General features: G+C 47.4%; 1 protein-coding gene and 1 long non-coding RNA gene across 7 annotated transcripts; one reads left to right on the forward strand and one right to left on the reverse strand.

Moving 5' to 3' along the window:
- Positions 1-7,377: 7,377 nt before the first annotated feature.
- LRRC1 (leucine rich repeat containing 1) lies at positions 7,378-98,185 on the reverse strand. 4 transcript variants are annotated; one of them, XM_072944801.1, is made up of 15 exons: positions 98,027-98,163; positions 79,381-79,530; positions 59,740-59,857; positions 37,917-37,995; positions 36,589-36,678; positions 33,734-33,790; positions 33,384-33,447; positions 32,625-32,699; positions 31,094-31,238; positions 28,719-28,837; positions 26,867-26,950; positions 18,541-18,656; positions 11,605-11,777; positions 10,652-10,788; positions 7,378-8,838 (listed from the first exon to the last, which is right to left on the reverse strand). In XM_072944801.1, the coding sequence occupies exons 2-15, from the start codon at positions 79,510-79,512 to the stop codon at positions 8,680-8,682; spliced, it is 1,548 nt and encodes a 515-aa protein (XP_072800902.1). In that variant the 5' UTR covers positions 79,513-79,530; positions 98,027-98,163; the 3' UTR covers positions 7,378-8,679. The 4 variants fall into 4 exon arrangements, with proteins under 4 accessions (XP_072800902.1, XP_072800900.1, XP_072800901.1 ...); XM_072944799.1 differs by lacking the exons at positions 79,381-79,530; positions 98,027-98,163 and adding exons at positions 74,191-74,321; positions 74,666-74,717; XM_072944800.1 differs by lacking the exon at positions 79,381-79,530 and having other exon boundaries at positions 98,027-98,185.
- LOC140687671 (uncharacterized) lies at positions 96,721-100,401 on the forward strand. Of its 3 annotated transcripts, none has more exons than XR_012062097.1 (3): positions 96,721-97,215; positions 99,036-99,184; positions 99,511-100,401. It is a non-coding gene; the product is annotated as an uncharacterized lncRNA (long non-coding RNA). The 3 variants fall into 3 exon arrangements; XR_012062096.1 differs by lacking the exon at positions 96,721-97,215 and adding an exon at positions 97,691-97,874; XR_012062098.1 differs by lacking the exon at positions 96,721-97,215 and adding an exon at positions 97,691-97,868.
- Positions 100,402-144,179: the final 43,778 nt, after the last annotated feature.

The following is a 144,179-nucleotide window of genomic DNA, read 5'->3' on the forward strand; positions in this document are numbered from 1 at the left end:
CTGGGTTTAAACCTCGCTCTGCTTAACTCTAAACTTTCAACTCCTTACAATACACAGAGCAGCGGTTCTCTAAGTCTAGTCTCTGGGCCAGCAGCAGCTGCACCTGGGAACTTGTTAGAAATGCAGATTTTCAGGGGTGGGGGAGGGCAGAGCTCAGTGGTAGAGCCCGTGCTTAGCATGCATGAGGTCCTGGGTTCAGTCCCCAGTCCCTCCATTTAAAAAATGCAGATTATTGGGCCCCAGACCAGCCCCTCCGAATCAGACTCCTGGGGTGGGACCCAGGGATCTGCTTTAACACGGCCACCAAGGGGCTCTGGTCCCTGCCGCCCCCAGGAGGGAGAGAACACGGTAGTGGTCTCAGGTCCCAGGACGGTGAGCAGGAATGGGCTCAGCACCCTCAGAGCCACCCCACCCCACCTGCAGGCTCTGCGGGAGGAGACGTGCCGGAGTGACATCCTGCCTGCTGCACGGAGCTGCACACTAAGACTGGGGGGAAGAGGAGGTTGCGTGTCCCACTTAGGGTGGAGCCACCACAGGTGATCAGCTCTGGGTCGCCAAAGGTCTGCTTCTGGGCACACCACCTTCATCTGCTGGTGACATCAACACGGCAGGGGTTGGGGGAAGACAGGCAGTTCAGTGATGCGCAGGAATCAGCCCCATCCAGCGGGGACCTCACTCGACAGGTGACTTTCCAGGGGTCCAGGGGAGACCACCACCTGGATGACGGTTACCTCCCATCCATCAGGCCCCCAGAAGTGCCTCCCCAGCGGCATCTGCCCTCATGCGACACAGCGGCAGCCCCATGGTCTCCCCTATGGTTGATGCCCCTGACCCTCAGACATTCCAGCATGATGAAAACCAAGGGCAACCCCCACGGAGCCAACCCAGCCCCCAGCCCATTCCCGAAACTCCCCAAACCAACGCCGAAACTCGCCCCACCCGTGATGCCTCGGGGCCACTGGGCAGGACCAGACTTCAGGAAGAACATTCAATGCCCAGACAAGTGAGTGTGTTGTTTTGTTTTTCCAAGCAGTGCTCAGCGAAGTTTAAACAAACAAGCCCTCACACCTACAGCTGGGAGGTGGCAGCCAGGTGTGTGCGAAGGGGAACAGGGGACACTGGGCAAGGAGCAAACTGTCCCCCAGGGAGCTCGGTTCCCTCCGATGCTCAGTCGGTGCGGCCCCTGGCGGTCCTTGGGCACCTCTGTGAGCATCAAGCCCGCACGTGTGACTTAGCTTGAGAAACCCCCTTCTCCAGAGAAGCATCTGTCAACTCTGTGTAAATCGCGGTGTCCGGTGCGGGGTCGCTCCATCAGGCCCTGTGCTCCGGGGTACAGACAGCACCAGAGCTTTTGTTCCCCAGCCCCGCGTGGCAGAGCCGGTCCTGAGCAGAGTGAAACGCTGCTTAGTCACACGGGTTTTCTCTTCTGGCTTTCTGCGTCTCTGATTAAACGATAGTCCCTCAACAGGAGCAACCCTTATTTGTCCAATCTCTACCAACCACCCTTTCACAGGGAGGATCTTAAGTAATAAATCATGAGTCACCCTCCTCACTCCCCTACCCCCGCCTCACCTCCTGCAACACGGCCAAGTTGCAGCACCACTGATTTCCAAGCCTTCCTTATCTGTCCTTTCTCCGAGGGGAGGCCGTGAAAGGGAGGGTGAAGATCGGTGTTGACTAATGAGCTCAGCCCAGGGCTCCCTGCCAATTTTAGAAACACAGTGCAGCTCTCTCAAGAGCGGGTTATCCAACTGTCCCTTTAGTCAGTGTTTTTTTTAAAAAAAAAAAAAGTAATTTTTATCTGGTCACACCCACTAACCAAGTACTTTTTCTCCCAAGTCTCTTGAGGATTGCACGCAGTTTGAGATAATAGAACAAAGATCCCATGAACATTTTCTTACAGCGCTTCCTGTAGGATGTCATGTGGCTTGGGCACCCGAGATGGGGGTTGCACGGGGGTGGGGGCAGAGCATTTGCTACCACAATTGGGTCCCAGTCTGCCCAGACGGTGCTAAATTTCACTCAGTTCTATGTCAGTCTTTGTCCATAACCTAGACCTAAATAATCCCAATAAATTAAAACAGAACCATCACCTCTGCAATGAACAGAACTCCAAGTATAATGGCAGCTTCGCAGCATTTTGGCTGAAGGTGGTGGGGGCGGGGGGCAGGCAAAGGCAAATAAAGGAGTGATGGGGATCAGACTCTAGTCGACGAAGCTGTGACTCGAATTCCAAATTTGTCGCTTGCTCTTTGATCTTGGAACAAGTAAAGAAGACTGTCTGAATCTTAATTCGCTCCTTGGCAAAAGGGAAACGCCAATACTGACCTCATGGGTTGCTCTGGAAAACTGAGACTGTTCAGTTAGCTCAGGGCGGTGCACATAGTAAGCGCTCGGTAAACAGGAACCACCATAACTCCTATTTCACTAAGAGGCAGCCCATCATCTGCTCAGAAATTCAATGCTGGTGCCTCCCAAGGACCCTGGAGGATGGACCCAATCAGATTCTTGCCCAGTCTGAGCTCAAGAGCCTGGACCTGTCATGGTGACTGCCCTCTCCCACAGTTCAGAACTGCGGGAGGGACATAGCTCAGAGGGAGACCGTGTGCTTAGCGTGCACGAAGTCCTGGGTTCAAACCCCAGAACCTTTATTAAAACAAACAAAAAAATCTGCTGTCCTGGGCGCTCTGACAAGTGGCGTTAGGAAGGCTGGACAGCCACATGTAACGCAATGAAGTTAGAAGACTCCCTCACATCATACACAAAAATAAACTCTCAGTGGCTTAAAGATTTAAACATAAGACAGGAAAACATAAACCTCCAGAAGAGGACACAGGCACAGCGTTCTCTGATATAAATCTAAGGACATTCTCCTAGGGCAGTCCACCGAGGTGACAGAAATAAAAGCAAAAAAAAAAAAAAAAAGGGACCTAATCAAACTTAGAAGCTTTTGCACAGCAAAAGAAACCATAAACAAAATGAAAAGGCAGCCTACAGGCTGGGAGAAAATATTTGCAAAAGATGTGACTGACAAGGGCCTTTGTTTCCAGAATATTATAAACAGCTCATGTAACTCAATAACGACAGCAGCTAAAAAGCCAACCCGATCAAAAATGGGCAGAAGGCCTACAGACAGCTTTCCCCCAAGAAGACATCCAGATGGCCAACAGGCACATGAAAAGATGCTCAACATCATTAATTATCACAGAAATGCAAATCAAAACGACAGTGAGGTATCACCTCACACGGGTCAGAATGGCCATTGTTAAAAAGTCCACAAACAATAAATGCTGGAGAGGGTGTGGAGAAAAGGGAACCCTCCTACACTGTTGGTGGGAATGTAATTTAGTGCAGCCACTATAGAGAACAGTATGGAGGTTCCGTGAAAAAACAAAAATAGACTTACCGTATGATCCAGCAATTGCATTCCTGAGCATCTATCTGGAGGGAACTCTAATTTGAAAAGATACATGCACCCCAGTATTCATAGCAGCTCTATTTACAGTAGCCAAGACATGGAAGCAACCTAAATGTCCATCAGCAGATGACTGGATAAAGAAGATGTGGTATATTTACACAATGGAATACTATTCAGCCATAAAAAATAATAAAATGATGCCATTTGCAGCAACATGGATGGACCTAGAGATCATTATTCTAAGTGAAGTAAGCCAGAAAGAGAAAGAAAAATACCATATGATATCACTCATATATGGAATCCAAAAAAAAAAAGACACAAATGAACTTACTTACAAAATAGAAACAGACTCATAGACATAGAAAACAAACTTATGGTTACCAGGGGGGAAAGGGAGTGGGAAGGGATAAATTAGAAGTTTGGGATTTGCAGATACTAACTACTGTATATAAAATAGATAAACAACAGTGCAGCACAGGGAATTATATTCAATATCTTGTAATAACCTATAATGAAAAAGAATATTTATATATACACAACTGAAACACTATGCTATACACCAGAAATTAACACAACATTGTAACCTGGCTAGAGTTCAATTTAAAAAAAACAAAAAACTGAGACACAAAATCACATCTCTAGTCCTTCGCACAGCCTGCTGAACGAAGGTCGCCAGATCAGGTTCTTCTGGTTGGCCCCCCATCCCGCCAGCTGTCAGCTTTTTAAAAATAAAATCCTGCAGAGAGATGGGAGTGGACTGCACACTCACCAGCTCAGGCTGCACCCATTCCTTTGATCCAGTAGGCCTTTTCCCACCGGTGATCCAGGTCTTCAGTCTACCTGCCCCTCCTTCTAAGCCTCAGAGGTCTCCCTTTGAGAGAGAAGAGACAGAACACAGCAAGAGAGCTGGAAAAGGAAGGAGTTACGGAAATCAGAGGTGAAATAAAGTAGAGATAAGACAGGAAATAAGCCCAATAGACCAAAACCTGGACAACGGAGGGCTTGGCAGAGGGGGGACGTTGTGTGGAAACCCGGAGACTGTTTTCTCAATGAGGCAATTAATGGTTTCTTGGTAGAAAATAGCTTCCCCTTGAGGGCAGCCAGTGAGTCCAGTGATGGGACCAAGACCATCGCCAACCTGATTAAGTGAGCCGACAAATTAAAATTTCCCTCGCCCATTACATACCTCACGAGTCTCTAGATAGTAACGCAGGTGAGAGAATGTTCAGGTGACGTTTGCTCTGCTGGAGAACCTCATTCCTGGAGCACATGACCCTGGAGGTCACCCACTGCTGGCTCCGGGCTAGGAAGTGATGCTGAAAACATCACTGTAGCAACAGCAAGACCCGTAATAACAGCAACGACTCACTCCCTGAGAGTGGGAGTCTCCCGTATCCCACTGCGTCCCCACTCTCAGCCAGTCAGAGGCACATCACCGCCCCATTTTAGAGACGAAGGACCGGGAGGTTAAATAGTTTACCCAAAGCCACGTGGCAGGACTGGGATTCACACCTATGTCCACATGCTTCCAACGGCTGGGCTGTGCTGGCTCTCGGGATTTTAAACTCCAAAGAGCTACTTAAAGGAGATATTCACTCTGCTTTTCCAGAGTTTTCTAATTACTTCATTGTGCAGTCTTCTCCTTATGGATGTATTGTATTGTATTGTGTTGTATTTTTTTAATTGGGGGGAGGTAATTAGGTTTATTTGATTTTTTTTTAATGGAGATACTGGGGGTTGAACCCAGGACCTCATGTATGCTAAGCACATGCCCTATCGCTGAGCTCTACCCTCCCCCTGGATATATTTTAAAATACAACTTGGTTCCTTTAAAATGGCTGAGTGCTGATCTTATGTTACCAATTGTTGGTGCTGGGTGATGGGGATATGGGGAGCCACTACACAATTCTACTTTTGTGTGTGTATTGCATTTTTTAATGGAAGGATAGTCAGTTCACAATGTTGTGTCAGTTTCTGGCACACAGCAGCATGTTTCAATCATACGTATTACTTCTGTATGTTTTTGATGATCCGTATTTAAGTTTGGATTTTTTTTCTTGCATTGGTTCTTTGGAAAGTGGTGTGAAGTCAACACTAAACGCTGAAATGAGATTGCAACTCTCACGGAGCTGCCAGCCCTCCATTAATAAGCAGCCTCGGTGTCGTCCCTGGTCAGACGGTGTTTGGCCCGCGAGCCCGCGGCCGGGATGCCGGCCGCCTCGCCAGGTGAGAACCGGCTGCTCAGAGTAACTCTCTGAGCAGGAAGGGATTTTTCCCAGCCCCTACCCCGTCCACTAAGCCTTGGCGGGGGTGGTAGGTCTCACCAGAGATGGGGGACCGCAGGGGGAGGCTGGCGGGAACCACGTCCTCTGTGCTTCCTGACATGATGACATCTAACTGCAAAGTTTTTAGATAAAAGATGAGGTTGATTGGGACCATTCCTCCCAACTCTCCAGAAAAAGCAGAGCATCCAGGCAAACCGTTCTCGTTTCCTTACCTGTCCCTCATTCAATCATCAATGGCTTCAGTATTTCATCCCCTCTAAATTGTTCAGTACTATTTCATCCACTTAGGTGTCATTTCCTTGCTAAAAGGAAGAACTACGGGGGCTAGAAAGAAGTGAGTGAACCGGTCATACTAATCTTTCCTGCTTTTACCTGTCACTCCCCCAAGATAAACAGTCGAGCTGTACAGAGTCCTCCTCCCTTTCCTAAAGGAAGGGCCAGACATGGGGCGGGAGAAGCTGACACCGCTGTGGGACAGGATTCCCTAGGAAAAAGTTGGGAACTTTTGGCACTGGCCTCACAAGGGAAAGGCATCCTCTCCCGTCATTAAATTTTCCTGATGACGACAAGAAACCCTGCTCCTAAATCTATGGGTACCCATTTCCTTCCCTGCATCTGAAGATCCTGGCAGACTCTGTTTTGTTTGTGGAGGTGATGCCACTGACTTACAGGCTGACAGAGGACCAAATTGGTTTTCTCCAAGGAGAAACCTTGACCCTGAAGAACAGAGAGAACTTCTATAGTGGTTTCTGGTTGTTTGTTTTTATATAAAGCCCTCCCTCGTCTCCTCGGTTCATCATGGCTCTGGTGGAACAGAGGTAGACAGAACAGTGTGTGTTTCCATTTTTCTAGGCGATTCTATGTGCCTAATTATTTGTTTCCCTTTCCGTGGAAAAGGCCAGCAAGTTCTCCAGTTGGGTCTGATTGGTTGATGCTGTTTCCATCATGAAGTCTAAGTCTGTCCCAGCAACCTGAGCGGAAAAAGCATCGCAGTGTCACCCAGAATAAATGACTAAGAGGAAAGTGACTTTTCCCACTCGAGGAAGTGGCGGATCAACGAATCCCCAAACTGAAAACAGCAAAACAAAACCCAAAAAACTCAGGTGAATGTGAAACAGAGGTGAGAGGGCCTCTCACAAACACACAAAAGCCAAACCAGTCGACTTCTCTATCAGCCCACGAGCTGGTGGCACCACCTTTATACAGTGAAACAGAATATGCCGGAAACATAGAGATGGAGAAGAGAAAGTAGGTGCCCACGGAGGAGGCACCAGGGGAGAAAACGGACTCACCAAAACCACCGAGGCGTAGGGTGCCTTCACCTCAGTAAAAAGTCCTAGAAATACACACACACAGACCAACGGCCAAAACAGCAACGGGAACTCAGTAAGGAAACGCATGTTCATAAAAGAAGGTGCCGTATTCCGTTGGTTGAAAGTAGGTTTCTAAGGAGTCCAATTGGCCGGTCAACCCCAACCCAAGGTCACAAACCAGAGTGCAAGGTGATTCTGCCCCGTGTGGGAGGAGGAGGGCGGTCAAGTCCCACAGGATGTTAACACGAAGCTGACTGGTGGTTCAGATGTTTGAGGAAAGGGAGCGTGTTGTTCAAGGACTCGGTGGTCTGCCATCGTGTGAACGTACAAGGTGATAATTCACTTTAAAAAGCTGTATTGCTAATGTCCAGGGTGACTTTATTTCATGGAAAAAATTTTAAAAAGACATCAACGTGATTTTTCCTAAACACAGTGGGCATTTTTCATTCTTCTTTTATCACGTCATACACACACACACAAGAGAAAAAAATCAACAGAAATACACCAAAACATACCTCTAGACCCCTTAAATTAGCAGATTTACAATTAAAACTTGAAGCAATATTTTGTTATACTTTGACCCCAAACTCTATTTACAAATTAAATTGCACTTATAAAGACAGCAATGTTTCTAATAGGGTTATTCTGCTTTATTGTGGTTTTATATCGCGATATAAAACTTTTAAAGCTTTCTTCAATTAAAAAAAAATCATACTTTCTTTTGCAGTACATAATTTATTTACCCACTGCGTTTCTGAGCCAGCTTTCTCTTTTTGTGCTTTTCTGGTTATTTTATTTTACAAATGGCACACACTTTCTGAGTAATTACAGTCAGACACCACACTCATCATTAAGGGACTCATTCATGAAAAATCAGAGTGTAAGAAGTGAGATATTAGCAGTTAAATCCTTTGGTTCATCTATTTAAAAAAAAATCAACCAATATAATTTATAAATTGGTGGTAACTCTTCTTTTTGGTTAAAAATAAATCCACCTGGTCGATCACGGATTAAAAGCCAACACTGCTTTAACCGTACCACATTCCAAGCGTCACCTCACTGCTCAGAGAGGCTGCCGTGTGCAACGGTTTGACAGAACACAGGATACAGTAAGGCACAAGGGGGTGGTACAGATAAAAACAAACACTTTAGGATTGGTTTGGTTAATTATTTTTTTTCCTGCACAAATGCTTAAATGTGTACCGTTTTCCGGATAAAATAACAAAAAGAAATACATAAATTTTTTTGTTACGAAATACCTATACAAAAATTTTTAATTTACACCATCTGAGCTGCCAAAAAAGGTTTAAAAAAGTATCCATTCCCCGCCCCTCCCCAGACATAAAACTCTCTCTCTCGTCAGTAGGTCCAAGAGAACTTGGGTTTACAACGCCCCAGCACTTGATGGATGGGAGGGAGGAGGATAGAAATCCCGCTTCCTGCTCTCCCTTAGCCCAACATAAGACAAAAACAAGGGTCAGATGTTTTCAGTAGTGTATTCTACTCATTACAAACAACTGAAGTATAGGGGGAAAAAAAAGAGGCGGGAGCCCACGGGCGCGGGTTGGAGTAAGGCACTTGCCGGGGGAGCAGCACCCCGACCCGCGGCGGGCAGGTGCGCGCGGTCCGGGCGGACGGAGGAGCGCGGTGGGGCAGGCGCCGTCTACACGGACGTGGTCACCCGGTCCACGGCGTGGTTGACCTCGTTCTTGTTGGAATCCAGTCCTTTAGCAGCGTGCCTGTCATTTCGCAAGTTCTCCACTGTCTTTTTCAGGTTCTTCAGCTCGCCCGGGTGCGGCGTGGCCCGCCTCTGAAGCGTTCTCTGCAAACAGAGAGCGGAGCGGGCGGCTGGGTTTCAGGGCATCCCGGGGCTGGCCTTCCAGCACGGTCTCACCTCCCCGGGGCTCGGGGCTCAGGGCTCGGGGCTCAGGGCTCGGGGTGCGGCGGAAAGGCCGGCCTGGGGGGGCTACCTGCGTTTCAACCGCTCACCAGTGGTTAACCGAGGATGGAGGATCAAAGTGTTGCGTGTAACTTACCTGGTCCAGATGGAAGGGTTACTTTCGGAATAAAGGATCTTTTGTAAAATAGGAGATGAGTGTTGAGATGAAAACAAAGCTCCGTGAACGGTCAGAAGGAAAGAAAGGACTTAAGCGAGACAGAACTGGGGGGGCAGACAAAGATGAAGGGGTAAAAAAAACTCTAAAATTAAAATCGCTGGATGTTCTACTATTATCTGAAGTGGTTCTGGCTTCCTTCAACCCACGAGGCATGGGAGGCGAAGGAACAAGGGAAATGGGAAAGCACTTCTTTTCTGATTTTGCTGCTGTGTTTCATTTATGTGACCTACCAAAGAAAGTCTGAGTTCTTCTAAAAGACCTCAGTGCTGGACATGAAGTAACGGGCGTGGGCAACATTTTAAAGATTATGTTATTTAACACATGACTTGCTCTTTCGCTCCTGAAACAGTGTTTACATTTTTTAAATGGCCTCTCCGGGAGCTTCAGAAGGTTAAAAAAAGGAAGGGCATTGCCGAGGCCACGAGTAAGGGGTGAAACAACCCTGCTCTAAGTTGTGGGGTGAGCAGTAGAGGGTCACGAATGCGGACTTCATTCTGTCATGCCTGATTCCTGCCGTGCACTGTACTCCTGCAAATGGGTAAAGTCCCATCTGGGGACAGCTGGGATAACAAAGACTCCAGGCAGTAATTTAAAAATCCACTCTTCGGTTCGGGGGCTGGAAGCACTCCCTCTCTTCTAGGTTATGCTTATGAAAATCTCAATTAGTGCAAGGAGTTTTAAGACGCCAAAGTCAACTTGTAGGAAGGCTCCAAGAGTTGTCGCTGACCCCTGGAGACGCTGGGGGGCTGAGACACACTGTCAGGGACGGATGGAAGGAGGGCTGACTGGCCCTTTCCCACCTGCCCCCGATTTCTGAATGAAGACCTGTAGGGTCATCCTACTGAGGCCACAAGCTCTCTGCTTGAAGGTGAAGGGCCCCGGCTACACGAAGGAGGACAGAGGTCTAGGAGGACAGCAGGCAGGTTAAGTCACATCATGAAATGAGGATGAGTCCACATGGGACAGCTGTAAGCCGGGGGTGGAGGGTGGGAAAAGACTTCGTTCACCCGGAACAACACAAAAGAAAAAATTCCCAACTAATTTTGAGAAAACAGTGGGGGGAGGAGGGGACATTATCGCAAAGAAAAAAAACAGACGCACCCACAAACTATTCAAACAAAATAAATAGAAGTCCCATTTGCCCGACATACATTTGGTGAATCAGGATGGAAAAATACCTAGTTTTCTCTCTAAAAAAAATTTCTTTTAAGTTTTGTTTTGCTTTGAATTAGTTAATTAATTTTTACTGCGGGGGGAGGTAATTAGGTTTATTTATTTATTTATCTTAACAGAGGTACTGGGGATTAGAACCCGGGACCTCATGCATGCTAAGCATGCACTTTACCACTGAGCTATATACTCTCCCCTTAAAAAAAAAAATTCTTAAATGCTGAAGGCAAAACAGAGAAAAGACTGTTTGAAAATAAAAGTGATCTTTATCGGATGTGACTCTCCGTCCACCTCGGAAGGCTTTCACATTGGGAACTTCCGCGGGGGCAAGAGTCTCCGTTTCCATACCGTTTCGTTGTCATCCTCATCCTTCTCATCTTCCACGAATCGGATTGCGCTGACTCTGTTGACCGCACGCTCGTTCCAGGCCTCATCAGAGACGTCGTTCACCAAGCTCTCCAGGGCAGCACAGCGGGCCAGGTTCTCTGTCGGACAAAGAGCACGTCAGCAGGGAACCGGGGTCCTGTGACCAGCAAGGCTGCCCTTCCTTTTCAATGATGCATAATGCTATTTGAGATCGTAAAATAGCCACTGAATCAACGTTTACTATTTCACTGCAGGATGACATCATAATGGATGGAGTTCTTTTTCATGATTCTTTTTTACACACTCGCTTCAAAAACTCCCTCTTGACAGCTGTGTGGCCGCGCGTGTTGGATCTAGCACTGTCCTTAGTAACACAATCTGCCGCGTTGTTCCCTTGGGGTCTTAAACGCTCCTCTGACTGGGATCAGCAAGGTGGCTGTGTTCACCCAGAACCTTCTGGCTCCCCTCTATCAAAACCAGCTCTCAGCAAAGGGTTTACGACAGTAACATGACGTTGGAGTGAATGCTTTTTCAAACTACACTGATTTACAAAACACAGACACAGTCACTCCAAACAGCACCCTGGCTTTAAAACAGTTTGCTGGAGATGTTCAGTACTAACCCTCCAAACCATCAGTTTGGATTTTAAGTGACTCTAGCCTCTTTTAGGAGTATGTATTTTGTATTTTCAGCCTTCACTCTGAGTCAAAGCCAAAACACTAAAGAATTTCAGACGTTGGAAAGAGGTGTGAGCAGCCCATTTTCTGCACAGATGCAGGGAGACTTTCCCAGAAAAGACCCACCACGACCTCACAGCCGGGCTGGCTCTACGGGCAGACAGACAAAACACAGCCTCACACGGGTGTGAGAGGTCTTAGGGACAGGCATGAGGGCCGCCGGCCTCGCGGCCAAGTGAACACGGTCCTTAAACTCACCTTGGCAAGCAGGTTCGGAAGGCAGCTGAGGCAGTAAGACACAGGTGAGAATCTTCTCCCCCGTGGCGTGGTCCATGTCCGTCTGGAACGTGAGCAGGGGCTGGGACTGGTTGTCGGACAACCACAGAGCCTTCAGCTTCAGCGTGGTCAGGGACAGAGGCAGGTGCAACAACCTAATTTAAAACAAAAGGAGGCATCGGGATCTCAAAATTCGTAACTACCTCAATTCTTGTTCAAAACCAGAAAAAAAAATTAAAAAGAGCTTCCTGGGACTGGGTTCACTATGCATGAAGACGTCATGTCTAGAATAAGACACTTGATTGGCTTCACATAGAGACCCTTCAGTCGGGCACTGGGCCCCCCTTCTCTGCCATCAACCGTCCCATTAGCACCTCCAGGCCACAGGGCAAAAAAATGAGGAAATCACAAAACACACTATTTACTTTCATACTAGGATGTTTCGATTTAAAGAGTAGGAGAGGGCAAGACAGTGTAATTGTGGAAGGACCCAGAAGCCAGAGTTGTTACCACGACAGCCTCGCCAGCAGGGCTAGTGTGAAGCAAAGATGACTCTGAGGAGGATCTCAACAGGGGGCCCCCAGGGGACCCCTGGCAATGTCTGCAGACATTTTGGGGGATGCTGTTGCTATGGAGGGGGTCGAGGCCAGGCAGGATGCTAAACATCCTACAGTGAACGCTTAAGACGGCCTCACAGCAAGGGCTTATCCAACCCCAAATCTCACAGTGCCAAGGGCAAAACTGTAGTAAAAACCCGATGTTTTTATACAGGTCTACTCATTCACTCTGAAAACCACCCAACCTCTGCAGACACCAGGAATTTAAGGTTTAAAGAAACTAAGGTTTTCATTGATCAAGTATGTTCACTCTAAGGATGGCTCCGAGGATTAAGTCAGTCTTAGAAGTGACTCCATCAGTTAAAGAGCCATCCACTAATCACATTCTGTTAATGACAACAGGAGGCACACTTTCTTAAAAGAAATCTCTGGCTCCTTAATTCGATAAGAAGTTATATGACAGCGTGTATTCCTCGGGTTCCTTCTTCTATGATACGGTGCATCTGCCATGAGTTAACACACATGGGAGACCTCCCTGTACGCCTCGCCCACAGATTCGCACCGCCCTTTCAGACACATGCACCACTGTGAACAGACAGACGTAAGGAAAAATAAACTAGAACCCTACACAGAGCTATGAAGAGAAGCTAGACTCCGAGATTGTAAAACCAATCTAAGCAGAATGCAAGCACAAGCCAGCGAAGCCACTTGAACAAATGAAGTTCAAAACGATCAAAGAACGTGTAGGGAGCATTTACAACAAATGCACTAACAAATGTTTTGTAAGGATAATTAATAGGTTTTGCAAAAGACTTCCAACGCGCTAGTGATCGAGATGAAAACATTTTCTTTTCCTAACGCTTAGTCCAGTGAAGGCAGATCCACCCCACGCGCAGGCGCCGGGTGCAGTGCTGAGCACACACTGCGGTACCTCAGTTAGGTTCTCAAGTCAGTGTATCCACGAGAACTGCACTTGTTAAAGGACCCTGGAAGAGACTCCACGTCTTAGAAATACTACAGTATTTCACTGATGTGAGCCAAATGGAGGGACAAATAGGTCATTTCAAATCCCAGAATTAGGCCAGTGCACTGACTTGCTTCTACCATGAGGATGCCCGGGGGAGCCGAGGGAGCAGTGACTCACAGCCCCACCTCCCGCACTTGAGGTACTGGTTCTTTGCAGGGACAGAAAGACTAAGTCCGTAATGCTCGTACAAATCACTTCGCCCTCTGCCCAAAGGCTGCCACGCACATACTCGAAGGCAAGGAAGTTAAAGACACAAGACAAGTATCTGCCCGAGGCTGTGACAGGGAGTTTTTTTTAAGAACATACTAATACGTGGTGGACGCGTAAAGTACATCAAACCCTTTTATCATTTTACTGAACAAAAGGGCAATTTCTTTAGAAAGTTTGTTCCTGTTTTTTGTTTGCTTGTTTGTTTTGTTTTGTTTTTTTAAGGGAGTTAAGCTAACAATCCTCCAGAATGTTTCAAGTTTCAAAGTCTGGGGCAGGAAATCTGTTGTCAGCACGTCTACCCCCGGGAACATGAAGGAAAGATAAATCAGGGTCTGAAAGCTGGCACGACACACGGATACTAACACACCGTCGTCACACTCCTCAGACTATTAAACCGGCTTCCCACCTAAACGCCAAAGCAAAGGTATCACTAAAAGGCTAAACCGAGCATCAATAATAACGGCTTCTATGGATGACACATCATACAGTAAAAGCTGAAATAAATTACTAGACTCCACAGTGATACATCTTAAAATCACATTCAACCAAGCCATGTAAGCCTGACGTGCTGTCTCCAATACTGGTTTTCCTGCCAAGCACTGGTGTCCAGCCTGGGTACGGCTGTTACTGACCAAGCACACACCACACACGAGCTCGTTCACCAGTGTCTTGTGGACAGAGGTGTTCCCTGTGGTGTCCAAGAGGGAAACAGTGTGCAAACAGAGGCTCTGCGACAGGCTGGGCCGGCCCTCCCGCTGACTCACTGTGGCCTGGGGAGAAAAGACACAGACACACACTCCTCTGTTCCTCTGGGGTGAACCATCCCAGACACAAGCCAGCAAACAGATTACAAAATAAAATTTAAAACATACACACACACACACACACATTCTTGCCTTCCAGCGAGTTAATAATACATTTTTGGTTTTACCCTGGTACCTTCTGTGTTCTGCAGAACCAACCCAAGAAGCCACAGCCCCATCTGAAGACATCTCTGTGTTCCATTTGGAACCGCGTTCCCTCCAGAAATAAAACGCCTGTGGTTACTACTGACATCAACAGTACAAAGACTAAAGCAAATGAGCAGCCAAACCATGACCCTCTAGTTTCCAGTGCTGTCTGTGACCCACCCGGCCTGCAGTGGCCTTCCCCACCTCTGACTCTGAATGACAGCAACCGCTCTGTCCAATGTACTTAGCACTAAATGTGGCCTGCGGGTGAACGTAACACTAATTCGGCCATGGCTGGATGCGAATTACCGTTGAATGCTTCGTCTGTTCACTGCCTCCGACTAGAATTTTTAGTTTTAACCAAAGTTTTCAAAAATGTTTAAAGACGTGTTAAAAAAAAGATAAAAATAAAAATAAATACACTTGTTGAAAAAAAATGTTTAAAGATATACAGAGAAAGAGGACATAATAAGTGAAAATGTAAAAAAGTGTGAAACATTGGGAGTTTGGGATTAACAGATACACATGACTGTACATAAAATGCATAAACAACAAGGTCCTACTGTACAGCACAGGGAACTACATTCAATATCTTGTAATAGTCTATAAGGGAAAAGAATCTGAAAATAGATGTAAATTTATACGTATGTACATGTATAACTGAGTTGCTTTGCTGTACACCTGAAACCAACATCATAAATCAATGACATGTCAATAAAAAATAAGAATTAAAAGATATATATATAGTGAGAGAACATAATCAGTGAAAAAGTGTAAACAGTACCAAAATATCTAAAGGGAAAGCCCCCAGTAACCTCAAGTTTCTATTCCTTTTCTAGGGGAGCTACTTTAGTATTTCGGTGCTCTGTATAGGTAAGGCTTTCTAGAAACAAAAACTAGAGGTCCGTGGATAGCTCTACACTTGCTCCTTGTCCTGCGCATCACGGAGTGTCTTCCAGGTCCCTGTGCAGAGACATATCTCATTCCGTAGCTGCTTCGAATTCCACCGTCTACCATTGTGTTGCGTTTTGCCTTTTAATGTTTTTTCCCGCTGTACTGACATATAACTGACATATAACACCATGTAAGTTTAAGGTGGATAACGTGACGATTTGTTACACTTACGTATACAGTTGGCTCTCAGGTCCGAGGATGCAGGACCCGTGGATACAGAAGACCGACTGTACTACGGCATCTTATGTAAGGGATGGGGCGTCTGCCCACTTTGGTAACTTTGGGGGTCCTGGAACCAGTCCCCGTGGATACGGAGGGACCACTGCATTGTGACTCGAGGACGGCAGCGGGCTTAGCAGCACCTCTGTGACCTCACTTAATCACCATCGTGTGTGTGCGTGCGTGTGCGCGCGCCACCGTGTTGTACCGCAGATCCCCGGAGCTAATTCACCTTACAGCTGGAAGTTCGCACCCTTTGATCACCATCTTCTCATTTTCCCCACCCTCCGGCCCCTGCAGCCACCACTCTACTCCCTGTTTCTATGAGGTCGGCTTGTTTAGATTCCACATATCAGTGAGATCATAAAGTATTTGGCTTTCCCTGTCTAACTTATTTCACCGAGCAAAATGCCCCAAGGTCTATCCATGTTGTCGTAAAATGGCAGGATTTCCAACTTTCTCAGAGCTGAATAATAGTCCACTCCACACAGTCACACACACACCCTTTCTTTATCCATTCGTCTGCCCTCGGATGCTCATGCAGTTTCTATATCTTGGCTACTGTGAATGTCAACGTCGTGAACATGGGAGCGCAGACATCTCTTCACTCTCCCATTTTCTTTTCCTCTCGGTATATACCCGGAGTGGGACCGCTGGATCATATGGCAGTTCTATCCACCCTATCTTCCATGGTGGCAGCACCAATTTCCATTTCCCACCAACAGTGCACAAAGGTTCCCTTCTCCCCACATCCTGGCTGACACTTGTTAAATCTCCTGTCTTTCTGATAAAAAGCCATTCTAACAGGTCTGAGGCGATATCTGGTAATCTTTTTAATTTAACTTAATTCAACTTCTTGGTTTATAAAATTCCAAGGTGCAAACAATTTCCCTAACGACCACCACGGTTTGTAGTATTTGGTGTTGGTAATACTGCGAGAAGATGCTCTGATACCTGACTGGGTGCCCTTGGTGGGAGTTCACCTGGGGAAGCATCTGAGAGCGAAGGGCACTGCAGACTGGGCCCGTAGGTAGCTGCTGATACAAGACACCTTCTCTGTTGCTGTACCAGGAGGCGTGACGCTCAGTTTCCAAGTGGCATTTTAGAGTTATCCTTGCTAGAATCATTCCTATCAAACGTGTCAAGGAAAGTTCCCAGAAACCAAGGCACCGACTCCCTGCGCCACCTGCTATCTCTGTATGCTTGAGAGGAGGGGCAGAAACTCGTGCATTTGGTGTGATTTCCCACGGTGTGACATTTCTGTAAGCAAAGAAGCTGACATGGTAAGTCTTTTTTTTTTTTAATTAGTTTCTACACTGATACTTTCAATTAGCAGTCATTAAATATATTAATAAGCTTAAAATCTACACATACACGGACTAAATGACACACTTAACTGACTCGGACGACAGCACCCCAGCCCAAGTGCAGTAAAACCTGAACCTTGGCTGCCTCTGTGAGCGGGAGAACGGCGCATTCATTCAGGTAAAACAGCGTTGAGACATCAGAGCCACGTTTCGGCTCCGGAATGAGTGATGCAAAGCCACACTCCCCAGAGAGGCGAGAACCAGGACCGGTTTGGTGTCACTGAGTTTCTCCTGCTGGCGGGGAGAGCTCAGGGCAGAACTTGCCCTCCTCCAGCTGTATGTCTCCTGTCAGACTCGGTCCAACAAGAATTTCAGCGGCCAACACCCATCAATCCTCTGGTCAACCAAGATGTCCCACAAGCATTAACTTTAAAGAGGTGAGCGTTCCCTGAGGCCACGACTCAGCACCAGAGTCCAGCCCTGCTGTCCACAATCCACGAGCAGGACTGAACAATTGTGGTTCGTGCCGGACCTAAGTGAGCGGCCAACCAGACATCGGACACCATCCCCCAAACACCCTTCAGATCACCGGCATTTACCATTTAGAACCCCCGATTCTAGCACCTTACCCCCCTCCCCCCATCTAACTATATAATGCCTGCAAGCCTTTTTTAAATTCCTTTTGGCAATGAAGCTGATGAGACCAGGCACCTCGCAGTGGCCTGCTGGTCATTCTGCAAAACGAACATTTTTTTGCATTTTCATTCAGTCAACAACTATTTGCCTGGCATCTGTTATGTGCCAGGCACCGGGAAGGGACAAATCCCTCGAGGACACAGCAACCAGAACATCTAACTTTAGGGAACTTAGGCTGTCGGAGGGTCACACACAGGTAAACAGACAGTTATCATGGAGAGAAGGCTCCCTGGCGAAGAGAAGCGTGAGTGATGAGACCAGAGGTAGGAGGAAGAGCCCGGGTAGGCTCGGCGAGGAGGAAAGTGCAGTGACATCCAAGGTGAAGGAAGGAGTTCGGGACAGCGGAAACACCCCGACCGCCCATGCAGGTGAAGAGCAGGCCTCTTCCAGAGACGGCGGGCAAGCAGCGCATGGTCCTCCGACCCAGGACGTGGGAAATGGTGCTGCCCGTGACCTTAGGGACACAGACCTTCAAGTTTTTAGACTACGAACCGCTTGGCAATTCTCACATCAGCCGTAGATCTGTTCACCAGAGAAGCGTCCCCAGATACAATTTTGTTCACAACATCAGGGCGCTCAGAGTCCAGGACTGAGAACCTCAAGACCTCGGGTTGGAATCTAGTTTAAATTCATTTCAGAGGAGGAAACTCCAAGGCCAACGATGACATGCAGAAGCCAGTTTTAAAAGCCAAGTTCAAGCCTAGACTCCCAATTCCCAGGCAGCGCCCTCCCCTCCCATCGCGGGGCTGCCACCCGGGAAGCCCTTCTCCAGACGTGCTCACCTTAACTGGAAAGGACCCCGCGCGCTGGCCGTCCCTGACCTTCTCCACTCCCTCGGCTCTGTCACTCCAGCTCCCAGAACCAGGACCTCCCAGGGCCGGGGTCCTGCGACCAACCAGCATCTAGTCTCCGAGGGGAGCGGAGGCGAGGCGGCCAAGGCTGGAGGGGGTGGACGTCAGTTTCTCTGTCTCAAGCAGAGCAGCGCAGAACACGCCTACCTGTTGCCCGCCACATCCAGGACGTGTAGCTCACTGGCCTGCGACACCTCTGCGGGTATTCGGGTCAGTCTGTTGTCACGCACACAGAACACGGTGAGGCTGCAGCACCCGCCAATCTACGATGGGAAAGAAAACACGGCTTTTTTCCAGGTTGTCCTGAGAAGTAAGGGTGGGACTGGAGCATCTTGTTCATCAAATGGCAAGAAAAGGATGCAGGAAATTATATCAGATGATTCTAAGTCTCACTGATGACCCACGATGATCCACGTAAAGCATACAGGGCACCGAGTGGTCCAGGGAGTTCATAAAAATCTCTGCAACACATTCATTCAACATTCATATTCTAAATTAAATCCAGAAGATCGACAGTGCAGTTCCACAATTTCATTCTGAAAAGAAAATCATTTTCTCGTGTTGCCTAATGCAACTGCACCTTTTAAATACGTTAACCAGGAGACACAGGTCCAGGCAAATATTGTTTGGAAATAATAATTTGGAGTTTCAGAAGTCTAGGTTTCCAAAGTTAAGCCAAGGATACAAACACACCAAATACACACACACACACACACACACATGCATGCACACCTTGGAAGACCTGCCCACGACAGTAAAAAAAAAAAAAAAAAGAGAGAGAGAGAGAGAAGCATCTGATAGATGATACAATGCATTAATTTCTACCATACGTTTTTTCCCAGCCTTTGTTCATTCACAACTTAATTGGGTAAATTCATTTTCCCTTTGACAAATGCAAAATCAACTATCTTTCAGCAAAAAGTGAATTTGATGGGCTGTGACCCACTGCGAAAAGCAGATGTCAACATCTGTACCCACACCAGATCTGATTACCATTTTTTTTAAGTAAATAATTCAAAGTAAATTGAGCTTTGTATGAGTCTGGTCTTCCCGAAAAAAGCACCTAAGCACAAAAGAATTCAATGATTCTCTTGCATAAACTGGCTGTGGGTTCTACAGTCGGGAAAGCTGACCCAAGAGGGTGGAGGAACGGCTCGCTCCCAGACACAATGTCCCACAGGCCGGGTCCAGCCCCACACCCGCCGCGCACGCGCTGGCCTGAGAGCTGCTGCTGGAAAAGGCTCATGAATGGAGCTATGGCTGCCTCTCTGACCCGTGGAAAAATACTCCAGGGCCTCCCACCTGAGGAGGCAGAGAGACCTGGGCCTTCAACAAAATCTGAACAGAGCTTCACATCACAGAAGCAAAGGAACCAAAACCCTGGACACCCTGGATCGTGTGGGGACCAACAGGACCAGATTCTCTGTGATGAACACAGACGGTCCCAACAAAGATCTACCCCCGGGGGGGGAGCCAAGATCCTGGGGTAGGGTGAGCATCTGGGTCTGCGAGCCATGAGGGTGGCCCTCCTGGCCAGCACACGGCTGAAGCTGGACACGCCTCGTCCTGCCATCCTAGCCCAGCTTTGGGGACAGAGTTTATCTGGACTCCAGGGAGGCAAAGCGGGTGTCAGTCACTCACATACCTGATCCCCTGATGGACAGCGAGGCCCCGGGGGTGGGGGTACACAGCTGAAGCTGCACCGTGATTAGGGGCTTCACTTTGTCATGAAGCTGCCCAGCTGACTGTGGGGGGGGACCCTGCTGGTATGTATACCATCTCCTCAAAAACCTTAATGAATTAAAGTGGGTCAGAGGAGGGTCTGAAAGGGGTCACTGCGATAAAAGTCCTGGACCCGTTAACACCCCTGAAGTCCTTTGAGGGAAACAGCGAGGACTCCCTGGGGAGTGGGTGCGCTGCCTACTGTGTTTACGGTCGGTTATTTATTTTTCCTTTTTCCTTTCCGTTCCAATCTCACACCATTTGAGACATCAGGGGAGGAAGGCAGTTGCATTTGGGGGCCTCCAGGCTCTCTGGGCTGTCAAGGGAGGGAGAGGGACACTCCTGAGCTGATGCCACTGGCCATATTTTGGAAACAAGGCCAACAGAGAGCCCGTCTGGACCCTGGCGCTCAGACCACTCACACCACCCAACGGGGCCCGTTCCCAAGCCGGCCAGGCGGGGAGGGCGTGAAGCTCGGGCTTCTGGAAAAGACGATCAGGCGGCTGAAACCATGGTTCAGTGGTTTGAGTTCTTTACAGGCGTCAGAGGGGAGAGCGGGGCGATGGAAGGAGGGGGGCTTTGGGATGTCACAGACCTGGGGTGGAATTCAGGCTCCGTCCTAGGTTCAGTAGGTTCGGGTTCGGATATGTCACTTCCACAAAAGTCACAATGAGCATTAGATGGAAAGAAACCACATATGTAATTAGCACCCATCACAGAACCTGGTTCATTGCTGCTGCCATATAAACGCGGCTGCTGTTTTTTGAGAAGTGCGAGTCCCAGGTCCGAGGGATGGACGGTCAACCCGAGCCCAGGCTGTGCTGCTGAAACGTGCTGGGGCCCGGCTCTGCCCTGGACGCACCAGAACTTCCTGGAATGCAGTCTCCCCGACGGTGCATCACAGGGATATTCTGTGTTCACGGTCGTGAAGGCTGCCGTGAGCTCTGCGCTGCGTTTCGCGTCAGTCACTTGGCTTTCTCTCTGGGGTTTAGGAGGCAGCGTTTACACGTTCCTTAGGGGTCAGCAGGATAACACGTCTCCATCACTACAAACTTCCGGGCAGCAGAGTCACTGCTGAACAACTTACTGGCAGTTATGTAGGAAGCTGACATTTTTAAACTCCCTTAAACCCCAGGATAATAGCTTAGAGGAGATGATCAGACAGAGTCCACGATTCAGAGAGAAAGCCTGGACCAGGACCAGCACCTTTGCCCATGCTCCGCTCTATGACATCTGCCCAGAGCGCAAAGGAACTTTCATTCTCCCTCTGTCTCTTCCTTTCAGTGTCATTCGTAACAGCACTGAACCCACATCTCGTAGGCAGAAAGGAAAATGTACAATAAAGCAAAATCTGGTCACGATCCAATTTGAACAGAAAGACCATGATGTGCAATTTTAGAAACCAGAGACTAATTTTGTCTTTCCCATCCCTGGCTGTGGCATATTACTCAAAGGTTCCCTGCTTCAGAAATATTTGGGAAACCGTGCAGCTTTGGGACTCCCCGAATTGCTGGGCCACTGACATCAAAATATCCACTAACAGCTACAGCATTCTTCTTTCTGAATGATTTAAAAAAATAATTTAGTTGACTGGAAAACAAAAATCACAGACACACACACACACACACACACACAAAAGCATGATGAAAAAATAACTCAAACCAAATCCTACCACAAAGGGATAATCACTATTGACCTTCTGAGGTATAAATGCTGTGCATCTGTGGTTATACATCCACACTTCCACAAAATTGGGCCCAATACTATGATCTCAGCACCTTTGTTCACGCAGAACGTCGTCAAGAATGTCTTTCCACGTCATTATGTTTCTAACAGGATTTTTACTGGCCCCATAGTTATTTCATTCTTTCAGCTGTACCACAGATTACTTAGCACATCACCAGTTTAGACACTGCTCATTAGTTGTGCCATTTCTTTGCTGTGTGTTCCTGGGCAGGTTACTTGACCTCTCTGAGTGTGAGTTTCAGAATCTGTTGGATGTTGATAATGAGTGACCTACACCTCCTAGAATTATTGTGACCATCAGACACAAACAAGCACATTATATGTTACTCTTATAACACCTGGGATAAGACAGTACCTGGCACGGGCTCACCATCCCTGTACACGCTCGGCACAGTGCCTGGAATGAGAGATGCTCCTATGCACACTGTGAGAAGTAACCTTGCATGTGAGTCTTAGTGTATCCATAATTGTTTTTTCTTGGGATAAATTCCTACGAGTGGAATTATAGAATCCAAGGGTATGCGCATTTTCAAAGGGCTTAATAACATTACCACATTCCCTTCCAGAGAAGCCAGAAAAATTTATACTTCCCAGATAATATGCACTTCCCTGTACGCTCACCAGTCTTTGCTATATGACTACACTTTTTAAATCTTGAAAATCTGATAGGCAAAAATGCTTGAATTAACATTTTGTAAGTAATGATTTCACGTTCATCGCCATTTCTCTCTCTTCTCCTGTGAATCACTTACTGGCTCTTGGGAGGGTCTTTGCTTGAGTTTTGGCCCATTTGTCCAGAGTGGGCACATCTCTTTTCTCAACGGGATGAAAGAATTTCTAACAGAGTGAGGAAAGACATCCATCACGTGTTACGCAAATGTGCTCCTCTCCCCAGGCTGTCTATTGTCTTGAAGATCAGAAGCCTTATTTTCAACTAGGCAAATCCATCAACTGTTTCTTTTAGGACTTATTTCCTCTTTCAAGTTTAGGGATAACTTCTCCATCTTGAAACACAGGCTTTTTTTTTTTTTCTTTCTAGCATGTTTAGGCTTTTAGCTTATATGATCTCTTTTATTGGTCAATAATTCGCTGTAGGACACCGTGGGAACTTACTCCAGAGAATTCTAAATCCTGCTAATAGGAAGGCAGAAAGCTCTCCACGAAACGAGTACTCTAACCCTGCGGGCATTTCTGAATGTCCTGAATATCTGTGGCTGTGTTTGATGTTTGCAGACTGCTTGACAAAGAGAAGCTTTGATGACTGACCTGCAAATCTTTCCCTGTCTCATTTGGCTGGATAGGTGTGATGCAGTGAGGGTCCCTTTTGTTTTGACTTAACGGAAACAAAAGACTGAACTCCAGACTTGGACACGTGCTCCACTTCGTCCAGCCAGCAGCTCCTTGTGGTCCAGACTGGTGAGGCCAGATGCGGCTGGGAGGTGTCAGGAAGTTCCTGGCTCTCCTTCGTCTCACCCATGAGCACCGATGCCCACTTCCTGTCTATCCATGAAGAATGACGCCACAGCCCAGCCTCTTCCCCTTAGTTCTTCCCTCCACCCAAAGTAGGATTGGGGGGGGGGGACCTCCTTATCCCAGAAACATACATAACTTGAGCAACAGGATGACAAACAAGACACAAGTCCGTTGTTTGGAAAATCGGAAGCATGCCACATGTAGCGAATACAGCGAATCGAGCCTTCCCACCGGAGACAGAATCGTGCCAACAAACCAGAATTTAACGAAGGTGGGTGAGCTGCCAAGTTATGCCATTCAGAATTTCTGAATAACTTTAGATGTAATTCTCAGAAAGGCATTCTTTCGAGAGAGAATCATCTGAACAAATCTGACAAAGACAGAACATAATCAAGTTCCAGGCCATGCAGTCAAATTAAAAAACAAAACCAAAAACACAACACTGAGTTTAGAGGAAAACGTCCAATGTTTTCCAGTGAAGCACACGAAGCGGCCAGCTGACGGGACTCCGCATGCGTCCGACAGGCAGGATGGAAGTCAGCAGTGCCACTGCGGGCGGAACGATACTTACAAGGCGGCAAGTTTACCTGACTTTTCTAAAGTTCCAAGCGGCTAACAATTAAGAAAACAAGAGACATTCATTGATTTGCAAATGTCCACTACACTTAACGCCTCACAGCACACACAGAATCTGTTACTGTGACCCACGTGGCACAAACATTTCCCCCTCAACCATTTGGGGGAGAAGAAACGCAAGGAAGTGCTGCTCTGGACTACAGAGCTGTGCTGTACAACTGACAGTATGTGACACTACCAAATGGGGGGAAAAAGACAGAGAAGAACCAACACAGCAAGCAGACCAACGGCCACTAACACGACTATGGATTCAGGGCGGAGAAATGCAACAGGTCAGCGCTTCAGTTCAGATGGGTCATGTGTGCAACTCAACTGTTGCAGAGAAAGTTATAATATTTTGAAAGAACAGCATCCAAGCAGGAGCGGGCGGGCTTCGACAGCATGGGTTCGGGCTTGGGGGCAGAGTGCACACACATGCACGCACACTCACGTTCACACACACACACACAGTGCCTGCCACTCTCGCTGCACAGAGACTCCAGACACGACATGCTGTCTGGACCATCGCCTGAGATGCAGTTCAAGGTCAGGAGACCCTCAAGAGGTCTGGCTGCTGGGCCCAGACGATCAGGGCCCCACGCTGGCCTGTCCTGCTGGGCTTCCGCGCTCAGACCTGCGGTGGGACTGGCCACGCCTCCCGGTCTGGGAGGCACGTGCGTGTGAGTGGGAGTGAGACGGGCTGGAAAGACCGGGCTCCTTGCGTCCTGAGTGATCCCGCCTCAGCGGGCAGCAGAGGGAAAGGGCACAGACTTGCTGCCTCGATAACACTCTAGGTGCCAGGAAACCTGCCATAGTTTCGTGTAAAATGGATACAACATGAGAGCTGATGGATGAACGTGCTTGGAAGCCAGACAGGTCCGCACAGGCCTTCCCACGTCAGAAGCCGGAGCAGCGGTCCGTGCACATCAGACGTGACCTCTCTGATCGGGAACTGAGCCCGCGCTTCCGTCCCCAGGGTAACAGAGGACCGATGCTCATGTTACAGCGATGGCCTGACAAAAGTTAACTCCTCCAGCTCTTGTCCAGAACGCGTTCCTTCCAAAGACAGGCTGCAGAGGGAGGGACGGTGTGGGGCCGCGGGGCCGCGGTACCGTGCTGGGGACTCACGTCACACCCGACGTGCTCTCTCCAGCCTTCACTGAAAATGTTCCTCAAATGCATTCATTTCTAAAGGGGCTAAACTGAAGATGATCTGACCTGTCTCTACTCAGTCAAGGTCCTGCCTCACCTCCAGGCCACAGGGACGAAAAGGCTGGGGTCAACCTGTGTCAGCTGAGTGGCCAGGCTGCCTGGCTTGACCATCAGGGGACACGTCTGGAGCCCGTTCTACCAACCCCACACCCCCCAGCCACATGAGTCCTGGGAAGGAAAGCATCTCGTGGGCCTCAGTTTCCTCATCTGTAAAATGAGGACATCCTCGTGACCTCAACAGCTGCCGGGACGATTCAAGAACCTAACGTGCACGACAGCACCGAGTCCCACGCAGGGCTTGGAGGCAGAGCAATGAGCCTGTCCGACTTCTCCCCGCAGGGGCTGGTGTCCAGGCCGCACCCGTCCACGCGTGCTCTCCAACAAGAACAAAATCAGCTCCGTGTTTTGGTGCAGCGCTTGGAGGCTGGAACCGAAATGTTCTGATGGGCGGAGTCTCTTCCTTGTGTCCCAGTTTAGCCGAGGGGGAGCGTAAGTCTTTCTGCTGGAAATGGTCTTACTGCAACGCCACTGTGCAGATGGCGGCAGTGTCAGGACACGGTCACATTTATAACTAACGTCCTTAGGCCTCCGTTCAGGGACACTGGCCTCTCACCTGAGAGAAGCCTGGGTGACCAGGGGTAGAACACCAAAATGAGGGGAGGAGACACCAGGCCCAGCCGGACACCCTGAGATGCAGCCCTGGGAACAGAAAAGCCCCTCCCGTTCCGGCGGCTGGTCGGATGGCAGCTTGGAAATCACTCGAGGACAGATGCTGGAAAGGGTCGGACAAAGAGATACGAAGGAAAGTGAGCCTGGCCAGTGACCACATCACTGGGGACCACACCCTTCTAGGTGAGGCCTTGGCCGAGGGGAGGGGCTCACCTGCAGCTCACGTGATGGTGGGGCGGGGTAGAGGGGACCTCAACTTTGTTTTAGGCCATCTTGCTAATAAAAAAGCAAGCTCGGTGCTCCCCATCACCTGGTTCCAAACAGAGAGAGCGCCTTCTTTACAAACAACGCAGCTGATGCCTCCCTATTTGCTCTGTCGTGGGTTTCCTCCCCCTCCCCAGTATCTGCACCGTTTCTGCCAAAACCCAGATGCTCCTGAGACCCACAGCTGTGCCCCCAGGGGTGGTGACTGTCTCTCCCCTCCTGCCAGGAGCACTGACCGAAAAATCCTAAAAGCTTGGCTCTACCTCTGACACCGTCCTCCTCCTGCAGGGTGGACATCCCTCTCCCGGAGCTGAGCTCTGCCCGCATGCCTCTTCCCATGAAGAGGCTGCATCAAGGTCCGTTTCTATAACTCCCATGACTTGTGGGACAGTTTAACTCCTCATCCAAGTCAATCAAAGCAAAAGCCATCCTCTTCCTCTGCCCGACTCCCAAACCACCCCTTTCTGTCCACGGCGCCACCCTTCTCGTAGGTCAGCCCGCAAACGTCCTTCTCTCCCTCTTTCTCCCAAGCACTGTCCGATCAGCCCACCCTTTCCAGCTCCGCTCACAACCATCCAGACCCACCAACGCTCCTCACTTTCCTGACGATCATCTTCGATGAACGCCTCCCACCACCTCTGCACTCACAGACAGGAGTTCACACCTTGGCTTCCCGCACGTCAGTCTCGCAAGGTCTTTGACCTTTCTGATCCCTTGTGTGCCATGATTATCTCCTTATAATTATTATTAGATGTATTTTTAAAGCACGTACCTCCTTTGGTAAAGACACTATTTTATTTCTGTCTGCATTCAAGTTGTTCAACTTCTTGAGTTTCCCAATGCTCTTGGGTAAAGTCTGTAAAAATAAGATTTTTATTATTAACTTAACACACATTGTGAACATGGGTCTGAGTGAAATGGGTCTTTCCAAGGACGGAGAGAATCCAGTCTCATCCAGGAGGGAAGGCACGGCTCTTCCTGAACATGGGTGTTTGTAAGGCTCACTTGGGGGATGTGGAACCTAAGAGTTTTGCATTTGTGTTAAAACGAGAGTATGTTTAGATGAAATGAAGGCACAGGCCCCAGGAACAGAGAGTCACCTAGTAAAAGAGGTAAGGGAGGCTCTTCAGCTCAAGGAAGTGCCATTTGCACCCTCAGGGTTCACCTGTCCCCTGCACTTCCGAGAACCTGCGGATGGTGGCATGGAAGCCTGCAGGGGCCAGAGAGCTGGGCAGGGGGGCAGGGCCGGGGCAGGGCTGCCATGAGGCCAGGGGGAGAGAGGGAGGGCGCCCGGGCTGGTGCGGGAACCCGGTCCCTGCAGGAACCAGGCTGGGCCCGACACGGAGGGGGCTCTTCAATCCAGATGGAACCCAGGGGTGAAGGTAATTTTTCCAACCGTTGTGACGACTGCCTGTAATTCTACAACCAGGAATGAGGAAGGAGGGCTTGGGCACTCCCACCCCACCTGTCCAGGGGGCCGCTGTGCCATCCGAGGGGAGATGCTGCTGGGGGGCCCCCCTCCACGCCCCTCCACCACCCCCTGTGCCCTTGATTGACTCCTGCTGTCTTTTTCTGCTCTTTTCACCTAAAGAGCATTGCTCGTTCTTTTATAAAGAAAAGAGAAAACGGAAGAAAAAGGAAAAGTAGGGTAAGAACTAATGTGACACTATATATTTAAAAAAAAAGATTTAAAAAATGTCTTCTGTATAGCACAGGGAACCATATTCAATATCTTGTAATAACCTTTGGTGAAAAAGACATGGAAAGGAATGTATGTATGTACGTGCATGACTGGGACACTGTGCTGTGCACCAGAAATAGACACATTGTAACTGACTGTACTTCAAAAAAAAAAAACTAACATGACAAATGAAGATGGAGACGAGAGGACGGAAAGGCAGGAGAGTAGACTGGAGCAAAAACTCAGCTACAGGATAGTTTAAAAAGGAGAAGCAGCAGCAGAGGAAGTGCAGGTGGAGGAGGAAGGACTGGACGCAGGGGAGCGGCAGGGAGTGAGGGGCAACTCAGACCTGTCACCCTGGAAACCCCGCCTGTGCCACCCCATCAGCAGGCGGTACCCACGAGTTCCCCCCAGAGAACGGGGAGGCTGGTCCAAGGGTGGGGCACCGGCAGCTGCCTCACCCAACTTCTGAGACGGGGTGAGGTCAAGGTCAAAGCCGTGGTCTGGCTGCCCCTCAAAGAGCAGTCCTCCCCTCAGTGCTCCCACCTGGCCAACTCTATTTCCTCTCCCGCTCTGCTCTCTCATTTGCTCCAGGAACCCAGACAGAATGACGTTCCCTCTGGCCGTCCTCCTCGCATGCCTGGTGGAGACGTCAGCACCTCCCCCGACAGGGCCAGCTGTCCCCGCGCCTCCCTGGACATGCACTGCCTGCCAGTTCTGTCCTGGTACAGTGAGCACCGCTGGGACACACACGCCGACAGGGGAGCTTGCACTCGTAAAAAGGGGTTGTCTTTATGTTCCCGTGTTTGCTCCTCAGGTCCCTTTTTCACTTATAACATAAGCCAATGTCCATCCAGCCTTCACAAATTACAAATAAGTCGCACCGACCCCAACCGGCCCTTCTGATGCAGAAACCAGCCCGCACATCTGACATCACACTCACCAGGAGCCGGTTTTCCGTCAGAACCAATTCGGTGAGGCTTTCACAGTCCCCGACCGCCTCAGGCAACTGAGTGAGTCTGTTCTGATCCACCTTCAAGATGGACAGTTTCTTTAGCTTTCCTGTAAAAGCGTCAGTTAAACTCATTAGTTGTCATTGTTTTCCGATCACCGCTCAGGGTTTCCTCTCCGCATTCTGACTCATTTGATTTCCTCACCCAGCTCTTCGCATGACGAAACTCCTCCATTCTCACTGAGATCACGAAAGGTTTGAGAGCTCAAATAATTGGCCAGGAACATCAGAAACAGTTGGCAATTAGTAGCAAGTCCTCTAAAATGTCACTACATAAAAATACCATCGCAGAGCCAAAAAAAATTAAAGAAAAACCAACAGCTGGCTCTTGGTGGGGCTTTAAGAACAGGAGATGATTCCTGCACCAAGGAGAGATGGCTCATCTTACTCTAGGAGTCACCCTGGCTCAAAACAAAACACAGTGCAGTGCAGTTTACTGTATCGTGTCACCTACGAGTGACAATGACTCAGTGAGGACCCCTGAGATGAGGTCGTTCCTTCTGTGCGCAGTAAGATCTTACAAAGTCCTATTGAAACTGATCTATTTCCCTCAAAGCAGGAAGAATGGACTCGCTGGAGATGCCCTCGGGCTGTGGAGAAGGAGCCTGCGCTTCCCGCAGCCCCCGCAGGGCCCCCGCCGAGGGGGCAGAGGAGAACCTGCACCCTCAGATACTCATTTTCAGCTCCGCTCCTCAGGAGGCTGAGCCAAATGGGCAGCCGCCCTCCTATCCACTGCGAGTGGCTTTCCCAGCCACACTTTCCCAGCAAAATCAGGAAACAGCCTCGATCATACAAGACAACAGAAAGCTGGAGGAAGATTAACCGGCCTTGTGTGCAGTCACGGGGCACTGCAGAACTAACCGCTTCCCAGGCTCCTTGCTTGGCAGAATCGGCACCTACTAACACTGCCCCGGGAGGGGGCCACCAGCCCGGGGGGCCGGGAGCCCGACAGCTGACAGAGCTCGCCCTGACTGAGCTTTCCAATGAGATCACGTGGCCTTGCAGCCTCTCCTTGAATACGTCTAGTGACGGGAGACTCACCCCTTCCCTAGGCAGCCCAAACTGATTTAGAACAAGTCTCTTTTAAGCTCTTTCTTCCTTTTTTTTTTTTTAAATGAGGCGGTGGTAATTGGGTTTATTCATTTAATGCTATTTGGAGGAGGTGCTGGGGATTGAACCTGGGACCTCGTGCATGTCAAGCATGTGTTCCACCTCTTGAGCTATACCCTCCGCCCCCTAAGTGCTTTCTTAAATCAGGAGTCATGGCCCTTTCCTCGCACTTGCCTGAGGTGATCAGTCTGCTCCTCCTCCTACCTGACGGCCTGTTAAATGCTTGCAGTCGGCCAGCCCACGCCTCCTACTCCTCCCCCAGTCCCAACAACAGGACACCTCCACTTCCCACCACTGCTTTCAGATGCCGTGGACGATTCACAGTGAATATTTCTACCGAGAGTCAAAATCCTCATCCATTTCCACCCAGCCTGGACCCAAAGGCAGTGTCTGCGTCCCTGCCGAGGCGCTGTGATCAGTGACCACATTCATCTGGGCCAAACACCGGAACGGGAGTGGTGCTTTGTCACATGGCTTCTCCAAACCCTGAGCATCTTTCATCCCTTTGATGTCGTGAATAAAGGTTAAATGAAGGCCAGAGACTCCAATCCTGTGACAACTTACAGGGTTCAACACAGTTTCTAAACAATTTTCCGGCGGCTCTGTGATGGTGGAGCTGCCAGTCCTTGTCTGTTTGCATCTTCTCTGTGTTTATTTTCTCACCCCGGACTGAGTTCCTTGATGGTAAAGGAAATGTCTGGACTGCTTTGTAAAGGAAACAGCATCGGATGCTTCCAGGAAAAGACGATTCTCAACGTACCAGGGAAAGCTCAAGTCAACACCCCGACTCCCTTTCACAGCCCTTCCCTGGTCACACGGTAAGGTCAAAGCTAGTTTCTCATAAGCCGTTTACGATGCTCAGTTGGAGATGTCTTAGTGGCTGTTCATATGCCTGAAACACATTCTCTGATTTGGGCTAATTCCTCCCGAGATCAGGGAGACAGGATGCGGACAGAGGAGACGGGGCGGCGGAGGAGGGGCAGCACCTGAGCAGAATAACACTCAAAAGTGCTGCCAGACCAGCACGGCAGAAGCACCTGCGTGCAGAGACACCGACCCTGTATCACACGCTCCTGGCACTCCTTCTTTAAGAACACACGACCAGGGGACGAAAGGAGCCGCGAGCGCAGCTCCCGCGAGGGGCCAGCGTGGGCTCGCAGCACACCGGATGACAGCCAGCACCGAGAGATACTCACCGATGCCGTCCGGGAGCACTTCCAGCAAGTTCTGGGAAATGACAAAATCTGTCAGTGAAGTCAGGCCGCTGATCTCTTCAGGGAGTCTCTCCAACCTGTTTTCAGAGACATCTAAGCACAGCAGGTTCTTCAGATTTCCTATTTCCTACATCAACGACACAGAAAAGGAGACCTAAGGGCATCTAAACCCGCCGCAGCACAGAGGGATGTGTTCACAGGGCTTTTTCGCCATCGAATCCCAAAGCGGTTCTATGGATGTTTCCTCGGTGTCACATGAACAACGTGACCCCTGGCGCGTGCAATTCTCTGTGTTCACGACGTGGCATTTTGCACATAGTCATCTACAGATGTCTGTCCACACATACACTGTTCCCCCTGCATGTCTAACAGCTGACGGTTTATTACTTTCTCAGTAACTGCCTGGCACACCCCTCCCCCCAACCCTTTGACTCTTAAGTAACTAAAAATCTCTCGCTCAGGATTTCTCATAGTTTCCTAGGGAAATCTCAGTGCTCATCGAATTCTTGCCCACCTCAGTTGCTGATCTGTCCTTCCCTTTTCCCAAATGCAGCCAAGACCTCAGAAACACTCAGATTAGCTCCCTAGCCGCATTAGTCACAGGGGATGTCATGGTCATTCCAGCGCCACAACTGCAACAATTAGAATTTTACTGAAGGATTTTTTTCTGCCTTTAGGCTTCCCTGCACCGATATGCACTCCCCTCCGAGGTGCACAGCCGAGCAGAGACAGCCTCTGAATGCCTGCAACACATGAGCCCCAGGGCCATAGTGAAATATACTCCAACTTCAAACACTGGCTCTAAGGGACACCAAAAAGCAAAATTCAGTCCCACCTGGAGAAAGATAAAATAAGGGGAAAACGCCCCTTTGTGGTTGTCATTGTTTGTTCAAGTTTCTCTCTCAACTGACCAGAAGGTGGGCCTGTTGGCTGGGACCCCAAAGGTGACCAGGGACTCAGAAGTCCACACGAGACCGCATTTCATTTGGAACCTGGTTCTCACACTTGGTACCAGTAGGAAAAACGTGAACACTGTGACCTTCTAGTGTAACCGTGAGCAACATTTAGAAAAAATATGAAACAAGAGCTTTGGACACGGTTTTCATGTCAACTCTTACAGGGCAAGACGTGGTCAGATTATCCCAGAGCACTTGGGCACGTCACCAACAGCGGCAGAAACTGATACCATCCGAATTGGGCGTCCCGGTAATTTCCAAATTTTCTGGGCTGACAGCAAGCAACCCAAGCGTAAAGCAAGGATGAAATAAAATGCAGACTTTACAGATTCGGGACATATTCACTATCTTTAGAAATGGTGGGTTGAGGCTTTCGATTTTTCTTTGGTAATGTGGCATGGGTGAACGCTTGATATATTTTTCCAAATCTGCTTTTGCTACCGATGTTTCAGCTTTCAAGATCCCTTTGATAGAAAAGTTCATGTAGAAGCAGAGACTACATGGCGGGTGGTGGGTGTTTTACATTTTAGGGGCGACAACGTGAAATTACGACTCACCTGAGGTAATTCGGACAGCTGATTTCCGTCCAACCAGAGTTCCTTTAGATGAAAGAGAGCTCCGATTGATTCTGGCTAAAACAAAAAAAATAATGTTATGGTAACAAAGCCCCAACTTTTAGCCTTCCACTAAGAAAGAAAGAATCCTGGACTCAGACACAGAGAACAAACTGCTCCCGAGGGAATACAGGGGTGGGAGGGGATAAATTGGGAGTTAGAGATTTGCAGATACTCACTGAGGTATATAGAATAAACAACAAGTTCACACTGTGTAGCTCAGGGAATCATATTCAATATCTTGTAGTGACTTATGGTGAAAAAGAATAAGAAAACGAATATATGTGTGTTCATGTATGACTGGAGCAGTGTGCTGTACACCAGAAATTGATACAATGTAAACTGACTACATTTCAATAAAAATATATATATACCAAAAAAACCCTGATTCAACAGTTGACAGCTGGGTGCCAGGGAGGATGCTGGCTGGTACCTGTCCAACATCAGGCCTCCCTTCCTAAAAGCAACCCCACTGCTCCCCAAGGAGGCCAGCTGTTTCCACTAGTGCCCACTGTCTCCTGACTCTCCACCCCCAAATCATCTTTCTTAACCTGTGTGAACTGAAGCACATCCTCTCATGCTGCTGAGCTGTATCCATGGAAACCCTGGTTTACAAGCACCCCTCTATGTCTCCCCCCAAATCTGCTGTGACCATAACTAAGGATGAAGTGCAGTTCAAATCTCTCTTCAGTACTGACTTACCAAATTATAGATTTCATTGTTTCCTAAGTCAAGTTCTTCTAGTCTCCGTAGCTGGGTAAGAGAGCTATTAGCAAAAACAAACAAACAAAGGGAGGGAGCTCTTAGAGAGGATGCAGAAATGCTGAGCAAGATGGTATCCCCTGCTTGGACTGGTTTCCAAACATAAGATTCATCTGGACTTTCTGGCCATAAATATTAAGGGAAGGACTATTAAGGGAAGGCTGGCATCTTTCAAACTTTCCAAAAGACACAGAACTTCTTTTTGACAAGATACTGCTGTGCCTTCCCCCCACCCCCCTCCCCAACGCTTAAAGAAATTCATTCAGTGTATTATTTCCCCAGAGACTCACTCAGGAAGATATGTGAGAAGATTCTCTCTCAGTTCCAGTGAAGCCAGGTTATACAGACTAGAAATGAACATAAGGGGAAAGTATCAGGGAAGTTTCTAACATTCTGCTTACTTCACAATATGCACACTGCGCAAGGAACAAGCCCTAACAAAACCTCGCACGTCGCTTCCCGGGGCAGAAGTATCCAAGACCACCACCGCCTGTACCCCCACTAACAACATAACCACTACTTCCCAAATTTTAATATTAAAAGTTCAAAACAGTAGCGTCATCACTCTAAGGCTCCCTCACTCGGATACTCTGTGCAGTTGACACGCGAACGTAAGTCACCAGCCCTTGAAAGGGAACCACTCCCCGGACCAAGATAGCAGTCATAGACGCGCTTCTGGACTTGAGAATGTCAAAAATGTGCGGCAACGCCTTTAATCTCACGAAGCCCTTCTTCCCAACGTCAGTGAGGAGCCGTGCCTGTTTGGAAGCAGTGGGCCCTGGGTCCAGGGCACCCATGGGCTCTCACCAGACGCTGCGCTCACAGAGCAAGGGGCCACTGAAACGCAGGAGGCGTAACGTACTATCGCGCGCCACGTGGTGCCTGGGGCGCAGGGCTGCTTCGGTAAACGGCGGCTGTAATAATGTTGCTTTTATTCTTATTAAACCCCAGAGTGGCACTCTTTGCAGCGGATTCTCCTGCGCCTCGGGTGCAATCCATGTCCGTGAGGAGCACGGTTAAAGGAGACAGATGGGCTCCCCCTCAGAAGCTGATGATCTGCGTCGCGTCTGCACAGGCAGTGGCAACCCTGCACCCGCAGAAACCGCACACGTCCCAGTGATGTCGGCGCTGGCGAAACGTACTGATTCAGAAGAAACCTGAGTCGCCGCGACTCCAGCAGGCACCGCACTAAGCTCCAGCCAACCCAAGAAGTGAGCTTCCGTTGGTATCACCAGAGTGACGCCCCCACGCGGAGGACTTTCACATGTGCCGCACAGAACACAAGGAGTCAAACTTCACCCCAACCCTCTAATCCGCCCTAATCCTCTGTTCTCCTCCAGCGTAAGAGCCAGAATCACAGGCGCTAACAGAGCTGGTTTCGTAACATCAGCAAATGCACATGTGATTTGCATGATCAGCACACATACGCATATAAACCCCATCTCCTCGGAAATGCATGTGAACTACACGATGAAACACACAAGTTCGGTGTATCCTCCTCCAGTTTTAGGAAACGAAAAATGATTTTAGAAATTTAGAAACCACGTAACAGTTCTCATAATCAAAGCGAGAGCAAACAAATAAATATTTTTTAATTGCATAGTATCTTGCTAACTACACAGACCTTAATTTTTTTTACCACTCCCCTGTAACAGATATTTTATCCTTCAATGTTAATTTCTGGCACATTAAATTTCTATGGAATACCATCAGAATAACCTCCTTCTTCTCCAAAAAGTACTATTTTCTATCCTTCCTGCCCCTCCCACCACCAAATGAGGTTTTTAAAAAAAAAAAAAAAAACCTCACAAACTCCTGCAGAAAGATACCACAAAAGTTTTTCCTCTCAGCATACTGACCTTAACGTCTCACAGAGTCCCCGAGAGCAGGCACATGAGGGACATTCTTCTAGAAGCCAGAACGTAGGTCAACTGTATTTTTAGGATTCTATTTCAGGGACTGGATGAGGGGTTACTTTAAAAAAAAAATTACATCTGTTCTCCACTATATTTTAAAAATTCCTGCCCTAAACCACTTGGATTTTTTTTTTTCATTTTGGGGGACAAAATCATTAAGAAAGTAAAGAATCAAATAAACTGAAGTGCCCCAAGCAAACAAAAGACAGTACAGTATTAAACCATTAACATGTATAAACCTATAAACATTTACAGCAATAGTACTTGACTGGGGAAAGCGGTACTGAAGGCGGGGGGGGGGGTGGAATTACACAGTCACAGCAGTTCTGCTATTTTCACACCGGATTCGTCCTGAAGCAATCTCTGGTTACAAATTTCCTTATGGTGGCTGTGCTCCAGAAATTGTCCTAAAACCCTTTCATTTTTGTTCTTGAAACAATAAATATCTTATAGAAATTCCCAGGCCTCAAAAAAAGAGTATTCAAAAAAGATGCCTTAAAAAAAACTTAGAACTAGAGTTATCGAATGACTCAGCAATCCCACTCCTGAGCAAATATCCAGAGAAGACTCTAATTCAAAAAGATACATGCACCCCAATGTTCATAGCAGCACTATTTACAACAGCCAAGACATGGAAGCAACCTAAGTGGCCATCGACAGATGACTGGATAAAGAAGATGTGGCCTGCCTATCTATCTATCTATCTATCTATCTATCTATCTATCTATCTATCTATCTCTATCTCAGCCATAAAAAAAGAAAAAAATAATGCCATTTGCAGCAACATGAATGGACCTGGAGATCATCATTTTAAGTGAAGTAAGCCAGAAAGAGAAAGAAAAAAATACCATATGATATCACTTATATATGGAATGTACAAAAAAAAAAAAGAGACACAAATGAACTTATTTACAGAACAGAAACAGACACACAGACATAAAAAACAAATTAATGGTTACCAAAGGGGAAAGGGGCTGGGGTGGGGGGGATGAATCAGGAGCTTGGAATTTGCAGATACTAATTACTATGTATAAAACAGATAAACAACAAGGTCCTACTGTACAGCACAGGGAACTACATTTGATGTCTTGTAATAACCTATAATAAAAAAGTATTTATATATATATATATTATTTACCATATATATATATAACTGAATCACTATGCTGTACACCAGAAACTAACACAACATTGTAAATCAACAATACTTCAATTTAAAAAAAACTTACTTGCCAATATTTTCAGGCAGAGACTGCAATGAGATGTCATTTACAGAAAGACATGTCAAATTCTGTAATTCGGGAAAGCTTTCTGGTAATCTAAAAGAACAAAAAACAAATGTCAATATAATTGAAAAAGAGAAGTGCATATATACTAGAGGTATATTAAACATAAATATAATGATTTCTTCTATATGCTAATTGAAATAACCTTCTAAAGTTACATCACATATGGCACGTTTGTCTTGTTTTCCTATTTATAAGGCAAAAAATAACGACTTGGACTGCCTCGCAGTGCAGGGGCATGATAAATACTTGCTGAGAGGGTGACCCAGAAATAATTAAAGAGAAAAGATATGCAAGCTGTAAGAATAAAAGAGAAAAAGATGCTGTAAGCCTACTAAGTGCTCTATGAAAGAAAATAGCTTCTGTAACTGAAAATGCCTGAGAGTGGAAATACTTTATTGATGAGGAGAAAATAGGGAGAAATTTTAGCCCACAAGATTATAATAAAACACAAGACAGCTGCTTAATAATTTTTTTTTCCTGTAGCTTATACCCAGAGCAGCGCTATGAATCACTTACAATTGAGCAGCTGACAGGCAATTGCTACTTTCTTAATGTTTTCCTTTTAATTTGATTTAAGATGCCAATCACTTGAGCAGATTACATGTTTCACAAGGGTCTACACAAAGAAATTTTGTATACTTCTCTTAGACTCTACTGAATGGTGAGGTTTCAAAATAAAACTATTATTTAAATACTTACAAAGGAACTTTACTTTCAATATATCTATGGTTGCCAGTATTTAGGGAGAAAAAAAAAACATTAACTGAAGGCAAAAAGATCTCATTGCATCTAAAATGCTGAAAGTCGTTATATATAAATCCACTAATACAGAGAAAAGATCACATAACTTTTTTTTGCATAACTCTTTTTTTCTTTTTTTGCAGGGGATGGTTGAGGACTCCTGCCTGAGTGATAGTCTCTAGATTAGAATCTTTCATTTCTTTCCTCTTTCTAGGTTCCTTTAAAAACAAATAAACAAACAAACAAATCCTCCATTACCGTTTGATATTTAATCTAGGTAATTCCGAACTTCAAAGCCAAATCCGGTCCCCACGATTAGAAATGGACCCACCTGGCCCAGAGAGACCGCGGGACCAGACTCCGGAGGGCCATTCCTGCATGGTTCTCCGGACCACACAAGTGCCTGGAATCCACCGGTCAGGGGGCTCACAGCTGAGCCAGAAGCCCCAAGGAGGGGCTCCGGACAGCCTGGTTCTCAAAAAAGGCACCCTTAGTACTACCCACAGAAAAGCAAGCAGAAAGGTTACCTAGTCAGTGGGTTTCCACTGAAGTCAGCGATCTGCAGTGCTTTACAGAATGAGATGCTCTCTGGAATTTCAGGAATATCTGTAGAGGGAAAGAAAGTATCTGTCATTTACCTCCACAGTGGAGAGTTTTCATCGTCCTCACGCTGGACCACAGTCACAGGGGAGTATCTGCTGAAACATGGCATGCACTTCTAAAGTACTTTCCCACGTGTATTTTGTATTTGCCTTCCTAGGAGAAGATGAATTCTAAACAGAAGCACGTTAAAGAAAAAGATTAAAAACCACCACCGCCACCAAGTTCCATCACCTTACCAGAAGTCACTGAGGGCATTCCCATTCCCCCATTTTCATTTGGTTGTATCAGTACAAAGCATTCTAAAGGATGCATTTTTAAATCACGAATTTTCTTCTGATTACAAACATAATTTGGAAAACTCAGAAAAGTCCTAAGAAGAACAAAAAAAACCCCACCAACATCCCCAACACCCAGAGAAAACGTTTCACTCTGAAGTATTTGTTCATTGTCACGTTGTCAGGCACACACACACAGAATGTGTATATAAATAGATTATATTGCAAAACACTAGGTTTGTGCATCCCTTTATGTTATTTTATAAACCTTTTCCCCTGTCATTATTCTTCCAAATAGTTGGCTGTTCTCAGTGGCACAAAAAGCCCACTTTTATACTTTCATACTTCATTTAGCCAATCCCCTGTTGTTGGACATTCAGGTTGCTCCAAATTCCTAATGTTATAATTCTATTCATGTCCATTGCTGGTTATTTCCTTAGGCTGAGCGCCCAGACTGTCATTATTGCGTCAAAGGCGCTCACATCTCTAGAGCACTTGATAAATACTGTTAAATTGCTTTAGAGGGGCGAGTTACACCCATTTACACTTCGACCAGCCAGTATAAGGTGCCCAGTTCAACATCCTTCCCCTTCCTTTTTTCCCTTACATTTTAGAAACTGCCCACGTTACTGGTGAAGTAGTCTGGCAACATTCTGTTTTACATTCCTTTTATTAGTAAGGAGGCTGAATAATTTTCCTCTGTGTTTGCCTGCCACTAAATACTGTGATTTTTGAAATGACCAAAATTGTTACTTTAAATTCCTCTTTCTCTTGGTTTAAAACCTGAGGTTACAGCCTTTTTGGGGGCTTGAAAAGTTCAGTTCACGGCATTTAATTTCAAGAATCCGTTTACTTTGGACCCGCTAACATTAAGAAGGGCTAAAATAGGAAAGGTTCTCCTGATCCTGGGCCATTTCTTCCACCAGCTTGACAAATGCAAGTTGAGCCAAAACATACCTAATATTTCTAAATCGGGGGTGGAGAGAAGACAGGAGAAATAAAGGGGGAAATGCACGCCCTGCTCCAACACCACAGAGTAACCAGAAGCTACAGAAAAGCTCTCAGTACAAATTTAAAAGCTGAAAATATTTAAATTTGTGGTCACATTTGCTTGACACTGTTCTCTGCCTATGCAGGGTCACACAAGGTCGTGAAGGACACACACTACTTACGATCCTAGTTTCATAAACATGATGGCAATATATACACACACAGACACACACACACTTCAACTTTTTAAAAAAGGAAAAGGCAAAAAAAAAAGGGGGGGGGGAGGAACGAATGAAGGTACATCCATCCATTACAGGATGGCACAGCTGTCCAGGTAGGTGAGGTTTGCCCAGGTGAATGGTGCTGTTGGCCCTGGACCCCCCAACCGTCCCTCCTCTGCCACCACTAAGGTCCCGGGGGGAGGTTTTTATAAGACTGAGAAAAGGGGCTGGGGCTGCAGCCATGGCCTCACAAGCCAAGGAAGGTCAAGCTGACACTCACACGCACAGAGCACAGCAGCTTTCTGCTCCATCCGAGAAAAAGATCAAGAAAACAGAGAAAGAGGAAAGGTGTGTCAATTAGGTAGAAGTCTTTATTTCTCAGGGCATCAGAAACATCACTGAAGCCTGGGAAGACGGGCCCTCCACGGGAACACATGAATAGCGGCTGTAAGAAACTGGTCAGGACTGGTCTGGAGTTAGGGCATCTGAGGACACCTAAAGCAACTGCCTGAGAACAGCGCTGGACTGAGTTCAGACAGAGCTGGCCAAGAGGCTTGCTCCACAGGAAGGCGTCCCCTCCTCAAGCTAACCTGCTTATGTACAAGCTCAGCAAACAGAACACAGGGCTCCTGCTCCAAAGACCATTGCTTTCCACCCTATGCCTGTTCCTAACTTGCCTGAGAAGAAGGTATTTGCCTGCAAAAATAAGAGCTTTGGACAAGAAAGGCAGTAGTGTGGTTTGAAGGGTCCTGATTATCGGTTTGCTTTAGGTCACTAAAAATAGCAGAACAGACAACTAAGCAAGGGGAACATTTACGCATCCTTAAGTACCCAGCTAAAATGTCACACCCTCGGGAACACCTCTGGGCCCCAAGGCGGGGCTGGACTCCCCTGCTCTCAGGTTCCGTGGGCTTCACCTTTGTGAAATCCATCACGGTTCTGATCAGATAAGTGCCTGGCGATGGTCAGTCTCCCTTGTTGAACTCTAAGCTCACTGGGGAGAAGGACCACACTGGCCTTGTCTGCTACCATTTCCCCAAAGCTGAGATAACTCCATTGGCCCCACACATCCACAGGTTCCACGTTTGGGGATGCAACCAACTGTGGATCAAAAATAGTTTTTAAAAAATTTCCAGAAAGTTCCAAAAAGCAAAACTTGAATTTGCCTCACGTGGCAACTAGTTACATAGTATTTCCATCGTACTTACAACTATTTCCATTGTGCTAGGTATTGTGAGTGATCTGGAGATGGTTTTACTGTAGATGGGAGGATAATGCAAAGACGATGCCATTTACATGAGAGATCTGAGCATCCTAGAATTTTTGGTGTTTTTCTCCTTCCCTTTTCTCCAAGGGACTGCTGTATTAAGCTTAAGCAGCCCACAGGTACCGAATGAATGAGCGAGAAACTCACATTGCTGAGCCTCTGCAAGGACAGCTGCTCTCTTCATCTGAGCCACGAAATACCCCCCAAAGGGTGGAAATTATCTCTATTTTACCAGTGCGAAAACTGCTTGGTCCCAGCTCACAAGAGCTAGTACAAAGCCTGCAGGTTACTCCCAGCTGAAATCCCCCTTTAACTGCCTTCCAAGGGTTTTGCTCTGGACAAATGTGACATTTAAGAATCAACATGTGAAAAAATACATATAGAAACCACTTCTCAATGAAGCCAAGGCTGACCACCAACCTCATTAAAAACCTGTAATTAGAATCCTTTCCCCTGCAACCCCCTCTTCCCACTCACGGCCAATGTCCAAATCCTTCTGATTAGTCACCAATTATTTTCCCTCCCCATCTTGTTCTGTCCACTCTTATTAGTATCAACCTAGTTCAGGCCCTGACCACCTAGAGGATGACACTGTCCTCTTTATCTGTCTCTCTCTGTATCCCACGGGTCCTCCATCAACTCCCCAAACAGCCAGGAAAGCAATCTGTGACAGTCTTCTGCGTTTCCTGGGGCCCTCGGGCAAACTACTTAGCCCCCTATGCCTTCATATCCTTCTCTGTAAAATGGGTCGTCAACAGGTATTTTTCAAATAATGCCAGCATAGCACACCGTGAGTGCTGCAGAAGTTCAGAGAAGGGGAAAAAAATCAGACCAAGGGGGACACTTCTGCTTTGAACTAAATAAGGAAGAGCTGAGAAGAAGCATGGGCCGGAGAGGGAGAGGGGAGGCCCTGGGCAGGGAGTGCTGAAATTTCAGAACATCAGCACGGGAGCATCTGGAGAGAAGGCTGGAAAGATCTCTTGATAGCAGACGACCAGCTCCAGGTTCAGCTGTTTACCATTAATTTGCTAGACAAGGCATTTCCTCTCCTATAAACAAGGGGTAATCAGACCTCCAGCTTCTGAGAGTAACAGAACAGCACAGGGCACACGCTGCTGGACCACTTTTTTTATACTGGGTGGGGGGTCAGTAGAGAGGATCACTACTTTCCGTTCTAGGCCAAATAATCTGAAGAAGCGCAGTGCGATTATAAACAGCAGCGTAAACAGAGATGAGAAGGACTGAGAGCACTTTTGCTGCTGTTTTAACCGTCTGACAAGCCATACGATTAAACCCTGAATAAACATCTATTTACAAACAAATACGAGAAATAACTAATGAGGTTCTTCATCTCATTAAAGAATGTCCCCCAAACTTCTAATTGCCACCGTTCAGCTTAGTTCAAGCTTCTAGAGAAGGTGAAACAGCAAAAAGTTTTAATCACTCTTCATTCATTCAAACTGGCTTTGTCTCCTGTATGTTCATGAATAAAAGCCTAAAATTCAATAATGACAAAATGTCTGAGAATGATTATAAAACTAAGTAATCTTTTCCCTACAACTTTCTTAAGATAACGTTTTATTTCAGGCCCACTTTAGGCTCTCATTATTTCTGAGTCAGAATTGCTTTGAGTTAGTGAGACACAATTAAAACATAAAAATGCCTGTAGTTTACCAAAAAATAAAAAGTGTATAAATTATCAGTATAACCACGAGCACAGCCTGTACACAGAGGACTGACAGTCAGCCCTGAACCCTGCAGCACAGAGTCTCCAGCACCGCCCCGCAGACACCACGCTGGCACCGTCAGCCCAAGGGCTTCTGAGAAGAAAACAGCTTTCGCCGCAGCCACTGTCATTTAGAAAGTGATTTAAGAGGACAGTCCCTGCCCTTCCTGGCACTCCTAGTCTTTTCTTTTTTTTCCAACTGAAGTCTAGTTGATTTACAATGTTGTGTCAGTTTCTGGTGTACAGCGAAGTGATTCAGTTATACATATAACATTCTTTTTCAGATTCTTTTCCATCATAGGCTGTTACAAGGCTCTGAATATAGCTCCCTGCGCTGTACAGTAGGTCCTTGTTTCCTTCTTTTCTCGGCATCCGTTTTTAACATATCAGGCTGGGATTCCACCTTCCCCAACCCCACCCCTCCGGCCCCAGCATGGGAAAACTCAGCCTGTGCTGCGCCTCCGTTCCTCACAAAAGGGGCTACGCTTGGCGATTCTTGGCTTCATCCCCCAACCTGGGCTACTGAGAGGTAAGACAAGGTAACGTACAGGGTAACGCGGCAAAGGACACAAATGTAAAGGCCGAGAGGGCTCCCCCCAGATTGGTTTCACCGAGTGCAAGTCACTTGTCATAGCAGCTTGTGGGGTCTGCGGCACACGGCCACCTCCCCTCTCACCCCGACACACGCTCAGACAGGAGGGGCAACTATCATCAAGGCCTCTGTCAGCACAGAAGGAACTGGGTCTTTTTTTCTTTCTTTCTTTCTTTCTTCTATTGACATACAGTCAGTTTACAACGTTGTGTCAATTTCTGGTGCACAGCACAATGCTTCAGTCGTACATGAGCATACATATATTCATTTTCATATTCTTTATGACCGTAAGTTACTACAAGATATTGAATATAGTTCCCTTTGCTATACAGTATAAACTTATTTATCTATTTTATGTTTATTAGTATCTGCAAATCTCAAAAGTCTCACTTTATCCCTTCCCACCCCCTACCCCCACCCCGGGTAACCATAAGTTTGTTTTCTATGTCTGCGAGTCTGTTTCTGTTTTGTAAATAAGTTCATTTGTCTTTTTTTTTTTTTTAGATTCTACATATAAGTGACATCATGTGGTATTTTTCCTTCTCGATGTGTCTTGTTATCAGCATCCCATCTTAGGCAGAGAAACGTGTAGCTACATGAACAGTCAAGAATCTGAGGGCAGAGCCTCATCACCACATGGCTGATGTTAAACCAGATCAGAGACAAACAAACAGTAAGACGGCACCCACCAACAGGGCCGTGGCAACAACAGCCCCACGGGGACTGGAACTGGCCTAAAGGAGACCCAGGGCCGGGGCCCCCGGCCACCCCAGGGGCACACGGGCACCAGGCTCTAACCTCCCCGACCTCTGCAGCCACAGTCAGTAAGCCAGCTCGAGACTCGTGCTAGGTGAACAACCTCCCCATTCTTGGTTCATCACACATCTAGTTCTGTTCCACAAAGAGAAGACGTAGCAGACGTGGCCTGCGGGTAAGCCCACCTGGGTTTCCTTTCTCACGGAAACTAACCACGTCCACATCGAGCATGTTTCATGTTTAACATCAATACACTGAGGGTGGTGCAGGCGCGAGACACGAGTACAGAGAACCTGGTCCTCTTCCCATCCCACACGGTGCCCTCCGACGAGGAGGGAGGAGCCTAGCGGGTGGACAGTGCTGCTCCACACTGAGCTCTCCCCCTGCTGGAGCGCCTTTGGGTGGTAAATGTGTACAGGGCCAACCTACCCAGGCCGCTGGCTCCGGGCTCCAGCTGGTCACCCTGGACAGACAGACACACACACACCTCCCTTCAGCCACATACACACTTGATGTTTTTTCATGCAACACTTCTACTTTAGATGGAGATTTGAAATTGCTCCCCAACTGTCTGGTGCTCATAGAAGCCCCCTTTGAAATCAGCTACCCAGCAGGGGCTGTCACCACTTCCTTGGACACCCGTGGGAAGTCTTAGGTCCGGGGAGAAGAGCAGGGGACAGACCCAAGACTGGGAAGGGCCAGGTTTAAGAGCAGAGCTTTGAAATCCTGGTCCTCCTGCCTCACGGCCGAGGGAGAAGACAGGCAGATTCTATCGGCTCCAAACATGCAGGAGAATGAGAGGCCAGAGGAAATGTACGTGGGGAGACAGAGGAGGGGAGACACAGGCCTGCAGTTCCCAGACACCCTGGGCAGTCATCTCACCCAGAGAAGGGGGTGGGTGAGCCATCTGAGGAGGGAGGACCCAGGAGAGAATTCCTGATGTGGGAGCCGGGGGAGAACTCTGGGGACAGAGCTGAGAGATCAAGGGGGCAGAGGGGTCACCAAGAGGGTGGGACGACGTGGCAGCCAACAGGTAAGCGAGATGCAGGCTGGGCTCCAGGAATCTGCTCTCACTGTCCAGAGGTCACCAACAGGGTGGTTTGCAGAGCATCAAACCACAACGATGGAGAAGCGACGTTCCCACCGGCTCGTGTGGATGGGGGGTGGGGGGTGGAGGCAGCACCTGCCCGATTCTAGTCTGAGACAAAGATGAAGACAAGAGAGGAAGGGGGAGAACACGATTTTCTGATCGTGAAGCCAAACGTATTTATGTAAAAGGGCTGCTGTGCTCTGTCCATCGGAGATTACAGCCCAACTGGGGACTGAAATCTCCTGGCTTTTTACTAAATGACAGTGAGTTTGTCTCATCAAAACAAAGAGCGAGCCATCCCGTGTCACAATCCCATCCAAAATAAACCCTACCGCCCTGGTAATTCCGAAAGCCGGCGAGCCTGGGTGGGGAGTGTGCCTTCCGAAAGCTTGGCCACCCGGCGGGAAGAAGAGGAGTTTGCGGCTTGAGGAGAAAACCAAGGTCAAGGGGAAAGGTCATGTTATCGTGTTTGGGTTTGATGTTTCTGTTTGGACCATCTGCGGAGTGCGCCAAGGGGCAGACAGAGGGGAATGAAGGGCGCAGGGAAGCCCACGCCCGTCTTTGCTCAGAAGGCAGCCAGGTGGGGGCGCAGGGAGGCCAAATGTGGGGACATCAGAGCCCTGTCTGTGGGGAGGGGCGGGATGGGTGCGGGAGCAGCAGGTGCAGATGAAGGAGGGGCAGGCTGAGAGGCAAAGGACAAAACCCCCAACATCAACATCCTCCTTGAAAAACCAGACCTGGCATCTCCGAGGTGATGCTGCGTGCGGCAGGGAGGGAGGATGAGACGGGAGGGCCGCACTGGCATGGAAGGTAGGTTCCCACCATGCACAAACACCACGAATCCAGGCCCAGTCAAAGGCAGGATCCAAACACGACGGGGACTAAACCACCAGCCGTGAACTGCAGGAGCACGTCAGGAGAGATGCTCCCGGACCGCGGTGAGGCCCTGACTGCTGTGACCGCAGGCCCGCTCGGGGCATCTTCTGGCTTCACAGACCAGTTCAACCACTCAGCCCCAGCAAGGCTTCGAGTGCCAAAAGGACTGGCTGACGGCTGGCTGCCTGACTCCAGCCTGCTTAGAACTACCCAGGATTGTCCAAGAAGACTAAGTCTGAACGCATGATCCGTGTCTGCATTTGCTGCCTTGGCTGTTCCCCTGGGTGAGCAAGGAAAAAAATAAAAATGCTACAGGGAGATTGTTTTCCAAAGGCGCCATCCCGTTTATTATATTATTCCAGCCCCCACGGACGTGCCCAGGAGGCAGCAGCCTTGTAGACAAAGCCGTGAGTCCTGCCCGGGCAGCCTTTCCAGTGTCTGCAGGGGAGACAGGGAGAGGCTGTGAGGCCGGAAAGGCTGGCGTGGCCTCTGGGTGTTGCGGGGAGGGAGGTGGGACAGGGGCCCTTTGTCAAAGTTGTATTTTGAGTCTTGGTAACTTGTGCCGGGAAAGAAACCTTCTCGGCCCAGAGGGTTTTCACCTAATTCCAGCCACAATGACAGAAATAACCTCCACGCCTCAGCCTTTCCTCCCCAGCAGAGCTGGCCAAATAAACACAAATGTGTCTTGAGATACAAGATCTCCTGTTTTGGAGGGAAAAAATTTTTTTTCACCAAAACGTAAGGACTACCAGGAGGGTAAGTGTTAGGTTTCATACAGAATGAGAAGCTGGGGGTGGGGGGGACGTGGACAGTGTGACACTCGTCTTACTTGCCCACCTCCCAAAATAAAATATATATGATTCTGAATAATGGCTACTTAAACCTCAAGATGACAGCAACTAAATGCCAAAAGCTAAAAATTACAATCTTTGTACCTACCAGCTACTTCAGTGTCCCATTTAATACACACAAAAACACTACTGGTCTTTATGCACCAAAATTCTCTAGGGAGACGGAATTCTCAGGGATTGAATGCTTCAATCCGGAAATGAAGGCTTCCACTCTCCCTCAAGGCCCCTCCATCTTCTGAGGCCACGGACCCTTCCCCTGCCCTGGAGTGCAAATTAGCACCTGGGGTCAGGCCCGCCCCTTCCGTGAATTCTGTGGGTCTGACCGTCTGCTGGGGTGGACACCCTCACACCCCTGCACCACGCACGGTGTTTGCCAACTGACAGGCTCCACCGTGGGCTGGGATGAGTCACTCGCTCCGGGTAACGCAGAGCAGAGGAGCGGCCAGGGGCCTGGGCTGGGGTCGAGGGGACACCACGGTCTGCAGAAGCACAAGGAGAGGCCTTTCAGCCTGGATAAACTTGCCAGAGCACCGATTCTCAGCGGCTCCTGCCAGCTCTTCCCAGTGCACATCCCTAATCCAAGGACTGGGGGTTCCCATGTCCCACCCAACGAAAGACAGGCCTGCAGTGCTTACATGATGGAAAGGCTGGGGCCCCTCCCAGCAACTGATTCACGGGGTCTCGGGTCTGGAGGAGCAGTCTGCATTTTAATTCGATGCCCCAGAGATGCAGATACAAAGGGTCTTAAGACCCATGAGAAACACTGAGACATTTAACCTAATTGGTTCTCAGCCCTGAATGTGTATCACAATCAGCTGGGGCCATCATCCCCTGAGATTCCAGGAAGGCGGCCTGGAGTGAGATCTGGGCGGCTTAAAAAAAAAAAAGAAAAAAACAACCTCAGGTGAATCTGAGATGCGGCCGGGTCGGGACCCACTGCTGACGAGGCCCCGGCCATGCTGGAGTGGCTGGTGTGGTACCCAAAATCACCCACGGCTCCCACCCGCCAGATACCTCCAGAGTGAAGCCATTTCTGCCCTGAGATGGAAACAGAGCAGACAGGGAAAGGCTGAGGGCTTCCACAGACTCTGGCAGACAGGCAGGACAGCAGGGGGAGGTGAAATAAAGCTGTTTTGTTGTGGAGTAGAAGATGGGGAAGGAATGGGGGGAAAGAGGTGGGAAAAGGATGGAAAGGGGATTGTTTGAATACAATCTACCTACCTCCTTCCCATTTTTAAAATAAAACCAATTCTTATACCCTTCTACCTGTAATACCTGGATTACTAAGACAGACACGTGAATTTGCAGCTGGGCAAAACCCGTTTTCTGTACTTAAGCTGTGGATTTAGCCCACGGCTAAAGTTCAGACTGTAAAGACCCCCTGCTGGCCTAAATACTGTTTAGGACCTCAACCCCCTCAGGGACTGTGTAGGCTCTGTTAGATTCTTAAATGAGTGACTCCCGGCTCCAATTTAACTTATGTGAGTTTTCCCTGGAGATTAACATGCAGACTCCGGGGATCGTGCTCTGGGAATCCTAATTGTGGAGTCCTTGGGGAAAGTGGGAAATACGCGATTTTAACAAGGATTCTGAGGCAGGTGGTCCCAGAGCCCACCTGGAGAAGCGCCACCCCCAGGGAATCCAGTCTCAATCTCCAACTGGAAAGAATTCCTGTTCTCGTGGTACCTGGAATCCCCTTTATCTGTGGTCTGATGGTCAGCAGGACATTCTGACTTGCTGAACTTGGCCATTTTTCTCCATCTTCCCTTTTACACCTACAAATAATGGTTTAGCCCCCGTGGTTGGAAGGCCTCTGGGACCGACTATAGCTTGTGTCTCTTGGACAGGATTCTTCCCTCAGCTCTACCTATGATGATTTAACCCCAGTGCCTGACGTGCAGAGCAGCACAGTAAATGCTTCTAGGCTGTGTGAACTCAGTGTAGAAGTTCCCGTGTGCTTCTTTCTAGGAGCTGAAAATGCATTATGAAGATCAGATCACACCTCCTAATGCCACAGCAGTGCTGAGCCACTCATCTCTGTCTGGTTCTCCTGCCAGTCATCTCCCGCTTTCTGAATTCATAATTCACATGATTCAGTCTGCCCCTCTAGGCTTGAAAAAGGGGCTGCAGACCCTGCACCCCGTGACACAGCACCATCCACAGCACTCGTACGAGTCAGTGACCAAAATGGGGGCTCTCCTCTTGCATCGGTTTCTCGCTGAAGTTTAAACAAAAGCAACGGCCCCAAGGGCAAAGCCTGAGAAATCGTCCCATTCATTCACTCGTTCATTTCTCTGATCATTCATGCAGCTAATAATTAACGGACCCTGGCGGCTTATGTCCGGCTACATGGCAGAAGGTGAGGAGAAAAAGGTAAGGGAGGCAAGTCTGTGCCCTCCAAGATCTCGGGAAGCAGTGGGGAAGGGAGGTGCCTCCAGAAGAAGCCCAGTGTGGTGTGACACCCAACACTGGCAACCTCGCCAGGGCGGGGAGAGTCTGGAAGTGGGAAGGGCAGGTTGATGACCTAAACTTTATTTGCCTCCATTGACTTTTTACAGTGAACCATATGCTGCTTTTATAATTAAAAATAAAAATCCCAAGATGAAATAAACTTGGAAACACAATGGGTCAGTGCAATTACTGAAGGGTTTTAGAAGGGAGCACCGTCTGTGGCCCTCATCACTTAATGTGGAATTACCAGGCATAAACTGCCCAGAGCGCACTCTGGTCCCAGTCACAGAATACTGGTGACTGGTCCCCCACCTTCTGTCTTCCGGGTCCACCTGGACGGCTCGTTCCCATGCTAGACACTGATCAGACACACACACACGTTATGACCAGAGCTATCAAATTCCCCATTAGTTGTATCATAGTCAGCTGTCCATGACATACATCCCAGCTTGATCGCTCACGGCCCTTAGACCTGGCAGGTCCGGCAGGAAACTCTGATCGCTGCTGTTTCCTCCCAGAAGTGGTGTTTTTCCAGCATTCCTCTGACCTTGCAAAGAGAGTCCAGGGAAAAGCACAGAACAAGCAGCGCCGTGTGCTGTCAGCCGCTCTGGCATCGCTTCCGCCGTCACAGATGACCTGCCGGATGCCAAGTCCAACGGAAACTTCCCAGCCCGCGTTTACTGACCGTTCCACCCAGCCTTCCTGGACGTGCTTCCCAGACTCTGGTTCCCAAGCGAGCTCTCCCGATGCGCCCGTTTCTCTCCCTGCTCCTTCTCAGTCACTCTCTCAAGTCTCTTTTCTCCAGTGCTCCCCAAAGTCCTGCCTGGACAGTCCCGTCCAAGACAACAACTCCATCCATTAATCTGAAAGCTTTAGTCCATGAGGTCAGTTCTCCGGGATGTCTTCCGTGATGACCCGGCAGCCACTCTCTCGCTCAGCCTTTTCTGCAGTTCATTCAGTGCTACTGACAAACCCTCCCGCTGGGCCTTCTCAGAATCTCCCTCTGCGTCCCCTTCCCCGGTGATACTCTGCACGCCTTGTGCCCTTCACGGCGACAGCTTCAACCATCACCTGCACACGGATGACTCCCAACCCTTCCTCTCCTGCTAACATGTCTCCCCTGAACCCGTACATTCAGCTACAGCCCCATTTAGATCTTCCAAAAGCCGGGGGGGGGGGGATAGCTCATTGGCAGAGCGCATGCTTAGCACGCACAAGGTCCTAGGTTCAATCCCCAGTACCTCCACTAAACATAATAATAAATAAATAAATGAATAAATAAATAAATCTAATTACCTCCCCCCAAAAAGAAATTAATGAAAATCAGTGTGTTCATTTAAAAAAAAGGCATCCTTCCCTCCACGTGTCCACAAATAAATTCATTTTCCCCTCAGATCTGGCCCTCTCTCTGGGGTCTCCCGTCTCCCCCATGCAGGAAGTGGTTGTCCACCCCAAACCCAGGCCTCTCCCTCACCCTGCCCTTCAGCACCATTTTCCCTGCTCCCACTCCCATCTCTCCATCCCCCACAGGGGTGCCCGGCCTTCTGCATTCAGTCTGCCCTGATCAACCCCGCGCTTCCTGCTGGTGCTGAGTGAGCTGAGTTACTCCCTTGCTGGAAACCCTTGCATAGCGCCACCCCCTCCCCCAAACCAGGCTTTCAAGGAAACACTCCTGGGGCGAGCACACAGGCCCAGCCATCTGCCTGTCTCCAGCCTCGTCTCTTGCCACACAGGATATCTTGTGTTTCCCAAATCCTTCGCACTATTTCAAACCTTCAGACACACACTTGTGCTACATCATCTGCCTGGAAATGTCTCCACCTGCTACTTGCTCCTCAGAGCTTGGTAAATGTCATCTTGCCCAGCAAGCCTTAATACCCCTCTCCTCCCGGGAATGATGGGGCCCCTCCCTGGCTCCTTCAGGCATACCTCTGACACCACCCTGTCATCCCAGATGGACTTGGTCCTTCCACCCCTGCCCCCTAAATTTCTGTCACTAATCTGACTTGCCATCCTAGCTCCCAGCACAGCACTTGAACACCTGGTGCCGGTTAAATATTCAAGAGATGAATAAAACTCAGTCTAAAAGTGTCCTGCTCTCTGTCCCTTATCTCAGGGAAGCACACATTCCAGCCAGGACTTCACCAGTGCCTGGTTGTACGTTTCACCGTGAACCATGCCACCTTTATTTAGAACACTTCTTTGAGTTTATCTCTTCCCGTTGGATCCTGGAGGAAGGTCAGAGCGGTTGCTGGCACAGCCAAGAGGGATTTTAGAAAGAAGAGCAACTTCGACTGGCAGGAGGGAAGCACTCCAGAAGACCAGAGCCGATGGCCTCAGGGAGCCCTCTGCATGCTCCGACTGGTCACACCTGCAGGCTGGCTGGTCCCTGGTAGAGCTGAGGCAGGGGCCTGGATGTGGAGTCTGTGCCAGATGGGGAGGTGAGGGACGCTCATGACCCATGCGGTTCCACAGGGTGCCTGCCGCCTCCCCGGCTTAGCTAGGGCCTCTGCCCGGAGAGATCTCAGTGCCCCTCTCCCGGGTGTTACTCAGGAGGGAGGGGTCCCCTGCCTTTTGTTGTGGCCAAGTGTCAAGTGCCTGGCCCTGGGCCCTCCCACGTCTGTCCACATGCCCAGACCCCGTGTTCATCTTGACCCACCTCATCGGCCCTGCTGAATGAAAGGAGGCCTCTTGGTTCACACTCTGCAAGACCATCAAAGGGTGAACAGTAGAGGCGAACATTCGAGGCGTGGACCGACGTGTAGTGGCACTTGCCCCGAGCACCTTCACAAACAAAACCTGTGTCGGGTAAATACAGAACCGACCGCTTCACAGACCCTGAAACGCCCTTGAGCATTTTACGCCTGGCCCGCTTCTGCCCCGGTTCCTTCCCCATGTACCCCCATCTCCGCAAGGCCCGGGGCGTGACCGTGCCTCCCTGACTTATTTCGACACAAGAATCCGACATCAGGTAGAGACTTCTAAATCGCTGACTCGCCTCTTTCGTTACTCTGTCTGGTTGGCCTTTAACGTCTCACACCCTCTGGAAACCTCCCGCCTTGCCGGTTACCTGGCCGAGGCCAGCCCTGCCTTCCACACCTACAGCGCCCTGCTGTGCTAAACAGGCCACGTCATGTTTCCCCCAGAAAGTCGAAAAGGCAAGAGTTAGTGATGCATCCGCCTTGTTAAAACATTAAAATGTTTGACAACAATGGTAAGGAAGATGCCCACAAACCTGTGTTAAGTAAGTGAAAGCAAGACCCATTGGCCATGAGAGACAAAGCCACACCCGCTTCCCAGGAACCCGGGACGTTCACATTATCTAATCTCTTTCCTCTCCTTTCAAATGTGAAACCCTCGACACTCTTAGCATTTGGCTTTCCTTGTTCTACGGCAATACACCAATCTTTTGCCAAGACAGCACAGCAGTTACCCCGGAAGTGTTGCCTCGGAGCTTGCTGAGAAAAAATTCAAGTTAAAAAACCTCACGCATCTCGCACAGGTTTTGTGCTATTAGCAAACGGGAGCCCACCCGTCACGTCCATCTGTGTCTGGCTGTATACGTTTATATTATGAATTATCGTTGACACTCATAAGCATTAAAAAAAAAAGACCTGGGTCCAAGGCTTTTCCAAACTGAAAAGATTTAAGAATCATAATTCATTATTAGCTTTGAGCAGGTGTGTTAGATTGAGGACACTGTCAATACTTACAAAGCTAATCTAAAACCCCAGCGTTTCTATATACGATCCTCAAGTGTCGGTTCTGAATCCTGCCCCTCGTTCCCTCTTTCCTCCTCCACTCCCTCATCCCTCTCTAAGATGTGTCTTTTCCGGCTTAATTGGCTCAGAGCACTGTCTGTGCTCACAACAGCATCTTAAGCCGTCACCATCCTCGTGGAGAGATGCCATCCGGCCCTCAGCTGCCTGGAGACGCCCTGTCTCTTGGCTCAAGCCCGATTCACATGACAAACGAGGTGACCTCAAAACCCGAGGGAAGCCACGTGGCCGCTCGCCCTCAACAAGCACTTTCACAGCTGGAGACTGTCAAGTCGGTACCCAGGTCAACTGCCTAAACAGCGAGTGGAGACTGGCATCCCGCGTGTTGGGATTTTGTTTTATTTCAGGAGAGACCGCTGCAATTATTTTTGTGTCTTCATCTCAGCCCAGTCCGTGTAAGTCCAACCCTGCTTTGTATTATTTAATAATTTTATTTTGGTGGTAATTAGGTTTATTTATTTTTAGAGGCGGATACTGGGGACTGAACCCAGGACCTCACGCACGCCAAGCATGCGCTCTACCACTTGAGCTACACCCTTCCCCTTGTTCTGGAAAATCCAGCATCTGGCACTGGGCGTAGCAGGTGAAGGCTGAGCGAGTGAACCAAGTGGGGCGGGGGCGGGGGCGGGGGGAGAACCCAAACCAACTGAGGAGCTTAGTGACCTACAGAACACATTCAGAGGTGCTGATCTCAAACTCGGAGGGCACATCTCTATGACAAACCTGCTAATTCAGAAACAGAGGGAGAGAGAAAGTTACATAAACTCACAACCTATTCCGCACAGTCACAATTTTTCTGGTAAGAGGAAAGCAACCTCTGAATTACTAAAGAGTAACAATCATTTTTTACTCTTTAATTAAGAGTAACAGCAGTTTTATTAATTAATATTAGATTAACAACAGTTTACTCTGTTACACTTCTTTGGAATTGCTCCCTGAGGCAGATTTTGAGTAACATAAACGACCGTCAGTGTCCTTGTTTATTGCCTAAGTTGGCATTAGGTAATGTTTGGATGTTTTTTAAAATCCAGTCCACTATAAAAAGTGAAACCACTGGTCTGAGGAGATGCAAAACAAACTGAGAGAGATCCAAAACCATTGTCAGCCAAGGCACTGTTGTCAAAATTTCCCTTTGGTGTTAGCAATTTGTATGGGGGGAGGGTATAGCTCAAGTGGTAGAGCGTGTGCTTAGCATGCGCCAGGTCTTGGGTTCAATCCTGAGTACCTCCATCAAAAAACCAAATAAATAAATAAACCTAATTACCTACCCCCTGCAAAAAAAAAATTGTAACATTAATTTGTGATAGATTTTTCAGGTTTATTTGAGAAAATATCGCCGATGTTTCTTTATAGTACCAAAAAGGGAGGGAGGGTCTCTTGGCAAAGCGTATTCCAACTCTTTCAGTGTTCTATGCATGCTCACATTTAAACAATGCTCCCTGGAAAAAACCAAAAAAACTTTGTAGCACAGAAAGGTGATGAGAAAACACGACAGAAGCCCAATTTCTTTGCACCCTTCACTTTGAAAATAATTATTATTGTCTGGAATTAAAATGTGAGCTGCAGGCTATTATCTTTTTTCTATTATTAACCCCTCTTCCTAACAAAAGAGAAGGTAAGGTTTAGGACAGAGAAAGGGCTCATGACGGGAAAGCAGCAGCGTGTGCAAAGGCCGGGGGTGCAAACGACCTGGCTCTCCGCCTACGAGGCAGAGCGGCCAGGCACTGTGGGCTTCACCCCGCGTCTCCTGTCACACTTTAGCAGCGACTGTGACAAAGAAACTCACCTGCTAATACCATGGATTAAGTCTAGCGAGGGAGCAGGTGCTAAGCAGAGCGAGCACTAACCCCGTGGCACATCTGAAGCCTGCAGGGGCTGAAACTGGCTTCTGCCACACTTCTGGTGTGGATGTATGTAGTTATTACAAAAAACAACAAAAAAAAGGCTAACTGTTCATAGCCAAGTAGGAGGGCTTCTAGACACACTGGATTCCTTGCTTGCCAGAGAGCGCCTTTTTTCACGGCACACTCGGAAGCACCAAGACTTGACGGTACATCAGGTCGTTTCAGCAGGCTTCCAGATGGCCTTAGATTTCATTAAGCAAACCCACAGCTACAGACCACAGACACTGGTCAGCAGCTTGTGGTCGGACAGAAGACAGCCAGCCCAAGCATTTCGGCAGAGTCGAGCATCTCAACTTGGCGGGACGACCATCCTGCTGGTAGACGAGCCGTCCATCTGCTTACTCGGAAGGGATGTCCGGCTGCCAATGATGATTTGTACTAAAACTGTCTTTTTGTTTCTTGCTAACTCAGGTTTGCAAAGTAATTCACCAGGATTTCATGCGGTCTCCTGCCACGTTTTTTCTGCAGGCCGTATGATTTGCTCCATATGAGAAATAAACTCACCCCCTCTTTGGTGGGGTTTGCTAATGCTGATCAGGGTCCCCTTCACGTCACCCATCCCCACCTCACCTTCACAATTTTTGCCACACTGGCAGAGCACCTGTGCTATGATTTACCTCATTCTTTTCATCTGACTTTTCTAATGGGAGGAAGATTAAAAAATTTTTGAATCACTAATATGAATACAAAGCTGTTACCACTGTCAGATACAGAAGATAACAGTGCAACAGAGCAGCATTAAATTTGACAGAAAGCAATCCAAAGGAAATACAATTTTTCTAAAGAAAGGAAAAAGGGTAAAACTTCCTCACTGCAACTCAATATTAAAAATTGCTGTTTTGCAGCACCACTTATAGTGCTCGTGGCATATGATTCACACTTTGGGGAAAAAAATGAACTAAATGGATAATGACACAGTACTGTGACGTAAGTCAAATTACAGCATAGACTATAAAACTCAAATTACTAACCCTTCAGGCAGGATTCATGATGCATTAGGAAAGTCTGCCCCAGATGCGTGGGTAGCAGGATACTACAATAGGGTAATATCTCTTCTCACATATCCAGAGACCATTTGCCTGGAACAGCTAAGAATCAGTGAGCAGAGAAAACAGGCACAGAGTCCAGGCATTAAAGTGTACACACTTCACCATGGAAAACAGCATCAGATCTTAATCTGAAGCCCATGTGCTTTTTTTTTGGCCAGTATTTTAATCACACATTCACGTACTAATTTTATATACTCCCATCATTCTTTAATCTATGGGGAAATACCAGGTTTCTTTAATCCTATATAGATTTTAGCTTATTTGTCTGATTAAAAAATAAATAATAACCGACCAAGTTAGGACATGAGAAGCCGGTCAGTGTCCTGGCCTCTCTCTGGGTTTGCACGGAGCAAGGTCCAACATCCCACCGGTTGGAGGGGTGGGAGGGCGCGGCTGGCGTGGAGGGGCAGGTGGAGGCTCCACCCCCAGCCCTCTCTGCCCAGCACATCTTGTCATTCTGGGGACAGAACCGTTCACACTGCGCTCATCCCAGGAAAAAGTCCCCACAGTCTGTCTCCAACCCATCCGCCCTGCCCTCCCCCTCCCCCAGCTCACGCTTCTCTTTCTGACTCCACACTCAATTCTCTTGCCTTTGTTCCTGAAACTTCAGAGAGCAACACCACAGCAGTCAGGGGCTGGAGGTCCTGGTGGCTCTTCCTGGCCTGGGAAATGAGCCTGGAAAAACTCCTCTCCTCTTCATTTGCAGGTTTCTTTTGGTGAGAAACAGGAAACTTGTCTTTTCTCCCTCCCTTGAGCAAGGGAATGTCAGGAGAGGCAGAATTCTGCCCCAGGAATGGAAGCCAATTTGAACTTTCGTCAGCTCGAGCCTCTCAAGCTTTAAGCTGGAATATCGTGGAGGTTTCCGACCTCCCATGTGGGCAGGTGCAAGGCTGCCGGAAGCTGAGCAAATCCGTGCTCCTGACCTCGGGACACTGATGGGGGCAGGCTGCAAAGTGGGCACAGCTAAGAACTTGCTCCTTGGTGGTGCAAGTAGGGTGGGTGGGCCAGCAGGGGGATCACCAGGGCTGGCATCCCCAGGGAGCTTCTTAGCAATGCAGAAGCTCCAGACCCAGTGCATCAAAATCTCCATTTTAACAAAATCCTATGCTTTCAGTAGCCTTTCCCTCCACTGTCCAGCAATGCTCTCTGCCAAATCAGGAACCGAGGAGGCCAATAAAGAGCCCAGTGTGACAGCAGCCAGCGTTGGCTGTGGCCCTGCTACAACCCAGCTGCGCAGGACTCAAAGCAACAGCCTTGGATGATGGAGGCCACCTCTGCCGGGGCTGTCGGCTCACAGGGGCCTCCAGACACGAGCCCCATTCCCTCCCAGATGCCTGCATCCCTGCCAAGTAGGGGTCCTCGCACTGCCTCTCTCAGGCTGCAGCCTGTGTAACTTTTTTTTAACTACTCAGCTGCCTTGGAGATTCGCATTCATGGGATTTTATCAGCAGAAGGTGAGAGAGGAGACTGGGAGATTGTCCTGATCTGGAGTAGCTCAAGACCTGTGTTCCTGTGGGTGAGACTGAAACAGTGTCCTTCTTCTGCTTGGTCATCTGTGCGGTTTTTTCACCACCACAAAGAAAGCTCCCTCCACCCCCGCCACACATGCACGCACACACACACACACGTACACACACACGAGCCAGAGCAAGGTCTGCCAGCAGGGGAAGGGGCGGTTCACCCGTCCTCAGCATTTCTCCCGGAGCCTGATGAAAAGCAGAGGGGCTGCAAGGTCCGTCCCCAAAACTCCAACAACCGCACGAGGAGAAGCTGAAAATGAGGGGAAACAAAGGCGGGGGGGTATCCCGGGGAGAGAAAACACTGCGTCCTGATACGACCTCAGTGAAAGCTTTCCTTCTTCCAGCAACGCGCTGGAAGGCGTTAAGCGGACGCGAGGGAAGAGACAGGGGGCCGTTCCTCCTCCTCTGAATGCTGGAAAAGCAGCAGCTGCCATGGGAGCCGGTAAAACTGCTGGCTGACGATGCCGCCTGCCCACAGAGCATCCTGTCCCCCCAGCGTCGGTGATGGGGCTGGAGGCTCTGTGTTCAAGCTCCTAGGTTTTCTCTCCTCCCAAATAACTCAGCTCACACGTCTGCTCTTTCTCAGGCTTTACGACTGAGTCAACTGCCAAGACGGGAGAGGGCAGCTGCGATCACGTGCACCCAAGACAGGGGGACGCAGGACAGCCTCAGCGGCACCGCGGGCCTCCGATGTCCACCCCCGCCACGTCCAGGGTGAGGGACACCATCCGTCAACGACGTCTGTGCTGAGGGCAGGGCACTGCCTGCCACCACGTCCCAGGGCGGCCACTCTTTAGGGTGTCCCGTGACCTAGAGCTATGGCTGATGGTCAACTTAAAAAAAAAAAAATGAGCTGGGTCAACCAGTCATCGTTTAGAGCTGGCAACCAGATGTCCTAGCAAGGGGGCGAGAGGCCACAGCACAGCGGGCCTGGAGAGGCTGGTGCCACATCAGGCCCACGAAGACAGGCCACGGGACTCTGAACATGGTATATGATGTGAGCTCTGCGGCAATGCTTCTACAATGTTGGTTCCAGCCCCACCCTTACAATCAAACCCCTTTATCTAAGCTGAGCTGGGCCCCTGCAACCAAACATGCTATTGGAAAACAAGCCCCCAACATCACTTTTTTCCAAACACACTGTAAATCAACTATCCTTCAATTGAAAAAATTTTTTTCCACTTTTTCTAGTACCTTCAAGGTAAGAAATAATTCTCATAAAACGAAAAGAGAACCCTAAGTCAAGAGCGTACGGCTCGGTCTAAAGAGAGTTTCTAATTTACAGGATCTGCTAGGTGGCAGGAATTTTAAAAGTGGGGGATAAAATCATTTTTTCTTCAGTGCGTTTTCAAACAAATACTGATGGTCATCACTGTCTTTTAACAACAGCCCGCAGGAAAATCCTGCATCTGGTCCTTGGGGTTTCTGTGGAGGACATCAGACAGGAAGGACCAGACCTAAGGTTCACTGGGAAGAAACCTACAGGTTTTCGTAGGAACATAAAACAAAACACAAAGCAGGTGTGTAATACGAGAGAAAGAAAAGGATTATCGTGTTTACAAGCAATACAGAGTACATGTGGGCTTATCCTGGGGAAATTAAACCAGAGTCCTTGCAAGCACTGAATTCCATCCCTCAAGACAGAGCCTCTGGGAGCTGCCACTTTAACTTAAAGTAATTTATCAAACACACTCCAACAGGCAGTGGGACCAGCCCGCCGGGGAAGGCTCGAAGGGCTTTAAAACACAAGGTTAAACCAGGGCACCCATTTAAAAGTGAAAGGCTAAACAGGATAGAAATACCCTATTGGAGTGCTCAATGAAAAGGAAACAACATTACAGTGAAATCTGGAAATCAAAACAAACTCACAAATGAGCCACACAAATTCAGGTGGGCAGACCTGACCGCGGCCTAGTTAGAAATAAAAGGACAGCACACAGGTCCGTTCACTGCAGGGAGGCGGATGCTCACAGGAGCACCCCTGGTACCGGGGCCACCGCGGGGCGAAAGCAGTCCTTCCCGGGGCGGCTCCCCTGACCTCAGCAGCCCACAGGATCGGGACACAGGACTCACCACCAGCCCTCACTGTCACACCCAGTAACGTGAAGAGGCGAGCTGATGACTTTCCCAGTCCACTCTCCACCACTGTGAATCAGAGCGACCCCACTTTGAGAAACTTGGCATCTCAAAAACTGTGCCGTGGAATATTGGGGGAAACACCTAAAAGGTGACTGAGCTTTTCTGTATGGCCTTAATTTCACCCCCAAATGGACGGGTAGCTTTCCTGCAAGCATCAGGGGAAAAGCACCTCTGGTAGCACGCGGCCAGCTGTACTTACTGAGAACGGCCCCTGGCGTCAGAAGAGACAAACGGACAATTCGAGTGGCATCTTTTTCTTACCATTCCGGGATACGTCAAGTTCGACCAGCTGCATGAAGTTTGCTATTTCTGGAGGGAGCCGCTGAATTTCATTATCACTAAGTCCAAGCTTTCGTAATTTGACTAGCTGGAAAAATTGCTGAAAGACAAAACAGTTCCATACAGATCTCACATATAGTTGCAATGCAAACTTTTTTGCCCAATATGAAATTTAAAAAACAGTTATGTCTTTTAAATATGAGGACAGCAGCAATGTCAATTTCCTGATGTTGATATTGTACCATAGTCACATGACGATGTCACCACAGGGGTAAACTGGGTACACAGCACATCTCTGTGCCATTTCTGCAACTTCCCATCAATCTACAATGATTTCAAAATGAAAACTTTTTAAAAACTGAGTAAGTAACTCAATGAGAACAGTAATTACTCCTTTCTGCTATCCAGTTAGGTGGTCCCATTTCCTACTAAGAAAAATTGATGCTAAGACAACATTAAAGATATTTGAAAACTAGAATAAAATATTTTTCAAACATTTTTTAAAAGACATTACTGTGCATCACAAAATATATAAATATCCCACAACGGTGTGGAGGAGAATCATTTCCGACCAATCTAAAAAAGAGCCTGCTGTGGATCATTCCATTAACCACGGCACTCTGAGCACATGCCTGTGGCCCCACACCCTCTGCAAACGGTACTCAAATGGCATTAAAGGAATTTGTAGAGAGATGAACACAGACATAAAAATATGACAACAAGGCGTGAAGGCAATTCAAAATGAGAGGGAACAAGAAGCAAAGTAGACATGCAACAAAATCCTCGAAGCCAGAAAACAGATCAGCAAAGGGTAGCCAACGGAAGAATCAAAACACAGCTGAGATGGAAGCCTGGCGTGAGCAGCCAATCGGAGGTTAGTTCCAGGTACTGCTGAAGAAAGGAGATCTGGCTGAAGATGGATATAAGGATGTCTGGTCCCCATAACCCCTTCTCTACCCTGCACAACCAGGCAAGGTACCAGAAAGCATGGCTAAGAGAGGGGCGTGGTACCCTACTGCACACGGGGGGGGGGGGGCAGGAGATGGTGTCAGAGCCTGCTTAGTGCTAACAACCCCCCTCCCCGCAGCCAGGCTCCAGGTGGGGAAACAGGCTCACGGTGCACTGTCAGGAAGCCCCACATTCCAAGCCCCACCCAGGCACACTGGGCTTCCAATCATCTTTTTGTTTTCCCCTTCAAGTGCCTGGATCTCATTTAAACAGAGGTGAGGTTCTCCCGACACTGGAGGACAAAAAGCCCTTAACATGCAAGAGAGTGAGTGCCCACACACCCCTCAGAAGAAACAAATGAGGGCGGGGGCAGGGAAAACTTCATCAGCCTAAAATGGAATGAATACCCAGGGAAATTAGAGACAGAGAAGCAGTGTGATGCTCTAAGAGGCAAGCTTCGAAGAATAAACTCTCAGAAATTAGATGCTAATGCAACATCGATGTAAGAATCAAAAAAAAAAAAAGAGAGAGAGATGTAAGATAAACCTAACAAAAAGTCCCTCAGAAAGTAGAATAGAGAGACAATGAGATGGAGAAACAGGAGAGGAAAAGATACGAAGAGTAAAGGATCGGACCGCAAGGCGCTAACTACAACGAACAGGTATTCCAGAGAGAAGACACAGGGACGGCAGAGGACACGTTTTCCAGTCTGAAAGGGCCCACGACAGGGACAATGAAACGAATGAAACAGAGTACAGAGGGATACCAAGGACTATTATAAAATTCCATGACTCCAGAATAAGAAGATTCTAAAGCTTCCAGAGACCAGAGGGTGGGGGCAGGGGGATCATAACAAAGGACTGGGAGTCAGAACAGCACTGAACTCAACAGCAGACTTGAAAGTAAGAAGCCAATGGAGCAATGCCTTTAAAAGGCCATGAAAACATTATTCCCAACCTAAAGTTACGTACCCAGCAAACTATCAACCACGTAGGGCGACAGAATAAAGGCGCTTCCAGACATGCGTGGTCTCACAGTTTACCTTCCGTACACCTTTCTCAAGAATCCATCACAATGTGGAAGTAAATCTAAAAGGGGGAGGAGCTGAGATCCAGACGTCAGAGAACCAGCAAAACAGAGAGACAGAGGAAATTCCCTGGATAAAACAGTGACAGAATTCCAAGGCGTCAGCAGAGCAGTAGGTCCTAAGAGCGATCAGCCTATATTGAAAAGAATGTGAGGGCTCCCAGAGGGGCGCTCTGGAAAAAAAACTAAAATAAAAACACACGTGAGGGCTTAGCCGAGGTGCTTGGAAGTATCGAGATCTGCTTGGTGATAACTTAGAAACTGAAATGGGGAGGGGGCAGGGTATAGCTCAGTGGTGAAGTGTGTGCTCAGCACGCATGAGAGGTCCTGGGTTCCATCTCCAGTACCGCCATTAAAAATAAATAAATAAATAAATAATCCTAATTAACCCCCCCAAAATTTTTAAAAATAAAAAATAAATAATAATTAAAAAATAAAAATAAAATAGTTGGACAAAAAAAAGAGAAATTGAAATAGAGAAAACAAAGCAAGCAAAAAAGGACAGAGTTATTAATTCCAGGAAAAATAAATAGTATAAGACATAATCGTAGAAGAAATAGAAGATTTGGTTGTGAACAATACTTCAATAGCCATAGGATTTTAAGATATATATATTTAGAACAAAATTTTTATTACGTCAATATTGAAAGGATGTGAAAGAAACTCTAAGTGCTAAAGACTCATCTTCCATAGAAGAAAATCAATAAATAGCTAAAAAGTGGGGGTGGGAGAACAAACTTGTAAAAGCAAGCCATTTAGGGATGTGGAGGCAGATGTCCCTAGACACACCAAGAGCTGGGGGTTCTCAAAACCCAGAGCCTGGAGTTGGGGGAGGGGGGCACGAGGCTGCCACCCCTCACTGATCCTGATGCAACTTCTTGGATTTTTCAAAAATTACTTGCATATATTACTTTGCTAAAAACAGAACTTGAATTTATAAAGGAAAAAGGCTCTGCTAAGAGTACAGGGCGCTCCACATGATAATTTTGAAGGATGCTCGCATTTAATAAGCTTCATCTTTTTTTTTTCTTTTTTGGGTACAAGGGATTGTAACTTCTATAATCAAAAAGAAGTTATCCTCTTTTTAGAAATCAGTCGGGCAATACACAAACCATAACAAGTTTTCAAGTCCATTGACATAAGAACAATACTTTGGGGCATCCGTTCTCATCAATGAAATATTTGTAGATAAGAACAACATGCTACGATGTATAATATGCCTTCACATTCTCACCACTAAAAATGAAAAACATGTCAAAGAAGGGAAATGATTAGCATACCACTAGTAATTCACTAGTAAGCAAAGAACAAAATCGATCACTATAAACACCACAGAACTTGAAAAAGACTTACGATGCAAATAGAATTTAAAAAGAAAACAAGATGGCAGGTACACTATGTGAAAAAACAAGGTGTGCGTGCGGGGAAGGGATCATAGCGGGGCAGGGTTGTGGGGGTGTGGAAGTTGTGCAGGGCGATAAACGAAAGGCATGAACAACTTTATTTTTTTAAGGGAAAAAAAAGGAAAGACATTTCAAAATAAAATGAACTATGCATCTCAGCAAATGAATGCTACCAATTAGCTGCATATGATAACGAAAGTGCTCAACAAAAGGTCTAATCCTTTGGATTTCTTTAATCGTAGAGCTGAAATTTAATTTCTTAAGGAAAGGTACTGACATTTCCTTAGGCTGCATTATATTAAAGCATTAGCTGACACAAAAGCCATTCAAAAGAGTCACATTTGAATAAGTGAGCTTATGCCAATTGTTCCGAGAGTCTGACAGTTTCATAATGCATCCGTGTGTTTACTCAAGCATGAAAAGCTCACTTTGTTTTCCAGGAAAGGCATAATAGCAACAGCACAAAAACCATCCCCAAAGCCATACATTCAGGGACCAGTCAGAAATCATATGAGAAATCAAGTCAATTAGAGACTCAGATCTACAGTGAATAATAAGTTAGGTTTACACTGGGGGAAATGACAGCCTACAAAGCTCCCCATCCAATAGAAATTCCAATGGCAAGCAAATTTAAGTTTTGTTCTGCATGTTAAAAGCATCCTCAAAGAAAGCCTGCCACAAACACTCTTTATTCAACTGGGGAAGCACATACTGGATGGAAAAACAATCCTCTCTGACAGCATCCTAAGATGAAAACAGTAACTCCTCAATCCTTCTCTTATTATCCTGATGGGATCTTAATTTGGCATCCAAATGCTTTAAATTAACTGTATTCTTATAATACAGACACAAGCCACTAAGATTCATTAAACCTTCAAGTTTTTGACTTCCTCAGATAGTCAGGGAAGAAAACTCAACAAGCTTATAAACCCTTCTTCTGGATTACAGTCTCTAATCATCTCAATGTCTCTACAACACTGGCACCTGTGTGTATCATAGTCAGCCACTGCTGCATAACAAATCATCCCAAACTTGGTGACTGAAAAACAACACGAGTTTTTTTCTCTTCTCACATTTCCATGGGGTGCCTGGGCAGTTCCTCTGCTCTTTTCACCTGACCTCACTCATGCAATTACACTCAGCTAGAGGGTCAGAAGGGGTGGAGATCCCCCCTGGTCTCACTCTTCCAGTCTGGCAGCAGTGCCAGCACCAGCTGGAGCCCCTCTGTTCTCCACAGGCCTCTTTCCTCTCCCTTATGATAGTATGGCTTCTTATACAAAGCTCTCTGAGCAGCGTCTGAAAGAGGCAAAGAGTCTGTGAGGACTCTTGGGGAAATCTGGTAGAGTAAATGCTCTACCACAAGATGGCATAGAATCCTCAGGTGTGCCATGTAAAAACTACACAGATTATCCCAGCAAATTCTATGGTTAATCACAGAGTAATGATTTTTCTAAAGGAAAGTCAAACAGAAAAATACATTAATATTATGAATAAACATTGATTGACAAGATTTTTGATACATGAGAAAGTTATAATAAAGGGAAAAACCCAAGAAATATTCATAAAATATTAAAAAGATCCATTGGCTAAAGCAGAGAATTCAAACAAGCATATCTCACACCCAAATTTGAATTTGAAATGGTTTTAGCAAACACTCAAAAATAAGAACTACTGATGAAATAAGTGTTAATAAGACACTTTTTTAGTGTTTTCTGGTAAAGAAGAGGGGAATGGGTATGCTCCCGGGTGAGTCACTTGACTTCTCTGGTCCTTCATTTCCTTGTGTAAGAAATAAGCATGACAGGAACATTATGCTCTACACCAGAAATTGACACACTGTAATTGATGGTACTTCAATTAAAAAAAAAAAAAGAAGTAAGCATTAAATGGTCAGAGGGCTATTTTCAGTTCTAAAAATATTAGGACTGCATTTCAAAATACCTTCAATGTACCATAAGAAACATGAAAATCCTATTAGCACTCAATATAATAAGCATGATGGTAAAAATGCATAAAATTACGGAAAGTAGATTAGTGGTTGCCTAGGAAACGGGAAATTACTGCTAATGGGTATGAGGTTCCTTGCAGGGTGATGGAGACACTCTAAAATTAATCATGGTAATGGCTGCACAACTCCACAAACATCCAAAAACCACTGAATTGTGCACTTCAAATGGGCAAATTGTATGGCATGTGAATTACATCTCAAAAAAGATGTCGAATCATGCACAGAATTGGTAGAAATCAATAAAGAATGGATCCCTTTTGGTCATGAAAGACTAGGCTAGGGACACACAGACACTTTGATTTTTATTGAAGTGTAGTTGATTTATAATGTTATATTAGTTTCAAGTGCACAGCAAAGTGATTCAGTCATACAATCTTTTTCAGATTCTTTTCCATTATAGGTTATTACAAGATATTGAGTATAGTTCCCTGTGGTATATATACAGTAGGTCCTTGTTGTTTATCTGTTTTATACATGGTGGTGTGTATCTGTTAATTCCAAATCCCAAGTTAACCCTCCCCCTTCTTCTCCCCTGGTAACCATAAATTTGCTTTCCATGTCTGTGAGTCTGTTTCTATCTTGTAAATAAGTACATTTGTCTCATTTTTTAAGATTCCACTATAAGTGATCTCATATGATATTTATCTTTCTCTATTTGACTTACTTCATTTAGTATGACAATCTCCAGGTCCATTCATGTTGCTGCAAATAGCATTATTTTATTCTTTTTTATGGCTGAGTAGTACTCCATTGTAAAAATATACCACAACTTCTTTACCCAGTCATTGTCAATGGACATTTAGGTTGTTTCCATGTCTTGGCTATTGTAAACAGTGCTGCTGTGAACATTGAGGTGCACGTATCCTTTCGAACTGGAGTTTTTGTAGACACTTTTATTTAACTGAATTCCTCTATGCACCAATTAGGTAAAGTGTTTTACCTCCAGTTCACGGATGAGGAAATTGAGGTTTCTGCAACATTTAGTGGCTCCCCCAACACTGCTGCCAGTTAACAACAATTCTAGCAGGGAAATTCCAAAGCACAGCCACGTTAGAGGACCACAAAGTAGTAAGTGCTCAGGTAACTCACAAACAGAACATTTGTGCAACTGTATTCTAATTAGCTAAGTGAAGCAAAGTCACGGGAAGGGGGAGGGGCTGGGATGGGTAACACTAGGATGGTCCTGATGCTGCAGGAAGGGAAAGAACGAGCTAACGAGCCCGCATGTAAGTGCACACAGCGGTACTGCAGAGACAGCAGCCCTGAAAAGGAAGAAATCCGGGCAGATAAGACAATGAGTAACTCCAAGAGGATCCTGGGGCTGGAGGAGTAACTCCAGATAAAACCCTAGGCAACGGGGAAGGCCGAAAGGGACACGGGAGGCAGCAGGCAGAAATGTGACACAAGTTTATAATATGACAGAGAGAAAAAGGCATAGAAATAGCTGGTAATAACCTATAATGGAAAAGAATATATATATGAGTAACTGAATCACTGTGCTGTACGCCAGAAACTAACACAACATTGTAAATCAACTCTACTTCAATTTTAAAACAACTTTTATTTTATTTTTTTCTCTTTTTCAGTTTTATTATGTAGAATTATTAGTTTGACGGCACATGCTCATTATATTGCATTGAAATACATATACACAGTACTCTGCACTTTTTTTTAGTTTACATATATGTACTAATTACTGTTTCTAAGAAGAGATTAGATCTTTAGCTTTTTAAACTTACATAGTTATCAAAGGAATAAAGCCAGCTACAAAATAAGAATCTACAGAAGGCAGTAAGATTGCCTTGGTTGCTATAAGCTTTGGACAGTTTTTCAGAGTTCTGACAAACGTGATTTGGACAGCTTTTCCGGATTTTTTTTATATTTCTGTAGAAGGATAGGCTCTTAGACCTACTTACATCAACATTTTTGCTTCTTAATAAACTAATTCATAAGTTTTTTTAAAAGGCATATTAAAAAAAAAAAAAAGGCTCGGTCTACTTTTGGAGGCAAAGGAGGAGCCATTACCCAGCAGCAGGGCAGTCCTGGTGGAACTGAAAGAACACGAGCCGGCCCACCCTGGGCTGCCGGACACCACCTGCCCACCCTGGGCTGCCGGACACCACCTGCCCAGGGACCCGCTTCCACACCCGGCCCTCCAGTGAGAAAGGGAGCACCTGCTTCACTCTCTGGTTGGCACGAGAGGCCCTGTGTGTGGTCATATGTGGACAGAGGATGTGCGGGCCTGGGGTCAAGATCCTGGGCCCCTAACAGAGAGGCAGGTGAGAGACCCAAAGGATGAGACACGTTTAAAAAACTCACAAAACATTTGACTTTAGGGTAGGAATTTCAGAACGCCCATCAACGTGATTTGAGATAAATTAAATCAAAACAAAATAAAGGAACGACCCATAGTCTCCCCAGGCGACACTGACTGGCACTGTCAGTGCAACCTAATTACACGTAAAGGGGGAAAAAGAGGACGTCGTCTCTCGTTCTCAGTAACGCTTCCGAGGACCACACTGTTTTAAACCACCGTCAAGAGATGTTGAAGGGCTGGCGGTGGAGGGGGGCTGGACTCACTCATTTATTCGACACATTACAGCCCAAAATCCATGTCCAACACGCCACTGCCTGGGGTCAGCCCTGCAGCAGGAGTCATCAGGGCGTCATATTTATTTTGGAGGGTTTGTTTCAAGGAATTGTCGAAGGACTTTTCCGAAAGAGGAGGGAGTGCATTAACAAGTATAGCACCATGTACATAACTGCTCGGTGTACAGATGTGTGTTTATGTACATACACACCGTACTTGGAAGGGGAAGAGCATCTGAAGCTCAGCCTTCAGCCCACTGTGTTATTAATACACAAACGGCTGTCACTGAGGTATGTATTACGTGAGGGAGAGGAAACCGGAACACTTATTCATAGCTTTTTTTTTTTAAGCAAATTACTTAGTGTGTTTTTATGGCAGGAGGGGGAAAAAATGTTAAAATGATTTCTAATGATGTCAGATATTTAAATGATGACTAATGCATTTTGTAGAAACAATAAACTAATAAATGTTTGAAAAAACAAAAAAGTATACTTATATATACATATTATATATAGCAATCATATATAAATATTTGCAATATAAAATACGTATATATTTGCAATATAGCAAACCCAAGAGAAGAAATAACCCAAACATAGGACACACACCTGCTGAAGCCTCACTGGACTCCAAACAATTTAAATACACAATTCGGTCTTTGCACAGAGGAAGAGGTCACTGCAGGGCTCTAACCAGATTTCAGGCATTTAGAAATATAGTGATCACTGTCGACCTTAAAAGTGGAGAAGGGTTTAAATGCACCCCAAAACATTTTCTAATAGATTCCAAACACACAGGAGCTACGACATATATTTGGGCATTTCTATCATCACAGTTTAAGATTAAAATTGCGTAGTTCAGGGACATTAGTACAAGCGTGTCTGTCCACCTAGACAGGCCTAGGTTCCAACGTGCTTAAAGCTCCTATAAGAACGGCCCATGCATCTTCAAAACAGACTCTCTCTCGTGTTTAAACTTCTCATACTCTAAGCTCACGCCGTTTCCTCCTGGCCGACCCACACAGCCGAGTGAAAAGCAAGATGGAAAAAACCAAGAGCAGATTCCCTAGCAACTCACAAACAGTTTTGCAAAAACACAACAGAGCTCACGCTGATCGCCACACTTTAGTCTCACAAACTGAACTGGGTATTAAATTCTAACGTTAATCCAGATGAAGAACTGCAAACCCCAGGCCTAACGCGGAAAGCTCTCTGAACTGCCCCACTGTCAAAGGAACGAGAGAAGCCATGAGGGCCCAGCGGAAAGCGCGCGACCCCCATGGTCGGCAGCTCCTTCTGATGAAAGGCTTTCAGAGCCAGGGGGACTGGCAGAGCTCTCTCACTGCCACTTCTTCGGGCTGCCCTTTTCAACATTCTTTACATTTTATTTTTGCTGTTTACCAGCAAGCGTAGTGAGAGGCCACCCGGACGTGCCTAGTGTCTGTTTAACATCAGAACGTGCAGGGATGCGGGGCGGGGCCCCGAGGCCCACGTCCCGGGCGCTCCACTCGCAAAGCTCGGCATCTGAGGACGCGGCTCGTCCATCATCACCAAACCCTGCAGAGAAGTCCCAGCGGCGTGCACGCGCTGCTGGCCAGCTGCTTGCTGCCCCGGGATAAGCACTCACTCGGTGCATCACCTCAAGAGTGCTCGGGGCCGGAAATCTCTCTTGGGGCCAGAAAGAACAATGGAGAAAAAGAGAACTCCTGAAGGGATCCCAAAGGAAAGTATGAGAGACAGCTGCCTCCGCTCAGCTCCTGGACATCCAGGAGACAAGCCAGAGCTCCCAGGCGTCCAGGTACAATGGCATGAACCATTCCCCATAAGCCCCTGGGGCAATTTCTGCAGGCAGCTTTGGGGGCCTGATGGCTTCTGTGCCAACACTTCCCCGGCCTCCAGCTCCCAGCCCGGAGTCCAGCTTTTTACCCAGATGCACATGACAGAAGGAAACCAGGGCATTCCTTCACCCCACACTACACCATCCCATCAGCAGCCCGGGGCGGGGGGGCTGGCCTGACCCCACACCACCACCTCCTTGTCTCTCTGGAAAGCACCTTCCACAGCCTGGCACCACTGGCTGACTACACAGCAAAAACTTCTTTTAAGGAAGAACATGGCGCAGGCATAGGTCAAAGCAATTTCAGATTAAAATGCTGCATTACCAGAGTGGACTTTGAAAGTCTGACTGCAAAAACTTTCAACACTCTTACTTTTCACAAAAGCGGTTCTAAACTAAGAAGCAGGGTCTTTAACGCACCAGGTACGAGGCTCTGCAAACCTCACCTCCCTGAATCTTAAAAACCACCCTACTCCTGGCCACTACTGTCATTTCACAAATAATGAAACTGCAGCATGGACAGGTGACACACCTGGGCCCAGTTTACACAGGTGTGTCAGCGCCAGGATTCAAACTCACGTCCAAAGTCCCTCCCTGTCTACCATAAACAGCAGGGCCAAGAAGCACTGTGGAGTCTGAAGTCTGCAGTTACCGGCTGTCTGTGTGACCTCACGAAAGCAGCTTAACCTCTCTGTGCCCCAGTTTCTTCATCTGTCAGAGGGGGTGATAACAGTCCCTGTCCCTCACAGAATTGTGGTGACACTTACATGAGTGAACACAGGTCAAGCATTTAGAGCAGTGCCTACGTGAGAAAAGTTAAACAAACGTTAGCTGTAATTATTACTGTTACACCACCATAAACCATGCCTCCTATGTATCCAAGCTACTCAAGCTTTTCAAGTGTAAGAAATTTAGGTCCAATGATAACATCTTGCTGCCCCCGGATTACACCGTGAGGATGGAGTCAAGAGCTAGACAAGAATCATGCCCAGACATTTTAAGACTTCTATTGTTTTCGAAAGCAGAGAAAGACCACAAACAGAAAGACATGACACACACACACACAAGTCAACAGACGGCTGAGACCAAACGCTTAAAGGATCTGGTGAAGAGACCTTAAATACCAGTTAATGAGTCCAGTGGCCCCAGTCTACCAAGTACTCACACTACGATCCAAACACAGCAAAGTAACTTCAAAAGAAGTATTTCCGCTCATCACATCATCAGAAACAAAACAAAGCAGAGGCGTGAACTGAAACATACACGACAGGGCTGGAAGGATCTGGGGGAGGCTCAGTAACCCAGGGAGTGGAATCCAAGTTGGTCCAGACTTGAGGGTGGGCCTAGCCTGGGGCCAGAGGCACACAGGTGGGAGGGGGCCCGGAGGAGGGCAGTGTCCATGGAGACAGCTCTGGAAAGGGGATCCCAGGGGTTGCCCTGGGGCACCGCTCCTTCAGGCTGGCCCCAGGATAACCAGTAGCAAAAGGTCTCAAATAGGTCTCTGGGCTCCCTTCTGGGGAGCCCATGATGCGAATTATGAAAAAGGAAGGAAGAAGAAGGCAGGCAGGTGAGACAAAGTGTCCACGTCTCTTCTCCTTGGCCTTGAACCAAGAGCCTCCCCACTCGGACGGGTGATGTTCTAAAAACACATGTGAGGTCAGAAGTGGATGCCTGGAAGGCTCCCCCGCCCACACGGGAGCAGCACTACACGTGGGACTGAGTTGACCCCCAGGAGTACAGACGCGTCTCCCCGCAGCCTCCAGCGGCCGACTGGTGCGTGCAGAACCAAGCACGTACTCCGGAGGGGCGCTCCTAACCTTGGAGCGTGTATAACCATTAACATTTCCGTAGGTTTTGGCAGCATATCAAGTGCTCCCTCACATCTCACAACAGAGCAATCAGTGAGCAATCAGTGAAATGAACTGAACTGAACTTCAGAAGGATACCAGGGCACGTAAGCCACACCTCACACCCAGCTTCTCTGTCTGCAAGTCCCACGTCCGGTCCAACCTCTGCCCATGACTTCTCAGTGGCCTGTCTGGCCCCAGGAATCGTCTGCTACCCAGCAGGCCCCAACTGTCCCCAACACCTTTCTCTGGCTACCAACATCTTACCCCAAAGGCCCCAACCTCTCCTTTTTACCCCATCACCTGGGCAAAGTGAAAACTGCTTCCCAAAGCATCTTGTCTCTGCCCCCTCACCAGGTGAAGACGCCCTCTGTGGTGACGAGTGTCCCTGGGAACCTCCCACAGGTCTGCCACACCCCAGACAGTTGACGTGTCCAGGGACGAGACGCGACGCGACACTGTTTTGACTGTTTTTTTTAATAAAGCATGGATTAGAAGATGAATTCCAAGTTCCCACTCGGGATGTATGGTGCCCAGCTCTGCTTTGCAAGCATCCTCAGCCCCACACCCACAACCCCTGCCCAGGGTGCAGCTTTGCTGTCCAAACAGAGAGAACCAAAGCCACGGGTTTTAGGAATTACTGGGGCGTTCCGTAAGTACGTGGACTCCGAGGCCCCGCCTCAGACCTGCTAATGCGTGATCTCCAGGCAGAAGGGCTCGGGAATCTGATGGCTGGACAAATGGAAACCAAAGGGAAACCACAGGAAGAAAAAGGCCCGTCTATATACTGAACTAAAATGTGCTGGGGATACAGCGAGCTCCCTGCCCAAGCACGGACCAGGGGACTACTTCACTGCAGTTCCGTGATGGCACCGGGGAATTAGACGGGTGGTTGACCTAGGAGGTGGCAACTTGACCCTAAGACTCTGCAACTACAGTTTCCCTGTGCCTGCTCTGCCTCCCACTCAAAATGCACCCGGGTTCTGAGAGAACAGCTGGTGATGCTCACTCTGGCCTGTAATTAACTAGCACCACGTACGGCATTTGCAAGAGGCAGCGAAGCAACTGGCAGCTTACCAGGGGATCAGAATTCGGCGTCCAAACTCACCAGAACGTGATGTCACAGCCCCCCACCCCACCCCCGCCAGGTGAATGAGAAGGAAAATCAGGAAGCACTGGCCAGGTCAGGTGGCAAAAACGAAGCACAACTTTTCACGGTACTGGAAGGAAGGAGAAAAGAAAGAGTCTGGCCAGGCGGCAGCATCAACATGGCTTTGCCACGAGGCCACGGGCTGCAATACATTGAGGTCTTTTTGAAAGGATCCGTGCCCTCCCTCAGGAGTAACAAGCAACCTACAAATATGGAATTTTAATGGATTCCTATCAGTACTTTCCATGCGATTAGAAGGTTCTTGTTCTGTTTTTAAGTCTGAAAAACAAGTCTCAGGGGAGGGGACAGCTCAGTGGTAGAGCATGTGTTTGCATGCACAAGGTCCTGGGTTCAATCCCCAGTATCTCCATTAAAAAAATAAATATAAATAAATAAACCTAATTACCTCCCCCATCAAAAACAAAAAAAAATTAATAAAGTAAAATAAAACAATCAAATACATAAAAGGTAAACCAGACGGACAAGAACAGCATTACAAGCGGGAATGGCAGGTCCTGGTGAGGCTGGCGTGGTCACCGCGAGCAACACGGGACAGAGAATATCCCACCTCCCCTGGGCTCAGCCTCCCCCCCGGAAGGGAACACACTCAAGTGTCCCAAGAACACGCATGTGGATTAAATGTCTGCAAGGGTGAGGACAAGAGGGACGGAGGAGTCCTCTGTGCAGCCATCCTGCCCTGCCGGGATGCAGCAGCAAGTCCCACCAGGACCGAGGACGGGAAAATGAAGTGACGGGATTTAGTTACAGTCGATGGGATTTCAACACTTTGCCAGTGGCAGAGGAGGTGGCTGATAATTCAGAGTGAACCACAGAATACCGAACCACCCGTCCACTGTCCATGTGCCCAGCAAGGACCTGGCTCCTGCCCGGCCACCCACTGGCAACTCGCAGTCTCTGGCCACACTGAGGAAGCCTCGCCTTCACGGCTCCATCCATGTGGCTTACTTGTGAGCACGCTGGAAATGCCAACAATGTGTCTGGCTCTCCAAATGCCAAAGCCACCTTCCTGATGGGGTGACAGCAAGGCTGATGGGATAAGCCTCATCCTCTTTCTCCCTGACCTCTCCCACTCCAAGGCTGGACTTCACCCCAACGTACTTCCCCCGGCTTCTTGTGGGCCCTGACTTGAGGGCTGCCCACTGGTTTCAATACTCCAGAGGCAAGTCTGAACTGTGGTGTCTCAGTCTTCGCCACTGCCGCCTCCCCCCCCACTCCTCTGCAGCCCTGCTCTGGGGATCGCTGTGTTCTCCTTGTCCAGGAGCCGTCCTGCTTACCTTTACCAGCAGATGAGCTGCTCTTAGCAAGCCCTGGAAACACACAGCTAGGGTCACGACAAAGAGAAAAACGGGCTCTCAATTCATGACAAGCCCAGTAAATTATATCCTGTTTCATGAGTTCCATTTCAAAGTAATCATTGACAAGACCGAAATACTTTTGGTGGGCTCCATTCAAAATGGAAAAGAACAGAACGATCTCACAACATTAAAAAAAAAAATTTTTTTAAATATGTTAAGAGCCTCAAATTAGAAGGCAAAAGCATTAACCTTGATGTCTTTCCAAAGTCGGCCTTGCAACAGGCCGGAGCGGTTAGTGAAAAAAACAGCCCCTTTACAGCCGTCTTTACTTGGGCAGGAATCTGCAGAGAATCTGAGAACGGCCACCAAGGCACAACAGCCTGGAAGAAAGCAGAGAGAGGGGATGAAGAAGGGAAGAGCACCTTCTTAGACGGCCATCAGGACCATCAATATTCTCGGAGTAAATGAGGATGGAAAACGGGGAGGTACAGCCACCAGAAATCAGGTGGCCCTCCCGGAGGAGGCAGCTCTCGGGGCAGAGTCTCTGAGCCTTCCAACACTGGCCAGCCCAGGGCCGCGGGCCCAGGATACTCTGAGAGCCCTCAAGAATGTTCTCATTCCTTTTAAGGTAAAAAGGAAAAAAAAAACAATAGAATCCTAATGAATCCAGCTTGGATTATATTCGTCCATTACTGTCATAAAGCATAGCTGGTAATATTCTTACGGAGGAAGGAGCCCAGGACAGTCACACTCGGATCCATCCATGGAGGAAAAGCAGATGCCAGCGAGGCAGAAACATGGGGACCCACGGGGCACGCAAATGGTGCCCGGCAGTGACACGGGTGACCTTCTGCAAGCTGAACGCTGCATCTTCCAACAGGCACAAAACAGAGGAAAAGAATCATGTGGCTTGCAACCGTTCAAAGAAAGCCTGGTGCAGGTGAGAGATTCTTGAGTACTCCCTGAAGGACAGAGAGAAAACAAGCTCAGACACCTGGAGAGAGACCGAGGGAAGCAACAGGTCCTTAAGGAGGTCCCCCTGAGTGGCTGCCACCGCGGGATGCGGAAGTCGAGCCCACGGCTCCCGTAACAGTGGTGCTGACACCCAGCGGTGCCCTGTTCCTCTCTCCCCGGGGCATATCTACCTCACCTCTCCAAGTTCTGTTTTATCCAACTGTGATTTTAAAGCCTGGACACGTCAATGTCTTGCCTTTCTTCCTGTCGCATGACATCCTGAATAATTACCTGTGTCCTTAAAGAGAGCACCTGAAATTCAGCATGGTGTATGAGAAGACCTCTCACGGTGCCCTGCACAAATGCAGAGACAGGCTGCGGGGAAAGCGGGGAACGGGAAACTGGCGGAACAATCAAAGCCAGCGCGAAGGATGCTGGCCACTGGGCTCGTCGCCCACCTGCAGGAATGACCGCGGGGTACCAGGCTCCACGCTCTGCAACACTGTAACTAACGAGCTGAAGACACTGCCATTCCTCAGCAGGTGCCTACCATGTGCCAAGCTCCGTTCCAGGAGGTCGCCACATGTGGACGCATCCTTATTTGTAAGACTGGGGGTGAGAGAGAGAGAGAGATGTTTGCATCTCATACCAAGAGAAGAGCATGGGGGTGGAAGTTCAGAGAGGCCACATAGTCAGCAGGAAGTGACACCACCAGCACACAGCCGGACAGAGGTCTACGTTCAGTCTCCGGCTCCTGCTTTCCTTCTATTTGGTGACACCTTTTTCTTTGGTTTTCAGGGTCCCTGAAACTAGGAAGTAAGTTGTAAGAAAATCAGGTGGGGAAAAAAAGGCAGCTACAGGAGCCCTGATGGGCTTAGTCTAATGAGATTAAATTTAGCCCCAAGAAATGCGAAGGCTTGCATTTGGACCCTCCCACCCCCAAAATAAACTAAAATTTTGTACAGAATAATGGAGACTAGGCCCAGAGCGACACTCATGAACAAGACGTGGGGATGGATTTAACCAAACGTGATATAACCCAGAACTACACATATCAATGAAACCCTGAACACGATAGGAATCCAGTAGTTACACGTGCATTTACATGCTCTCAGACTGCGCTCATGACAGTATTGTGCCCAGAACGGGGGGGGGGGTGCGGCCGGGTCTCTGGCTTGTGGGAAAATCTCATTTGCAGCACCGAGTTTTAAAAAGGTCTCTGGTGAAATGTAACATCTCCTCTAGGAGCATAACTAGGGAAAATAAATGAACTAGAAATGTTTCACTGAAGACCAGATTCTACAGAAGGGAGCAGGGTAGATTCCAGGCAGAGAGGATGGTGGCATGCTTTCCTGCCAACACGAGCAGAGCCGCCGCCACCCCCGTCCCTTCCATCTGACTTTCCATCTCTTGGGTCCAGAGTGGAGGTTCTAGGGTCTTTACAGATGTGTGAGCAGATGAGGCACCTCCTCAACCCAAGACGAAATAACTTAGGGCTGTGTAACAGCAAGTTAGATTTCTCCGAACCAGGACTGACATACATTCACTCAGTAAGCGTTCAGGCACTTCTGGGAAGAGGGGGCAGGGACATCACCTTCTGCGGGTACTTTTCAAGGCTCCCTTGAAGGACACCTCCCTCCCACTCTTCCTGGCCCTACCTGCCCCCAGCATCCACCCAGGCAAGGATAACGAGATGACATGAAGGGCAACAAAGGGCTGTGTCAGGATGCAACCCAGCAAAGACACCCGAACGTCATTCCTCCGCGATGTAACCTCCAGCAGCGCCTCCCTCTGCCACCTAACTCACCTTTCTGGCAAGACCCTCCAGGGATCGTCGGACCCTGAATGGTCTCTCGCTCTTTCAGGACCTCAATGACTTTTTTTTCTGGTCCGACAGTTTTCCTGGGGGAATCTGATCATCGCCCCCGTGGGTCCCTCCTGCCACCTCTCAGCTGCTCAGCCGGCCGTGCGGTACCTGCCCTCCAAGGCCCTCCTGCTCGGTAGCTGCAGGCGGTCAGTGCCTCCCCGCCGACTTCAAACCCCAGGCACCCGTGTCGTGCCAAAGCAGTTCACTGTCCCACAGGAGTCCCTGCGCGCTGCCTCGGATGACTCAGACCCCAAAAGATACAAGCCCTCGTAAGATGAGATTAAGGGAGGATTTGAGTGCCCACTGCCGTTTCCTACAATGAAGGGAAGGAGATTTAGCAGATCACTTCCATGAGCACAATGCCTATTCCAGGAAAGATTTATATGAAAAGAAACTGAACTTAGCAAGTGTTCTTGACTTAGCTCCCTCCGCCCACCCTTCTCCACACTTGTGATGCCACACGTAAACACACAAACACACGCAGCCCCTTGGAGAGTCTGTCATTATTCTGTAAAAAGCAGATACTGTACGATCTTCTCCCCATCTTTCTTTGGAGACATAAAAACACATTGAGAAAGTTCTTCTGTGACAACCGATGAAAAACGCGCCACCTCGTCTTGGTAAGGGCCCCACCACAGCCACGGTGCGCGTACAACTCACTCAGCCGCTGCCCGGACAGGCATGGACTTTACTTCGTTTTCCTTTATTTTTTTTTTCTGTTCCTTTTTCCTTTTTTTTCGCCACCACAAAAAAAAATGCAGTAATAAAAATTCTTCAATCTATATCTTGACACACTGGTATTTCTATTTTTAAAGCAGAATGCCAGAGCTGGAATGGCTGCGCTGAGCTGTCCCATTCAGAGACAGGGCAGGAAGGCTTCCAGAAGAGCCCTGCCGCTCACAGGTCCACCCCCGCCCTCCAGCCCAAAGGCAGGTTTCTTAAAAGATGCTCTGCATTGATGTTTGTGTGGAAACACACCACCTCTGGCAAGATACTAAGTCCTGGAAGAGTGGCTTTCCCCTCCGAAGGGAAGCGCCGGCCTGGGACGCGGATGGAAGGGGAACGGCTTCTCGCTGTGCACACTTTGGCGCTGTCTTAATGCTTTACCATGTCCGTATTTTACATATTCAAAATATAAAATGCTCTCTGAAATATCTGTAGACAGTTCAAGAAAATAAGTGCTGGCTGTCTGCAATTAAATGGTGTGAATGCAAAATGCATGGAATGTAGTTTCAACGTAACCATTTGTGAGCACCTACGTTACTCCAGGTTCTAGGCATACAAAAACTAAGGCAGCCCCTCCCTCGAGAAGCTCCCAGTCAGGCAGAAAGGAAGGCGTTTACCAGGATGCCAGGTGGCAGCGGGGATGCTCTAGGATGAAGGATGCCCCCTGGGCTCCTGGGGGAGCCGGCTGGATGCCCTGATGTGAGGCCCTAGACAGTCGGCCCCTCTCACTGAAGTCAGGGGCTGGAATCTCAGATGTGGTTATGGGGGGGGGCTGTTTTCTTCTGCCTTGTTAAACATTTCTGTATCTTCCCAGGTTTCCAAAACAGGCATCAATATCATTTCTGTAATCAGAGGCAGAATAAAAAAAAAAAATACTGCCCCCCCAAAATCAACTGTGAGTATTAAAAATACCAACTCAAGTGAATTTTTTTAGCTTAAAAGTTGAAGCACTAATTAAGGTTCTGGCTGTCTTCTCTGTCTTAATCTATTACCATGAAACTAATGTGGTGAGTCGCTCGTAAGGGTGAAGTGAGCTGGGGTTTCTGGGGGCTCACATACTGTTTCAGATTGTCAGGCACACAGAAAGCATTCATAAAACGTATGAATCAGAAAAAAAAAAACACAGGAAAGAAGGCTGTTGTCCGGGTCCATCGCCCTTCCCGTTAGTCTTCAGGAGCTTACTTTCAAAGAAATATTTAGTTTACAAAGAATCCTAGGAAATCATTAAAGTTTTGAATAAGGAACTTTAACACACGATTTAAATACTCTATTGAAATAAAGCTATATTCAAAAGCAATGACTACCAATTTAGCTCTATTTTGATTCTGGTAACTTTAACTAAAAAAAAAATAAAATAAAATAAAAAGGGGCTTTTTAGTGATATCTATAGTCACCAGGCACTTAGAGTTTCCATCTCAGTGATTTCTCTATCCCCACCTGTTTCTTTTGCTTAAGATTCTAGAGCCTGTTGGGAGAGAGATGACGGGGCTCAATTCCTAAAATACACTTGTATGTTCTGCTGGGTAATGTATAGAAAATTATTACTGTGTGACAGAGAACACAGACCTGACATCTGTTTTGTAGTCCAAGCCTAAATTATCCCAAACATAATTACCAAGCCAAGAATGAGGAAGCAAACTAAACTAGAGAAAAAAGAAAAAAAACGCGCCCTCTGGTACCATGCTCGCCATAATTTACATGCTCAAAATTCTAATAAACAGCCCAACGTCAAAGGCATTGAAGATTAACGCCTCTTTGACTTAAAAAACTGCTTCTGAAACTGGAATTACATTAGACACACCCTCCTGCATTTGCCAAAAGAGCTCACGTGATGAGAGCAAAGCTTTTGATGAGAATTTTAAATGATTAGCAAGAAGAGAATGCCAAGTTACCCCTGCTGGAAAGTCGCAGAGGGGAGCTGGGAACTCCACGCCGCGCGCGCTTGGGCACTTGTTAAACCTGCTCACATCCTGGACGCGGGAAGTGGTGTGTTTTGACAGCACCCTGGGCCAAAACCAAGGCATTCTTTCTCCGTGTTAGCACTGAAAACAAACAAAAATAAACCGTTTTGTGAAAAAACTGGCCTGCCTGTCTTCCAGGAAGATCAAAGTCATGTTGTCGAAGCCCAGGCTTCATGGAGACAACTGTGCGGTGGGCCCCGCGCCTCCGGGGCCTGAGGACGCAGGGGAAGGAGGGCCCGATCCAGGCTTGTGGCGGAGATGGACGCGTTGATTTCCCTGCAGATGCAGCGGGCAGAGGCCACCTCTTAGGGGCTGGAGAGTCCCTGGGCCTCGGCGGGCCAGGCCCACAGACAATTGTCACCATATTTCAGTATACCCAGCACTGAGCACTGGGCCTGAGCCAGGCCTCAGAGACAGCTCCTCAGGACCAGCTCAGCTGTGCATGCGTGTCCACGTGTGTTTCCACACACATGTGCACCCATGCCAGTATGTGGGAGGAAGAACAGAGAACCACAGAAATCTCAGGTTGTGGCCGTTAAGGGGCAGAGCCGGACCTACAGGCTGAGCCACCAACTCCTGGGTCACACGGGACAAAGGGGCCCCATCATCCAGCAGCCCCCCAGGGCAGTGGACTGGAGGACAGAGGAGAAAGTGTCAAATACGATCCTCGCCCTCAGGGTTGGCTATATTCCCCTCTGACAAATGCACCAGAAATCCAGAGCATGGGTGGGGACCCTTATTTCCAACCCTCGGTGAAGAACATGTGCCAAGCAGAGCCGGGAGCACCTGCTGGGTGCCTGCACGCCCCAGATGGCATCACCCATCTCATGTCAAGGACCAGAGAATTGAGGCTCGGAGACGTTTAAGGCACTTGGCGAGATCACGTGGCCAGTACGGAGGAGGCAGGACAGGGACCCACCCTGGCCAACCCTGACGCCCACTCGACCAGTGTCTCTCATGGGGCGGCCGAGGGGCCCCCAGCACCACTCACCTGGGGCCCCTGCTGCCCCCAGCCCCACATAATGAACCAGCATTTCTGGAAATAACGTCTCCAGAATCCGCAGGTCTGAAAAGAACTCCCCAGGTGCTTCTGATAAAGAATGGAGTCTAAACCACTGCGGTGCCTGCCAGGGAACGGTTAGAGAGAGCAGCTCGGTCCTGCGCCAGACACATGCGAGGCGTGCATGGAGCCTGACTCAGGCGTGCAGGTTGACCACCGTGCGCCCCTCGGCCACGTGCACGTCATCAGGTGACAGTGTCACCTGGGAAACCCATACCCCGGTGGTTCCCCACCCAGAGCTTCCAGAGCCCAACGGGCCCACCAGGATGGCAATGCAGGTCTCAGAGTCCCCTGCAGGATTTCAAAGGCCAATAGAAATGGTACCTTTATCTCCGGAAGATAAACTAAAGGGCTAACCAAGGTGTCTTTGGAAACAGGACAATTTAGCTGTTGGTCACTTGACAAATACAGTGTGTCTGGATGCAAAGTCTTTAAAGCCAGGCTGCAAATGGAGGGGAAACGGGCACAGACTCCCGGATCTCACATCTGTGCCCCTCCCCCTGAAGCCACCTCAAGGACCCCTGGCCTCCCGCCCCCCAGCAGTACCGCTGACCCCGGACAGTGCTTCAGGACCGCATCTCCTCTTCCCACAGGACTAGGGCCCATTTCAGAAAAATTCACCACTTTATTCTTTATAGTCTTGACTCCTGGCCTGTCCCAAATGTCAAACATCCCTTCAAAGGGATAAAGACTTGCAAACACCAGTGATGGTCAGAGCTATGTGGAGGTGGCCAGAGGAGAAATAGCGCTCTGAAATTTGAGTAAAACCCCCAGGGTGATTAGCGTGAAGGACAAGACATGCCTCTGGGTGTGCAAGGGCCGAATTTTCCCACCTGTAACCTCGACTCACACAGTCAATTCACCGAGTTAAAAAAAAAACTAAGAAAAGAGGATACACAATTTTCCTGAATCAGTACCCTGAAACACTGACCTACACGTTGCATTAACCAACTCACTCGAACTGAACTCTGAGATAAAATGAATTGGGGATGGAGACATAAATACAGAAATAAGAGACAAGGGGAAAGGGTCAGGAAAGAGAATGCTGAGGAGAGGCACAAGAGGCAGTAGGAGCCAAGAAGCAAACCAGGAAAAAGAAGAAGAGAAAAAAAAAAACCCAGGATTGAAAAAGAGGGCTCCTCTATGCAGAGGGAAAGAAGGCGACTGGCACTTGAGAAGGAGTTGGCACGTTTGTATCAGTCTACGATCCTCTTGAGCCAAAGGCTTCAGATTACGATCATCTCCTATTAGCGCCAACTGAAAAACTAATTAGCTCATTAGGTCTTTATCTTTAAAACCTCCATCCTCCAGACTCATGTCCAGGAAGGTAAGGTGCTACCAAGACCAAGGGATCGGACGCACAGCCGTCCCCCCACCGCCACCTCCTGCCTCCGTCCTAGGGATGTCAAGGGCTTGCAGAGCGGAGGGGTAGACGAGCCCACACAGCCGAATCCAGCCCACGCACGTGATACACATAAGATGTCAACGCCTGAAAATCGGCAGACTTCACCAAAACAGTCTTGTTTTCCAGGAAAAAAAAAAAAGCACTGAATAAGGTGGTAACAGGAGGCCTCCATCCCCACCTGCAGGTCAGGGCAGCTGTCCTTAGACGTGGCGTGAGCCCCCCTTGCCCCCCAGCTTGTCTCAGGCTGGACCACCCCATCCTGCACTGCCCACCTGCTCCCCCTGCCTGAGCAAGGGTGCTGATCCCAGCGACGGACAAACCTGCTGGCTCCCGGGCTTCTAGGAGGCCGATGACCCACACTCCCATGTGCGTCACCACCCTCTCCTGGGTCACACCCTGGAATCCTGACCTCGCCCCAAGCGGCTTCCTTTTGCTCACCTCCCACTCCGATGTCCCGATCTGGCTACGACCTCTCCCACGGCCTCCTCCCCAATGTCCCCTGGCCCATCTCCCCAGGCTCAGTGTTCTCATCTGGAAAAGAGGGGTTTCAAAAACCCTCCCACGAAGGCTGACCTGAGGACCAGGCAAATCCTGTTTAAGTGCCTAGTCGTGTGTCGGAGACACTGCAGGCAGCCACGAAAGGGCTGCTATCGGTGTTTCCACACTGTAGCGAGTCCTCCCTCCACGCTTCCAAGGCAAGGGCAGGCGTCCAGCACGTGGGCAAGACACTCCCCACCATTTGGCCACTTCACTCCTCGTTCATGCCTCTGCGAAGAGGCAGGACTGATGCCATGTTCTCTCTGGGCGACAGGGACCCTACCCCGCACCTGCAGGATGCACTGACTTGGCCCCAGCCCGCCCGGGTGGACAGCAAACCTCCACCACCAGACACTTCACTGGCCGCTGGTGGGTCCCCCTGGAGATGCCAGGCTCAGGCTGCACTTGACAGAGGCGGGACCGCAGTACTGCCAGCCCCTCGCTGTACCAAAGTGAGTATCTGAGGATTTATGTATCTCAGCTACTCCCTAAAAATCACTTTTTTCAATGTAACAGACATTTTTCTGAACATTTCCCATGAATAAGGCACTAAGTCCCCCAGTGCCTGGGACAGAGATGCATAAAGCAAGCCTCTGATGACAAACCGAGGGAAATAAACAGATACACAGCTAAGTCGAACCCCAATGAACAGCGTGAAAGAGGTGGGCCCACAGGGGCTGGCAGACCACAGGGACATGAGTGTGGTAGCAGACCTGGAGGGCTTCCCGGAGGAGGAGGCACCTGCACTGGAGAAGAGGTTTCCAAGCAGAGCACACGGCACCAACACAGGCACTGAGTCACAGAAATGCAACAGAGAGGATGTCAGAACGTGCTAGGAGGTCCTCAGCACGTCAGAATTTAACAACTTAGAAACTAAGTCCAATTGGCAATTTAATCTTTGTAATATCTCATTTACCTGGGTTTTTCTTCTCTCACAAATTTTCTCTCATGCACAGTGAAAATAAAACCTAGGGAAACGTCTACATGGACAAGCTTTTCCCTTTTTTTGAGAATAACTTGGAAGAGAAATCAACTCTGCTAGAGATGCTCCCTGAGCAGATGGCCCCTGTGTCTCTGGCAGAAGACCCAGGGGGAAACTGAAGAGAGACATCACAAGCACTACTGCCATGGAGGGGACGGGAGGGTGTCTGCGAGGACCAGCCGGCACTGAGCCGTGCCCATCCCCATCCTCCTCCCTGCCCCGCTAGGTGCCGGACTCTGCGTAAGCCCTTCCCCGGGGTGCCACCCTGCCAGGTCACTCAGGCGTCCCCTCAGCGCCCGGCACTGCGCACCTGCTGAACTGACCCTAAGGCCACCTTCCTTCAGGCTTCCTGACGCACAAGACCCCTAAGGGCCTCTTTCACTTCAGCATTTTAGGCTGAGGTGTTTGTTATCTGCAGCCAAGAGAATTCCGAATATCATTCCTGTTTCTCCAGGGCTGAACCCCTCTCTCGGGGGAAACGACCGGGAACTGAAGCCACGGAAGTGACCCGCCGCTTCTCCTGGGCTGGGTTGACTTTGGACCTAAACCTGCAAACCGAAAGAATATTTAAGTTTTTCAAAAGAGCGTACGAACTACATCTCGCAAGAAACGACCCTCTGCTCTATTTACCTTCCAGACATCCTTATGCAGACTTTCTTTTTAAGCAGTAAGTTCTGCAGAGGGATGGGCACAGGTGAGGTTGAAGAGGAGGGCTGGGATTCGCCTTCCTCTGGCCTCTGGGTAACATCAGCGGGTCACTCCTGTTACCGGAGAGAGCCGGCGCACAGATGGGACACCTTCCCCGCCCCCTGCCGTTCTAGAACGAAGCTGTGGAGAGCCGAGGCAGGTGAAGAACTGAAGCGTGCTACCAGGTAAGGTGAGTCCAGTATAAAACTCATGGCTTCTATTACCCTGATCTTATTAGCATCCATCTGTAGAGGTACTGGAATATGGATGGTTCCAGAAAGTACACAGGAACCTTTCTATAATTCTGACTTCGACAGTCAACACTAACACCTGCCTCACCGGCTAATCACCTGATATCACACTTTGAGAACAGAGATAAACAGTGCAACAGCCGGAGAACTGGGGGTGGAAGGACCGTGGGGGCACCTCCTATGATAAACCCAGTGCTCGAGTTCACTCCAGAAGGTAAAAAACCCAGCCCCAAAGAATGGGTGCCACTAATCTTCTCTGAAAGATTATGCATGAATAAGCACATTAATATTTGGTGACCTAATTCTTACAATGATATTTCAGCTCGGTGCTCTTTTTCTTAACGGTGCAAAAAATAACCTGGGGGTCACAGCTGTCTTTCTGCTCCTTTTTCACAGGGCGGACACAACTCCCAGCACGTCGGGTGGTTTTTGGTGCGGACAGCGTGGTCTCTGTGTGTTTGACCTTGAGGGACAGCAGCCCCGCAGGCCAGGAACGCTGGTCCCCATCAGTCTGCCCCCAGCTCTTCTGTGTACTGCCTGTGTGACTCCAGCAAGTGAATTCACCTCTCTGCATCCTGGTGCCCTCAGGAGTGGAACAAAGCTATTTACGTAAAATGAAGTTACGTTTGTTGGAGGGCTGAATGAGTTCACGGTGGGAAGTGTTTGGGCAAAGCAAAGTTTGAGGCATGTTACTCAAAAAACGTCTGCTGTCTTTATTGCAGTTATGGTTACCCAGGCTTCCTGGCCCAAGGTCCGGGTCTCATGCCCAAACTCAAGTATTGACCAGCCCCTACACGGCTGCAGTATTCCCTTTCCTAGTCCTCCCAAACCTGGCGAGGAATCTGCCAGCCCTCAGCTGATGAAACCAAAAATCTACATCCGATACATCAGCAGGTCCTGTTGACTCTACCCCCACCAAAAATCTCATTACTCACTATCAGCTCCTCTCTCCAGGTCTCCCTGCTTCTGAGAACCCTCCCTCCCTCTAGACGAAACTCTAACCAGCCGGGAGAGTGAACTTTCTAAAGCATCAGTGAGACACTAATGGGCTTATGATCTGCCACACCTCCCACGGATGGAAAAAACCTCCAAACTCCTCCCCAGGGTCTCTGAGCCCCACCTACACCTTCACCTTTATTTCCTGCTCCCCGTCCCTGTCACGCCAGCCACACTGACCTTGTCCAGCCCACAAGCTCACCAAACCCATCCCCAAAGCTTTGCAAGGACCTCCACCACACGCACGCTCCTCCTCACAGCATCAGTGCAAAGGTCACCTCCTAGGAGTTGCCTTCTCAGAGCAAACAGGAGCCTCTGCTCCTCTGCTCTCTGCCGCACTTCCCTGTCTGTGCTTGACAGCTCTCATCACTCTCTGAAATTCTCATCTGCTCATCCACTTCCTGGCTGTCTCCCTTACCCAGAATGGACGCTCTGTTAGGACGAGGCAAGATCTCCACCTTGCTAGCTGTGCTCCTACACAGCCAGGACCGAGGAGTGCATGGAGCAAGCAGGGGAAGGAGGAGGGTCTGGCAGGACCCGGCAGAGGTCCATCCCCTCCCCCCACTCCTGAACCACGCAGCCCGGGAAGCCCCGACACCGGCACCCACCGACACCCGGTCAGGAAGCGAGCGATGAGGCAGAAGAGTAGGAGTGGGCAGCTTTCATCCCAACAGACTCCCTGCAACGCTACCTCAGGGTGAGGTTAGCCCACGGATGTTCTAAGCATCGGTCCCCCAATTAAGTGTCCCAAAATACAGTCTCTCGGGTACTCAAATCAAGCCGAAGTGCAGTTTCAAACAGCCACCTCCTAACTGCCTGAGTTCATTCACTAAGGAGACAAAGCCCCAGCCAAGCGGCCCGCTTCGCCTCGCTTCTAAAAGCTGGGGAAACGCGACTGACACAGGGGGAAAGAATTCCGTGTTCGAACGTCGCTGGTGGGTGTGTGCTTTAACCAAAGAAAATCTGCTGATCTTTTTGCCCTAATTGGTTCTGGGAATCAACAACTGACCACAGGAGGGTAAGCATTTGGAACAGTTTCTTCTTATTACCGAACCCTTGATTACAATGATTAAGCCTAGCCTTGTGGTTCTGCTCAGCCCCACCGGGCGGCCTCCCGGAGCACGCGCACAACGGGGCACCGCTTCCCTCAGGTTCGCGCAGCGGCCTCAAGTCATAAACGTTCATCAGATTAGCACCCAGGGAGGTCTGAACTCAGAGAGACCTTGAACATCACTGACACCACCCGCTTCACGGCTCAGATAAGGAAACTGAGGCCCAAGAGATTATGTGAACTGCCCAAGGTCAATGCCAGTGTCGGCCAGAGCAAGGACAGGAGCCCAGGGCTGACAGAGTCCAAGGCCTGGACTGTTTTCCCTGCACTGTGACGCCACCCAGACAGGCAAGGACCGCAGAAAGCATGGCCCTCCTTGGAGCAATCTTCAAGCTCTACTTCCCAGTCTGGCCCAAACCCATTTCTAAATGCCCTCCCCAGATGGGCTGAAAACATCCCCCGAATGATGCTCCAAAATGTCTCACGTGTCTGCTCTGTGCCCATCATCCTGTCAGGCCGCGGGAACGCAACCAAAGGAAAGGTGTGTAGCTGTAAGGAACCAGCTTCAATGGGGGACAGAGATCCAAAGAGGTGAGAATAATGGTACTGGTGTCCCCGGCAACCAGAGAGGAGGTAAGAGGAGGCTTCCCACGGGAATGGTATCGCTGGAGCTGTGTCCCATGGGATGCAGACAGCGAGGCAGACAAGGAGGCAGAGAGAGAGAGTACCTCACAGGAGACAGAACACAAAGGAAGGTGCGGGAGGACGGCGTGGTTGGTAACCAGGGTAGCCGGGCGCTGCTGGAGCACAGGTTCCGGGTGGGGAGGGACGGGGGATGAAAACACGGCCAGGTTGTCCCAACAGGGGAGAAGCCACTGCAGCAGGAAGTCACCCACCACACCTGTGTTTCAGAGGGATCTCTCCCACCAAGTCTGGAGACCGGATTTGGAGGTGAAGGGGTTTCGGCCTCTTTCACAAAATAGCCAATAATGATGACGAGGACCATCCCTTTGTCCTGGGGGCCTGTCTATGGAACAGACGTGCTCCCAGCATTTTACACGCATGAACTCATTTGCTCTTCAAACGACTTTGAGATGGAGGAACTATTACTACCCTCTTTTTACAGACGGGCAGACCAGGGCATAGGGGTGCCGAGTTACCTGTCTGAGGCGTTGCGACCAAGAGGTCCCCCTCCTGAGTAGTCTACAGACTCTCCCGGCCAGCGGGAGACGTGGGCCTGAACCGCCACGTCAGGAAGCGGGCCGGGGGCGGGGCTGGTCCACGCAGTCATCACACCGCGTTGGTGCCACGCTGCCTGTCCCCCCACATCCTGCACATCATCCATCTGCACCCCCTGCTCCAGAAACACAACCCAGAGTGAGGGTCTCTGCTCCGCAACACAACATCACGTTGACTCACAAAAGCTTCCCGTCTGCGATGCCCGCCCCCACTGCCCGGCCCATCTGAACCTCCCTTCGGTGAAAACCAGCCTCCCCTGAGGTCCACGGCAACTCCCAGTTTGCCTGGCACTGAGCTACGTGAGGAACTCCATCCCGCTCGCTTCCCTGCCCGATTGCAGCCCATAGGCTACTTCAACACAGGAGTCAGATGTCTGTCTTCCAAAGACCTGGAACAAAAATCTGAGTGCCTGACGGAAGCCTACCCGAGGGCTTTCACAGGTCTACGGGAAGGAGTCCTGTCAAGGAGAAAAGGAGCAGAAATGACAGAACCACCTCCTGGCCTATGTTTCCAGCCCCCGGGAGAGCTCACAGCAGGTGCAGTCAGGACGGGGAGAGGACAGCCCACGTTTTCATACTCCTGTGACACATCACCTTACCCCCCTCATCCTTCATCCTCTAGCTGGGAAGTGGGTAGACTTCCCTAATGGCAAGGCCTCCATTCAACTCTGATTAAAAAAATAATAATCTTTGACAATCTAGCAATATCTACTGAAATTTTTAAAGTGTGCACCCTTTCATCCGACAATTATGCATCTTGAACTTCATCTTAAAGAAACATCTGCAAAGGGACATGTACAGGAACATATAGTCCAGCATGATTTGTCACTGCAGAAAAATAAGCTGGAAACAGTTTAAATATTCAGCAATTGGAGGATGGTGAAATAAATCAACTCTGGCATATCCCACACGAGGGAACTCTATAGCACTAGCATCAGTGCTCAAATACACCTATACGTACTGACGTGGAGATGTTCAGGACACAGTGTGAAGTTAAAAAAAAACAAAAGTGGCAAAGCAATTTACATAGTAATTTACATAGGGGTCCTCTTGTCATTTTAAGAGTAATAACTATATGGTGGCATGTGAAGAGGAAAAGTCTGTAAGAATACCTTCTAAAATCATTCATGTCTGGTATCACTTGGAAAGAATCAAGGAAAGTGTCACATTTTTTATTCTTTGAATTTTTCGATGCATCCAACACATAATACTCCTGTAATGAGACGAAACAAGGCCACGTCATGGTCCAAAGTCAGGCCAGCTGCACTAACAGCACGAGCCCAGGTCACAGCGTCCTCTCCATCAGGACAGGAGGTCAGAGCCCAGGTCACAGCACCCTCTCCGTCAGGTCAGGAGGTCAGAGCCCAGGTCACAGCACCCTCTCCATCAGGTCAGGAGGTCAGAGCCCAGGTCACAGCACCCTCTCCATCAGCTCAGGAGGTCAGAGCCCAGGTCACAGCACCCTCTCCATCAGGTCAGAGCCCAGGTCACAGCACCCTCTCCATCAGGTCAGGTCAGAGCCCAGGTCACAGCACCCTCTCCATCAGGTCAGGAGGTCAGAGCCCAGGTCACAGCACCCTCTCCATCAGGTCAGGAGGTCAGAGCCCAGGTCACAGCACCCTCTCCATCAGCTCAGGAGGTCAGAGCCCAGGTCACAGCACCCTCTCCATCAGGTCAGGAGGTCAGAGCCCAGGTCACAGAACCCTCTCCATCAGGTCAGGAGGTCAGAGCCCAGGTCACAGCACCCTCTCCATCAGGTCAGGAGGTCAGAGCCCAGGTCACAGCATCCTCTCCATCAGGTCAGGAAGTCAGAGCCCAGGTCACATCCTCAGGTTTCAGCAGCTCCTTTCTGCCCTTCACAAATGCTCCCCACTTCCCCCACGAGTCAGCTGACAGCCCCTCTGATTATCTTTCCCCCAGAAGGGGCTGTGGCTTGTGGAGAGAAAGGCGACTGGAGCGGTCAGGGTGGAGAGTCCTCCACCATCTGATCATACCCTCCAGGATTCAGTCTGTAACACGCTGCAATTAGGTGTAACACCTTTTACCCACCACATGTCAAATCTACTCCTTGCGGTTCTTGGAAACAGAAATTAACAAATTTCTCCCAACTGAGTCGAATTCTCTGGAATCTAGAAGCTACAGCCTAGATAAGGAAATTCCTCAAAATGATGATAAGCAAAAATAAATAAATTTTTAAAATATTCCATCTTACTTCCAGAATTTCAAAGTACTTTACACTGCAGGCACAAACGCACACACACCGGATTAGACCTCCTAAAATACCACATGCGATAGTAAATTACCATTCCGCCCACTAAGTAATACCCAGGAGAAAGTAAATGGACATCCAGGAGTTTCTCCTATGCACTTACTAAGCTCTGGCCCGTGATCTCATCACCACTCAAACTATCACGTGAAGGGGACGAATATCTCTAGCCCTGTGTTCCGGGCAGAGTCCTAAAATAAGCAAACTTTCTTTAGACTTCGGTGAGCCAAGACAGCAGCCTGCAGCCTTGCGGGGTCCTCCCCACAAAGTGCCCGACACCTCCGTCCAGGGCCCGGCAGGACCAAGGCTGGGATTTTTTGTCATCACTGCTGAGAAACGTTCACACTGCTGTTCCTGACCCTCCTGGGTAAACATCAGCTATGCTTTACCCCTCAGATTTCTGGTCTGTGTAAAGGATCCTTTTTAAGACAATCCCGAGTGCCGACTTATCACAGTACGGAAGTTCACTTTCTGGCAGAGAGGATGACACTCTGGAAGCTATGAAGAGGGGTCGAGGTGCCCCCTTGTCCCTGAAAGCCCCAGAAAAGAGGGGAGGAGACTGAGGAAACAGGCTCACTTTGCTATTTTACCAGCACAGCTCAATTTGGTCAAACTCTAGGAAAGGTTTATTAAGTGGGTAGTATTGCTATCTCCTCAAAGAATTGAACGATTTTTTAAAAATGAGATGTCAGCCTCGAGTTGACTCCCAAGTTACTCTGGAAATGAAAAATGCTCCAGGCACCAGTGTTTCAGAGCATCAGCAGAGGATGAGGCAACTGAGGTCCGTGGTCTGGTACATACATGGTACCCAGACACATTCCTCAGGAAAACAGAACCCACTGGGCTACCAGCGTTATTGCGGCTGCAGTTTTATCAACTCACTGACCATATTCATCCGAAATCCAAAACAAACAAACTGCCCCATCCTGAGCACATCTGGCTGTCCATCTTTCCCCCAAGCCAATGACTACGTACAAAGCTTAGCGAGCAATTTACGAGTTGAATGCAGACACATAACATTCAACAATCGAGGAAAATGTGTCCACAAAAGGGAGGTAAATGCTTCGTGCCCCCAGAGCACTGATGCAGACCTTGGGTGGTCCGCACAACACGGAAGCGGGCAGAGAAAGGGCGCTGGACCAGAGGGCAGGAAGCTCCCAGCCTGAACATCCTCCACGAAGCACCCGCCTCGCCCAGCCCACAGGTGTTATATGGTTCCTCCCACCCAGACCACCACAGGGGCTCCGGACTGCTTCCCCCACCCCGCCCCAGAGCCACCTTTCTAGAACAGAGGTCCAACCTGTGCTGTGCCTCTGCTGACATGCCATCCAGGGGACAGAGTTCATCTCCTTGCCAAAGGGCCCCAACCCCAGCCTCTGTCCAGTCCTCCTCGACCCCTCAGGCATCCTAACCCAAGCCACCTGGAAAGGACTGGTTTGGGCAACCACGACATGTCTTTCCCTTTCTTTTTTTTTTTTTTAATTGAAGTCCAGTTGATTTACAATGTTGTGTTAGTTTCTGGTGTACAGCAGAGTGATTCAGTTATTCACATATAAAAGGGACCACTCCCTACACTGTTGGTGGGAATGTAGTTTGGTGCAGCCACCAACGAGAACAGAAGAGAGCTTCCTTAAGAAGCTAGGGTCACCATATGATCCAGCAATCCCACTCCTGGGCATATATCCAGAGAAAACGAATTCCTTCTTTCCAATGCGAATGTCACCCCCTCTGAAGCCTTCCCTTGGCTCCTCAGAGAGAGAGAGAGACACCTTGGAGGTGTCATCACCTTCAGTGGAGGCTCCTCGAAGCAGGTCACACAGCCGGGCCCCACCCCCAGGGGCAAGTGACACGCGGGGCTGGAGGCAGGCGCTGGCCCCACAGCAGACCTCAGCCCAGTTCCTTACACAAGCTTCTGGAGCAACTTCTTAAATAAGCCTCAGCGTCTGCACTGGCTAAACTGGAACTATAAGGGCTAACGTGAGTTGCTATTCCATTTAAGGGAAATAATTTATACTGAGCATTTAATACAATGTTTGGAGCTCAGTAAAATCTCAGTAAGCGGTGGCTATTAGGATTATTACTAATGTGCAGCAGCTACTCAATGCTTCTAATCAAAGAGACCTTAATGTCCACCTACCTGGAGGAAATTACTCCTCCCCCAGGCTTCAGTCTCCTCACCTGGGAAGTGGGGGGGGGTCTGCGAGGCGGGAGCAGGAGAAGAGGAAGGGGGGCTGGACTCACAAGTAACAGAATCAGAAAGCCAACAGCACATCTGAGAAAGAAGTGCGGCTTCCCAAACCTGAGGAACATGCGGGTCACCGCTCCCAGGGGACAGTGATCTCTTGGACGCCCTTCCTCCTGGGCTTTGCCTTAAATTCATTTTCATTATAATGTTATTTAAGCATGTCTGAATAAAGAGCTAGGTATGCCCACCCTGTGCTTGAGCTCTTATGAAAACAATAAGGTGAAACAATTTAAAAATCTGATTAAAAAACAACAAAAGAGAACTCAGTGTTAATTGCACATGACAGATGACGATGACAGTTTTGCATCGTATGCAAGACGCTACCTGGGGCAGGTTCCTCGTGACTCAGGGAGGCTGCACCACCACGGGGCAGGGAGATCTTCAGCATCCATCACTCTTGGCAAACTGCCATGAAACCTTAGTTCATGAACTTCCAGCCTTCAAGTGACTCTAAAGCATGATTTCTGTGATAAGTCCACATCTGACTCTTCCTGCTTCGCTAGAGACAATCAAAGGGGTGCTCAGTCTAACATCGGCACAAAATCCTTATGGCACGACTCATTGTAAGGTCATCTAGATGTTACAGAACCTAGGATGTTTTAAAAATTATTATTTAAAAGAAAGTTAAAATTTTAACTTTTGTTTTAAAAATTAATTTACCAATTCCCAGGAAAATGTCTTCAAAGTCCAGTTTATAAAACACTGTTTCCTCAGGATGGAGATTCCTTCGAAAACTAAAAAATAGAGTTACCATACAATTCAGCAATTCCACTCTTAGGCACACATTTGGAGAAAATTCTAATTCGAAAAGATACATGCACCCCAATGTTCAGAGCAACACTATTTACAATAGCCAAGACATGGAAGCAACCTAAATGTCCATCAACAGATGACTGGAAGAAGAAGTTATGGCATATTTATATAATGGGAAGTACTAGTCAGCCATAAAAAAGAGTGAAATGATGCCATTTGCAGCAACATGGTTGGACCTAGAGATGATCTTGCCAACTGAAGGTAAGCCAGAGAAAGACAAATATCATATGACATCACTTACCTGTGGAATCTTAAAAAATGACACAAATGAACTTATTTACAAAACTGAAAGAGGCTCACAGACATAGAAAACAAATTTATGGTTACCAAAGGGCAAAGAGAGGCGGGATAAATTGGGAGCTTGGGATTTGCAGATATGAACAACTATGTATAAAACAGATAAACAACAAGTTTCTACTGTATAGCATAGGGAACTATATTCAGTATCTTACAATAACCTATTATGGAAAAGAATCTGAAAAGGAATATATATATATGTATATACGTATAACTGAATCACTATGCTGTTCACTAGAAACTAACACAACATAGTAAATAACTATACTTCAAAAAAAATACATAATAACCAACACTGTATCCTAAAAAGCATCTTGCCACAGTATCCAAAAGGAACTTAGCCATCTCAGCCCTAACTGTTTAGTGCACTGCCTGCATTATCTCTTTAATCCCAGAATAACCATACAAAGTAGGTGCTCCTGTGACAGGTGAGGAAAGGGAGGCTTGAAGAAAGAATGCAGGTGATGGAGCAGCACCTGAACTGACTCCAGCATCCCTGCTTCCCGCTCCTTCCAGCCCAGCCCTAAGAGCACCCACAGAAGATGGCCAGCCTCGGACAGGACAGCAGGAATCCAGGGGGAACCAGCCAGGGGAGCGAGAGATGGAGAGGGAAGAGGGCATTCTGATGGAAGGATGGCGGAGATGAGAAGCTAAGTCCCTGAATCCGTGAGGCAGGGAGAGCGGCTGCCCCAGCCTTTAGAAATGGAACTGTTGGGGAGAGAAGCCACCTGGGGGGGGGGGGCAAGACCTAAACTGAAACATGGTGGGTTGAAAACAAGAGGGGCTTATTCCACCTGGGCATGAGTGTCCTCTCAACAGATCACAGCTGGAGATGTTCAAGTCATAGCCACAGAATATGTTGACGACGCATAAAGATTATCTCCAAAAGGTAAGGCGGTCAAAAGTGTCCAGCATAGAAGAGATAGAGAACAGATGGGCAGCACAGGACCTCTGAGTTCTCAGTGTCTCTGTGTCGTTACCGATTCCAGCAGACTGTTGCACAGCCTCAGCCAGAGGTGGGAAGGGGCAGTCACGATGGCTAAGAAACGGGGCCGTCCACCCGTGACAGGGTATAAGGACTTGTCCATGCCACAGGCACTGGAGTGCCCACTGTGTACCAGACACGGTCCTGGGTTCAGCCTCGAACAAAAGCACCCCTGCCCTCAAGGAGCTTATGTGCTGGGTGGGGAGCTGGGCAAGTAAGCAAGTGCAGACTGGAGCTCAGTAGTGATACAGTGATACGTACTCTGAGGGCGTGGGAAAACAAAGCAGGACGTGAGAAAGAATGATGGGCAGGAGCAGGTATCTGAGATAAGGTCAGTGGACAGTCATGGGACGATCAACTGAACTCTCACTAAGAGGAGGTGACAAGACGAAACTCAACCTGTTAAACGAGAAAGGCTTGACAGCGTTCACTCCAAATATCTGCTGCCTATTAGACCAGGCGCTGTGATGGTCTAGAGAGGCCACGTAAACGCACGTGTTGGAAGGTATCAGAGAATCGGGGCTCACTGTGGGGAAACTGATGGCATCAGAAACACAGAGGATGTGCAAAGAGGAAGGCAGGGATGGACTGATGATGGAGAGGAAGACAAAACCACTGCACCACTTAGACAACCTCCACTTCTGAGGATGCCTCCAACCTGAAGACCCCCGACTCCATTAAAAGGACCAATGCTGCAGCAGTGATGTGCTTCAGGGCCAAGAATGAAGCAGAGGAGGAAGATTTGGATCAGACTTAGCAACTTTCATTCCACAGATTAACAGCAGTTTATCCAGCAGGACCTACTGGATGCCAGGCTTATGCTCCCAAGGGGGCATCTCAAGGTGCCTCTGTTAACAATATCCCAAAGGGATGGAGGAGAGGAGAGGAGGGAGGATGGGAAGGGGTGGTGAGGCTCTCGTCCAACTGCTCCAGGCTAAAGGTGAAGGCTCTAAGCAACCCTGCAGAACGGCAGCCTGGAGGCTATCACAAGGTGGATCCTGCTGGAGATGGTGGTGCAGGTTCAGCAAAAAGGTTAGAAGATCAGGGAAGCAACCACCAAGTCTGGTAACTGGGGTGCCCACTCCACCCCACACCCACCACATCTGTACTGAAGTCCCCGACTCCCCGCAAAGCTGCAAACAGCTCAGAGGAATCACACCTTCCTTAATCTCTACATTCCCACAACTAGCAAATACTGGAGGGTCAGTAAATGCTTGACTGCACCCAAGCTTTAATGACGTGAGTCAGACAGGGGGGCTAAGTAACTGAGGGTCTGACGGTGCTAGAAGCACAGCGGGCCAGGTTCCTGCTGGGAGTCCAAAGCTGTCATAGTTGGCAGACACCTGAATAGGAGGGTGACAGCGATTCTGCATCTAACTGGCGGGAATTAGCCCTGAAAAAGTCACTTCAATTCTGAGTCTCCGTTTGTGAAACAAGGGGACTGGAGCTAACAGAGGTTGCAGACCTCCAAGGAGAAGGAGGTGCTTTTCACTATGCTAAAGGCTAGAGGGGTGCACCTTTGCTGTTGGGGTGGAGGGTGCAGGCTTCCCTTCTGGCTGCAAATGAAGAACATACAGCAGGTATGGCCACCCCCACAAGCACCTTGGAGGCCCATCAGTGGCAGGCAAGGGGGTAGGGGTGGGGCTATGGGAGGGGGCAGGGGGCAGGGACAGCAGTGAGCAGCACTAATGAGTTACACACATGTCAGAGGAGAAACAACAGACGCCCAAGCAAAGATGGTGAATCAAACATCTGTGTTTTCAAGGTGGTCGTCCGGAGTCTGCCTTGCACGCACCCAGGCACGCAATGAGTCAGGGACAAATGGATTTTATACAACTTGAAAACTATAAAACTAATTTAAGAGCTGTCAGAGCAATGACCCATCACCGAGACCACGTCTAGCCTCTGAAAAGCTTGTTTATGCCCACATTTACAGACTGTATTTTGAGCTTCTGAGAAGTTTTCCATTTAGAATCAAGAGAAATACCTGACACATCCAAACCCCTAATTTCTCATACCGAGCTGAATTCCCCAACGTTACAGGAAAACCCACAAACTCTGCAGAAGGGAGTGAAAAGCCAATCCAAGTCAAAGGGCATCTTCCAGTCCTGCAGAAGGAAACAAACAAGCAAAACACCACCACAGAGAGCACGGAAACGTTTCTAGCAGAACAACTTTTCACTCCCCTCTTCTCACAACTTCCTTCTGAAGCCCTTGAAGCGTATTAAATTACATATTTTATATTCCTGGCCATAGCCGTGCCTAAAACTCATCACAACTTATGGCAGTAAGTGAGCTCGTGACTTTAAGTCAAATTTAAGGAAGCTAAAGGCTGGATAAAACCATGTTTGAAAAATGCCTGCAAAATAATAAACGCTGGAGGGAACTGGATGGCTTTTCTGCTTCTAAGCTAAATAAAGCCTGGGGGTGGGGGGGTGGACTTTGCAAAGATCCGAGCGAGGATAATCCCCGGGATCGCACAGAGCAAACCATCCAATCAATTCCACACAGACCAAGGAAAGTTAATCCAAGGAGAATAACAACACTTGAAAGGTTGAGAAAAACACAGTTCTGCTGCTGAAAACACTCTCCGGCCGGAGAACGCATCGGGGCATTCTAACAAGCCCGAACGTCTGACTAGTGAGTGTTTGTGCCCGCGTCTGGGCTTTGTGTTAACAAAAAGGGTCCAGCAAGATACGAGTTCCGACGCTCCGGCCTTCAGGGCCCCTACTTCCTGAACACCTTCGGACTACTGCACACCGACTTCCTGCACAGACGGCCCTGGACTGGGGATACCTTCCTCCTTAAGGCTTCCTCAAGCTAAGTTCCCTGGGCAAGCTCGAAGGTGGAAAGTTCGCAGTTCCGGACCCTCCATTAAAGCACGATCAGCATGTGTCGCTTGACAAGTCCGGCCGCAGCAGAGTGATTAATTTACATAAACAATTCTGAAAAGGTAACACATCACCGCAAGGGCAGAAGGCGGCAAGCTGAAGGCGGCCGCTCTGGGAGCGGCGGCTGCAAGGCTGGTCCGCGGGGCAGAGCCTCTGCGGACACTCACCGCGGCTGCTTCCACGCAACAGGTCCACGCAGGCCGGGCCCGAGCGGCGGGCACCTGGGCACCTGCCCACGGCTCCGCGGGCGCAGCCCCCCTCCTAGGCCGGTCCCGGAGCCCAGGCAGGCCGCCCAGCTACAGCCCTTCCCGGCACGGCCCACCCGCGATAAGGCCCGGAGCACATTCCTCGGAAGATGCCGGGATAGCGCGGCTCGCTCGCGCGCTGCCCACCTCCTCCCCGCTCTGCCCGGGCCGAGGGGGAAACACTCCCCGGCCAGCGGTCCGGGAATGCAGGGCGAGGGGGCCGCCCCGGGAGCGGGGTGCCACGCTCCGTCCTCCCGGCGGGGAACGGCCCGAGCCACCTGGCGCCTCACCTGCCCGGTCACAGGTGCCGGCTATCAGTACCTAGGCGTGTATCTAAACTACTTATCCGCACAGAACGCTTCCCCAACCGCGCAAGGTCTAGAGCCAACTTGGAAAACAGCGAGTCGCCGGGTACAAAAAGAAAAGGAACTTTTCCGGGGAACGGGGAGGAGTACGGGAGGACGAAGCAGGTGAAGGCAGGTAGTGGCGGTTCCTGCGGGACCAGCCGGCCGGGTCGGGAGGTGGAAGAGGGGGCGCGAAGGGAGGGAAGGGGAGAGGAGGCGGCGAGGCTGGCGGGGCTCGGCCGCGCTCCCCCGAGGGCGGCGCGCAGGTGAGGCCGGACACTCACCTCCGGCAGCTCGCGGAGCTGGTTGGAGTCCAGAAGCAGCTCCTCCAGGCTGTGGGCGTAGCGGTAGATCTCCTCCGGGACGTAGACCAGCGAGCAGTGGCTCTTGTCGATGGTCTCCACATGACGGTTGCACCGCCACAGGGGGATGCAGTGGAACATCGCCGCCCGCCGCCGGGTCCCGAGCCGCGGAGACCCGGGCTCCCCGCCCGCTCCGCCCGCCCGGCGGCTGCGCTCCGCCCGCCGCCCACCCCGCGCTCGTTGGCCCCCGTGCTCGCTCGCGCCTCGCGCCCGGCTCCGCGCTCCCAATCGCGCCCAGGCACCTCGGGCGGGAGCCCCCCCGCGGCCCCGCGCCCCCGCCCGCCGGCCGGTGCGCCCCTCCCACCCTCCAGCCGCGCCGCCGCCGCCGCCGCCGCGCCGCGCTTCCTACTCGCCGCCGCCGCCGCCACGCGACTGAGCATGCGCGCCCGGGGCGGCTCCGGCCCGAGGTCCGCTCCGCTCCGGGTTTTCGCGGCGACCTGGATCCGGAGGGTCGAGAAGCCCGCGACCCGGCGCTCGTGGTCCCCCGACTCCGGCTGGGACGCGGGGAGTGCCGGGGCTCCGAGGAGGCCACTCTGCAGGAGCCTGGGGCAAAGAGGAGGCGGGGACGAGGCGGCCCGAGGGCAGCAAAACAACTTTGACGCTCAGCTTGACTGAACTCGCTCTCCTCGCTCCCCTTCCCCAAAACCGCTTTCCCTTCCGGGGTCAGGCGGGACCGCCCTGGAGCGCACCTCGCGCGCCGTGGGCGCCCCGGGCTACGGGATCCCGTGCGGTCCTGCGGGGGCCCCGGCGCCCTGGCTGCGGCTGCCTCGGCCACCTGTGTGCGCGCCGCCCTGGCGGCCCCCGCCCGCGCGGCGCGGGGCCCCCCGCCCTGCCCTGCCCTCCGGTCCGCGGGCACCGCCTGCAGGCGGCGTAACACCCTCAGCCATCGCCGGCTCCGTACACGGTAGTAACAGGAAATCCCTCTCCCCAGACCACCGACAGCACAGGGGTCTGCGAGGGTCCCAGACGTGTGCATGCTCCCCATCAGAAGCCCACATGCAAACACGAGCTGGCAAAGATGAGTTTCTGAGCCTGTTCCAGCCTTGCCAGATGTTGGCCCCTGCTGACGAGCCTGGACAGGTGAGGCGGGAGGAGCGGGGGAGGTGGGGCGGGTCGCGCTGCGCAGGGCAGCTGCCAGGTGAGCATCCCCCATCCGGCGCCTGCGTTTCTGCGCCAGCACCCAGTCTCTTGCAAAGGGTAGGTTGCTGTCCAAGAAGGGGTAGCTGGGCAGGACCCAGGAGGCTCACTACTGGGGTAACGACCATTCCTTCGCCCCCGAGTCATACCCACGGACTAGAGCCAGGACCCTGCACTGCCCCCTCTTCTCCGTGTCTAACCAAGCTGGCTCCTTCACAAAGGCTTGCCGACCAGGTCAAAACCAATCACATTGATGGATTGTTTTCCAGGGTCTACTCCGACTCTACTCCCAACCTGGCTGCCCTCTAGGCCTCACACCTTCCCCTTCCAGTGCCTGCGACCTCTGCCAAGACACCTCCCAGGCTCTCCCCCGCCACACGCACCCTCCCCATTACCGCCCCCAACCTGCCAAAGTTAAAATCTGGAGCCACGGAATGCGCATTTCTGCAGAAGACTGAAAGCTGAGTGTAACGAGGCCGATTTTGGCCTGAAACTAGTTTTTGCAAGGCATATGGGGTGTCAGTTGCAACTATGCACGGGACCGTTTTCCTGGGGTGAATGGGGAGGGGGGCACTTCATCATTTCAACTCTGCTAGGAGAGCTTTTTTACTTCCCAGTCAGGGAGGATGGTTCCAAGCACCACCAAGTACTATCTGCACCTGTCAGTCCCTAAATTCCACTGCTCTGCCCACTCCACCCTGTCTTTTGTTTGTCCTGGCTTGAGTCCTACCTTCTCACGGAAGGTTACCTGGACTTTGAACCTGAGCCACTCTTCCTTCATTCCAGCATTCCAGAAACCCATTTTATAGCACTTTTAGTGGAAAACTGTGGTTCCTGTCTGAGAACCTGAGTCTGGAATGGCAAGCAAGTCACTAACCTTGTAATTTTTCCAACTGCTTTAAAAAAAATTAATAAAAATTTAAAAGGCCTGGCTCCCTCATCTTGATCTTCTATTGACTTCCAGAGATGATCACACTAGATTATTTTAATAAACACCAAGTGTATTTTAAAGATGTGGCTGGTCTTTTTAAAAATTCACACCTTATTAAGAATTCCCTATGTGTACGTCCCTGTGTTAGATTATTTTTGTCCCACCTTAATCCCCAAAAGACCGTGACCTCTTGGACGACGGGTACTGTCTCACTTGCTCTGTAGATCCGTGCAACTACCTCATAAGTTTGTTTTTTTTTTAATTAAAATATAGTTGATTTACAATGTTGTGTTAGTTTCTATGTGTACAGCATAGTGATTCGGTTATATATATATATTCTTTTCATATTCTTTTTCATTATGGGTTATCACAAGTTATTGAATACAGTTCCCTGTGCTATACAGTAGGACCTTGTTTATCTATTCTGTATATAGTAGTTTGTATCTGCTAATCCCAAACTCCTAATTTATCACTCCCCCCAACTTTCCCCTTTGATAAGCATAAGTTTGTTTTCTTTGTGAGTCTATTTCTGTTTTATAAGTAAGTTCATTTGTATCATATTTTAGATCCACATATAAGTGATACCATATGATATTTGTCTTTCTCTGTTTGACTTACTTCACTTAGTATGATAATCTCCAGGTCCATCCATGCTGCAAATGGCATTATTTCATTCTTTTTCATGGCTGAGTAATGTTCCTTTGTGTATACATATATACACCACATCTTCTTTATCCAGTCATCTGTTGATTGGCTGCTTCCATGTCTTGGCTATTACAAATACTGCTGTTATTATCTGACAAGGGAGAAAAAAATGAAAACACCTTGTCAACTGGAGAATAGGGAACCAGTTCTTTATCCTCCTGAAGAGATCTAGGGTTTGCCTATTGATATAATTTCTAGTTTCTTTTCCCATATGTAAAGGATTTTGACTCAATTTAAACAAAATTTTAACTACCATAAAAATCTTTTTTTTTTTTTTTGGAATAGTGCAATTCATTTACAGTGTGAACCATTTTTCACATCCTTTGGGGCTGGAAAGGTCCAACTTTCAACTCTAGCTCTGCCCCTTAATAGCTTTGTAGATTTGGACAGATCACTTAACTTCTATAAGCCTCAATTTTATTACCACAAATGAAGACAATGGTCCATGGGTTGTTATCAGGGTTAAATAAGGTGATTAAGTAAAATGCTTAGCATAGTGTCAGGCACACCTCTGTCCAGTCAATAAATATTCACCATATACTGGCTGGCCTGTGTAATCAACATCTATCTCTGTCTCCTGGATCACTCACTTTGGAGAAGGTGCCCTGCTGGGCAGCCCAATGGAGAGAGCTACACGACAAGGAACCCAGGGCTGCTGACGACAGCCAGAAAGGAACTGAATATGACCTCTGCCCACAGCTATGCAAGTGAGTCATCTGGGAAGCCAATGCTCCAGTCTCAGGCAAGCCCTCCAATGACTGTAGAACCAGCCAATCCCCTAGCTGCAACCTCACAATAGGCCTGGACCTAGGACCACTCAGCTAAGCTGCTCCTGGATTCCTAACCCTCAGAAACTGTGTGAAACAATAAACATTTGTTATTTTGAGCCGCTAAAATTGGGGGTAATTTATTACACAGCAACAGATAGCTAATAAATGCACTGCCTGTGCTCCACGCATTGTATTGCAGATAGGTCTCGGAACTTACAGCCTCAGGTGAGGAGAGTGGTAAATGCTCCATTGGTGGTGGTGGTGTTCTAGTAGTAATTTTTTGACAATGATTGTTGTCATTAATTTTCAAACAATGAAAGTCCAAAGTGATAGCTGGTCACAGGGGGCGAGATGGGAATTCAGAGGTTTCAGCAGGTGGATTTTAAAGTGAGACACCACCACCTATCCACTAGAATGACTGAAAATAAGAGGACTGATGGTCTCAAGTGTTACTGAACACATGGAGCAACTGGAACTCCTGCTTTGCTGGTGGGACTGAAAAATGATAAAACTACTTTTGGAAAACAATGTTTGATAAGTTTTTTATAAGCATATACCTAGTATAATGATCCAGCCACTCTACCCCTAAACATTTATATCCCCAAAATGAAAACATATATCGCTACAAAGGCTTATTTACAAATGATATCAATTTTGTTAAAAATAGCCCAAAACTGGAAACAACCCAAATAGTCATCAACAGATAATTGAATGAACAAAGTGTACTGTGTTGAAACAATGGAATAACAACAATAATAATTTACTAATACATGTAACAATGTAGATGAATTTCAAAAACTGAGCAAAAAAAAAAAAAAGCCAGACACAAAAGGATATATACTGTATGACTCCTTTTATATATATATAAATTCTAGAAAATGCAAACTAACGTTAAGTGGTATAACCTTGATCACTGGGTACCTGCAGTCAGGGGTTTGGGAAGAAATGTGGAAAGACTGATGGCAAAAGGCATGAGGGAACTTTTGAGGACAATGGAAGTATCTTGACTCTGGTGGTGGTTACGTGGATGTATACATTTATTAAACTCATCAAATTGTACACTTAAAATGGGGACTTTTTATTATGTAAAATGTATACACCAATAAAATTAATTTTAGAAGTTCACAAGTAGTACCCGACAGGTGGCTGTAAATTGCTTCTAGAGCAGATCATATTGTGTTATTTATTTACTGAGTGCCCACTCTGTGCTAGGCATTGGATCAATTTCCTGAGGAAATGGAAAGGGACAAGACAGAGCTTTCAGCCTTACCAGAGGTAGTCATCGAGGAAATTGTAACAGTCATAGTAGGAATTTGTTCTTAACCTGAAGAGGCTTTGTTGTTCCATAAAGGGTCACTTAAGTGTATATGCAAATCAAATAGACAAATTAAATCTTATCATATGCAGTATAACACTGGAGGAAATTTGGGTAGGAATCCCAAAGCCCTCTGGGAGAGGGAACACTCTGCTGCCCCAAACTTGAATTTAAGGAAATTTTGTAGAGTTTATAGATCCGTGCTGTAGGAGAAAGCCACTCAAATCATTCAAGAAGCCTGAGAGCTTACACAGTCTCATGGGTAAATTAGTTTAGAATTCAAGCACATTTAGAGCCAGAACCAAAGTCACCACCTTAACATTTCTTTGATTTCCTGTTATTATAAATTAATATTCTATCCTTCATCTCTTGTATTTTATTTGGAAAGTTTAGTCCATTTACATTTAATATAATTATTGATGTGTTTGGGTAAGTCTACTATTTTATTATTTGTTGCCTATTGGTACCATCTGATTTTTGACCCTCTGTTCTCCCTTCCCCACAATCTTTTGAGTAAATATATTTTATAATCCGATTTTGCCTATTGGCTTTTTAGCTCTAGGGATTACAATGTGCATCCTTAAATTTTCACAGTTCACTTGGAGTAAATATACTAATTCATATAAACCCTAAAACCTTTGCAATTATCTATGTTCATCTGCCGCACCTCTGATTCTTCGTGTTATGGTTTTTACATGTATTGCATTTACATATGTTATAAACCCCACAGCAAAACTTTATAATTTTTATTTAAACAGTCATATGTATTTTAAAGAAATAAGAAATCATAATCATTTATTTACTCAGCTTTACAGGTTGTAATAGTATGTGAACAATCCAAAATTTCACATGACCAAGTCTTTAATCTGCTCCTCCATTGAGAGAAGTTACAAATGAGCAGTTTGAATCTATCTGCATCTGTTTTTCTCAGTCTAGCAAACATGCTGACGATGAGTCAAATATTGAACAACACTTGGTCTTGATGGAAATGCGCCAAGCACTGTCTGTCACGTAGGCTGGTGTAAAGAACACATCATTTTGCACTGAATTTTTGCATCTGCCACTAACTAGGGATGAGATCTTGGGTGAATCATATTAACTCCAACATTCACTCTCTTTATTTCTGTGAAAGAGATAAAAAAAAATGCCACCCTCAAAATGCTGTTGAGGAAACTGGATTAATACAGTGGAAAGAGCTTTCCGTACCGCAGAAAACTGCACACAAGGCATCAGTCATTGTCAATCCTCTTTCCTCAGTTACCAGCCAAAAGAAAATCTACCATGTGAGTACTCTGTCTGGGTAAACAACATGTAAATTGTTGGACTGGGAGAAGTTAGACTGTCAAGCTTTTCAACACGAAAGAGATTATACCAGAGGAGCCCAATAAAAACTCTATGTAGCACCTGCCCCTGAGTCCGTCTCTGCGCCTCTGCCTGGTTTCTGCCTCTGCGTCACCATCCACTTCTCCAATAAACAGGCACATGGAGGGTGATGCTTAGAGGAGGCTCACAAGCAGCCTTCCTCGGGTCGGGGCAATGATTTACATTTGCATAATGCGTTTCAGCTTAAAGGCCATGACGTACATCATCTCCCTTGATCAGAATATATTTTTAGTCATTTAAATAAACACAGAACCTTCATTTATTGCTTCATTTATTTTTGACCTTGATCCACAGAGGATTTAAAAGAAGATCGTGTAGATCATCCTTTTCTCATATCACTCTTACTTTCTAGTTGTGGTGCCCACAGTATAAATTAAATCATTGCGGACACTAAGTCTTCACTAAAGGCCAAGACCTACTTCATAAAAATAAGAAACGTATAGAAGAGCAGAACTATGCTCCTTCTAATAAGCAGAGCCATTCAGACAATTCAAATACCACTGTTAAAAAAGTATATTGACCAGGTAACTAAAATAAACCCATGTTTCTCCAGTTGAGTCTGCACCATCCATAAAATTGGTGCAAACTTCATTGGAGAAATAACCCCTTTTAAGCCCTGTCAGAATGAAATGTTTTGAGGTTACTGATACAGTTTTCTTAAACTTTAGGTTTATTGCAGCATATTAGACATACAAAATTATAAGGTATGAAAAGTGTATATCATGGTGATTTGATATACAGTGTGAAAGGGTTCCTTCATCTAGTTACTTAATACATCCATTGCCTCACATACTTGTCTTTTTCTTTTCTTTTTGGTAAAAACATGTATGTTCTAATCTCATTGTCAATTCTAATTGCACCATACAGCATTATCAACTATAGACACCATGTTTTACCTTAGATCCTCAGGCCTCATTCATCTTATAACTGAACGTTTATGCCGTTTAACTAACCTCACTCTATTCCTCCCCGGTCCTCCCCTCTGCCCCTGACAACCAATGTATCACGTTGATTTGTGGGTGTTGAACCATCCTTGCATCCCTGGAGTAAATTCCAACTAATCATATTGCATAATCCTTGTAATATATTGAGTTTCGTTTGCTAATATTTTCTTAAGGATTTTTGCATCTATGTTCAAGAGGGATGGTGGCCTATAATTCTCTTTTCTTGTAGTGTCCTTATCTGATTTTGGTATCAGGATAATGCTGGCCTCATAAAGTGAGTTCAGAAAATACTCCCTTATCTTCAGCTTTTTGGGAGAGTTTGAGAGAAGTGGTATTAATTCTTTAAATGTTTGGTACAATTCACCAGGGAAGTCACCTAGTTCTGGGCTTTTCTTTGTTGCAAGGTTTTTGATTACTGATTCCATGTCCTTGCTAGCATTTGGTCTGTCCAGATTTTCTGTTTCTTCATGATTCAGCCTTAGTAGACTGTGCGTTTCTAGAAGTTTACCCATTTCTTCTATATTGTCCAACTTGTTGATGTATAGTAATTTGTAACGGTCTCTTATGATCCTTTCTTCCCCCCTGTGGTATCAGTTGTAATGTCTCTTCTTTCACTGATAATTGTGTTTTTTGAGTCTTTTTCTTGGAAAGTCTAGCTAAAGGTTTGTTTAACTTGTGTATCGTTTCAAAAAGCCCAGCTTTTACTTTTATTGATCTTTTCTATTGTGTTTTTCATCTCTATTTCCTTGATTTCCACTCTCATATTTGTTATTTCCTTCCTTCTACTATGGGCTATGTTTGTTCCTCTTTTTCTAATTTCTTGAGGTGTAAAGTTAGGTTGTGTATTTGAGATCTTTTCTATTTCTTAACATAGGCATTTATTACTATGAACACCCTACTGCCTCTGCTGTATCCCATATGTTCTGGTGTGTTGTATTTCCATTTTCAGTTGTCTGAAATAACATTTTAATTTTCTTTCAATCCCTTCTTTGATCCATTTTATGTTCAGTAGTATGCTTTTAATCTCCACATACTTGTGAATTTTCCAGTTTTCTCTTTGTAATTGATTTCCAGTTTCACCCTTTTGTGATCAGAAAAGATGCTGCTGTGATTTCAGGCTTCTTAAATTTATGAAGACTGTGTTGAGGCCTAACATACGATACAAACTGGAGAATATTTCATGCCACTTGAGAAGAATGTGTATTCTGCTGTTGTTAGATGGCGTGTTCTGCATTAAGTCTGTCTGGTCTAACGTGCAGTTTAAGTCCAGTGTTTCCTTATTGATTATCTGTCTGGATGATCTGTCTGTTGTTAAATGTATGAAAGTCCTCTACTATTATTGGATGGCTGTCTTTATCTCTGCAGATTTGTTATACTTGCTTTGTATATTTAGGCACTCCTAGGTTGGGTGCATAGATATTTATAAATATTATATCCTCCTGTTGGATTTACCCCTTTGTCATTATATAATGACCTTCTTTGTCTCTTATTATAGTCTTTGGCTTAAAGTCTATCTTGTTTGACATAAGAATGGCTACCTCTGCTTTTTTTTATTTCCATTGGCATGGAATATCTTTTTCCATCCTTTTACTTTGTGTCCTTAAAGGAGGTGACTCACTTGTAAGCAGCATGTAGATGGGTCTCGTTTTTTCATCCACACATCCACTTTATGTCTTTTAATTAGAGAATGTAGCTCATTTACATTTAAGTAATTATTGGTAAGTATGGAGTTACTATTTCCATTTTGTTAATTGTTTTCTGACTTTTCTTTAACAAAACAGCAAGACTCACAGGCATAGAAAACAAACTTATGATTCCCAAAGGGGAAAGGAGGGGGAGGAATAAATTGGGAGTTTGGGATTCACAGAATAATCTGTAATGGAAAAGAATTTGAAAAGAATAGATACATGTATGCATATGTATAACTGAATCACTTTGCGGTATGCCTGAAACTGATGCATTATAAATCAATTACACTTCAACTTTTTTAAAAAAGGAGTATGATTCTTCTTCTGCAAAATGTTCTGCTCAGTATAACTTTAGCAAAGTAAATGTCACAAAGTTCATCATAACTAAATGAGCCTATCGGGTTTTCATTTTTGTAAACATTTCTCTCTCATGACTCACAGCCAGTGCATCTCAGTTTTTCCATGATCACACTGTCTCTTCCCCTCCCTGTGTAACTGCCACCATCGAATCTGCTTCAGAATATACACCTGTTCAAAAGAATGTGAAAATTAATATATGTATGTATATGCATGACTGGGACACTGTGCTGTACACCAGAAACTGACACATTGAAACTGACTGTACTTCAAAAAGAAAAGAAAAAAAAAGAACATTCACCTGTTCACAGCCCCTTCTGTTCCTCAAAGGTGGTAAGTTTAATAAAGTGATTGTCAGTCACAAACCACCCAGTAATTGAATACTGTCTCTAATGAAATAGACTCTCAGTAATTCATGGAAATGGAAGAACACAAAATTTCAAGTCGTTGGATTTACTTTTTAATCTCCAAGCAGACAATGTTTATATAAAATATGTGTTTTAACATTTACACAGTGAAATGTTACCGCTTATAATACTAACTTAGTATTTATAACATGTTTATCTAGTTCCGTCATACATATGTTAGTATTTTCAGAGTCTCTTTAAAACCTGAAAGGATGCAACTATCCAATTGGATCTATGTCCTACCCTCTTGGGAGGCTAATGCAACGAGGCAGCGCCGTGACCGAGGGGCAGCCAGCAGGAGGAAGAGGGCAAAGGAGCCGAGAGCAGCCAGAGATGGAGCACGGGACACGGAACACGCTGCTCTGGGGGGGTGGGGGGGCGGCAGCGTGCTGTGACTGCGCTGGCATAACAAACAAGTCGCCTTCCAGGCGTGGGCTGGGAGTGGTACTTACATTTCACCATGACTACCTGCCTGATCTGTGGTGCTCCCAGAGGAAGGAAGCTGGCGTGTGGGTGTGGGGGGTGGGTGGGCGTCTATAAACCAAAGAGTAGGAAGTGGAAAATGTACCAAGGAGACAGCCCAAGGGGAAATGGTTCTTAAGAAGCAAACCAGCTCAGAGGAAAAGTGTAATTACGCTAGAGTGGGAATTGAAAGGTACAGGTGGTGTGACAGCTGCAAGACTCTGCAAAAGGAGTCAGTATTGTTATTACTTCGTGGAGTCGGCTGCAGCCCAGCCAGCACAGTCAGTGACGCTGCTTAGCAATGTTTTTGTTCCCAAAGTGTGTGAGTCCCTTTCTGTGAACGTGATGAAAGGCAATTGGACATATCACAAGCCCCAGTCTAGCTCTGTAAGACTCAGCCAGGCTATGGGCAGATTCTCATATCCCCACAATGACCTCCACGTCTTGGTGTGCAGGCTTTTGTATTAGACACTCCTCTTGAGTGCTGGCTGGATTTATGGACTTGATTCTAATAAAAATGCAGCCAAAGTCATGGGATGTCACCGCTGAGATGCAATCATAAGAAGACGATGGCTCCCATCTTGGGTGGACGGTCTCTCTCTGTCTTGGATGGCCTGCTCCCGGGGAAGCCAGCTGCTACGGCCTGAGACAGCCCTGTGGAGACACCCTCTTGAGTAAGCTTAGAAGCCGATCTCCTGAAGCATGTCAGCAGCCACGTGAGCGAGCTTGGAAGCAGACTCTCCCCCGGCTGAGCCTGGAGACGACTGCAAGTCAGCTGCCATCTTGCCTGGGACCTCAGGAGGACTGAGCCAGAACCCGCACCCACCACCCCGACCTGGCAAAGCTGTTCCCAGACCCCTGACCTACAGAAACTTTGAGATAATGTTGATTGCTTTAGGCTGCTAAGTTCACGGTAATTTGTTGCATAGTAGTAAGTAACTAATTCAAGCCATAATAGGTAACATAACATAGCTGAGATGCTGTGTAAGGTGCAGCAGGAGAGTCAGGGGTGGACAGGAGGGACAACGCAGGCATGCACAGAGCAACCGTGTTGTGATGGGCACGGAGCCAGGCACCTTACAGACACATCTCAGGTTTTTCCTGTTACACTGTAACACTGGCATCATCCTCCCCACATTACACAGGAGTCACCTAAGGTTCAGAAGGGTTAAGTAATCTGCCTAACTCTCTAGCGCTAGTAAGTAGCAGATGTTGGGTTTTGAACTCTTGGTGTGTGAATGGATACATATATAGGAAGTTCTTGCTGATTGCAAAGAATGAGGAGAGCAAATACTTCATGACACTGATAACGAGAGAAGATGCACCCGGCTGTACCTTCCAGATGCGTGCCTCACATTTCACATGGTAAGAGCTGAAGTCGAGTGTGAGAGGATCTCTGTCAGAGCATGAAAGGAGCAACTGCTGGTGCAGTGGGGAGGGGACGGAGGAAACCCCCACAAGGGGTACATCAGACATGAACCCCACAGCCTCTCTGTTTCCCCTAGGAGGGCTCAGGCTCTGGAATCAGATGAGTTCAGATCAGTTACTGGCTCCGTGACCTGGACAAGTTACTTCTTGCTGCCGTGGTTTCCTTATCTGTACTGATTAAATGAGGCCATGTGCAGAAATTGCTTGGCAGAGTCAGGTACAGAGCAAACACTTAATAGATGTTCACAGTTGGTAACACTATTATTACTGTTTTCTCTTCAAATTTGACTTTCTCTAAATAAGTGTGTAATTACTCATATTACCTTTTATGCTCATTACTCAGAGTGATTTTTTTTTTATGGAGGAAAAAATATTTCCCTACAATAACTGGGTGAGAGTTGAAGGCAGGAAGGAGAAAAAAGAAGAAACAGAGACTATGAGAAAAGGGTAAGGGGAATAAAAACCAAAGGTCTGCGTTTGTGAGATAACGATTTTGGGAGCGAATGAACAGTGCTGGGAGCAGAGGCAGGGAGGCACACAGACTCTGTCTGCAGGGAGCAAAGGCTGCATTCTACCCATCTTCCTATTGTCATAACAGCATTGGGTCCACGGTCACTCCATGAAAGCACAACGAACCCTTTCCTTCTGTGGTGCCTTTTACACTGTCATGTCAGAAGCCAGAAGCAGAAACCTACTGCGCACCATCACGCTTCCATGAGGGTAGCGTCGCAGCGGGTATGTTATAATAAGGCAAGATGGGCAATCAACACGTAACACACAAAGCACAACTACACACGTGAAGTATGAGTGCACGTGGAATGGGGTAGCTGCTAGGCAGTCTGTAAAGCAGGAAAACAGGCTGGAAAGTTGAAGGAAGGTGTAGTGCTACCTGAGGGAGGGTGGTCAGGGAATGAGGGTGCTGGGGCTGAGCGCCCCTCTGTGCCCCCCACAGCCGGAGCCTGCAACACACTCACTGATGCTGAACTGAGGGAGAGGAAGGAACGGGGAGACTAGGTGTTGGTTGCTTTCAGGGGTTCTCATCAATGAAATTCTAAAATGTAATGGCTATTTCTTTTGCAGGCACTTAAAAAAATACTAAAAAAAAAAATTGTTTATGAGAAAGAATCTGCTTTCCTCATCTATCCAGAATTCCAAACATGCTGTTCTTCACCTATGCTGATCTGCCAGTTCTGCCTGCGTTGTCTGCAGGGCTGTCACGGACCACGGAGAGGCACGGAGGAGCCGAGGGTGCACTTGCCTGGCCCTGTGAGGGAGCACCTGTCTGAATTTTGCACCCAGGGCTCCTCACCTGCTTCACCGTCGTCCCAGCCCTGGCTGCGTGGTTGATGGGCTCTATTAATGGGCTAAATTTTGCTTTTGCATTCTGTTGACTTTTTTTTAATGATCCATGCCTATTATTTAAAATGTCAATCAATACAAAAAAACCTTAAAAAGAAAGCAATAAAGCACCTCCATTTCTACCACCCAGAAATAACAAGCACTAGTAATTGGTAAGCATTACAGATGTCCTCCTATATACATATAGAGAGACCAGGGGTTGGTAGGTTATAAGCAATGTGATAGATAAACAGATAGGAATAAAAATTATTTTATAAAGGTGGAATAATACTATACATGGTATTTTTCAGAAAAAAAAAGTTTATCTGACTTTGTTTTAACTTAATCAGAGAAAAAACAGGGAAATTAGAGAAATTACTGAAGCTCAGTACATGTTTCTTTACCTATATTAATTCCTACAAGATCCTTCTAAAATTGAAGAAATGGTTATTGAAATGACTCAAGTTTTAGGGGGAATGCCAGGGTGGGGAGAAGGGCTGTATTTTCCCAATTTAGACTGTGTATTTGATCAAACTAGGAAAGGCGAGGTGACTAGCACACTGACCCTTCCTCCACACTTCTGATTTTTTGCTTTGTTTCATATTCTCTTATGAAACCCAATAATTTGCCCACTAACCTAGAGACCAATTCTGCAACTGATTCACATCCGTCTCCCCTATTCATGCCCTTCCCTCTGCAAAGCAATCAGCTTCTCAGGGCTTCAATTTTAAGTATAAATGGACAAGCAAGGACTACAAGACATTTCAGAAATTCCTCCAATATTATGTAGAAAAATCAAGACAATTTTTTAAAAAAGACCTTTCGAAGTGCTCAGAAAGGATGAAATTGGAGTTTTGCTTCTGGCTTCTGACATGACAGTGTAAAGGACACCAAAGACCTTTCTGCTCAGCAAAACTGTGAAAATTATTTAAAAAAAGAAAAACCACTCAAAACCACTGGAGATCGTCCTAAGGCCATAAAGCAAACGAAGATACGCTTATTCAAGAAAAGCCACTAAAACTTTGTAAGAACAATAGTCTCTGGTCTTCAAACTGAGACTCACGCCCTCCTCCCTCCCAGCTCAGAGAAACAGAAACTCCATCTCAGACAGATGCAGCCAAGAGCATGGGCCTTCTTCCCCCCAGCGCTGAGTCAGAGGGCTCTGTTCCCAGGGAAGGCAGCACATCACTGTCCAACTCTTTTCTGGGGCCACTATCACACTGACACCACAACTAGACAAAAATGACAGAAGAAAATGACAGATAAAGCTCTCTTGGGAATACGGATGTATAAATCCTCAACAAAATACTAGCAAATGTATAAAAAGACATGTAAAAAAGAAACATACATACAAAATTTTTATATATAAAAGGAATAATTTATATATGAAGAATACTTTTATATATAATGAATTATATTTTGTAATAACTATAAATGGAAAGTAACCTTTAAAACTGTATTATTTTTTTATTTTTAAAAATGAATTATACATATAAAATGAATTACACACCATGCCCAAGAGGGATTTATCCCAGGAATTAACATCCAAGAATCAATTAATGTAACACATCTTATCAATAAACAACAGAAATCATGGGATCATCTCAACGGACACAAAAGCATTTGCAAAATGTAATATCCTTTTGTGGTTAAACACTAAATGGTGAAAAATCGGATGCTTTCCCTCTAAGATCAGGAACAAGACAAGGCTGTCCACTCTCGCCACCTCTATTCACCTAGTGCTAGAGGTTCCAGCCAGGGCAATTGGGCAAGAAAAAGAAACATAAGGCATGCAGACTGGAAGAAAAGAAGTAAAACCATCTCTATTCAGAGATGACATGATCTTATAAACAGATAATTGTCAGGAATGCCCTAAAAAACTATTAGAACTGGGAAAAAAAGTTCAGCAAGACTGCAGCATACAAAACCAATATACAAAAATCAACTATATTTCTAAACTCTTGCAACAAACAACCTGAGAATTAAGCAACGTCTAACAACAGAACAACGCCCTCCAAACCTCAAGGTACATGGTTTCTAGGTTCCTAGTCTGCGATCAGCAAGACCATTATTCAAGTGTCACCGTCAAGACACTTCCTGACATTCAAAGCCTCAAAAAACATTTTCTTTCCTCTTTTAGGAAGCTTCCAGAAAATATGCTGTACAAAAGAAGACAGTAGACCACAAAAGTGAAAGATGGGAGTTTAGGAAACCCACAAGGGACATCCCATAGATCGGGCCTGGAAGGCACCAAGGGCTCTTCAAGAGTCGCACTGAAAAAACAAAAACAAAGACAAAAAACAATGGCACCGATAAACATGGTGGTGCATTTGAAAAAGAGCAAGGAACAAACAAACAAGGGAGGATTATTGTCAGGAAACCACTGCAAACAGGAAGAAAAGATGCTTAGAAAGGCAAGGACAAACCAAAAGGCACGCAAAAAAGAAGTGTAACCATAGGATATGACTTGGATCTGCAATGACACTTTTGTGCAATTACGTTTTCATTAATTTAACTAAAAATGATGCTCTGAGTATACTGGAAGAGAGAGAGAAGGTGGGACTGTAAGAGAACTAAACCTTCACCTGTCAGATCAGAAGGTCTCAAACTGATAAACCGTGGTAGGAGCACATAATTTAGAGCTATGACAACACTTATTTTTAAAAATAGTCAGAAGAGTTAAGGGTGGCTCTTTCTGGAAGATAGGTTGTAATGAGTGCAAGGAAGAGCTGTCTTTCCTTTTATAAGCTCTTGTGTTATTTGATATACATTTTGAACAAACTAATTATATTTTGGTAAGACCTTTCATCAGTGTAGAGGAAAGAAAAAATAATCTGGAAGATGGTGATCAAATATTTAAAGATATATAGCATTTTGGCCAGGAGATTTCTCAGGAGACGTGTTGCCATTCCCCCATCACAACTGCAAAACGCTTTCATGATACCTCCTCCAGGTTGAGGCAACAAAGCGGTTAACTTGTTACTATTGTTACTTTGTGACAACAATGTGTTGGAGATCAGGCTGTATCTGGATCTGACTTGTTCACATGGTATTACTTTTCTTTCTTTCTTTCTTTCTTTCTTTCTTTCTTTCTTTCTTTCTTTCTTCTTTCTTTCTCTCTTTCTCTCCTTCTCTCTTTCTCTCTTTTTCATTGAAGTTGGTTTACAATGTTGTGTTAGTTTCAGGTGTACAGCATAGTGATTCAGTTATATGTTTATGTATATTTCATATTCTTTTTCATTATAGGCTATTATAAGATATTGAATATAGTGCCCTTGTTTCTTTATCTCTTGTATTTCCTAGGAAAAGGTTTGATTAGATTCACAGTAAGCACTTCTGGGAGGCGTTCTTCATAGGTGATGCTGTGTACTCTGTTTAACGCCTCTGCAGGCAATGAGCGATGCTAAGTGTGATTCCTTGGTTAATGTGGTGGCCACCAGATTCCTTCATCTCATCTCTGATCTCTCACTCCTTCAGTCCATCACTGTCCACAGATGCCTTCTCTGGTCCCCTCTCTCCATCCTGCTCTTTGAAGAGTGGCCCACTTTCTCCATCTTCATGGTACAAGTAGCTCTGAAACGAATTGGCAGCTTGGGGTGGGAGGAGAGGCCCAGGAAAGGAAATGCAGGTGAAATGCACTAGAATGGCATGAACCCCAAAGCTAATGGTAAGAAGGGGCGACATTTGGAAATGCGCAGTGACAAGAAAGCAAAAACAAAAAACCAAAACCAAACCGCATCTGACATGTCTAGAAATGGAGAAGAAACAGAGGGAAATGATACTTTCGGCTCTCTTCAAGTCAGGAAGATTCACCTTCCCTATCCACTGAAGTGTGTGTGAAGTGGTGTGAAGGAGATTCTTCTGGAAGACAAACTTTTTTCAAGTTGTTCTACAGTAACTTTCTTTTTTTTTTTTTTCCCCTAACAGAGGCACTGGGGATTGAACCCAGGACCTCACGCATGCTAAGCGTGCGCTCTACAGCTGAGCTATGTCCCCCTCCCACCTCCCCCACATCAGTTATTTAAATGAGAGCTGCAAAAAAAAAAAAAATGATGCTTTTCAAGCTCCATCCTTTCTCCTAAATCTGTCATAGCTGGCTTTGTCCTATGAAGAAAGAGCATTCTCTCATTAACTAGGGATGAGCTAGGACCACTGAATTTTACAATTTCAGCCTTTGACGACCTTTGTCATTCTCCCCAAAGCTGCTTCTTTATGATTTTGCAGGTTGTGCTGTGCACTGCTTGGGGGTGGGGGCCGACACAGTAGTCACGGGACGCTTGTGTCATTATCATGACAATTTTCTGGAAGACAGCAGAGAAGAGTCTTGAGGAAGGGACCTCTTTCCTAATTTAGACCAAGCTGCATTCGGGCTGGGACATAGGTACCCCCATCCCTGGCCACTCACCTTTGAACCCTGGAAACCAGCCTCTGGAAACCATTCTGGAGTGTTCCCCCAGCGGTATGCCTCTCCCCAAAACTGTCCCGCCAGACACACTTCCTTCATTTTTAGTGACTTACCTCCCATCCCTTATCTACTAGAAGAGCACTGAGGCAATGCTAAATAATTAGGATGTTTTCAGTCTGGAGGAGGAAAGAGCAGGTACCTGTCATTCACTGACCCAAAGGTCTCTGATGCTTTGTATATTTCAGAATCTTCTCTCTTCTCTTCTGTGCAGGAGTCAACAGTCTCCACCATTCATTTCTTTATCTCCTTCTATTTCTAATGGACTATCATTCTACTAAGCTGTAAATTCTGTGATGTATTTATAGGCAATGCAAGAGAAATCGCAAGACATCTCACTCAGAAGCACACAAGTCAGTGATGCTCAGTGAGCAGCATCTGCATCTAATGGAACGAAGCAAAGTATCCTCTTCTGGGCTCACTGAGCATGTGCAGGGTCACTCTATTCCTGGCTCACCTCGAGCAGCTGTCTGATTAAAAGCTGTCACGTCCACCTCCCCTTTGTGTTCTGTGTTTCAGCAATTCACAGGGTGATGGAAATTTCCAGCTCTTTCTCCCCCACTCTTGCCCAGAGAACCCGCTGGCAATTACAGGCTTTACTCAACAAGGTCCTTTTGACACAGCGGGCTGATGCCAGCTGCCGCCAGGAGGGTTCGGCAGTTTTGGGAACAAGGTGACAGTTACCTGCTTCAGTGCCCGCTGGCTACCCACCTTTGTTGTCCAAACTTTTCCAGGACTTTGGGCAGTGGTTATTTCTTCTTGCCCCATCATGGCAATTTTCTTTTCTCACCATGGGTGCTGTCGTGTATAATTAAGCTCTGTGCTCCAAAATAAAGTCAGAAGTGGTGATGACGTTACCATTAGATGAATGCCACCACCTCTATCCCTAGGAGATGCAGAGAAGCTTCACGTGGTGACTTTTATTTTTTTATTCGCTTTTAACAAGAACTCAGTTCATACACCCATAGAACACTTCACTTTAGAAGCTCGAAGACAGGTTTGAACCACCCTGTCTGCATCTCGAAATCCGAGTTTGTCCACCTTGGCACTATTCGTATTGTAGGTTGGAGAACTCTTTGCTGGGGAGGGTGTCCTGTGCATCATAGGAGGTTTACCAGCATCCCCGTCTCTACCCAGTAGATGCCAATACCATCCCTCTCCTGAGCTGTGACATCCAGAAATGTCTTTAGACTTTACCAAATGGCCCCTGGGGGGCAAAATCGTCCCCAGCTGAGAATCACTGCTGTAAATGGTGAAGTATTGATGTAGATTGTACTCAGTTTGGTAACACACATTTCATTATTTTATTCTTACCTTTAAAAGCCTCACAAAATCTCTGCTTTCCCTAAATGAACAATTACGTTCTTAATCTTACCTGTTGTGCAAACAAGTTATCCAAAGCGATTCCTAATGATTTTAACCAATTAAAGGGGGAAGAGGGAAGGGAATTCATTTATTCTGTATAACAGACTTAGCAATGCCAATTTATTCACAGTGGGTAAATTTAAAAATACCAGAACATCGATTAAAAAAGTAAGAACTTATGCCATTATGTCACATTATTCACCTGTTGATTTGTTTTTAAGAGTAAGAGATCTTGGAAATCGAAGTTTAATAGTAATTCCACTACCTTTAAGACGATTTACTTCAAAGCCTCCCTGTAAAATGATCATCGCGGGACCCAGGATACTTAGACAATGATGGAGGCTGCTGGGCTCTTCCAGCCAACCCTCCCCTGGCGGCCAGGACACTGAAACCTCGTGATAAAGCGGTTGGCTGAGCACGTACCACGGCGGCCTCAGGCAAGGTCCTCTGCGCCTAACATCCATCTAACCTCCCAGCTGCTTCCAAAATCCAGGGAGCAGCTTTTTGGAGAGAGGTACCAGTTAAGTCCTAGAAAACGTTATGGAGAAACTGATAGAAAATGGGTGGGAAGTGTTTGAGCTGAATGCTCGGAAGGTCCCGTCCGGTAGAAGGCTCAGGGCTCAGGCAGGTCAAGTTTTCTATCATAACTTTGCTGATTGCTTTCAGAAGTTATGAGGCAGTGATGGTGGCTATTAGATCAGTGGCTCCTAAGCTTTGCTGTTTTCTAGAATTTCCTGGGGAGCTTGTCAGTCCCCATGCCCTGCTCGGGTGGCATCCTTACCAATTAATCAGCATGTCAGGGGGTGGGGACCAGGCATGAACAGACTTTAAAGATTCCCAGCTGACTGCAGTGTGCAGCGGAGCAGGGGACCCGATGTGCCACAACGGTGCCTTCCTTACTACGGCAAACCTGTTTTACCTGTTTAATAAATCCAGATTTGCCAACATGGAGTTTGTTTGCTGCAAGTCAGGCACACATGTAAAGTAGGTGATACTGCTAATAATTATTGTTTCTATGCCTGAGAAAGTGGAGAATGTTGGGCCCACTCCACAGTGACTAGATGAGAACCTGCAGCTGAGTGAGATCCATAGTTGACTGTCTTGCATGTGAAGGTTTGATCAGACTATAACTCCTGGGAGGCCTGGGCACCCCAGAGCTATCCTTGTCCCCCACGGCCCCTGGTCCTTGCGGACAAGCGTGTTTAAGAACTGATGGCTGACCGGCAGATGACTGGATGAAGATGGTGTGGTATATTTATACAATGGAATACTACTCAGCCATAAAGAAGAATAAAATAATGCCATTTGCAGCAACCTGGATGTCCCTGGAGAATGTCATTCTAAGTGAAGTAAGCCAGAAAGAGAAAGAAAAATACCGTATGAGATCGCTCAGATGTGGAATCTAAAAAAAAAAAAAAAAAAAAAGAACATAAATACAAAACAGAAACAGACTCATAGACATAGAATATAAACTTGTGGTTGCCAAGGGGGTGGGGAGTGGGTACCTCTCTCCAAAAAGCTGCTCCCTAGACTGGGATTTCAAAATTTGTAGATACTGACAGGCATATGTAGAACAGATAAACAAGACTATACTGTATAGCACAGGGAAATGTATACAAGATCTTGTGGTAGCTCACAGTGAAAAAATGTGACAATGAATATATGTATGTCCATGTATAACTGAAAAATTGTGCTCTACACTGGAATTTGACACAACATTGTAAAATGACTATAATTCAATAAAAAAAGTTTTTTTAAAAAAAGGAACACAAATGGATTTATTTATAGAACAGAGACAGACTCACAGACAAAGAAGATCTCCTTATGGAGGAGGGAGGTGTAGCTCAGTGGTAGGGTGTGCGCTTAGCATGCACGAGGGTCTAGATTCAACCCCCTGTACCTCCATTTTTAAAAAGCAATTAATTAAATAAATAAATAAGCCTAATTACTGCCCCCTCCAAAAGAAAGAAAGAAAGAAAGAAAGAAAGAAAGAAAGAAAGAAAGAAAGAAAGAAAGAAAGAAAGAAAGAAAGAAAGAAAGAAAGGAGAAATAAATTTTAAAAAGAAAGAAAACAAACTTTCTTTGGTTGGGGGGCCAGGAGGTGAGTGGGTTGGGAGGTATAAATTGGGAGTTCAAGATTTGTAGACACTAATTACTTATATATAAAATAAATAAACAAGGTCCTACTATATAGCATGGAGAACTATATTCAGTATCTTGTAATGGCCTATAATGAAGAAGAATATGAAAACGAATGTGAATATATATATATATATACCTGAATCACTATGCTGTACACCAGAAATTAACACAACATTGCAAATCAACTATAATTCAATAAAAAAAAAAAAGCTGAGGGCTGACCTGGGCTGAGAGTGAAAGGCCTTACTGGCTCAGTGTCAAAGGGTGAGTGCCAAGGGCATTGCTGGCCCTGAAGAGACCACAGACCTTCCCTAACTCGTGTCTAAAGACTTTGAGAATCTAATGAAGCCAAAGCCTATTTTTCTATCCTTAAAAAGCCTGCACACAACAGTTCGGAGACCCCTGGAAGCCCGCACGGGAGCTCCCTGTGCCCCAGGCAGATAAAACTTGAGTCTCAAGTCATCACTGAAATCTTGAGATGTATGTGCAACTTCCCCTCATCTTCAGAATGGACACAGGGTGGAGCGGGCGTCTGAAAAAGTCCTGAGGACAGTTTAATTAAAAGGCTACACCAAAAATAGTTTTACAAGGACATGGCAAAGATGTTTATTTAGGCCTTTACCCACGAGTCTCGGGGAAGTGTTTTGACTCGCGCTTGGGTTTCCCTACTTCTTTCTCTGCGCTGTGAATTTCTTCAACTTTTTTTTTTTAAAGCTTTAAATAGATCTCTAATCAGAATGACCATGAACGGTAACAGAACAGGAGAATCATGCCTAGTACCACAAACGTGCAGACCCCGTCTAAAATAGATCGGGCAGTCTGTTTAAGATAAAAAAAAGAAAAAGAAAAAAACCTCGCTTGAATGAAGCAGTTAGTGTTGCTATTGAGACAGAAAGCACAGGGTGGGGGAAACAGGTTGTCAAGCGGGCTATGAATATGTTAGCCTGGGAGTTGGATTGGAAACGACGCAGACATTAGGTTTGGCCCCGGAAGCCAAATTAACTGTGATCGGCAGTAAAAAAAAAAAAAAAAAAAAAAAAAAAAAAAAAAAACACTTTCTACGTTTTTCCTGCCCTTAGCGATTTGGGTCACAATCTATTTTACATTTAGTATCTGGGGAATAATGATTTTACTTATTTACATTCTGGGTAATTTCATGTAAGACATAAAAGGGATTATACTGACCTATGAGTCATGGGGGAAACCAAATTTTGAATAAAAGAATAAAGAATCCAAACCACACAAAAAAATAAGTGGGAAAATGATGAGATAAAGCAGAAGTCAAAAACTGCAGCTCTATTTTTTTTTGATTCCACATATGAGTGATACCATATGGTATTTGAAAAGACACAAATGAATTTATTTACAAAACAGAGACAGACTCACAGACATAGAAAACAAACTTATGGTGACAGATGCAGGAAGGAAGGGATAAACTAGGAGTTAGAGGTTTGCAGATACTAACCACTATATATAAAATAGGTAAACAACAAGGTCCTACTGTACAGCACAGGGAACTATATTCAATATCTTGTAGTAACCTGCAATGAAAAAGAGTATGAAAAGGAATGTATGGATGTACATGCATGGCTGAAACATGATGCTGTGCACTAGAAATTGACCCAACATTGTAAACTGACTCTACTTCAATTAAAAAAAAAAAAGCTGCAGCTCTAGTGTCTGTGTATCTGAGAGATGACAGCCACTGATTAGCAAGCAGAGGGCTCCTTGTTGGCTCTAAGTTTTATTCATCAAAACAAGTAGTGTATTCACAATTTCCTAAAATAAAAGTCTATTTCGGTAACCGAGACTAGAGGAAAAAAAAGATGCCTCCTGCATTGTCATAAAGAGGAGCTTGTAAAAAACTGAAAAAATACTTTCAACTTCTGTCCAGCCAAGAGCCTCGCAGGATTACAGCATCGTGTCACTGAAGCATAAGTTTAAAGGAAGGACAGACAAAACACACGTTTTGTTGAAAATACATGTGTGTTTTATCCACTGCAAATGGCTATCTGAGCTGCCAAGACACTGTCCCCCTGACCTTGACCTTTCTCGGGGCAGATTCCCTTGCCGGGAGGTCTGTATGCCTCTTGTGTGACCAGCCCATGGCCAAGGCACTGGTTATTAAAACTGTACACGATTCTGAATTATTTCTAAATATTTCTCAGCCAGTCAATACAGCTAGAGTCAAGATTAGTAATGGAATGACTGTTAGCTCCTTGGGTAGGACCTCAGTCTAAGAAAACCTGGCAGAGGACTTTTCAAAGCAGAAAATGTCTAAAAAAACTAATAGGACTATAATAGGATTATAATTTATGGGAGAGTAAAGTTCAACCAGAGTCCCCATTCACGTCACAATATGGGTGAGAATCTGAGCCGCCATCTTTGAATCACCCTCTGCTGGTGGGAAACCTCCCGCAGGCGTCTCACTGAGCTGGAGGTGGGGTCTCGCCTTTGACTTTTAAATTAAAGATTTAATAAGCCCATCACTTTTACTATTTTTGCAACCTTCTGCAACCATTGGTACTGTTATTAATAATTGTTTGGAGTTGACTTTTAAACTTGATTCACCCTAGGTGAAAACATTTGTGGCATCACCTTTGTGCAAGATTTTTTTTTCTCTAACACACGTTAAACACATGGTATTTTAAAAACTTCCTCCATGAACCACCTAAACTTGTCTCACATCCCAGGCTGTGGAAATCACAACTTAAAGCACATGAAATCACTTTGGATGCAGCATTGAATAGCGGTGTGAGAGAGCAGAGTCTAGAAACGGACTGTCAGGGTTCAAATCCCAGCTCTGTTTCTTGTTAGCTTCGAGACGTGGAGCAAGTCACTTAAGCTTTCTGGTGCCTCAGTATTCTCATCTGTGAAATGGGAGTGGTAGCGCCAGTGCTTCTCTCATAGGATGATTGTGAAAACTCAATGAATGTAACATATATAAAGTGCTTCTAACAGGGTTTGGTATACAGTAAGTGACGTGTGCGCTGTACCATTATTAGAACACAGTGAACAAGACAGCCTTTGCTCTAGAGAGGTCTGGACTGTTGACTCTGCAAAACTGGGGAGAGTGAGATTTGGGGGCAAGCCTAGAACTCTTCCCTGATTCTCACCCAATTCATTCCTCAGATGACTTGCGCTAGCAGTTGCCTTCAATACCAAATCTGATGGGCAAAGTCACATCTTCACCTGTGGCTCTGTCCCACCGAAGTTTTCTGAGTTAATACCATATTCATAATGACGTTTACAATTTTAATTTGGGGGAGCTGTTCGTTCCTCAGTGATGAATGGCAGATGTAGAGGAAATGGGGGAGGGGCTGGAGTGTCTTTTCTCCACCCGGAAAGGATGGAGGTGGAGGAGAAGCCAGGCCTGCAGACGTCAGAAAATCTGGTCAGCATACTTCAAAAAGTTGTCACGGGGTTAAAATAAAATGCCAAAGTGGCCGCCCCTGAGAGGTAGGATAATGAATGCATTTTATTTTCTTCTTTCTGCTTTTCTGTATTTACTAAGTTTTCTACAGTGAACAAGGATTGCTTTTATAATGAGAAAGAAATAAAAAAGTGTTGTTTTCTAATTAATAACATGTGTCCTTGGAAAATGCCAAACAGCAAGTTGTTCATGGAAAAAGGAATTCAAATTAATAGCAACTGAATATATACAGTAGAGGAGAAAAACCTCGACAGGGCGAAATTTTATGCTTATTCCCTCGGAAAAGACCACCAAGAATCTTGAACGTGTAACTCAGCGAAGGCGTTAGCATCAGAACAATTTTCTCACAGTTCTCTGGAAGTGATCAGAGTTAACTTTGCAAGGAAAGTGGGGACTCAACACAAGGAGAGAGTTAAAGGAGTGGGAGGCTGGGAGCAAAGACCACAGACCTTCGAAGGCCCACCTTCTATTGTGACACATGGTGAGGGCTTTGAGCAGCAGTGTTTGGCTTCCTTGGGAGATTTTACTTGCAGAGTTGAGACCAGAGGGAAGGGGGCAGGGCACAACCACTAAAAGAATGACACAGCCATTGACAAAAACAGGATGGGACATAAACTGGTTAGCACCAGCTTAACCCAAGATGGCAGAAGAGTCAACTTCCAGTTGACCTTGGGCCTCATTATGCACCCATGGTAATACATCAGCCGCTGAATGACACTCCCACAGGCGCCATGACAGCTCAGAGGCTGACCATAAAAGGCCAGAAAGTGGATGGTGACCTAATTCCTGGAAATCCCCACTAATTCCCCAAAATAGTTGGACTAATCCTCCCACTTGTTTGCATAAGAAATTACCCAGCCATAAAAACTAACCACCCCTGCACCCTGGGACTGCTCTCCCTTCTGAAACAGGACTGCTTTCTATCTATGGAATGTGTATCTCTCTAAATAAATTTGCTTCCACTTTACCATAGCTTGCTCTTGAATTCTTTCCTGCTGGAAGCCAAGGACCCTCGCTCAGTGGCCCATCCCAGGGACTCAACAGAGACCTGGGACATGACCACCCTCTTGTGCCCCATTCTCCTGCAGCAGAGTGAGTCAGGAGCCTGGGGCCACGACTACCTGCACAGGGGAACCACAGGAGCCACAGCTCCTAGCACTGACTTCCCCAGGGAAAGGACTCTCCCTACTTACACAGCTGTCATGTCCTGACAATTTCTTGAATTCCCAAACCTATATCTCCACAGAAAGTATGCTGTAATTGTTTAACAGAATTCCAGTCTCCTTTGGGTGTTCAAAGATATTTTGTATTTTTTTTCTCACTTAAATCTGATATAGAATTTCTTTTTTCTTGATCTCTCAGCTTCAAAAGGAGGAGTACTGAAATCTTTCTATCAGCCTGTGAGAGAGGTGTGTTAAAATCTCTCCCATTGTGATTGAGAATTTGGCCATCTCTCCCTGTGGCATCAATGTTTATCTTTCTATTTCATGTCTCTGTTGCTAGGTACATATACGTGCATGTTTGCTAGTTCCTTGGGTTATTCCTGTTGTGACATATAATGTCCTTATTCCTTGTCTTAGTGCTGATGTTTTGCTCAGGAGGTGAAATCTCAGGGCAGTGCAGGCGAGGAGAAAAGGAGGGGAGGTGAGGAAGCGGGCAGGGCCAGGCGAGGCAATGCGCTACCTTGCTGGCCACCACTTTGCTCAGCATGATTCTGTTCTCCAGCTTTGGAGACCTTCTCCACAAGGGTTCAAGAAAAGGAAGGACAAAGTTTACCTGCCTGGCTCCCTCCTCTCTCCCATTACCCTTGACTGAGTTTCATCCCACCAGGATCTAATTCCCCTCACCTTTCAGTCTTGTGTGACCTGGCCCTGCAGAGGCTCCCAGGGAGCCAGCTCCCATGGCCTGAAGTGTGGCCTTTAGTCCAAATTCAGGCTAAAGTATAGGAATGTGGGAGAGAGTCTGAGAAGAGACAGGATTCGCATCTGGTGTATCCCTGATAGTATATGTTCTCACTGACCCTGAGGTCAGTTCAGTAAAAACGGACACACACGCCCACCACACAAAGATCGAAAAACTCGAAATCAATTCAATAAATACGTGTGGTGCACTTGCCACATGCAGGTTCCTCTGAGGGAAAAATGAGGTGCAAGGCAGGATTCCAGACCTCACAAGACGCAGGCGGTCTCTGGAGGACAGATTTTGGATTTAGAGAGAACTGGATTTGAATGTCTGCTCTGCTCCTTGGTGCTCTGTGAATCGGAACCAAATATCTCCCTTTCTAAGGCTTGGTTTCCCGGAGATGGTGGTAGATCTTGCCCTGCAGGATTTTTATAAGATTGAGGTGAGATCATTTAGAAAGTAGCCAGTGTGTTTGATTCACATTAAGTGTTATTTCCCTCGGTGGGCTTCAGTCAATGGGTCAGTTCAGATAAACCCGAGGACAGCCATGACAGAGGATTAACAAAGAACCCTGAGCACAGAGAAGGGAAAGGAGAGTTTGACCCAGGAAGGTCCAGGAAGGCGTCCAGGTCTGTGGCAAGAGAAAGAGGATTCCTTCCCCTTTCCTGGTGTGCCATCAGCAGTTAGCAAATTTCCTGTATCGACATGCTCAGTGCCTTCTGTCCTCTGCACCCCTCTCCTGCCTCATGTCGCCTCTGCCCTTCACATCCCCGAGTGGCGTTAAGCCCACGCACACTCAGCCCAACCCACCCCCTCTTCGGACTCACTGTTATTTGCCAGAGAGTGAACTGATCAAACCAATTCCAATCAGGCGTTGTGACTGCCGGTCCTTTGCCCTCCTAATGATCTGTACCTCTTTCTAACTGCAGCTCATTTCACAAAGACAAATCTGTAATTGGAATCACCCTCCCCTAGAGAATGCCTGTTGAGAAAACTCACTCTAGCTTCCCTGGCTTCTCAAGGTCTTCCTGTCTCTACTCTCAGATCCGCAAGCTCTGGAAGCTACGGGCTCCCCAGGGGAGCTCTGGCCAGTGGAGTCCAAGTTCTCGAGTGGGTACTAGGTGTTTCCAGTTCAGGAAAACACGGTCTGTGCGGAGACCACAGAGGAGCCAGGTTCCCATATGCCCCATCTCGACATTTTGCAATCACAAAATTTCCTCGCTAGCCCCCACCTCCTTCCTCAGCATTTCCCCCCTTTCTCCTTAGTGTCTGGTCTCTATATTGAATCCAATACCCAGCTGTCAGTGTTCTGGTTAATGAAAGTCCTAAAGAACAGTGAAGGTTGTAATTTCCTGTTTGAAAAAAATCATATTATTCAGACAAGAAACGTGTGAAACAACGTTTTGTGTGAAAACAAACTCCCTATTTAATCGGATCAAAGCGGTGAGGCTTATCAGGAAAGATGACACACACATCTCCTTCGGGAAGTCACACCGCCTCTTTTCCCCTCCAAGCCGGAGTCTCTTTCTGGACTGAGTCCAACGTGAATCTGCCCCATCCTCATATTCTTGTCCCCTGATACTTAAAGTCTGTTAGGTTCGAGGGAGGATATAGCTCAGGTTCAATCCCCAGTACCTCCCTTAAAACTATCAATCAATCAATCAATCAATCAATCTAATTACCTCCCCTTGGGTGGGGGGGTGGGCAGCCTGTCAGCAGAAGCAGGCAAGCTGCACAAATCTTCGGGGGCACATTGAGTTCCACTGAGCGAAATCTTTTTGCTGCAGCCAGTTGCTCAATTATCCTCCTATCCAGCCTTTCGATGGTGGTGGCAGCTCAGGAGTGAGCAGAGGCCGTGTGCTGGGGAAGAGCCCTGCCTGGACCTCGGGGCAGAGGATTTGCCGAGTCACTTCTGAGCCGTGTGACATGAACAAGTGACTTCATCTTGTGGGGCCTCCTTGTTCCACACTTGAAATGTCAGTGACAAACCACACCTCATGCAGTCAACAACAGCAAATGAGGTCACTTGACTCGTAAAACATTTGCACACCCAGGTGCCAGGCGCTATGCTAAGTCCTGGGATGTAACGTGAGCGAGACAACAGTCCGACAGAGCAAAAGCTGGCGGGAATGTACAATATGTAAACGGGTAGATCCAGTTTTCTAGAAATGGACTTCCTGGAGGCTCAGAAGAGGGGAGATGGTATCAGGCACCCAGCAAGCTTTTCCAATCACCCACCAGCACCCCTGGGGGAGGGGCTGCACTCTCAGTAGGCCTCACTTCCTCAGAGCTGCTACTGTCCACATCTAGCAGCGGAAAGCATGTAGTTTAAGTCAATTCCCTGACATTTTCAGGTAGGGGAATTGCCCTGTGACCCCTTCCCTCCCCAGAACCTCTGCTCTACACAATATTCTCAGGCAAAGTCAGTTATCACCTACTCTACAGCTTCCGCTGGCTTGCCTGTGACTCTGAAATCTGCATCTTCCATCCAGATTGCCCCGCTGAGCTGCACAACTGTCTGCTAGTGGTACTTACCTTCCAGAGGACCCGCAGGTTCCTCATTTACAACAACAGCAACACAGAACTCGGGGCCCTTCCCCCGTCTGCTGGTGGGCCTCCCCCCTACAACCCCCACTGCACTGAAGGACACACAGTCTGCCCAAGCTAACGACCTTGCAGTCATCCTAGACTTCCTTCATCCTCTGCACTGTTATTAGCCATCCACCAAATCCTCCACGTGCTGTCTCTGAAATACAGAATATATATCCCCAGCTCTCCACCCCTACCGCCCTGATCCTAGTTACAATCTGTAATAACCTGCAATCATTTTTTTCCTGGACAGTCACAATGACCTTGTCAACTTCACAATGTTGTTCTTGCTCAACTATAATGATTCTCTCCCACAGGCCGTCTGATGGTGTCATCCTCAGCTGAAAGCTTTCCAGTGGCTTTGCCTCCCTCCACGTAACCCAGCCCCCAGAACCGTGTCTGACTCCTCGCTCCACTACTTCAGTCCTGGGGCAGAGGGAGGGGCTGGTGTGCTCCAGGAATGGAAGACACGTAGGGGAGGCCATCCTGCACTGAAGTAACATATAATCCGGCCTGGGAGGCACTGGAGGAGTCAAAGAGCACACAGGCTGTTCCGTGATCGCTGACTGAATACCTGTGATGTGCCTGGCACCGAGAGAGGTGCTTAGTTAAAATGACTATAAAACAGGGTCCCTGCACTTGAGTTGGGGAAACTGCACACAGTGGGTTTTGTGTTGCATAAAGTACTGCCAGAGAGTGGAGCCTGAGCTGTGAGTTGAAGGCTGGGTAGGGACTTGCCAGGGGAGGGTGAGCTGCACGGGGTGGGGAAAGGAGCCAGGAGTGACAGCAAGAGGAAGAGCGATGTTTGGGAAGTCGCAAGCTGTGCCACTGCTGCAGGATTACAGGGCGCCGCTCCAGGGAGTCTGATCAGGGGGGCGGGAGGGTGAAGGCTTAGGCTGAGACATACATTCATTTATTCATTTACTCATTCACGTGTTCATCAACAAATGTTTATCTAATGTTCCTTCCAGTGTCTTCCACTGGTCCTATCGGCCCCAGAGAGCTAGGGCTGCATCACAGCTTAAGACCTTGAAAGTCACGTGTGAGTAAAGATTCTAAACGATGTCACCACTGGTCTGCTTTTCTTCCCAACCTCCACCCCCTAGTCCCCCAAATATGCCTTTAAACCCTTAAATATTTCTATTGCGTGTTCCAGCCGTAGGTTAGAGATGTCATCCTTTCAATAAATTAGAATGAAAGAAAATGAACCCATGTAAAGAAAAAGAAAAGGCTTCAACAATGGCACAGAAACCTCTCAGCTGCTGTAAATATTCTGGACAGGAAGGCACAGGGTTTAAGTGAACTCCCTGCCACGTTCGGTGTGTACTTGACACGTCCTGAAGCTCTCCGCATTCAATCAGGACTCCTGTACTGGCTGTCTTTTCTTCTGGGTACGTGAGTTTCTCCCTATTAAATAAGACTCTCTTTTGAAAGAATTCTTAAGGCAACAACTATAATTACAACCCAAGATGGAGCTGGAATATGCGAAGATGTGACAGCTTTTGTGACAGGAAGGGTGGAGAGAGAATGAAAGCTTATAATTTTCTTCGAGGTGTCTTCAAGTCTGACGGCAGCCCTGCCCTCATGATGTAAATGTGTGGTGACCTGGAGATGCAGGGGCGGATAAGCCAGACAGACACACCGGGTCCCTGCTCCCCGGACTACGAGTCAATAAGCAAGTGCTGAATTCTCTAGGGCGTCTTTAAAAGGAAGAGTCTCCAACAATATTTTGGAATATGAGGGTCTCTTTTCAATGTCAAAACTTTTCATTCCTCATATGAGATGAGTTGTTCTTTTGGAATACATCGTTTGAGGGAGGAAATGCCTAAATGATAACAGGCCACTGCACACGTGTTTGTACCGGGAAATACACATGTTTGCTTCATTAATCACAATAGCCTTTATGCTATTGAACAATTTCATTGAAAAATATGATTTATTCGCTTGACCAGCTAAGCCTGGCCCCTTAGGAATTTGATGGCATTTGCAGCAGCCCAGAAATCTATGATTTTCTCCTCCCCTTTCCTGTCCCTACTTCAAGGTCACAGACTGGGAATAATATGTTCATTGTATCCACTCATTAGTTCATTTGTTTAACTGTTTCTTTTCACTTAAAAAAAAATGTGTCAGGGACCTGCTGTATGCTGAGCATCCTGCTGAAGGTCACAGATACAAAGAGAACACCTGGTACCCGCCCTGGAGGACTTCAGTCCAGTTGGGGAGACAAGTGTGCAGATCTGTAACAGTAAGACAGTAGCACAGGCGTGGAGGAGGAGGGCGTGGCCAGGCCCATCGGGGAAGAGTAGTTAGAAAAGCTTTCCCACAGGAGGTGTATCAGCCAGCTGTTGCCAGAGTGATGCTGTGCAGCCAATGGCTCAAAGACACAGCAACTCAAAACAATAACCCTCAGCTCCATGGTCTGGGAGACAGCGGCCAACCCATTGGGCTAAGCCTGACTCCAGGCTTGAGCTTCAGATGGGGTTCAGGTCCACGCCACACGGCTCTCCCCATCCTGATGGAGATCAGGGTGTTTTTCCATAGCAGGTCACTAAAGAGCCAGAGAGCCCAGCTCTGCAAAAACAGTCCCAGTCGCAACTCTTGCTGCCGCCACTAAAATTCCAGGCGAAGCAAGTGACATGGCCACACCCCAGACATGAGCATCAGTGCGGATGCTCAAACGGAGACCCCGAATTCAACTTACCACAGGACCTCTGACCTACATCCTGGGGGATGACTTCAGGGAGATCGAAACATCTGAAATAAGCATCAAGAGAAATCAAGGACATCAGTGCACAGTATTTGGCCTCAAAGAAATGTACTGAGGGGAAGGAGTCGGAGGTGTCCTGGGGGATCCATGCTCAGTGTCTGTATTGGAAGAGGCCCGGGCCACTAGTGCACAGAGATGAGCGCAGCCTCGTGCTTGCCAGAGCTACAGAATGCTGGAGGAAATCTAATGAACCTCATCCTGCTGATTGTAAGTTCAGATTCACCATGAAGGGGCCTCTTAACCCAGTGTCTCCAGTTTGATGACAGTGACATTTAAAAGAAGAAAATTATGCCTCGTTCTACGCCGCCTTCTGCGCTAACCCATTGTTCAGGCCGCCGTCTGCAAAGGATTATATTAGTTTCCTATTTCCACAATTTCCCCCCAACCCTTCTTGAATTCTCTAGGCTGGCCTAATCGTTCAGTTGACACCAGACAGATGAACAGGAGGAGAAAAAAAACAAATTTAATTCATTCATATGGAAACGGACCTACGAAGTAACCGAGGCAGACCGCTTTCGTGCTCTTTAGAAAAAGAAACAATACATTTGTGAGAAACTGACAGGACAAAAGAGACTTACACTTGGGTGCTTCCTTAGGATTTGAGCTTGGGTGCCAAATTAAAGAAGCAACAAGGTGTGTTTATAGAGACTTCTCGGCCCTGAATTCCCAATCTCTGCTGATAAGGATGTCTCTCTGCCTCCAGAAGCAGAGGGGGAACCTCTCATGCGGGAGACTTATTTCCGGTTTTCAGGGAGACAGAGGTGGGAGGGTCAGAGTGTCCTTCTTGTATTAGCTGTTTCTTAAGTAACTTTAATTCAAAATAATCAACAGGCCACTTTGGTGTACTTGGGGCAGGCTGCCCTGGGGCCCAATACCACCACTGTAACCGAATTGCCACAAACTTAATGGCTTAGAACAACACACATGTATGACTTTAAGGCTCTGGAGGAGAGAAGTCTGGAATGGTCTAATGGGCTAACGCCGAGCCGCTGTCAGGGCTGCGTTCCTTCTGGAGACCCTGGGAGAGCATTTATTTCCCTGCCTTTGCCAGTCACTGGAGGCTGCCTGCATCCCTGTGGCTCGTGGCGCCTTCTGTCTTCAAGGCCAGCAATGTAGCGTCTGTAAAGCTTTCCCTGACTCTGAACTTCTGTTCCCTTCCCCCACCTTTAAAGGATGGGTCCTCACGTTCAGAACAGCTGGCTAGCGACCTTCACTCCACCCTGCTGTGTAACACAGGGACAGGGACATCTTTGACAGGTCCGCATCCTGCCCAGCACACGGATGTGGGGGGCTGGGGTGGGGGCGGGGAGGCGTGAACATTGCCTCCTACTGGTTTTACGCTCAACGACATTCCAAGCCTTTCATTTTTTATGCTCTCACTTTTTTTTTTAATTGAAAGACAGTTGATGTACAATGTTGTGTTAGTTTCTAGTGTACAGCATAGTGATTCAGTTATATATGTATATATTCTTTTTCAGAGTCTTTTCCATTGTAGGTTATTACAAGGTATTGAATATAGTTCCCCGTTAAGCTCTCACTTCTGAATCTGGCGAACAGTAAGGAGAGACCCATTTTATAAGGGAATAAATTGAAACCCAGATAGTTAAATTGCAGCACAGTGAAGCAGAAGAGTTACTTGCTGCTTTTTCAGAGGACTTCCAGTCCCGCTAGGCTGGCCCCTGTCTCTGTAAATGCAATTATTCATTTCGCGTCTCTCCCACCACCTCCAGGCAGGCACAGAGTCGTGTTATGCTCTGTGCTCCGGCTTAAGGAGCATGAAAGAAAATCACGTTGATTAGATGCTCACTGCGTGCCTCATGGGTCAGGGACACTACATGTGATGTGCATTAAAGGCAGGTGACCGCGGGCCCGAGGTCACACGGCTCACAGCGCAGAACAAGGCTGGAACTCACACCGAGACCTGCCTGACATCACAGCCAGCGCTCTTTCTCTGCCTCCTGTGGGTACAGGACCACCTGGGGCTGGGATACAAATTTTGTGTTCAGAAGGGGTCATGCCTTTTCTATCACCCCTGCTAAGTCTGTGGAGTATTCCAGTTTGCCTTATGAATTGCTTTTTCTTGTATTTTACAGAAATATTGACCCTCAATCAGTTGGAAATTCAAAAGGAGAACACTGGGTTTTCATCATAGCATTTGAGAATCTCCACAGTGTCTGCCCAGAAGAGCCATTTCTGGGTGGCAAGTCCGTGCATCTTTAGCTCTTTAAGGTGGTGACGCTCCAGGACAGTCAAACCCATGTCCAACCCGCAGTGCATGAGAGTTCCCCTTTCCCCACGGTTGCATTATCAGACTAGAAAATCTTTGCCAGTATGATGGACACCTGTGAAACAGCAGTCCCTCGATGAACACTTCTCTGATTAACCGTGAGCTTGAAGTCTGTCACCTTGTTGGGTTCCCATCCGTCCGTGAGACCTGAACAAGGTAGATCTTCTCAGTTCGTGGGGAAAACATTTCCTTAACAATCAGGCTCTGGGAGGTAAAGCATTGTAACAGGTCGAACTGGTTTTGATGAGGAAAAGCCTAAGAACGGCCGGTTCTGACTTGATGAAAACCAGGAAATGCTTCTGGCAGCAAATTACTGCCCCGGCAGGGACCTCCCGGTACACGCCTCTTCCCCAGGGTTTTCGGGTTTTGGACAATCATTTGGTCACCACAATTCATACACTTCAGTGGCGCAGTTTTCACTAAGAATTCTGTACCGAACACCCAGTTCTGATCATCCTGTGACTTTTCGGGTGCTAATAGGACAGAGGACAAAGGTGAGACTGAGCCATCCTGAGATAGGGACACAGAGGAGAATGGCGGGCACCTGCCAAGAAATAGGAACTTCCCATCCTTCCTCTCAACTAGTACTTTATATAAATGAAACCTAAGGGAGTCTATGATACATCAGAAACCCACAGGATTTCTTTTTAAGACCTGCATGAGCTCAGCAGAGGCATCTCCAAATGCAAAGAGCCTCCAGGTCCCCAGATTTCGATGGGGAGGAAGCCCAGTAAGGTTTCTCAGCTGCAAATATGGGGCATTTTAATGAAAAAGACAGGATGTCTCAGAGGCTCCGCAGAGGGTGGAGCGGCGAACCACGGAGAGCTACTCCAGGAAGCAGGGATGGGGACAGGTGCCCAGTGGATTCTGGAATTGATTTGGCTCATTGAGTCTTCTGTACCTTCCAGTCACTGCCCCCTTTTGAATGCAAGTGTCAGTTTTGGTTACCCTACCCCTAGCCTGTGAGTGTGTGTGTGTGTGTGTGTGTGTGTGTGTATCGGGGGTTGGGGGCTGGGGGGGAGGGAAGGAGGGAATAATTTATCTTTTTAATTCACAACCCACACGATTCAGGATCTGCAGCCTGGGAGCCACACCCCAGGAGCTGCACCTGAGGGAAAACATCTCAAGGGCCCCGCCTGAATATGAACATGCTTTAGATGACGAGATGCCACAACGGGGAGTCGGGAGAGAGGCCGGTGTGAGTGCAGGTTACCTGTGAGGGATGTGATTCCTGAAAGACCGGTCTCTCAGACAGCTGGTCACTAAGGGACCCGCGCCCTGATGCGGACAGTCCCCTCCCGCACTAAACCTGGTGTCGTGCTGTAGCTATTGGAATACGCTAGAACATCACGCCCACCTGTGCACAGGCCTCGACAAAGCCAGGGAGCTTCCACTCCGGACCCTGGGGATCTGGCAGCCGCCATGTAAGAAGTTCAGATGCTCCGCTGGAACGTATTTTTTGTCTGCTCATCCTTTAGTGACGGAGTTAATATCTCCCCTTAGGATTGTGGATTTGTCTTTTTTTTTCCCCCCCTTTAACTCTGAAAATGTTGTCTTCTACACTGTGAGGCTATGGCATTAGGTCCGCACCAAATCTGAGTCATTACATCTTCCTGACATTCGCCTCTTTGATTCTTTATTTCAAACAGACCCTCATGAGGACTGTCCTTGTCAGCGCATACTTATCCTATGCATTTGTAGAGAACGTCCCCCCTTTCTTCTCCTCCTTTTTCAATTACATTCTACCTCTTGAGTCCCAGTCACTTTTCCCGTCTTCTTCTCTGCCCGCCTGGGAGGGAACCACCTGCCTCCACTCTCAGCGGCAGCTGGGAACAGTTTTGCTCACACGTGATGTTGCAAAGCTACAGGGATAAGGCTCCCAAGAACTGCTCCAGACGCGGGCCTGAGGGTGAGCTGTCAGGGAGCCCGGAGAGCAGGGAAGCCGGCTGGCCCTGCGCACACAAGGCTCATCTTCGCTCTGTGACCCCAGATGCTACTGGTCTCCTGCGGTTTGGTTTGCAATGAACACATCCTTAATGGGGCCTTTTAATTTTCCATTCCCTCTCCCAGGAGCACTCTGCTGGCTACCTGGCTGGCACTGGAGATAGAGGAGAAGCCCACACAATAATTCCTGGCACACAGTGGTTACTGCGAGAGGAGGGACGCCAACGCCGTGACTCCACAGAGAGAAAAACCAGTGCGTGCAGGGCCGGAGGGGCTCGTTCTGGGCACGGAGCTGAGAAAGCAGGGGGGGCCTTGCTGGACGTGCCACAGAGTCTGGGGCTCAGGCAGGAAAAAGGCAGGTGGCGAGGTGAGAAAAGAAAGTTGATTCACAAGATACAGGGTGGTGAGGACTTGGCAAAGGACTTGGCAAAGGATTTTGGAGTTGGCATCGTGCCTCCTCCTCCTCCCAGACCCTTGACTTCCTTCCTTACTACACACGTTTCCTGAAGTCACGCCCAGACAGACGCCTGCACGTAATGGACAAACTCCGCTCCATTCACTGGAGACTGAGCTCTCAGGCTTCGGGGTGAGATGGGCTGGGCTCCAGTCCCGCCCTCCCTTCCTGCCTGTGTGACCTTGGCCCAGGGACGTAACACCTTGGCACCTCCATTTCCTCTTCGGTAAAAAGGGGCTCACAGAGGTGCCAAGCCTGCGGGTCGATGTGAGGATGAGATGACATGTTACATGGAAAGCAACTTGTCAGAGTAAACATTAACTATCATTAACTTAGAGAATTCCTTATTTTTATAATATTTTCTCTTCAATCAAGATTCAAGATCCTGCCCTAAGGGAGAAGCTTGATAGAGGAGGGTGGGAGGGGGCAGGAAGGAAAACGTTCACCAGCCCACCCAGCCTTGTAGTTACACCCCTCCCACCGCTCTCCCCGATTCTTTGTGTCGAGTATTGTCTGTTTCTAAAACGTTGTCCAATTAGGTGGCGACGTGGCAATGTTCCCTGGACTTCGACCCCCGCTCCAGGACACCCGAACTTACTGAATAAGGGAAGGATGATGGGGAGACCTAACACTCTGACCGCTACTTTGCTTCCAGGAGCCATTTTTCGTTTGAAGTTTTCTTCTCCTCCCAGAACGTAGCCATTCAAGGGATGGTTAGAAATCAGAGGTGTGAGATTCCACAACAATTCATTTTCCTGATGACGTGTTTTATAGGCATCAGGGGATGGAAAACCTTGCATCCAGTACAGACATTTAAGTAGAACACGTGAAACAAAACCCGAAAGGCAATGCTGCTGCTTCAGGAAGCCCTTCCGGTCCCGGCCTGTGTCCTAACTTGTCGCTACGTGCGGGACGGAGAGAGCCTGACGGTGTGGGCGGGACGGAGACGCTGGGGCACCGCTGTCACTGAGAAAAGCCCCTCGACGCACGCTGACGTTACAAACCCTGATACTCCACCCGTGGGCTGGTGCTCGGATTAAACGAAGACGGGGCCCTGGGAAAATGACTGGGCGGGAGCGCTCCTCCCAGCGGGCCTGTCGTGTCTCAGCTGGATGTCTCCAATACTCATCTCCAGGTCTGTTTTAAGTTGTTCTACAAGGATCAGTGAAAATAACCCCATCGAGTGTGATGAATGTCTCAGAAATGGATCTCATTCTAGAATTCATAGAACACCCTGACTTCCTACAGCAAGGCCTGCAGAAGACAAGGTGAAGGAAATAAAATCATACATGTCTCGATATAAAACCTGAAATTGAAATTTTGAGATTGGATTAAATAATGAATCGTAGTCAATGACTGTTTATATTTAAAGAAAACTCACGCACAGCAGCCTTCCTAGCAGCGACAGGCGATTCATCGCTATTTAAAATGTGGAATTAATGCAAATTAAGGTGTAAATGTCAATGCTTTCACTTAGCACAGAGAGGGACCGAGTCTCTCCCCCTTCCTCTACTCTCAGTAATATTTTCTGTTGCGCCATCATGGACCAATTCGTCCCCTTCTTGGAGTCTGTTTTCAAATCACTGTAAAAGGGAAATAATCCACTTATATGATTATTATGGAAATAAGGTGACATCAAGTCAACAATATTTTAAATCTTCATATCATTAATAATTAGTATTATCATATTGTATAGTTATTAGTACGAATAATATTATAAGAGAAAGAAGACTCGGTAAAATTCCAGTTTTTTTCTTTCAAGATTATCATATCAATACACATACACGTGTTCTGTGTATCTATTTTTGTTGTTAACTTGAAACCGCTGTATAGATCTATACATAACAAAAGCAGATGGGAATTTTACAATTAAGGCTAGAGATTCTTCTATTAACATATCAAGCACTTTCTTTGTTCCTAAAAGCATAATAGCAAATTTGTATTTATTATACCAGAACATAATTAGTGGTTGTTCAAATGAGCACACAGAGAATCATATATAAACAACAGGTGCAAGAACTCCAGAGTCATTCACTGCAGAGGCTCTGAGGATTTGGGGCAAGAGGCCCCAAACGCCCGAGAAGCAGGTGTTCTGGGTATCCATGTGGCGCATGTGGGCGCTTAGAATTATTTGATGTGGGAGATGACAGCTTGTCCCCAGACGGGGCTGAGCAGGGCAGCTGTCATGAGGATTAGCGGCATGCGAGAGGCTGGGGATTGGAGACTAGAAAAGGTCTGATCAGAGCCCCAGGTGGGGCCAACTCTGGCGAAGCTGGGCCCTGGTTCCCTCGGCCCACTGGACCCCAGACAGTCTTCCTGCCTGGGAGTTCTTCCCCGCCTGCTGCACATTGTTACTTCTTCTCCAACGCAAATGCCTCCCAAACTTCGCTCTCTGCCTCCCTGCAGCCTTCAGCACCATCTGCAACTATGTTACCTAATCACTTGCTTGCTGTTCACTGTGTGTGGCTGCCCATCAGAAGATAAGCTTTGTAAGAGGAGGAACTGCATAACCAGCTGTTTCTGGGTCATTTCAGTAAACATGTATCAAATGACTGATGGATGGGTAAACGGATGGATGAATGGATGGATGGGTGGATGGATGGATAGTTGGATGGTTGGATGGATGGATGGATGGATGAATGAATAAGTATATCATATTCCAAGTTCCCCATCAGCTGTACAATTTTTCCTGCTTGATTATTTCTTCCCTCAAAAAGCATTCATTTTGTCCTCTATTCACTCAAGTCCCCTACTCTCAACTTTCGAGGTAGCAGTATGTCAACCATGGCTAATTCCTTTTAGCACATTAGCCAGCAAATAGGCCACCCTTTCACAGAATAAAATGACTTCACCTAATTAAACTTTCCTTGTGATCTATTTCTTAGCATATATAGGGATGTCCATGTCTAACAATAGAGAAAATTATAGTCTCTGATTATAAAACACTTAGAAATGCTGGATAAATTATAATGCATAGCTGAGTTTACAAGAAATGCATAGCTGAGTTTACGAGAAAGTGTAGGAAATGTTCCTGACAGACACCTAAGAATTAAAGACACAGAAACAGGAAAAAAATCTGCAAAGAAGACAACAAAGAAACACAACACTGAGAAATGAAAAGTACGCTCACTGAAATTCAATAGACAGTTTAGAAAGAGCTATGCGAGCATGTGCAAACCAGAAGACAGGTCTGAGGAGGAATCACAGAGAAATGAAGAGATGAAAAATACGAAAAAAGAGAAAAAGACATTGAGGACTAGATAAAAAGTTATGTAACAGAAGTTACAGAAAGAAAACTATAACAAATATGAAGAAATATTGGAAGATACAATGACTACGAATTTTCCAAAATTCATGAAACACGAAAGTCATCAGATCCAGAAAGTTCAAGAAGTCCTGATCAGGATAAACACAAGAAAATCCATTCATAAACACATGGTAGTGAACAGCAGAATTCTGAAGACAAGGTCTTACTGAGCAAAAGAGAGAAAAGTCAGATTATACAAAAATGCTCGATGAAAAGACTGGTATATCTGTTAATCCCAAACTCCTAATTTATCCCTCCCTGCCTTTTCCCCTTTGGTAACCATAGTTTGTTTCCTATGTCTATGAGTCTGTTTTTGGTTTGTCAGCAGAATTTGTATCATTTTTATTTAGATTCCACATAGAAGTGATATCATATGATATTTGTTTTTCTGTCTGGCTTACTTAGTATGATCATCTCTAGATCCATCCACATTACTGCAAATGGCATTATTTTATTCTTTTTTACAGCTGAGTAGTATTCCATTGTATAAATATACCACAACTTCTTTATCCAGTGATCTGTCGATGGACACTTAGGTTGCTTCCATGTCTTGGCTGTTGTAAATAGTGCTGCTATGAACATTGGGGTGCATGTATCTTTTCAAATTAAGAGTTTTTGTCTTTTCCAGATAAATGCCCAGGAGTGGAATTGATGGATCACATGGTAAGTCTATTTTTAGTTTCTTAAGGAATCTCTACACTGTTCTCCACAGTGGCTGCACCAATTTACATTCCTACCAACAGTGTAGGAGGGTTCCCTTTTCTCCACACCCTTGCCAGCATTTATTATTTGTGGATTTTTAATGATGGCCATTCTGACTGGTGTGAGGTGATACTTCATTGTAGTTTTCACTTGCATTTCTCTAATAATTAGTGATGCTGAGCATCTTTTCACGTGCTTGCTGGCCATCTGGATGTCTTCTTTGGAGAACTGCCTATTTAGGTCTTCTGCCTTTTTTTTTTTTTCAATTGGGTGGTTTCTGTTTTTTGATATTGAGCTGTATTTTTGGTTTTTGTTTTTTGGTTTTTTTTTTTTTGATTTGATATTTTGAGCTGTTTGTATATTTTGGAAATTAAGCACTTGTCGGTCTCATCGTTTGCAAATATTTTCTCTGTTTGTAGGTTGTCTTTTCACTATGTTTATGGTTTCCTTTGCTGTGCAAGGATTCAAATTCTTAAATACAGCCCATGTCTCCGCTTACACAAGACTTCCTCTCCTTAACCTGCCTCCCACATATAGCACCATCAGCAAGGAAACACACTCTGCTAGAAGCGCTAAAGGAGGGTGTGTGTGTGTGTGTGTGTGTGTGTGTGTGTGTCTTTAGTGTGTCGTCAAGAATGGACTGTGGAATTCGGACGGCAGGGAGATGTCTGTGGCGTCCCTGACACCCTGGAGTGACTAACGTCAATGTTCGACCGTATCCTTCAACTTTAAGGTTCAAGGTGAAGTCCTCCTTTCTTCCCATGGATTAATCTCCTGTGACACCTTTCACAGGACTGTGGAGCTTCACCAGAAAGGGACTTCGTACCTGTCACAACATCTTAATCTCCCTGGGCCTGGGACGAAGTGCAGCCCTCCAGGTTCCCAAGGAGATTTTTTTTTTCTCTCACAATTTAGCATTTCAGTCAAAGCCTGAACTCTGCAAAAAGAAAGTGGGCCGTGGACAATGATTCCCAGGACAGCCCGTTCTGCCTGCAGCTCCCTGGGGCGCTGAGGTCCGCTGTGACCCAGCACTGAGCACAGAGCGTCCTCTCTTAAGCCTTGCTGTCACTACTCGTTCAAAATGCACGAGCTAATGTTTTCCTCGGTGAATACTTGCATCTTCCTGGGCACCTAACTGTACACATTTTGGGGGGAAAACCTCTAGTTTCTCCCAAGTGGGTCTGAGGTGAAAAGAACCCAGTTCAACCTTACACGCTACCCAGCCCGGATCCGGGCATGGAGGTCCAGCAGCATTTGCCTGGGGGGAGCTGCTGATATAAAGAAGCCCCTTTATAATAAACAACAAGGTCCTACTGCACAGCACAGGGAAGTATATTCAATAGCTTGTAATAGCCTATAATGAAAAAGAATATGAAAAGTAATAAATAAATATATGTAAAATGGAATCACTATGCTGTGCATCAGAAATTAACACAACACTGTAAACTGACCACACTTCAATAAAAATTTTTTAAAAAGAAGCCCCTGCAGATGCTCCCTGTGGAACAGCTTTAATGTCTTCGTTGACAGCAGACACGTGGCATCAGCGAACCAGCACTGGGTTAATGAGAACTCAGACTCACCGCCTGTCCTCCGTTCATAGAATAAACACTGTTTTCCTCTGACCTAATTACCAGATGTTCTTAAACATCATCATTTGGTAAAAGAAACTGGGGCTACAAATTGCTTTGGGAACCACACTGGCGACTCAAAGATGTGCCTGCAATTTGGAGGAAGTGTTTGCAACTTACCGATCAAATGCCATCTGTCGGACACAGCGCTGGTCACAGGCACTCTCTTCGCAGGTGCTGGGTCGTTTCCCACACTGTCCCTCATCATCCACTGCCCTTATCGTAAAAAAAAAAAAAAAAAAAAAAAAAAAGGTCAGATCGGAATCAGAATGTCCTAGTCCTTCATCAACAGATTTTGTGTGGTCAGTTCCATAAAGCTGCTGGCTTCAAGGATCTCCCAGACTTCTTCCCCACAACAGGTGTCCGTTGTTATCATTAAATTAAACAATTCAACAAACAAACAAACAAACAAAAAATCATCACATCATCACCACCATCAACAGCAACAAAACTCAGAAACAAAAGTAACTTTCTGTAACTCAATGAGGCTGGATGAAACACCTCAGGGCTCATAGCGGGTCAGTTATACTAGGCTATGTTGAACTATTATTATAGAATTTTATTTGAATATTTAGCCTAAGGGAGCCTTGCCAAGCCAGAGCTGCACAGGGGCCCCTGTACCATATGGGAAAAGATCTGGGATACGGATCTGAAGCGACCTATGGGATGCTGCTGGACCCCCAACATTTAGAGTGGTGAGGACCGTTCTTAAACACCAACTCCTCTCCAGGGAGGTCCTGCTGTGTATGCCTACACACCCTTGACCAAAGGATCCCTCACCTCTTATAGAAAATAGAAAATTAAAAAAGGCTGAGAGAACAACCGGACATGTCGCACACAGGCGGCTGGTTACACAGGCTGGCATTCCAACACCATGCGGAGCGCTTTCACAGAGTAACGGGAGTGACCTCAGGGAAGTGGCAGCCCTGGTACATGCACAGTCTCTCTGCGGAGAAGCATCCTCAGTCCAAGTCCCACAGGGTTGCAAAATCTGAGCTCATCATAGGAAGACTCCCAGACTTCCGAATTCTGAAGATGCTCTTTGGGGTGCCCTGCGACGCGGCCACCACGAGAGGGCGCCGCAGACCGCTTCCGTGTCAAGCGCCGTCTCCCGAGCCGACGTGGAAAGAGACGCGATGAACCAGAGCCGAGCGCGGGGCCGACCTCACACCTGGGACTCTCTCCATCCCAGAGTCCCAGGGAGTCGGCTGAAGGCGGGCGGGGACGGAGGGGTGGCCAGGCAAGCACTCCCTGGGTTTGCTTTGAAGTTTAGTATTTCGTTGGAAGATTCGATTCTTGCCTTCGATCACTTTCAGGCATTACAATTTTTCAGCCCTTCCCCTGGGCCACGACTGTGCAGGGCCCCGGACGCGAGCATCTCTGAGCGGTTTCCCGTCGCAGGTGCACTACGGTCTAGGCGGCGACGCAGACGCGTGAGCTGATCAGGGGCCTCCACGGTTCCAGACGCAGTGTGAGCTCGGGGGAGGGGGACGGAAGTCGGACTGGCGGAGGGCGAGCCGGCAGTGCTTCCGCGCAGACCCCGCGCCTCCGAGCGCTGAGGCTCGAAGACACGACGAGAAATCAGCGGGTGAGGGAGAAAGACGAGGCAGGCACAGAGATGACTTTTTGACAAACGTGCTTTCAGGGTAACAGAATATATGACAGAAAGCCAGAACGCAAATGCAAAATAAGAGAAAAAGCCAATAGTTAGGACCAAACTCCCCCCCCCCACCCCTACACACACACACACAAAGTTGTTTTTCTTAATCGTAAGTTTTTCTAGATTTCAGGTTTGGGATTAAAAACCATCTAGGAAGTAAACAACATAACCACACTGGCCTGAAATGAGACGTTTGAACATCATCCCTGGAGTGTGTGCCGGCCTCACGGGGAGCCTACAGCCGGGCTGGGTTGGGGGGGGGGTCCCCAAGGGGTGACAGGGCTGATGGCTGGCTTGTAGGAACGGTTTCCCCAAAGGGGTCGTGTTAGAACACGTCCCCACTTCTCCAAAACGTCCACCTGATCTGCCCAAGGTGCAGGAGTGCTAAGTGCTCAGTGTTCTCATCCGGACCACCGCCCCCTTCAGCTCACTTGGGGAACTTCTGAAAAACACAGTCCTATCTCCCCCACCGCCCCGTTCCAATTTAATTTCTGAAAATTCTCTAGATTATTCCAACGTGAAGTGGTGATGTGGTGGTGGAGGCAGTGGCTACTCAATTACACGCTGATGACATTTCAGGAAAGACACAAAAATTCCAGTATGGACAACCTCCTTTTCCTCTTGTGAGCACCAGGAATGGATTAAAACTTCTATACAAATTTACTTGAACCTTCAACACCTGAAAGGGTTTGTAGGTAAAATCTGTTTTCACAAAGAAAGTAGTATTAAAATAAAAGCTAATACACAGAGGAAAGAGAATGCAACAAAATATTTACTTTTATTGCACTCATGAGTCACTCTTTTCTAACCAAAGTCTAGTGGATTTACAATGTTGTGTTAGTTTCAGGCATACGGCAAAGTGAGGGATCTTAAAATGCCTTAACTGCCATCTCTCCCACACAGGCGACGTGCTATCACTGCAGTATTTGGAGTTTACCTTTTCAATTGGAAAATAGTTATTTAAAATATGATGCTAAAATCTGTAAACTCTCCATAAGAACGTATTTCCTGGGTAATTCTTGGATGTTCTATGCGTGATAATCTGAACCCTTACGAGGGTCTCATACTGGCCCTTTGCAGTACCGCTGAGTCTCCTCATGGTGTCTTGTTTCCTGGTGTCTGGGAGTCTTCCTATGTTGAGCTCAGATTTTGCAACCCTGTGGGACTTGGACTGAGGATGCTTCTCCGCAGAGAGACTGTGCATGTACCAGGGCTGCCACTTCCCTGAGGTCACTTCCGTTTCTAGGTTTGGGTGTCCCAGATCATGAAAGAGCAGGCCTTTGACTACAGATCCTTAAAGAAGAAATTGTGATTTTTTTTTCCATCAACAGTTTTGTTTGGTGGTACCTTTTACTGCAAAGCAGATTCTCCCCTTTTCACGGAGACCGTGACCTCTTCAGGTGTCCTGGCTGCACATTAAGGGGCTCAGATTCAGCTCCCCCACTCCCTCCCCTGAGGTCTGCCATCCCACCCTCAGCCCCCCGGCCCACAGTCCTTCATGCTCGACGCTCTAATTTTGGTCTGGTATTTTCAGCCATACTTGATCTATGTATATAATCCTAAAATTAAACCCCTCAGATTCTGTAATATCATATATAAAAAGCAGCATGGCTGACGGAGGGAAAGAAAAGAGAGGCGAGCAACTCAATCCACACAACTCTAACCTGGACATAAACACAGCGCAAATTCCTATAAAAATAGTAACAGAACCACACACTGAATGCCAAACAAGTGAGAACTACTACGGCCAGCAGACGGCTTTACCTGAAGAAAGGATGGAAGTGGCCTGACGGAGCAGGGTGGGCACGGGGTGTGGTGTCTGCAGAACGAGGGCCCCACACTCATCCGCTGCTGGCGGAGACGCACGGAGGGTGTGCGCGCGCAACCCGGCGGGTCCAGAGGAAGCCCACGCGGGCGGGGCTGTAGGCGGCGAGCCCGCGGCTGGAGTCCTCCTGGAGTTCTGTTTATCTCCTGCTGATCCCAGGAGTCCCACGGGCCAAGGAGCTACGTGTTCTCAAAAGGGAACACGTGCCGGTCCCGGACGCCGCTTTAAGGGCCTGAAGTTTACGCTGAAAACTTGAAATTGTGTCCCTAAGATGCTGAGGACTTTGCTGTACGTGGGGAGCATCGTGCAAAACTCCAAACATTAGGTTGGATCTCATATTGACAATTTCATATATTTAATCTTTTTTTTTAATTGAAGTCTAGTCAGTTTACAGTGCTATGTTAATTTCTGGTGTACAGCATCGTGATTCAGTTACACATATATTCTTATTCATATTCTTTTTCATTATAGGCTATTAAGAGGTATTGACTATGGTTCGCTGTGCTGTACAGTAGGACCTTGTTTATCTATTTTATATACAATAGTTAGTATCTGCAAATCCTGAACTCCCAATTTATCCCTCCACCTCCCTCCCCTCCACTACCCCATAACCATAAGCTTATTTTCATTTCTGTGAGTCTGTTTCTGTTTTGTAAGTAAGTTCATCTGCGTCTTCTTTTTCCATTCCACATATAAGTGATATCATATGGGATTTTTTTTCTCTTTCTGGCTTACTTCAC

Source organism: Vicugna pacos, chromosome 20 (assembly GCF_048564905.1).
Source record: "Vicugna pacos chromosome 20, VicPac4, whole genome shotgun sequence".
In the NCBI taxonomy this organism is placed as follows: domain Eukaryota; kingdom Metazoa; phylum Chordata; class Mammalia; order Artiodactyla; family Camelidae; genus Vicugna; species Vicugna pacos.

Bases quoted from the DNA above. Each gene is read 5' to 3' on its own strand.
- LRRC1 (XM_072944799.1), bottom strand. From the start codon at position 74,702: ATGGATCCGAGTGTGACTGTCCTGGGCTCCTTCCTCC. The intron at 37,996-59,739 runs GTAAGAAAAAGA...TTCCCTCTACAG, and splicing joins ACTTGACGTATCCCGGAATG to ATATTCCTGAAATTCCAGAG. The intron at 10,789-11,604 runs GTGAGTTTAAGG...TTTGTCCGACAG, and splicing joins TTCCGAACCTGCTTGCCAAG to AGAACCTGGCCCGCTGTGCT.